Below are 144,179 nucleotides of genomic sequence, written 5' to 3'. Positions count from 1 at the left end.
AATATACAACTTCCTATGCTCAACACATTCATTGTATCAGAATATGTGTCGTTTTGTTTATCTATTGATGGTTTTAAGAATAATTGTGTTTGCTAGCAAAGGAAAAAAAACCGACTTTAATTACATCGACAAGTAATACAACGTAAGTAGACAAAAAAAATTAACAAACGCACAAGTCGTCATTATGATTTTCGGATGTTCCCTTCGATTTCTCTGAAATGCCATCATCAGACCCTGGTTTCCTTATCTTGCTACCACCCTTGGGATATCTTTTTTCGAACAAAAACAAAATTATTAAAATCGGTTCATAAACGACGAAGTAATCCGTGAACTATGTGAGTGGCTTTGAAATACACAGGCCGAAGACGGACAAGAAGCAGCGTCTTCGGTGCGACAAAGCCAGTACTGCGGTCACCAACCCGCCTGCCCAGCGTGGTGACTATGGGCAAAACACATGAGTTCACGCTATTTTTGGCGTAAACTTGAGGAGGCCTATGTCCAGCAGTGGACTGTATAGGCTGTAATAATAATAAAAAAAATCCGTGAACATACATGAAAAAAAATATACGGTCGAATTAAGAAAACTCCTCTTTTTATAAAGTCGGTTTAAAAGTATATTAAACATGAAAAAAGAATTACTGGCTGAAGTAATAATTATTTCTCTTTTTTTGTTTCTAATATGAAGTTATTTGTTCAAATGACACTTTTTCAAATTCCACAGCAAAAATAAAAACAGAAAAATATCACGGTTACCGGAAACGGATACTCGGTTAATTTTTAATTTGCTGAAGCGGCGACGCAGCGCTGTCGTCTTCCTGCCTTTCGCTTCCGGTTTAAGCACTCCTTTTTTTAAGGTTGTATTTTTTTTATCTTGTATTTCCGTTTTAGTGATAGTCGATATCACGTGACTGTGGGTATGAATGAAATAGTCATAGATTTTAATCTCCGGTTGTGATATGTGATCTGAATTTCGACAGAATTTTATAGTGTTCGGTGTATTAAATCTATTCTGTAATCTTACACAGTGATACATAACTAACTCACTTTATTAGAACTATACTACTAAAACCGATAATAACTCATTTAGAAAAATAGATTAGATTAAAAAAAATCGTTACAATTTCCATCCTAAGGTTCCATAAAAGGTTAAAGGTTCCATACCTAAAGAGGAAAAAACGGAACCTTTATAGGATTCCTTTTTTGTTCGTCTATCTGTCAATACCCTTTTTCTCAGAAATGCGTGAAGGGTATCAAGCTGAAATTCATATCAAATACTCAGGTCTACTGTCCCTTGGAGCTGTGAAAAAAATCAAACTTCTAAGTTAATCAAAAGATAAGCCGTAAGTCCATCATAGTTTTAAAGATATATCTTCTGGAATAACTACTTGTTACCTAGCCCTTAGATATATATTTCTCAAAATAAAACTATTATCACATAGATGAATTATTGATGTACCTGCTGATACACCAACCTTATTAAGACCCTACCTGATACCTAAGAACCTACCTAGGAACGTACCTAATAAGTCTATCTTGTTTTAGTCAATCAGGTCATAATAACTATAATTCAAGTTAAAATTATAATTTTAATAATACTAACAACAATAGCTTTTAAAAGGGTGAACGTTAAAAGAGGTAGGCGATCAAAATGTTGCCAAAACGAAAGTACTTTAAAGTAAGCACATAAACGGCTTCAGATATTAAAAATGATAAAGCAAAAAAAAAAAACAACTCTTTGAATGTTTAATTTACCTTCATAAAAGAGTGACGCTCTCCAGCGATTATTTTTCCGTCGGCGGCATTTTTTTCTCGTCAATGAAAAATCCCCTTCGCTCGGATATCATTAATTATGAATCAGGAGATTTCAGCAGTCATTGCTTTGACGGTTACGAATGATGCTAGACAATCATGATACATTTTATTATAAAGACTAAGTTTAATACGTATTTAATTTATGTTAGTTTTACATTCACACTTAAAATGTATTTAATATCATTTACAAAATTGGTTATTGCAATGTAATTTTTAATGTGTTCCGTTTGATGACGAATATAATTATCAAAGTATAGGCTATTTATTTATTAATTTATTCATCACATAAAAAAAAGTTTAAATATCGATTTTCATCTTCGAGGGTGTAAACGTAAACTTAAGAGTTATACTGTACACTCGGCCGTCGACAATGAGTAAAACAACAAGTGATATATACGCACATATATCACATATACACGCACTATGCAACCGTGAACCATATAACAAAGTAAAAGAAAAGATTATTACAATATTCTTAGCATTTAGAGACAAAAAAATGTACATATAAGAAATTACATTTCTATTAGGGTAATAGGTGTTAGTTAAAAAAAAAAAACTTAATGAAAAGCTTAATAAATAAATAAATGCCTTTTGTTTACATTCCACAGCACGGCATTGATAAAAAGTACAATGTTTATATATAGAGTATGATTTTATTAAACTAGGCGTGTTATGAGTATTTATTTAATATTAATTGTACACAAAACGTTTTTAGTGCTCATTTAATGTTTTTAGTAGTTATAATTTCTTTAGTATTCTTAGAGAGTTGGTTTATGAGGTAAAATATTACACAATTCATTTAGTATAGTTAAATTAAAAATATGTATATTTTATAATTTTATGACTCAAAAACACCATGAGTAACACCTATAAACAAGCTTAGCGTTATCTGTCAATCAGTTTATTGTGATTTGACTCTGTTACTAAATAATTATGTTTGTTTTTATATTTACAAATAAATAATACCTCTGGTACATCTCTTGAAACTATCCACAAAATAATAAGAAAAGATAAGTTTGAAGTTTTCAAGACCCAGTAAACCCCGCCTGAGGCAATTGATCTCTTGTAACCGTCCACAAATCAAAGAGCAAAGACAAGGGCCGGCTAATGCGTGTCTGGGGTATTGGAGAAGCTGAGATGAATGCTTCTTTGTAGTCATCACGAGTAATAGCTAGGAAAATATGAGTTGATTAAACGTTGTTAAATTTGATAAATAAACTCATGGAGTAAAATATTATAGCTTTAAACATTCTTATGTATTTGAATTATGTGTAGGTTATTTTTATTTTTAAAATTGTTCTCGCGTAAAATTATGGAAAAATAGTCTTTAAAATACTAGAGAAAGAATTGTTTTCTCATGTTTGTATCATCTTAGCAACATTCTGCTTTTACAGAATATAAATGTTGTAGAATATAACATACTAGAGCGACATATTATAATAGTATACGATTTCGAAGTCGAAAACTAAAAACAATGTCAATCTATAATCTCTAAGAGGTTGATTTAATAAAACTTTTATTGTTATAGTACAAAAGTTATTCATAAATACAAAATATTCTGAAATGGTCCATTCTAAAAAGTTAACTGATACAACCCAAACTCCTTGACGTGGATGTGTACCTTATCCGAAGTAGTAGACACCATAATTTGTGTGCGGGACGAGTCCCTCGGGCGCTCTCTGTATTTCGCTAACTCTAACCTTCATACGATTTATGTGAAGGATCTCGTTGTCCACTTTAGACAAACATTGCTAAATTATAACGTTAATTTACAAATATTCCAAACTTTATAATGCAACATATGCTGCATTCTAACGTATGAAACATTTATTTCTAAATAAATATTAAAAATATAAATTCTCAAAGTAAATTAACAATCAATTAACTAATTTCTTACGAATAAACTACTTATTATCTTTCAAGAATGTAAAATCTTTGCTCTAATAAAAACTAATCAAGCAATAAAAAATTAGTTTAATAAGCAAAAAAAGTAAGTAAGTAAATATTTTTGTAAGAGGTTTTACAGATTAAAAATTTTGCTAAAATTTTAAGTTTAAATTTTGGAATTATTTTAATGTTTTAATACTTATTTTAGTGCTAACACCAAAAATTGTATTGTCGATTCACCGGAATCGTCGACAAACCTTAATCATTATACAACTTAAAGATGTATATTTCATTAAGCTAGTGAAAAGGTACCCAAATAAAACCCAAAACTGAAAAAAATAATAATAATGAGATTTGCGTTATAGGTATGTTAAAATACTCGTTTTAAATAATTTGGTAAAATAAATTAAATGTGATTTTTTTGTTATTCAGCTACAGCGTTAATTATATTTTAACTAACCCTGTAATAAAGACTAAAATGTTTATATTATAAGTATTTAATTGAAGCTTACTTTAAGAAACGATAAAAGACCCGTGAAATGAAAGAATACGGGGCCTGAAATAATGTGAAACAACTGATGCTGTAACTCAGTGATGCTGACGCCTAGTGAGGCTATGAGTGTCGCTTTACAGCACAATTAGTGGTAGCAAGGTGTAGGTATAATAAGTAAGTCAGCCTCTATTGTACTGGCACGAATAGCAAGTTATTAGAGTTTTTCAATATTTTTAATCATAATTTGGTTCATTTAAAAGAACATGTCAATTTATAAATGTAACGACAATCGCTAAAATGTAGTGGTGAGAGAAGGCACTTAAAACTCCTAGGGTTTGCCGGTTCGATTCCCGCTCGGGATGGATATTTGTATTTGTAGAAATATTTCTTTCCTTGGTTTGGATGTCTGTCCTTGTGGGTCTCCCCACCGTCCCTCTGAGTTTATGTTAAGCTATCGGTCCCGGTTGTTATCATAAATACTTGATAGCGATTGTTACTCATAGTAGGGAATATATCCGCCAAACCGCAGCGGAGTGGCATGGTGGATTAAGCTCCAATCCTTCTCCTAAATGGAGTAAGAGGTCTATGCCCAGTAGTGGGATGATACAGAGTGGAAGCGATTAAAACTCGAGAAAGGCTCGACCGATTTTTGGTTTGGACATTTTGGTTTTAAAATATGTAAAAGGCTGAATGCGCATTTGTTGTGTTTACAACTGAATAATGCGACAGTCAATATTTTTTTCCAATATTTCTATTATAAATATTGCGTTATTTATCAAATTTTTCACATGAAATCGTCATTTATACTCGTGATAGTCGTCATTAGTCGCAGGGCGCGTGCGAGGCGGAAAACTTTGCGTATAAATCCTGCCGACACTCGCCCATACTGTCGATATGATTAATCGATGCTACTAAATGAGTCTTTATCTTGCTGATTAAATATTTGACGGTTCAAGTATTTGCGGACTGCGCACTTCTTCTTTTCGATATTTATGGACTATTTTGTAACTACACCATACGTATACATAGAAATATTTCCCGTTATTCTGATAAAATACAAAATTATTTTTTTCTACACATTTATAAAAATAAAACTTTTATTGAGGGGGTCTATTTATCAAACTAATTCTCGAATAATATTTTGTCAAATAATCAGAAAGTAATTGAATTTTAAATGTTGATGTCTTTAAAGTTATTCCAAAATATGAATTCTGTACAACTTTGTATGATTTTGGCGATACTGTCCCTATTTCTGTTTAACCTTATATGTAAACTTGAATATCACTAAATAGTATTAAATTAAGAAGTAACAGCAAACTTTAAACAGCTAAATGTGAACGATGATTATAAAATCGCATGGGTTTAATAGTTAACTGCAAATACAAAGCCAATATAGTAAATCCGCGATAAACCCGCGCCGCGTTCCGGCTGCGGGCTCTTCGCGTAATAAACGATTCACGCATCGACATTATCGCAAACAAACACCTATAAATAAATATGGCGGCAAAAATGGCGTCAGTTTATCAGCGACTGAAAGTGGTCGCTGGGGAGCGGAGTAATAAATGTTATTAGATAGCCTCTGGGCTTAGTTGGGCAGTCAGGCCGTTTTTTTCACATCTTTCTGGTCGCGGGTCTTTGTTAATGCGTCTGGCTTGGATAATAAATTGGCAGAACCGTTTTTAAATGAGTCAGAGCCGGTTACATACAGATTTCCTACGACCAGTAATTAAGCGTGACGCTTGTTTCCGGGTAGCGGTTGATTGTGATTTTATTGATTTTGTAGTTTCGGTTGAGTGAGTCTTATAATTGATCATTACGATTTAATGTATTCGTATATTTGTAATACTGGATATAGACCGGCAGAGCAGGTATAATAGCTTAATTTAAGATTTTAAAATCGACTGCCACGTTTCTCATTTTTGTATTTCAGTAAAATGACGTTAAATGTAAAATTCAGACGTATCGAAAAAAATATGCGATAAAATTGATCGTTATGTTTGTTCAATGCTACGGGCTGTCAAAAGCATTGGTAAACGATCCTCCGTTATTTACTTTCAACATACAGCACCTACAAATTGGCAGATATCTGCTTTTTAATTTTTTTTTACGTTTGGTCTTCTTTTTAGCGTATTAGTTTCAATATATTTTTAAAGACGAGATATGACAAATAATTTAATATGGCATCTATAATTGTGAACAATTTGAAGGATACGTGTAACAATCACACAATAAATATTATCAGCAAAAAATATTATATTTATAAATTAATTGTATTTATAAAATGAAAGAAAAGAGAAGAGCGTGGATAGGCAGACAATTACACTATTAAGAGTAACAACACTCCGATATGGCTTGATAGATGATGATAGATATTGATTTATATAACTAGGTCGGCAAACAAGCGTACGGCTCACCTGCTGGTAAAAAAGCAATTACCGTAACTTATAGACGCCTGTAACACCAGAAGCATCGCAAGCGCGTTGCCGACCCAATCCCCAATCCCCCCAGGAGCTCTGGTCACCTTACTCACCAATAGGAACACAATACTGCTTGAAACAGTATTATTTAGCTGTGGTCTTCTGTCTTCATATTTTGAGCAGGAAATTTCATGCTGTGCCCTAACCTTAGTTAAATATTTGTTACGTTTTTTTTTTGGTATCGCAGGGGAACCCATTTATGGGTGATATCTAGGATGCCCGGGTAGGTTAGGTTAGTCCTAGACCGTATGTCGGCTTCAGCACTTGGGGGGTGCAATACCGACCAAACTCCTGCGGGAGCCTTCAACCGCTTTAATTGGAGGGGTTCCGGATCTGCAGGCAACAGGATCCCTCCAGCGACCGGCTGGCCTCGGCGAAAAGGCCAGACTTCTCCTCCATGGGGATTGTCCGGCTCACCTCTGAACAATCCCGATGACGCCATGTCTAGCAGGACCGGGTTCCCACCCCGGCCCGACACGAGCACAGGGGCGTTACTGGAGGCGCATTAAGTAGCGCCTTCTACGTACCCCCGTTCGTCGCCTGCGGACGAAGGCCTTGTCGGTGGCCTCCTCCCTCATCCGCTCGTCGTTCTCCTTCTGGGACATTACTATCTCGCAGAAGGACACCATCGTCCATCAACCATCGATACCGTACGGTACCCCCGGATCACCCTCACCGCGATGATCCTCTGCGCCGACCGCAGTGCGACCTTGTTCCTCGCAGTGAGGCGATCCGCCCAAACCGGGGCACCGTACGTCGCCATACTCCGGCAGACTCCGGAATATAGCTGCTTGCAGAAATATTTGTTACGTATAAGAATTACAACTGGCATAATAAGTCAGTTGCTCTAATCACTGCGCTAACCCGTCATGTAAATAATATCAATGAAATAAATATTTTATTATTATAAATTAATAAGTAGTAGGTTTAACTTTAGATAGTAATAAAATAAAAATTGTTATAATGAGTATAAGGAGTATTTCTTCTATTTACGGTATTATAGATAGTAACTGTTACAGTAGTATTAGTTTTGTATTTATAGTACAGAGTATATTCTGAATGAGCGCCCGAGCGCTCAACAATGTACTACAAGCGCTCAGCAATATCTCTTTTTCGATACATGTCTTTTATCAGTAACAAAAAATTATACAGTTTAAATTATAAGCGTAATATTAAACACTATTATTTTAATAGCCTTTCAAATTTTATTTTAGTACATGCTCTAAATATTTACCTATAAGCTGCCTGACTGCTGACATTATCGACTAGTGCCGTGTTAGTGTTGGCTCGTATCCAACTATGAATACAATATTAATTTATGTATGAATTATCGTTATGAGAGAGTTGTACATGCTTATCATTTTAAGAACACGTGCGTTTTTGTGTAACTAAGAAATTTATTTGCAAAAATTTGATTTGATTTTAACGTGTAATAAAAATGTATGAGTAAATTGTCCAAATAGAGAATAAATGTGTATATATACCCTTAAACGAGGTATTAAATTATATCGTATCTTTTGGTTTAACAAAATTTGCAAGGTTAGAAGGCTGGCGTTTAACTTATTAAAAAAAAAACAAAAATTCACACTTCAGTGCTCAAGACCCTAAACTCGTTACGAGTGCCACTAATTACATCCACAATATCGCAGCTTAAAATTCTACATGGATACGCTGCTATATACGCCATCTCTTTCGCTCTCGAATATAACACAACCTACCAACTGTTGCAAAACCTCCACATACACACGTAGATTTATCTGTGTGCGTGGGTAAACACCGGTTTAAGCCTAACTGGCCTTAATGAATCGTAATGGCCCCTATAATTCGCGGCGTAACTAACTGGCCATGTGGGGTAGCTACCGCTTCTCCCGTAAGCCCTTCACCCTTGCACCCCCAATATTTGGAAGCCGGCCATATCGCGTATGACAGTAGCGATTCTCTTTTTGAAATTTTCAGCCTAACCGGGTTTGCTACTACGATTTTCGGTTACGTGTTTAGATTTTCCGAGAATAAAATTTGTTAGGGGTTATGAAATTTCAACGTATTTTTATCGTTAGTCGAACTTGTCGTGACATAACCCTTACTTTATGATAGCGCACTGCTCACTGCAGTAAAATATGGTATTTGAAAACGTAAGAGTTATGTTTCGCAAACTGCAACAGCCGGCGCCCTAAGTTTAAACTAAAGCCCGAAGGAGGTCGTTATTCCTGCTGTAATTTATTTAATTGCGCTGTGGCGGTAATTATTCATGAAATTACGGCAATTACGTCTTGGGAAACAATTATTTATTGTGCAAACTTGACTCTTAACTCACATTTTATTTCGAAATGCACAGCAGATAACGCAATGGCCAACACAGTTTCATTTTATTTAAAACTTTATTACTTTTGAACGAGATCTTACTTCTCGTCACACTTTGAAAATTCCTGTAAAAATATTTATTATGTAATATATTTAGCAAATTACTTTCCTTCTCACTTTCTCTGTATTTGTTTTTAATTTAAAGAAAATATAGAAAATTAGTAAAACAGATTATTAACTTATAAATTTCGTTAAGTCTTTTATGCATTTGTACCCACGATGTAATATATATTAAAAAATTTATGAACCATTTTTATGATAAGATTAAAAAAAGAACCAGATAGCTAATTTGGTAAAATATCATTTCCATAACGCTACCACAAGTAAATATAACAACATTTATTTTTTATAAAAAGAAAAAATAAGCTTAATGTATAAACAATTAACGGTTTCAAGAGCGCAGTTATGACCTCCAATTTGTAGCATACCGTTTGTAGGCTTACTTCAATGACGCCGGCGTTTGATGCGTAGTGATATATTTGCAGAATTGAAAAAAAAAAACATATGTTCGAGCCATTAGCAGCTATACAGCAAACCTATAAATATATTGTAAAATTAGCATAATGATCTTTTAATAAAAATATTTAAGAATAGTGTTTACTCATCACACGATACGGAATTAATGTCTGACACTTAACCAGTAAACTTATAGTTATGTATACTAATATACTAATATTATAAGCTGAAAAGTTTATTTGTTTAGTTGAACGCGCTGATATCAGAACTACTAGCTCGAATTAAAAAATTCTTTTTGTGTTGAATAGCCCACTTACCGAGGAAAACTATAGCCTTTTTTTCTTCTTAAAAATACGTATCTTATCAATGGAAAAGGGGAATATTGTAAGGATTTTTTAATTCTAATACTTTAGGTATATACCACAATACGCGAAAAAAAATTGTTATAGTATTAATATTGTTATCAATACTTCAAATAAATAATATTACGACTATGTTTGTAGTGAGTGGTTGCCTATCCTCCGTCCTGCATATTAATCACCGTCCGCCACATGTTGCCACTGGACAGTGGTCTTACAGTAGCTACTTGGTTTAAATTAAAATATTAGGGACTACACGCGCGGGTCCGACAAGCGCGCAACATTTGGTATTAATCGCTCATCCTTTATAATTATTGTAAAGATAATATACACATGTAATGATATGTTTTCATTTCAATTTAACGGCCTATTGTTTTTGGTTTATGTTGAATAAATTACAGTTTTTATTATTAAATTCTAAAAAAATGTAACGTAAAAGAATTATTTTTTACGTTTAACGAAAAATTCTCTCCATTACTTTGTGAGCTTCTCCAGCAATAACCCTAATGTAGGGCATACCTTTAAACACGATAATCTGAGTCTATCATATATCTAGTACAGATAACCGAAACAGAAAAAACCGATTTCAAGTACATCGACAAGTATACAACGTAAGTAAACGAAAAAATAGTCAAGTAAATATGCGTTATTAGAGATAACTCAAAATTTACTATTCAGATGTAAAAAAAATTAAATACGACTACATGACAGGCATCACCTTACGATAAAAAAAAAGAATCATCGAAATCGAGCCACAAAGTCAAAAGTTCTGAGGTAACACATAAAAAACACAGTCGAATAGAGAACCTTCTCTCTTTTTGAAGTTGAATAAATAAAATAGGATATACAAACCTTATATACTGTTCAACCGAGACTAAATTAGTTTAACACATTTTTTATATAATACAACAATAACAATAATAATATATTTTAAATAATACATTTTTATTAAATTTTAAACGTAATTCCCAACCAAACAATGCAAATGGTCAGTATTGTACAAACAGGGACAAATGGATAGTTAGCTAAAGCCGTGCAGAGCGTCCTACGTGATAAATTCATTTTTGGGAAAGGTTTAATTTGTTTGCCGGCATGCCGCTATTTGGAAAATGCCATTTCTCATTGAACAGATTACCGAGATTACGAATTCATTAGGGTTGTAATATCTTTTGTTCCTAGCTGGGGATTCATCTAATTGATATTTTAAGCACACGTGTAGTTTGTTCCAATTTAATTAAATGATCTATAGATATAGATATAGAAGATAATATTCGTAGCGCTTTAGAGTTAAAGTGCATATTATATTTAAAAATTGATAAAAAATTTAAATCCCTACATTTTGTACACATATATCATATAAAAATTAGATCAATGGATGTAGAATAAGTGTAATGTCAATTTGCAAACAACTTTACATATAAATATTTGTCTAACAATGAAATCAACCGTAATTCCGCTATATTATATTAGTGTAGTGGAATACTTGATTAACAATAATATCGATCGCTATTTCCATAGAAATGAGTCTTGAGTGTTAATTAAAGTGTTAAGATTCCTGGAATGGTGTCTGGGGCAGTGTCACCGCAACCGAGACGTGCGGACCCGGGCTGTGGACTGAGATGCGGAATGGACAGGAATTAATTGCGGCTCGTGCCTGAGGTGCGCCGTAATTATCGTGCCTGTGGAAATTCTGATACTAGTATAAACCTCAGTCTAACATGATGAATAGATCTAGTTTAATATCTTTTGAATACGTCATCCTTGAATGTTATTCAATTTTTTAAAATAAATGTGCAAGAAATATTTTTTTTGTATAATAAGTTATATATCAGATATGAAAAGTAATCGTATAATAAGTTTCTTGTAATAATTTCTTATTAAGTTAATTTTTAACGACTAAAATTGTAAAATGGTTAATCTAATTATTCAATGCTGTAATGTTAATTATTTTTTATATAACTGTACACACCAAACAGCTCTACTGAAATTTGCGACCGCTCAATAAGTCGTCGGCTTAGCTTGCCCATTTTCTACATCAATAAACTTAGGCTCTATTAATTACAAGTTTCAGTCGTGCGTTTGAATATCCGAGTACATGGTAGCGACTAGTGCACACGCCGAGGACAGGGGACGGGCATCGAACCGCAACCTCGGCGCACGCCACCGACAGAATTAATTGCTCAGCCCACTGGGACGCTTCGTCGGTTATCTTATTATTTAATTAGACTCAGATATACTGCCCACATTTTAACTTCTAATAATTAAAGCCTGGAATACAATGTACTATAATTTCTTTACTAGTATTCATTAGACTTAAAATAATTAAGGTACAGTAAATTTAATACGTTATTAAGGCTGATTGTGTTTAAGCGATATAGTAATTAAAGCAGTTAAAGTAGGTCTAATGATAAAAAGGAAAACATTTAATATTAATTTACATAATAATTACAGACATACTAGTAATAGACTAGTATGACTGTAATTGAATTTTCTGAATATGACGTAAAATTTAAGTCAATGTTCATAGTTCAATGTAGATAAAAGCACCTTTACTTGAATACTTAATAGAGGCAGCAGGTAATCAGCATTCTGTAGGAGTTCGTTCGATTCTCCGGGTGAGCGATAAGCCTCAGATCCGGGCGCTATGTGAATTCATCGCGCGATACTTGTGACTAATCGCCGGGATTCACCTCGCTCCGTCTCACGATAATCCCGGACAAATTATAGGGGTGCTTATAAGCTGCGTGGAGGTTTTGTGCTCATTATTTAACAGTCAGTTGAGAAAAGTCTCTTTATCTAACTATTATGTTCTATACTTTCCACGGATACAAAACCTTAAATGACTAAATTTTATTAATGAATTAATTTAACAAGTTAAAAACATAATATCACTGTTTCAGTAATACTTTACGTATATCAAAGACTACAGTTCTGAATATACATCAAAATTATCGATTTTCTGGCTATCGATATAAAAGTAGGAAAGTAGCTAAAAAATGCAAAGGATGAAATAAAAACAGGAATAATGGTGGATATAAAAGGCGAGTTTACGTCACAAAGCTGCATGCGGGCCCAGATATTGACAGTAAATTTCATTCATACGGCATTAGTGCCGCGCCATCAGATACAGGAATAGCTCTCGCAAAGAACGACGATAGCGGAATTTCAGAACGGAACTTTTTTAATACAACTTATTATTAAAACGGATGTCATAATCAAACCAAAGTAATTTGTATCAGAATACATAATCTCTATTTCAGATTCCTTTCCTGATTAAAGTTATAAATTTTTATTTTATGACATAATATAACAACGTCTTTCTAATCAATGCAAACCAATCGTTTTTATGCCACAGTTATTATTATTATTAAAAAAAAGCAAACAAAAAAATTAAAAATAATACGAAAAATGTCAGCGATGTTCATAGGTCTTTAGTCGACTATCGTAGCGGTGCCTACGTTTGTCCGCTACGCGACCGTAGCGCGCTGAACGACGTGAGACAGACATACCATAAAATGGAGTTTATTTGAAATTATATTGAACTAAATATAACATTTACATTTATTTTTTTTCAATTATATACTAAGGAAATACCTTATTCGCTATTTAATGTAATTTCAATGTCAATAACAAAAGTATTATGATTTACGATGTTCTTATCCCCTTATTATTTGTCCACACAAAATATAAGTTATCTCAACAAAATCCGAGGCATTCTTCAAAGTTAAGCCAATATTTGGCGAGCGACTTCCGCGAGTGAGCGGGTAATTTATCGCCGCCCAAACTCAAGTTTATCGAAAGACGAAGAATAACTTTATTACATAGTGACCGGAACCGGGCCGGACCCACCTAATACACTTACGCTCACATTTGCTCAATTTTCAAGGAAATACTGGAATAGATATTCGTCTTAATCGAAATAGCTTTTGTGAGTCCTGTTCCTATATTCAGAAAACTAATCGTTTTGTTCACAGTCTGTTTAATTTCGAACATATCGTGTGGGCTTTGACGAATACGTTATTGTTAATTTTTAAATTTGTTAATGTAATAAACGCACGTTTATAATTTATGACTTACCAGAGCAGAGTATATTGTACTTTACATTATTAACGCCTATTTAATTATAAAAATAACTATAAATAAAAATCTAAACTAGAACATACGTTTTTTTTTATTTTTTCCGTGATTGTACCTGTTTTCTTCTCATTTTTGTAGTCGTAGGTATTTCCTCGGAATGATGAAATATGCCATACTCCGCTCGACCTTCATTGCAAACACATTTTGGGAATTGTACGTCCGGCGTAGGAAATCGTCCACGTTTTAGTAATTTTGATACTTGAACGTTTCATTTTCCTCTGTGAAAAGAATTCCGAATATCTTTCTGATTCCACTCGTAACTTGAAAATTGATGTGAAATTCATACATATGAAAATATTTTTACATAGATGAGAGTGTCATAGATTTTTGTCTAAATATGAAACATTTTTAATTTTTACAGTCAACTATCTAAATATGTGTATAGTGCGATAACCTATGGATACCTATTTTGCTTGCTTCAGCCTATTGCAGTCCACTGCTGGACATATCTCTCCAAAAGTTCGTGCCAAACGACCCCGTTCTATAACTAAAGTGTCTATATTTATTTTGTTTTAATTACTTACCATGAACTTATGTATTTTGTAAAATTAATAATGTAGATCCTAAATTAATATATGATAACAATAGAAATCAATTTTAATGGGAATCGTTAGCGTAAAAGTAATTGTTACATTTGTGACAACATATTTGTATGAATAAAATTTAATAAAGTTTAATTTCGCGTTCTACAGAGCAATCTTCGGATATGATACTGTCAAGCCTCGCTCGCCTCACTGGACTTATTTATAGTGACGTCCTTAAAGGAATCCTGGACTATGATCGTAAACGCATTGCGTTTTCATAATAAAAATATATAAAGCGAAGTTGTAGTTTTATTAGCTTTGTAAGTCATAGTTCGTGTAGTAAAATATTTATACACGTAAATGTAATTGTCTTTTTGATGAACTTAAAGTTTTACATGTTTTACAGAAAATAATATATTTACATAGAAAGGAAAACGTTTGTTTCATTACGTATATAATTGAAAAAATTATATATATATATATATATATATATATATATATTTTTTTTTTTTTTTTTTTTTTTTTTCATTTTTAATACATGAATTGTATATGTAAAATTAACAAAAGTTCATTAAACATATAATATAAAGTTATTTTGTCATATCGCAAAAAATATTACTATTCAAATCCTGTTACGTTCTATGTCAGGACGATGTCCACCAAGTGAGTCCCTGTTTTCGATAAAGGCACATTTAATGCTACAAAGTGATCTTGAGCGGCAGCCGCCGGTCGCCCCGGGTGACGCTTTACCCGAGCTCTCTTATGAAAATTTTGTAGAAACATACTTCAGTTAACATAACATCAAACAATGTTAAAATATATGAACTTTGATGTAGTATGTATACAACATGATGTTTTTTGTAGATACTTGTACGCCCCAGATATCTATCTCTACACAAATCTTATTTAATTATGTTAAAAACCTTAATTTATTATAACTGATAAGTCTGTAACATAAAAAATTAAGTAATATAATAATAATTAATCAACAACAATTGGGACTACTGAAAATAGTTATAAAAATGACATAACCCATTAAAAGTGTGTTTTAATTAAGTGATCGCCATCAGGTACACTCACACCGTCTATTGCGAGCTATTTGTTACAATACAAGCTGATAAACCATGGATTTTTCTCATGCGACACCGTAAATACGCTCTGGCTCGTTCCCGAGCTTACCGGAAAATATGGGTTGGTCCTCTTTTTTCCCGGACCATTTCACAGTCGGAGTTTTGTTTGCAGTGAATGTAATAAAATTTCATTTAAAGATTATGATAAAGCGTCGTTGGTTACAAAAGATGGTTTTAAAATAAAGAATTTTAATACATAAAAATAAATGCATTATTAAGATAAAGGTAAAAAACATACAAATGTTTTGGTTTATTTTGGAATGCATAATCATATAAATTTTGTAACCAACTGTTACAACAACATAGAAAAAAATAATAAAGCGTTTAATAAACTACAAATTAATATATAAATAAAATTTAAACACGGCAAAGTATTCCGATAAAATTTTGCCTTATCACAAGTTCGATAAAAAAGTGAAACTTAATACGATATACGAGTACCCATTCAACGTAATTTTTTTCACGTTTCCCATGATTTAGTTGGATGTGAAGTAGAAACAATATAGCGTCAACACGTGTTAACAGTGCCATAACCGTGAAACTGCCGAACTTAGGGCACTTTGTGAAATATGACGCAATGTATAACGGCCCTTAGCACCTCACTGAGTATACTTATAACGTTTAACAATAGACTCGTGAGCAGTGACATAGTTAACAACAGAATAGTTTGATATTATTTCGTGGTTTGAAATAATTAGCTCTGTTTATTATGACTTACTTTTCGATTTATTTACGTATATTTTGATCGCAATATAAAAGAATCCCACAAACCAAAACTTATTGAATAAACAAAATATTCCGTACTTTTAAAAATAAACAAACATTTTGAATATAATAAATATTTTAAAAATACTTTCAAAGTTTTACAGGGTGGAAGGGTTTGTTACACAAAAAGGAGGTAATATCCATAACCATTGAGTAAGTAACATACGTTTAGAAAACCATTTTCTTTTTATGACGGCTTTAGTACGTGATTGTGCCGTGCAACATACGTTCTTGACATTCTTGTTGTTAGTAACGAAAATATTGTATGTGCTTCTCAATACCTATTTTATGTTTGATAATGTAACTTGTAAATTTAACCAACTTTTATGTTATTTTTATCAACATATCCATAATATTAAATTTGTGATCAAATTTATTGTTTTGGAGATTAAACCGAACAAAACTCGTATAGAAGAAGTATATAAAAACGAAAATAGACTTAGACAATGGCATATAAATCAAAACATTTAAAAGTAATATTTTTTCACTAAGATTTCCTTTACTTTAAGACGTTTTGTAATATCGATAACATTGAAGACGCCAATCTTGAAAGTAAATAAAAATAACATTCCAAAGGTTTCCGAGAATTTATATTACGTTAATTTTCAAAGGTCACAACAAACATTAAGAAATATTTAAAGAAAGCATCGAGTTTTTTTTTTATCGTAATTAGTCCCGGCCACATCTGTCCGGCTTCCTCGGAACTTTGACCGGAATCCTCGGCAGTGCTCATTGTGTAATGCGATCGTTTACCATCAGGTATTGCTAAGCAACTTAACTATTAGCTAGAGGTTTCTTCGATACCCAAGAAACAGACTGATTGGGAATAGGATTCGATGTGTTATATTCAATAACAACCGCTCTGGTGTAATGGTGTGTGTGTCATGTACGCGTCTTAACACCGGCGGTTTGCGGGTTCGATTCCCGCTCGGGATGGATATTTGTATTCATAGAAATATTTCTTTCTGGTTTGGATGTCCGTTATTATGAGTCTCCCTACTGTGTCTCGGAGAACACGTTACGCTAGCGGTCCCGGTTGTTATTATAAGCATCTGATAGCGATCGTTCTTCAAAAAAGGAAATGGAGTGAACTAAGCTCAATCCTTCTCCTATACGGGGAAAGAGGCCTATAGGTATTATTTGTCATTATAATAGTTGCAAAAACTATTAATCACATCATATCAAAAATTAGATTATTTAAGTCGACAAGCAATAAAATTGGAGTGTCTGTTTGTTATATTAAAATAACCGCTTTTTACTAAATGCATATGGATAAATACAGGGCACACATACCAAAACATTTTTTTTTTACAATTTTTGTCTGTCTGCCTGTTTGTTCCGGCTGATAGCTGAAACGACTGGACTGATTTTGATGGGACTTTCACTGGCTGATAGCTAATGTAATAAGGAGTAACTTAGGCTACTTTTATTTTAGTTTTTTTTCCATAACTCTGTGAATTGAAAAATAACTACTTTTTTAAATACCAAGTCGCGGAAACAGCTAGTTTTAAGTAATAAAATTATATACGTCCTTAATAAAATCGATTTTAGTAACTTAAGACCACAAATGTATGTGGGAATCGGATATGAATATCGAATGTTTTCTTTTCCTTACTTTGTTTCAGAATATATCATAACTTCATATACATAAGTAAAACACGTTGTTATCAGTAATGGTTAAACTACATCGCATAAATCGCGGCATTAATTTTGCTACACAAATGTTACAATTTGGCAAGTTGTAGGCAAGTAAGCACTTAGTTATGTGCCGGCGGCGCTTCGCAACTTGGCCCTCCTTACCGCTAAACAAATTTGACAGCTTCAACTTAGCCCAACTCTGTGTACATACGTGCAAATTATTATTCTTATGACAAAATATATAATATACTTTAAATTCTAGGGCATACGATTGAAAATTGAACATTTTAGAATTAATTGATTACAAAGATAAAGTTGTCTAATATATGAAAGTTAAATCGGTCTAGTTAGCATTGTAGCTACGGTGAATCAAGTTGTCGAGATTATTAAGGTGTTTAGCATAAAGGTGGGCTTTGCTTACTTTGTATCAGTTATAGTTCTAAGCGATGGGTGCAGAATGTTAAAATTATATAAGTAGCAGTCTCCGAAGCTATCCATAAGAATATTACTAGGAATTTTGCGTCTATTACTATTATGGTTTATAATAATTTATTTGTAAGACAAAAACTTCACCTTCTCTTTACGTCTGAAACCCAGAACGACGTACTATCATTATTAACTTTTAATAGCCCGATAATAAATACTTTTACCCGGTAATGGTGATGCGAAGAAGGCGCTGACTTTGGCGACCGTAGCATAGCTACGTTACCAACTTTCTTTGTAAAGGCATGGAATGTACCATCCCATAATTAAAAGCCAGGAAATAATTTCTTATTATAACAAATCAAAAATTTGCAAAAACTTATTGCTATAAACATTAGTTAAAAGATAACACTAAAATACGTTTGATTTATTATTTCGGATCAAATGTTGTTGAAGTTTTATCATATTATATTTTATATGAAAGCGTAATAATTAAGTAATTATTTAACATTAAATAAATAACCAGCGTGTACAGTTAATAACATCTGACAATTAATTAATTACTTAAATGTCAGTATAAATAAAACTATAAGTAAAGTGAATTTACGGTGTGTTACTAAAAAGCAGCTGTCATTTTCGACGGGATTGATCATGGAAACATGTAATTAATTCTGATTTAAAATCCGCGAGTCGGAAGCTTTTAAATGCGCATAAACACAACATGTCATGGCACGACCACGTTCTGCCTTTATCAGTTATACAATACCGATGGAAAAAAAATTATAAAGTTAAACGATGGTTGTTCAAATTTTTACAATCTAAGTATTTCTTATGATAAAGTTATAAGGATTTATTATCAGTGATTTGGTTTCTCTCAAAGTTGTTTACTGGACACTTTGATTGGCTTGAGATTTATTGTATTTATTGGCTACTCACAAAGATAATTCACTAACTAAATTAATTATAAGTGTAACCCCTTCGTTTAATATAATAATTTTTGAAAATATTGCAATTACCTTAAAATAAATCAGTCGTTATTTGAAAAGAACTTTATTTGTTCCGATATAAATAATAAGTTGAACAGATTTATATGACGTGTAACTAACGAAATTAATTGATAAATAGAACAAAGTTCTGAACTATACGGTTCTAGTTGAAGAAATGAAAAAAAATATAGCTATTTGTAAATATGTATTACGTCTCTTTATCAATATCAGTTTCCTCTCGAGCGATCATCGATTTTCCACTTTGACGAATTTGCTGGACAGTGCTTCAATGGAATATTTCAATTGGTTGTGAACGACACTTCAGCGATAAAAGTGGAAACTTGTGTAGTCGTGCGAGCATTTTATTAAAGTTGCAACCTTTTTATTTATTTATATTTGTATAATCAGGAAATTTCACCTACACCTTTATACCTATATCGGCACTTCGCATTATAAGTGTGTCTCTACTATAGAGGTCCAAAATGTATTTATCGGTTGAGTTCCTTTGAGCAAAAGTAGTAATTAAATCAAATTTGATGTGATTTAGATATTATTACCAACTACATTGATTTTAATCAAGTAACTGATTGAGATTCAGTCAGATTTAATTGAGAATACGTTTATGATTTGGTTTGTTTATTATATTTAGGCATACTTAATGTGTATTTAAAATGCAGCTTTCAATGTTAATGTTCGTTATTATTGAATATTATGTGTATATTTCAGTTCCCGCTTTAATGAAAAATCTCCGACACCGAACACAATACGAAACCGCATTTTCAAATAAAATTTTAATATATTTAATTACAAGTGGCTTAACAAACGAAAAATATTTGCTCATTTGCAGGCGAACACGATAAATTGTAAATTACTTGGAAATGTGCGTTTTGAAGCTCCGGCCAGTTTAAAATTTAAAATGGTGGAACAACAGTGGAAATGAAATTCACGGGCAAATAATGAGGGGCGGATTAAAAATGCAAAAATTGATTAATGGACCGTTGTCGAGCAAATATGTACTTAATAAGCATGACTCATTGTCGACTGCGACCTGTCGTAGCCTTTGTTTGATTTCGTTTGCTGTAACAATTGGACCTCGGTTTCAAATGTATTTCGTAGCCCAATTAAAACCATGTTCCTTATTTTTTTTAGTGAAGAAACGTAAAATGTAACTAAATAATAACATAATATAAATTTTAACCTAAATCTATAAAAATACAATTATAGATTAAACAATAAAAATGTAAGAACCCGATATAAATGAGCCAGTTTTTTCCGGACCCAGAAAATTTATAAAGGTTTCTCCTGAGCCACCAACCAAAGATATTAATTTTTAATTTCATATTTAAAAAAATAATTTCTATTATTTTTTTAAACAAATATTACCTTACATCCAAATTCCCAAATCAAATGTTATTCATATAGTAAAATTTACACACTATTTTAATTCATTTAATGAGATCAAAAGCCTCGCGGCACTGTGAGGTCTGAACCCCGCAACACCAAACAAGTCACACACGTAACTGATTGTTATTAACGAAAATACAACTTTAACATAAAATAATTATTAATATATAAAATTTGTAAAATACGGTACATTATATTATATAATAAGGTACATTACATAATTAATTTCACGTGACCAAAATTGTAATTTTGAAAACTTAACAAAGCTGTAGGTTTTAAGAGAAACAACTCGCGCTCAAGGGTTCCCCGTGTGAAGTTTCATTGATTTAAGATGAAATGCTATTAACCTTGACAGATACAGTGTTATAAAGTTAAACAAATTATGCAAAACATTGTGTCATCTATCATACCGTTCATTTTTAAGGTTCCGTACTTCAAACGGAAACAAAAAACCGGCCAAGTGCGAGTGCACGAAGGGTTCCGTACCATTGACTAGGTAAAATATTTAGACAAATTTTTTGACATTTTTTTAATTTAATTTTATTATTTATTATTAAAGTAAATATACAATTATGTTTTGTGAATATTTCAAGTATCTACCTATTAACGATTGATAATCAAGCAAAAATAGACAAAAACGGTGTTTTTTGTATGGGAGCCCAACTTAAATATTTATTTTATTTTGTTTTTAGTATTTGCTGTTATAGAGCGTTTTTGGCAAGAGAAACACATAATTTGTGAAAATTTGAACTGTCTAGCTATCATGGTTCTTGAGATACAGAAAAAAATTTAAATATTTTTAATAATTTTTGTACGTAACCCTCGGTGCGAGCGAGTCCGCCTCGCACTTCGCTTTTACTATATCTACAGATCACTTTAGCGTTGATATCTATGAAAAAACAAAAATAAATTAAAAGGTGACAAGTCATATTAAAAGTCAAACTGACTACACAAAGACACAATTTGATTTATCAGACAAATAAATGTTAATTTAATTTAAATGTTTAGCTGTGCAATCTTTCTCTTTGATCTTGTGTTTGTTTTTTTTTTTAATTATTCCAAATTGGGTTAAGAAGTTGTAACTTTCAACAAATATTGATGGAACTGAGACAAGTAAACATATAATAATGGTAACCACACCGTCGGACAATCAATCTATGAGTCTTCTTTAACGCAATAATCCAGATTTTTGCTATCAGACAATCTAGTCTTAATTAACGAAATGCAGAGAAATAATAAACATATTAATAAAAAAGAGGTGACCCCAAGATGTTTCCTTAAAACACTCTAAAAGTAATCACACGATTACGGTTTGTGTAAGAGTCTACTTTAATTTAATAAACTAAAGGCTTCTAATGACAATTCTTTTTCATTTGATAAAAATAAGAATAAAAGAGCAGAAAATAGAAACAATCTAAAAAGATCACATATATTTTAAATTTTGTTATATTTCTTTATCATTTTCAAATATTAGCCAATTTAAGACTTTTTGTAAGTGCTTTTGCTTTCCATGCAGTTGACACAGTAACATAGTTAAGCATACTAATTTACATAGACATCATATTTGCCGGTTGGGCTACAGCGCTATCTACGCCTCATTAGCTTGAATTTTTTAAATTAGTGAACATATTATTTTAAACAAGACAATTGATGAATAGAGGGTTATTCCACGTGCAATTAAACCAATCAATCACACAATACCAATATCGCATAAGCGTTACACCGGGCTATTAACACGGGCACGGCGGTCGCACGGGATCGCGTGCCAAACGTATATTAGATGTCATAACAACGGGTCGACCGCCAACCTTCTCTTTAGATGCATTTTATACACTGCCATTTCACTGTGAGATCGCGCGATAAAGCGCCGCCATGCAACAAAGCCTCACTAAACACCGTAAACTTGTGAATTATTAATATTTTTATCGAGCCACGAGTCCGACATGGCCTGGTCGATGAAAATTTTAATAAATCGCCTGTTAAATTTATTAACGGTGCATTCAATGCTATTACTACCGAATAACAGTATCCGTGAAAACGGGAGTTTCGCGTGTGTGCTCATATTAAACGTAACACTATAATATACTTGATGACATAATAATGTACTTGTATGGTATCATAATTATGTTCAACAAAATTAGTTTTAGTGTAGTAATTGAAGTGCAGAGATGGCCCAGTGGATAGTGCACGCAAATCGATACGAGATATCATGGTTTCAAATACATGCTAAAACCACTTAATTTACGGGGTAAATTTTTCTTTTAAATTTATTGCGAAAAATCATTGTGAATTTTTTGTTGCTAAATTTTAGTTTCTGTATTCTGTACTTTTACACCTGCCATTCAGTTAACAAACAGTAGAGCAGTGACAGTTAAAGCTCAACGCCACTCTTTTGTAGAAAAAAAACACCCACTAAGAACGTTACCAGGACAGTTTAGACTTATTGTCTACGAAAATTGAAACCAAAATTCATATTCCCAACTTTTTTTATTTTCTATATTTTTTATCGCATTTATTGTGTTATTTAACACAATTATTTTGCTGTATCAACACTATTAGTTTACAACAATATTAGTGCACAACATTATTAGTTTTTACTAAAGCTATAGATGAACATAAACTTGGCCGTTAAATTCTAAAAATAAGTCTTAACACCGTAAATAACTTGAAAGTGAATTACGGTTCACCCCTTTAAACAAACAGAGCGAAAGGGAAGTCGGATAGGTACTGCAGAACGAACAAATTCGCTAATTTTATCCCAAGCGCCACTGAATAAAGATATAAGTGGTCCGTGCAAAGATAAAGGAATAAATTGTGGACGCGATAAATCAGTAAAGGATGGTTTTAATTACACATCCGGCGGAACCAAAAGAAATAAAGCTGTGTTACACTGCGTTCGTATAAAATATTAAAGCTACGTTCACACAGTAAAAGTGCATCTGTATGAGCACATCCAAGCTTAAACGTACTCTATTAATTAACATAATAAAAAAGTTGTGTAGTTTTGAAGAAGTGATGTAAATTTAAATTCGGAATGAGACGCAGTACATTCTGAGATTTTTGAGTGTTAGACTATTATTGTAAGCTCGTTTCTGGAGGCTTTGTATAATTTTAATGTTTTTAAGTTACACATCCTTTTCATTACGAATATAACCACCCCTTCTCTTCCCGTGGATGTCGTAAGACACGACTAAGGGATAACATAGTTACACTACCACCTTGGAACTTAAAAAGCTGGGATAAAAAACGGGATAACCATCAAACCGCTGATTTTGAAATACACAGGCCGAAGTCACCAACCCGCCTGCCCAGCGTGGTGACTATGGACAAAACACATGAGTGGAGGCCTATGTCTAGCAGTGGACTGTGATAGGCTAAAATATGACGATGATGAATGATGAATGATGATAATCTGATAAAGCTGATTTTTACAACGATAAAAGTGTAGTCCAAATGAATAGCTACTCGAGTCCTCTCGATCAGAGCCAATCGTTACAACGCGGCGCAGGTTTGTAGTATTTAATTTAAAAAAATATGAGACATTTAATCAATATTTTAAACATAATTTATGTTAATAAAATGTCTTTTTTAATTTTTCATGAAAAAAAATTTCGATATCGATCGATCAATTCAGTTTGTAACATCCCACTGCTGGGCATAGGCCTCTTTCTCAATATAGGAGAAGAATTGGAGCTGAAATTAGAGCTATTCATATATTCTAAAACAATAAAAGAATATTTTTTTAATAAGTGCTTAGTGACCTTTATGACAGACTAAAATTAAAATTTAAATATTGTTAATTATTATTATGGCGGTTAAGTAATTCTGGTGCAACGTAAAATATTTTTAGATTTGGTATTATCGTGTACTTTTATAATATTTTAATTCAATAAGCAGTATGCAGTAGATGTGTACTTATAGATAATTTTGTTACTTTTATTAATTACCTACTAGCTGCCCGGACTCGTTCTGCCAAAAAGTATTTTTTTTTTAATTATTAAAACCTTCCGTGGGCTTTAAGGAACATATAAAAAATAAATTATCTGAATTGTTCGTACCATTCGCGAGTTATGTGCTTAGAAACATTCATTTTTATTTATATAAATAGATATATTGATATTAATGAAATTTTAATTTAAATTAGTAAGAATTTATTATTTTCTACTCAGTAATATTGTAAGGAATAAGCTTAGCACTCGGTTTTCTACGTCTTTAGAATTCAGAATAAAAGTAAGTACTGTATTAATTAAGCTCCGCAGATGTGAACGTAAAAAAATATTATGATAAATATTTTATACTTTTAATTATTATGAGTAATAATCGTCCGTTCACTTACAGTTATCGCAAGTAACATCAATATAGCATTTATTTTAACGGAGATACCGGAACTGCTAAAGTAATGTAGTCAAAGTGGCGAAGTCAAAAAGCTAGTGCTTATATACAATGAGTATACATTGAAGTCATTAAGCGATTTGATATCAATTATTATCATTGGAGTGGCCATGTCGTGTCATGGAAATCGCTTCCAGAAGCGAGGTCTAGACACAGATTACACAGCAAACCATCATTAATATGCATTTGAAATCGGCTGAGAAGACTATCTCGCACAATTCGTATAAATACAAATGAAATAATTACAATAAGATACAATAACAGATTTATTTTTACAATACAAAGAAATTATGAATGCACAGTGGTGTAGCTTGTTCAATTAAGCTCCGATCCTTCTCCTACATGGAGAAAGGGGTGAGCCCAGCAGTGGGATATTACAGGCTGAAGCGTATACTTATGTACGCACGTAAGAAGTTATACTTCATTGGCTTGCTAACTTCACGTTGTCAATTTTTCTTTGTTGACTAGGTAACTTCAGGGTGTCGTTTTTTTAGTGACGGTGTGCGCGCGCATCCTAAAAATTTACTATCATAATTTTTCCCTAACGCGCCAAAAGAAGCACAACTTCAAAAAGAATCATACAAATTGGTTCGAGCAGTAAAAAATATTTAGTATTATTCATTAAAAAATATACCGTCGATTGAGAACATTACACATTTTTTTACTATTTGTATCTTATTTGATATGAGTTACAAGTACAAGTGTTGTCTAGAGCAACCCTCATACAGGAGTACTAAATAAAACCCACTAATTCCACTGGTATCATTGTACGGCTCAACCCTTAATTAGTATTCTCAGTGCCCCAGCTAGATGCCCCGTGCTAAGCCGTGCGTGTCTCGGCGCGCCCCGGCCGCCTAGTGCCTGTCTGTACTCACTGATCACTTGATATGCGCCTTGATGTACAAGTATTACTGTTATTTGTAAAAACCCGAGCTTAATACACTTTACTACATTGTTTAAAACATTTAAGATTAGTTAGGTTTTTTTGGGATTTGAAAAAAGTCGTATTAAACGTATATATTTATTTATTTATAAAATGGATTATTTTATCACAAGACTAATATAATATCTAAAAGAAGTGGAAATACCGTTTCCCTTACAAACGTCTGTATCGTCTAAGAAGCCTGTAAAAATATAATATCAAAAAAGATATATTAATTAAAAATCCAACCCTAAATTCCCCAAGAGATATGCAGGCGCACAGCAAAATAGCACAAAGTGAAGTGGCTTGTTTATGCATCAGCTATTCTGTCGCTTTGATTCTTGGCTCAAGAATCACGAGTGTTATTTTAATTATAAACATCATTTATCGTAATTAGAGTTTTCAGAGGGCGCTTGTGACGGCAACCGGCGGCAAATCGGCGGTCCACTTTGAATGCGACAATTAGAATGCAGGAACGAACACAGCTCGAGTGCTGTTTACTAAACTATGTTTGTCGATAGGACTGAAAAGCCTGCGCCGGCAATTAATGTCGAATATGAAACTGAGATGTTTCTACGTATAGTCGAGATGTTAACCATCACACGAATAGAACTTACATTTAAAAGAAAGAAAAAAACTAGTATGTTTTAAGATATTATTTCGATTGTGCATCAAGTTTTGGTAATATAAGGAATGTTTTTACTAGTGAATATTATTTAAATAGTCACTAGATATGTTAGCCTCGATATTTTTAAAAAAGAAGAAGAAGAAGAAATATACTTTATTGTGCATATTACATAACATACATCTTTAAAAATAAAATTTGCAAAACAGATAGAGCAAAGACAGACAGAGCAAAGATGCAAAAAGATATTCTTTGTGAAGAAAAAAATGTTAAAATCGGCCCAGTAAATTTTGCGTTTTGCAATTGTTCAAATAAACTATGTTCTTAAGCACATTGAAACCTTAACAACGAAGTTTTTATAATCCATTTACGATTAAACAAATTATATTAAAGTAGGAGATCCGAATAAGCGACGAACTTCATCCATCTGCTTATTGGATGAAAATTATTTTACATCTATTTTTGTATTTAAAAAAAAATAATCACAAAAGAGTTAAAGGAAAAATCCTGACCAGGCTAAAATTAATTCAAAATTGAAATCGCTTCAGCCTGTAATATCCCACTACTGGGCATAGGCCTCTTTCCCCATGTAGAAGAAGGATCAGAGCTTAATCCACCACGCTGCTCCAATGCGGGTTGGCGGATATATTCCCTACTATGAGTAACGATCGCTATCAGGTGTACATGATAACAACCGGGACCGACTGCTTAACGTGCTCTCCGAGGCACGGTGGGGAGACCCACAAGGACTGCACAAACACCCAGACCACGGCAAACACCTGTATGGCCAATACTAATGTTTGTCATGTGCGGGGATCGAACCCGCAACCGCCAGCGCAACAGGTACAATCCATGGCTGTAACCGTTGCGCCAACGCGGCGTCAAAATTGAAAAATTTATTTTATTTGAAAATGTATCTACGAGTTTAAGGAATAAATTTAATACCTACCGAACGTATGAAGCCTGTAGAAAATGCAAACGTTGGGTTGTCTATAATAGGTATAAATACTGGGTTGGCAGGTATAAGCAGGTATATTAATAATTATATATTGCTACTAGATACTTTCACCACATGTTTAATAAGTATATTTTACATCAAAATGAGCATTGTTTTATTGCCAACAATATCACATAGGAAAGCCTGCTAAAAGTCTGGTCTTGCGGTTGGCGAATATAATATTGCCTGGCCAGGAATTTTCCAGACAACCTTATCGCGATTTATCTTTAACATTCTAAAGAAGACAATTATTTAATTTTTATTCAGATGGTGTAGATAATTTATCTAGTTCAGATCTTAGACTATTATGCGAACATATTTATGTCAATATACATATATAATATAGATACATATATAAATATAATATTCGTGTGGTTTACAAATGTTTTATATTTCATTATTGTTATTACTACTATTACTTAATGCGTATTTATAACATCACATATAAAATATATCATCGTAATTTTATCGGCGTGGTTAAATTATCATTTCTTACACATTAATGTTTCACTTGTATGTTTATGTTGATATGATTATATGTATAAATGTTAAGGGAAAATTAACATTTATTGCGAAATTATACAATAGTATTTGAAAATGTAAAATAATAAAATATAATTCGCAACTTAAGAACTAAATATTTACAGATAGTTGCAGTATAAATCATGTCCACGTGGAATGGTGCCAAAATGCAGGCAGCATTTTCCCGTTGAATCGTTATCCTGATTCTCTGGGAAAAAAATCACTAGCCCTCGTGTTAGCAGTGGAAGCAACAAAAAAAAAATGGTAAATGTATATGAAATACCATAACGTTCATAAAAAAATCAAGTATACACTGACTTGTAATTAAAATGTATATCTGAAATAATTACGAAATTATAAATAAAAAAATAATATATTTTAGTATAATATATTTGAAAGAAATATAAAATATTTTTAAGACGAGATCATACATACAACAATCTGATATTTTAACGTAAAAAATGAGTATGAACTTTTCACTTTAAAATCGTAAATTTAGACCAGACACTGTTGAGATAAAAGTGAATAAGATGGGTCTGGACCGACCTTATATCGCTTCACATAAACAGCACCTCGGGTTTACGAGGATGTGGTAGGTGATAATTTCTAAATAACGCTTGCTTTTCAATTCTGCAACTCTAGAACTTAATCGAATATTTTGGTATCTTTTGGTACATGAAAAGCTACTTCTAAGTTACTTAAAAATAGCCTCAACGATTCAAATCTCACCTCAATAAAATGTATTGTCTCTTATCGTATACCAGAAGTGACGTAAGTTTGTAAACACACTTGATCGCTTTTGCTAAATTTATTATAAGTATTTTTTTATTAAATAAGCCTTGACAGAAACAATATCAACTAAAAAGTATTTCTGAAATTACAAGGATTCTTAAGCACGTTTTCTCATCAATTAAGCAGCATTTTTAATTAAGGTGTGAAAAGGCCATTATCTCGGTCTATTTGCGTACAGCGTCCCATAAATCACGGCAGACAATGGTAATGCGGCGGAATTAAAAAATACTTTGAACGGAGCCCGCTCGAAATAAGGAACTTAGGATCTTTGTAAGCGGTTAATGAATTACTTTTGCTAATTTTTCATCAAGGGCCGGAATCTGTTTTGATTTTGTTTAAATTATTTATTTATATACATTATTAGAAAGATTAAACGATATAAAATTTAATATTAAAAGTACGGATTATTATATTACGGATTTGTATTTATAAACGACGAGCAATTTAATTTTATTAATAATATTTCTAATAAGCAAGATAGGAATATCATACTCCTAATTTTTTTAATATTATTAATTCATCACAGAGACACAATTACATGAATGTAAATTTAAGTTATTATAAGTTTTTCTGTTTCTTTTTAAAGACCTTTACTTCAATTTTTAGAAAAAAAAATATTTATCATTATTTGTATCTATTTGATTTACTAAACATTTATCAAACCCACAATATATATTATTACCTCAATTAATTCCTTGTCCATTTTATGAGGTTTCTTGAAAAAAAAACTTCATTAAAATCTTGAAATTAATTATTATTAAAGTTGTTATGTTATAATGTAATTTGATCACATAAAATAAAATATACACATTTTGAACAAATATAAATATTCCAATTTAGTATTTTTTTACTGGATACTTCCCAGTATTGTAATGAAATGCAGTCAAGACAATATTATGATGTATACGCGGTCTCGCGGCCCTCGGCAGCTTCTTAATTAATCATTGAAGATTAAACGTGAAATACGAGCGCCGATTGCTATCTTCAGACTTTTTACTGATAAATTTAATAGAATAGAAAAGTTCTTAATTAAACTGTAGAATATCGGGACGGTGAACTTTATTACAATGCACGAAAAACATGATATCATGAAAGGATTACTTGATTGTTTTTTTTTTTTTTAATTAATTTTTATACTAATAATATAATTGTAATTTACTATTTTTTATTTTAAATTTTAAGCTAAGTACTGGATATAATTTCGGTTGATAAGGATACCCTTACTTTGTCATAAGCTTCAATTCTCCGTGAATTTCATATTTTTGTTACATATAGTCTTTACTTTCTGGTGTAAAATACCTTTTGTTTGTGTGAAAACGGCACTCTTAAAACCAGTTCTAGTTTCAAAATATTATAACGGTTAAGTCTACTATGGGAGGTAATAGTTAAAGTATAAAATATATAAGTAACATTAAAATTAAAAGCCTGTAAGTTTTTATATTGCATAATTTTAATATATATATACTAGCTGACCCGGCCAACGTTGTTTTGCCATATAAATTATTTCTACGGAATTTTAGTGTATAAAAAAAAATAACTAACTTATTGTAAGTGTGTAAGGATGTGATATATGAGTGAAAGGGGCATGGAGCGCTGTTACCGATGAGGGAATATAAAAATAATAAAACACCAAACTTTTCAATTTTTTTCTTAAAACTATATATATCATTAATTAATTACGATAGTAACACTAACAAACAATATCAATCTCTTAATGCTATAGCGTGAACAATATTTTATGTTAGCCCATCTTTAGCTACTGCTATCTTTAGCTATCTTAGAGATAAACAAACTGAATGGTTTACCCACTCGTCGAACTTTTACATCGTTGATATCTAAGAGTTGTTTTGAAAACGTTTCAGCGGATGGATCTTGTATCATTTGAACGCAAATATTTATTTTCAACTGTATTTTTTCAACATTACGCCACAATGGCGATGATTTTAAGCAAGCGTTGATCTCATTAGCGTATGTTGAACATGGAATGACAAACAATGAACGTGAAATACAATTTTTTAAGATTTTTTTCATTTGCTATGACGGGTGACAAAATGATATTGACAGAATGTTACAATGTAAAAAGTTTCAATTAAATGTTATGCTCAACTGGCGGGGATAACTTACCAAGTTATAATTTATAATTTATCTAGCTGGATGAAAAATGATTAAATTACTAAAAGGACATGAGACATGAGAAACGTGAAAATTTGGGTTGTTTTCATTTTTCTATGCCTATCGAGCGTGATTAAAAATGATGAAATTACTAAAATTTGTATTTATAAAAACGGGTTGGTGATAGAAGGTTGAAAATTTAAGGTTGTATTTATTTTTTAATGCCACATTATAAAAATATAAAAAAAATATGTGGTGTCATGGGACACCAGGTCGGAACGAAATTCCTTCGGATAGTATAGAAGCAACACAATTAAAAAAAAATCTTGAATTTTATATATATTTTCTAGTTCTTGATTTTTTTTTTAAATTTTGTTGACTGGTGTTTAATTAAGAACATAAAAGTATTTAGGAAATTTAGTATTTTAGAAAATAATAAATACCGTAAAATAACATAAATCAAACAAAATAATAATAATAATAATTCAAACTTTAATAGTTGTGAAATAAGAAAACGTGTGTCTTTATTTATTTTTGTCGACAGTATAAAATTACATAAATAATTTTAAAAAAAGTTTACTAGTAATATTTTAGTGTTACAAACATCATATTATACAGTCGTGTGACTGTTATTACGTCACTTCCGTTATATATTTTTTTACGGTTTTAGTATCACCTTTTTTTTAGTTCGGTCGCCCTGCCAAATGTCAAGCCGGCAGTAAGGAACTTTGTTCCAAAAATAAAAAAAATTGTCCAAAAAAAAGTTAGGTGTAGACAACCCTCATCCTTAGGGTTATGAAAAATAGATGTTGGCCGATTCTCAGACCTACCCTATAATATGCACACAAAATTTGAGTTCAAGAAAAATTTTGACAGCTCGAGTTAAACCCGCGACACTACTTCAGACCGTTTATCAACTAACTCAGAATTTCTTCCGATATGTGGACTTCCTCACACTGCTGTTATTTACATTAGAGTACAAGTTATTAATTTATTAAAAAAAATTGTATTCGATCGAAAACACAACACTTCTACACTTTGGATGGTTAAATATTTTAGAATTTCTGTTGAGACATGGACGCTACCTTAAGAATTTGTTTAAGCATACCATGAGTTGAATTTTAAACAGATTTCGCGCTAGAAAACTTTGTGGTGCTGCCTTTAAACGCCATCTCAGTAAAAATGCAGTTGAATTTAAATAGATTTTGCCGGAGTTTTTTGTAGCCAAAACATACTGGCAGGACTTAAGATTTTGGGGCATTTTTGTGTGTCTAATCGTTGTATCCTATAGTAATAGTAATAAAAAAATGTGTCAACTAACATAAAAAATCAATGCATTCCCGACGCAAGTGTAAATGTGTTTATTCAGTGTCATCATACGTTCGTTTTAAAAGTATCTAATTCAGTCATAATACGGCACGAGATCTTTCGTATGTAGGATAAAAATATTTTTTAATACAATACTTAATCTATATAAATAAAAATGAATGCTGCTAAGTGCATAGCTCGAAAATGGCTCGACCAATTTTTTTTTCGTATGTTCCTTAAGACCTAAGGTTTTAATTCTTCAAAAAAAAAAACAAACAATATTTTGCTATTAACTTTTGACATAACGAAATCTATCCGGCTAGTAATTTAATAAAATACGATAAAGTGAGTGATTTATGCGTTACTTAATATTAAAAATAATTGTATTCTTTATAGCATATCGGTATAGAAAAGGTACTTAAAAGAATATTACATAAAGGCAATTTTAAAATCTTATCGCCTAGTTACGATTTGATCTAGACAGCCTATAATTACTTTAATTCTAATACCACACTAAAGTACTAAAACTACAAAACTACTGAAGCCATACTAATATTATAAAGCTGAAAAGATTGTTAGTTTGGTTAAGCGCACTGATCTCAGGAAGTACTGGTTCGAGCTGAATTAATTATTTAACGTGTGTGAACTCACGGGCCACAGCAAGAAACTAATAAACAAATATTACTCAAAAAAATAACAAAAACCTATTCATATAAATTCCTCTTTTGTTATCTAGTACTTAGAAGAAAGTGTAAAAGTTAAATGAAATAATAATTATGGAAATGAGTCGTAGGACGCGCTACAATCTGAATAATCCTACATTTGCTCCGAGAGTCTCTACCGTTTATGCTCAGCTTAGCATTTTATTTAAATAAAGAATATCGTATTTTTATACCACTCCAGTGCTATTATGGGTGCCATCGTTTCAGTTCATAAAAATATAACCTAGAGTTTCGCATCAGTTATCTATAATACCTACGTTAAATAAACGGTTATTCAGTATTTTTGTTAAAATCTCTCGGAAATAATGTTTGCACTCTAATCATATATTTAGAAAGTATATACAATATATCACTACTTGACTCAATTATGTAATAAAAAATCTACTAAGAATTATAAACATCTAAGATAACGTAAGCAAAATATTTGTTTTACTAAGTGACGGTTACATTTATTGATTTTTTTTCTCTGTCTAATAAAGCGCTTAAAAGAAAAAGATACAGCTATATGGTAATTTTACGTTAAGTAATTAAAAAAAATTAACGATTTGCAATAAAACATAATTTTCTTTATAATTTTAAGGTGAAAGTTTTGTAGCGGTTGTTATACAGTCAACCGTGACGTCCTCGAGAGATTCATTCGATGCGACGTGTCGCATGGAACTGAGACATCACCGAATGGGCGTGGCGCGGCAATGGGCGTGTCCTCCGCCTATTAAACAAGACCCGCCCACAACAGACCACGCCTCTTGGCGCAAAACGTGGCAGGTGGGCGGGGAAACCTGAAGTATCACTATGGACTCTTCATCAAGTAATTTGTTAACATTGATGTCGATTTAAAATTTATTTTCAGACTGACTTTGATAGATTGAACGTTTTGTACAAACAATTTAATATAAGATTTTAATGCTGTCACTACGTGTTGCTACGCTCATATTATTATATTTTATTTTAAATTTAAACTGAAATACTCGTCTAGTCATCTCATAAAACTATATTAAAATATAACATTTTAACAGAATTTTTTATAAATTCAAAATTTTACGTGTTTAATATTTATTATGCTTCAAAAATTATATCCATCTATAAAATAGCTAATATAACACTAAATTCATAATTATAATAAATACAATTATTTATGCACGTTCTATTTATTAATTATAGCTAGCATTGTTTGTGTGTGTACTTTTACTTGGCCTTTTGTATTTCAGTGCCCTTTCATTCTGATTGACATTTAAAACTCAATTAACTTTAGTGTAAGAGACCTTTTATACCTTCCTAACTACAAAATAAACGTCAAAAATGACTTTGTTTAAGTAGGCTTTTTAAATACTTTTGAATCGTCATAAAGACGCCTATAACCATTGGTATCTCCTAAAGAACTTTACAAATCCCTCAAAATTCTTGGTAATTTTTTAATTTCACTTATCTGAGTGACCAGTATAATGCTTGGGAGTGGAATTAAAATGTTAGGAAGGTGAAGGATTATATAAAAATCGTTTCGTGGTCTTTGTTCTTCGGAAAGATTTTTTCAAACCCGGCGGAAAACCTTTTCTACCAGGAGTTCTCACTCGCGATTTTTTTGATTTTTCACTTTTACAGCGGTTTGTTACACAATTAAGCGGGAGGCATTCCCCTCGCGCGTGGAGTCTTTTGTCACATATCTCTCAACATACACACTGACCTTCAATAGTTCACGACGACGCGTTGTCCTTTTCTTCTCTCGTAATAAGGTACAGGAGAGAAGAAGATATGGGATGTATATGCGTTTCTAATAATAGATAATAAAAACAAAAAACTATACGTTAGCGCCAACATTCTCCACCGCGTTGAGAAAATTAATTTTCTCAAAATTGAAAAAGAGTGAAATTAAATTTAAGGATAATTTGCGATATGCGTTATTCTATTGACTTATAATTAATTATAAAGCGGGATTTGCAATTATTGCGAAGGTAACGGACTTAATTTTACTGAAGGGACCTTTAACAAGACGTGTAACAGTTTTTACAAACGCGATTCTAATATTGTTATTTGAACCAGGATAAACTTTCACTATTACTGCCATCGGCCATCGCAATTGTGGAATATCATCTTTATGAATAATCATTACTGTCCATTCGAACGTTTTCTTTTTATCACATCATTTTTAATGCATTTGTGAATTACGTTAATATTCTAAATGCCATTTATTCCAGTATGACTGTACCATTTGGTCGAGTAATAGTTTTATACTTTATAAACTAAGTCCCTTTTCCATTCTATGATAGCTGGTAAAAATGTAAGCGGAGTTGACATAATAAAATGTGCGTCAGTAAGCGGTTCAGGATGCGTATCTTCTGTTAAAGTACACAACGGGTAAGAATTTAACATTGTTTTTATTTGCGAAAGAACTGTTAGAAGTTCTTCGTACGTTAATAATAAAAGAAAATTTACTCAATAATTCCACCAAAATTCCACCAAAGCAAGAAAAGCGTGGTGGATGTCTTAAGCGAAAAAGTAAATAAAACGCGGGTAGATTATTCGGAGGTAATAGGTATAACAAGAGAAAGAGTTTGTGGCAGCGCTTATATCGATGCAATTATTCGACTTATATGCGTTTTAATTAAGTATGCGAAATATAAGCGTTTGAGATTAAATTATAATGAGGCCAGTACCTACTTGTATGGATAGGTCCCTACATTATTTATAAATTCAAAGTGAATATATACTTAATAAATAGCAAATAAAACCCCAAATTAATAAATGAATTACTCTTATATGTAATTGAAACAATGTTTTTTCAATTCAATTCTTTTCAGGTTCACGTCTTTCTTCCTCGGCTCCATTTTTCCAGTCTTCCGACGCGTCCTTTTTCTTTTTCTTTTTTTCAATAAGAAAATAGTGGTCAGGCAATGGTATATTTTATGCCGCTTAACATAAAAAAAATAATATTAAGCAAATAAAATTACTATTTTTAATAAATGAGGTTATATTATATTCTTTATTTTTTTATGTAAATTTTAACTTTTTACGAAATAATAAATACCAATCCAGCAATATAATGTTTTAAACTACTTCAACATTGAATATAAGTACGTTATAACAAACTATTATGCATCTACGAGTACTGTCACAACATTATTTAGCGATCCATTTGAAATATTATAATTAATTGTATAATGTAATTTTAAATATTGCAGTTTTAAATTCCCTATCTACCTTTTGTAGATAGCTTTCCAAAACAAAATATCAAAATATCTTCAACGTAGAGAACTTACAGTTACCTTGTTACAATTTTATTATACATAAGTATAGAGATAGACGCTTGTTTTAAAGGTAGAATAACAAGCATTTATACAAAAAAGGCACTGCATATTTTTCTTTAAAGTGGTATTTAACAGCTCTGATCTCACGGATGTCTAAGAAAAAGTTGAGTTATTCTAAAGAGTTATCAAAGCGTAGCGGGGCGAGGCGTTCGCGGAATGTCTTTGCGAAAATTGTTGACATTGCTCCTTCGCCATTGCTAAGCAGCGACGGCATTTAACTGCTTAAGCTAAAATTTAATTAAGGGCACCTTGTTCATACGCTTGTGTTACAATATTTTGGGAATGTCAAGAGGTCGCTTTATACCTTGAAAATCGCGTTGAGAATATTTAACGTTATGAAAATAGATGTTATAATTTTCTATATACAAAATTTGTACATACATTATATACATAACGTTTTATGTGTAAAAGAAAATTTTACAGAGCGATGTTAAAATAAAGTAGGTATCCCTATTACCTACTTATGATTAATCTTTCTCTGTCAACTTAAGGAAGCAAAAAAAGAATAATAATATTTTAAGTAAGTATATATCTCTACATAAATTATTTTACTTAACATAAATGAAAATAAGAGAAATATTATTTTAATCACTTGTTAGCACTGGCTTGTTATTAATACATACTCGTACATGTCACATGTGTAAAGTAAAACTTTTTTTTATGAAGATTAAATATATTTAGCAGCTAAAGACAACTCAGATCAACTCAACTTGTCGACAAAACTGCTAATCGAGAACTGGCCCACAACTTCGGTGTATCCATTTTTATATTGCACGTCCTCCACTGTGCCATGTCTTCCGTTACACAGGCTAGTGTAATGTAATTAAAGTGGACATATTAGAAAATAGCTAAAAGTGTATATAATGCATTATCATCTCCATTATTGCTACTATCATTTTTGTTAAACGATAATCCAAGAACTATTGATGATTTATACAGTAAAGTACAATCAGACATAAATATATATAAGTATTTATGTAATATAAATAATATGCGTATCACCCGATGAACACACAAACATCCCCGTAACATCTAACGACAAATAAACACAACGTAATCCGAATAAGAGTTTTGTTTATTTTTATACAGCTGTAAAAATACATAATTTATATAAAAGCGACTGACAATATACCTATAAAAATTACTGTCAATCTCAATAGTTTAAATATTAAATAAAGAGATTATTTTAATCTTTATTAAATCCATAAATCTCTCAATAACTGTTTACTTTATATCATTGTACAAAGAGTCTTAACCGATGGTATATAAATATTCACAAGAATGGATGACTGTGCCTAAGATATTCCTTTAATGTCTCCCTTTGATGTGAGGCATCTCGCTGGTAGATCCAGCGAGATGCCATGATCGTAGTAATTTCATTTCAGTAACGTCATAATAAAGTATCCTAATTATAATCTCACACTATTAGAATTAAATATATTTTAACATAGGTCGTCTCTTTCAGAGGTAGCTAAATTAATGCCTGTGTTTTAGGTAACAGCCGGTAGGTATAGATAAATACGCGGTATATTTTTTTGTAATAATTGTACTTCAATAGGTACTTGACTGGATTGCAGCCGTTTTAAATTACTGCACTTATGTTTTATTTTATTTTTTTATTTGAAGTAAGTGAAAAAAAAATCTACTTTCTTTTTTTTGTCTTTATTTATATATTTGACAATTTTATCACTATTTGTATTTAATTCAATTGATTGTATAATTTACTAACAATTTTCATATGATATGAAATCACTTAAAAAAATGTTTTTAAGAACTTTTATATTTAACACTAGCCGACCCGGTGAAGTTTTTTTTAGCGCCGCTAAACTAACTAATGTGAAAGTTGAATAACTAAAAATTAGTAAAAACACAAGAAAATATACGCAATAGCATTCTCTGTGAAAAATCACACATACATTTTCATTTAGTTCACTAATCAGACTATAAAAAACAGTAAATGGCAGTACTTTTACATAATCTCAATGAAAATAAATGAATTGATCAATTGTGCTTCATTTGTTTGTAGTCAAATATTTAATGTCATTTATACTGAATGTTGTTTGACGTTTACGAACAGTTATTAAAAAAAAATTGATGCTGAAATGATTGACTGAATGATGAGATGAAAATGATTAAAAAGTTAAAATTGATGCTTTCACACTTCCCTTGCAATTAAATAAATCAATAAATATTTACAACATACACACATGGTCATCTGTTCCTAAAGTAAGCAACTTAATGCTTGTGTAATACGTAACAGCCGACTCGTATATCATTATCATCATCATCATTTCAGTCAGGGGTACCACTGCAACTTCTGTCGAAAGTTGTATTGTGGTATACGGGTATGCGACCCCGGCTTCCCGAGCTGCTACTGTCTCTGGCCCCCTCCCGTCGAGACAGTAGTATCCCCATTGAAAGTCTGCTTCGGCGAGGGTGGCAACCCAATGAAGATATTGCGAAGGGGTTTGGTACACTCGGCGATTCAGCAAGGCAAGGTGGATGGCCTAGGGCGACGGCAGAGGGCGTACAGTTACCGTCGGCCAGACACATCATCCGACCTCTTCCACAGTCGTATCGGTTCACCGTTCCACTGAATTAGGGAGGGGGAGGACGAGTGTGTGCGCCTGCGTATGCGCAAACGCTTGCGCACCTTAATATATCCTGCGCAGTTGACTGCTTCCGATTCATGGACTCCGTGTACGCTAAGTCCTATGGCGATGGGTTGAGGTAGAGAGGTCCGGCGGGATGCGAGCCGGGCTTTGTCTGATACCTACACATAGGCGGCCCCAGGGGCGTGAATACACGTCCTGGTCGCCTTCGCATTGCAAGTATGGGACGACAATGCGAACTCCGCAGCACCTGGGGTGACAGAGCAGCCCTATTTAGGGAGGCACTGCTCTCCTCGCTCAGCCGAGGAGGGGGCTAGAAAAGGTGCCCTAAAAAAGGCTCGTCCCAACCCGGAAAGTGGTAGTAACCGCGGCTGCCACTGCATCAATCTAATTCGTGGTCGACGTAACAGAAAGAGTAAAACAATCATGAAACCGCCTACCATGATATTTGGCGCGTGGAATGTAAGAACGCTCATTGACCGAGATGGCAACGCCTGCCCGAACGCAAAACCGCTATAGTAGCTCGTGAACTTCTTCGTTATAATGTCGATGTGGCTGCACTCAGCGAAACACATCTCGCTGATGAAGGAGAGCTGGTGGAGGTTGGAGGTGGTTACACTTTCTTCTGGAAGGGTACCCCTTCATCTGAACCTCGTAGGTCTGGGGTAGGATTTGCCATCAAAACTCAATTAACAAAGCGACTTCATGAATGTCCTGTGCACATCACGGACCGCGTTACCACGCTGCGCCTTCACCTGGACTCGGACAACTACCTTAATGTCATCAGTGTTTATGCACCAACGCTGGACAAGTCTGATGACATCAAGGACAAATTCTATGAGGAATTATCTCAATGCCTTAACAACATCAACAGCGAAGAGCAGATATTGCTGCTAGGCGATTTCAATGCCAGAGTTGGCCGAGACTATGAGGCTTGGCCTGGAGTTCTGGGCAGACATGGAGTCGGCAACATGAACAGCAATGGTCAGTTGCTGCTCAGTCTATGTGCTCAATACGACCTTGCGATATCGAACACTATGTTTCGGCTTGCCGCTAAGCACAAGACAACCTGGATGCACCCGCGGTCTAAACACTGGCATTTGATAGACTACGCCATCATACGGCAACGAGATATCAGTCAAGTACAAGTCACCCGTGTTATGAGAGGTGCGCACTGTTGGACTGACCATCGACTCATTGTCACCAAGCTAAGACTCCGCCTCCGCCGGCCTCGTAGATCCATTGAGAAAAAGCCTGTGTGTTTGAACGTGGATAGGCTAAAGTGCTGCGAGGCTAGAAAACAATATGCCGAAGCCTTATCGGGAAATCTGTTGCCTGCTAATGAGACGGATGATGTCAGTGCTGCTTGGGGAGCTATGTCTAGTCATATTATGGAAACCGCGTTAGCTACATTGGGCACCAAAGACCGGCGTAGCGAAGATTGGTTCGATGACAACAATGAGGCTCTCCGGGCAGCACTTGACAAACATCGGGAACTCTTGCGACAGCACAGTAGAAGAGGCGGAAACATTGCGGCGGTCAAAGCGAGTGACCAAGAATTGCGCAAGCTGTCTCGTCAGATAAAAGATGAGTGGTGGCGTGACAAAGCTTGTCAAATGCAGTGGCTTGCTGACACTAATCAGCTTCGGGAGTTTTACTGCGAATTCCGAAAGCTGCTTGGTATTTCCTGCCGAGCAAAAGTACCTCTGAGGTCTTTAGACAGTTCACACCTCCTCACTAGCAAGGAGGAAGTATTAAAACGCTGGGCTGAACACTTTAACACTCTGTTCAACGTGGATCGATCAGCGGATCTGCGAAACATCAGCTTAATGCCTCAACTTCCATTATCTATCGAGCTAGATGAGCCACTGACGTTCGACGAGGTTGTCACCGCCATCAGACAGCAGAAAAATAAGCGGGCAGCTGGCATTGACCATATACCAAGCGAGCTGTTGAAGTACGGCGGTAAGGATTTGCACACGTCTCTTTGGAAACTGTTTGTCCGAATGTGGGCGGAGGAGCGAGTCCCAGACGATTTCAAATTGTCTCGTATTAGTGCCCTTTACAAGAACCGGGGCGATCGTTCTGACTGTAGTTCATATCGCGGTATTTCACTATTATCTGCTCCTGGGAAGGTCTTTGCCAGAGTTCTATTGAACCGCCTAAGGGACTTATCAGAAAGGATCCTGCCTGAAACCCAGTTTGGCTTCCGACCTAACCGAGGCACATGTGAAGCTATTTTCTCGGTGCGTCAACTTCAGGAGAAAAGCAGAGAACAGGGACGTCAGCTGTATCTCTGCTTTGTTGACTTGGAGAATGCATTCGACAGTGTGCCTCGCGAAGCCCTCTGGATAGTACTGGGAAAGCTAGGATGCACAGAGAAGTTTGTGAGACTTCTGCGACTCCTGCATGACAATATGCAGTGCTGCGTCTCCGTAGACGGCGAACAGTCCGACTTTTTCCCCGTTACTTGTGGGGTAAAGCAAGGGTGTGTCCTAGCACCCACACTGTTCGCCCTATACTTTGCAGTAGTAGTCAAGGAGATCCTACAAGCTGTTTCTGAAGGAGTTCGCATTCGCTTTCGCACTGATGGCAGTATTTTCAACTTAGCTAGACTTAAGGCACGCACCAAAGTCTCTTATGCATTGATCACAGAGATCATGTACGCTGATGACCTGTGCTTTTTGGCAGAATCCCCAGACGGCCTGCAACAGCTGATGTCCGCTTTCCACCAAGCATGTTGCAAATTCGGCCTAAAGATCAATGTAAAAAAGACGGAAGTAATGTCTCTAGACATCCATGGTTGGGAGACACTGACCATTAAGCTTGGTGAGGACGTGCTGAAACAGGTCGATAAATTTCGTTATCTGGGGAACACTATAACAGCTAATTGTGACCTTGATGCCGAGATCAACAGCAGGATAAGTGCTGCAGCTGCAACATTTGGAAAGCTGTGTTCCAAGGTCTTCTGCTCGCATGACCTTAAGCTGGCTACTAAAATCTCGGTTTATATGTCGATCGTGCTGCCAAGCCTTCTCTACTCTTCTGAGACCTGGTGTGTGTATCGTCGTCATATACGCACTCTCGATCGATTCCACCTAAAATGCCTGCGCACCATCATGAAGATCAGATGGTCCGATCGGGTACGTAATACCGAAGTTCTAAGACGGGCCAATGTTGGTGGCATTGAGGCATATTTGATGCGTCGCCAACTTCGGTGGTGCGGTCATGTATCACGGATGTCGGAGGAGAGAGTGGCGAAGCGCATCTTTTACTCTGAGCTGGAGGAAGGCCAGCGAAAGCATGGTGGACAACTCCTCAGATACAAAGATGTTCTGAAACGTCACATGAAAAGATGCAATATAGAGCCCTCTCGATGGGAGAGTTTGGCAGCACAGCGACCGGAATGGCGCGAGATCGTGAGGGAGCGTACTGGTGAATTTGAGGAGCAGCGACTAGCTGACCTCGACGCCAAGCGCGATGAGCTCAGGGACCGTCCACTCGCCGCCATTCACTTTAACTATGAGAGCGGTAAGCTCACTTGCCCACTTTGTGCAAGGGAGTTTACTGCAAAAATCGGCTATATAAGCCATCTCCGTGCGCACCAGCGCCTAGCCCTGTAAGGGGTCGAAGTGGTCGCCATGGCCGAAATTCGGTCGGATAATATCATCATTACAGCCTATACAGTCCACTGCTGGACATAGGCCTCCACAAGTTTACGCCAAAAATAACGTGAACTCATGTGTTTTGTCCATAGTCACCACGCTGGGCAGGCGGGTTAGTGACCGCAGGGTTAGCTTTGTCGCACCGAAGACGCTGCTGCCCGTCTTTGGCCTGTGAATTCCAAAGCCAGCATTTGGATCGTTATCCCGCCACCGGTCGGCTTTTTAAGTTCCAAGGTTGTAGCTGAGGAACTGTGTTATCCCTTAGTCACCTCTTACGACGCCCACGGGAAGAGAGGGGGTGGCTATATTCTTTAGTACCGTAGCCACACAGTACCGACTGGTATAGTTATATATATATTTTTGATAAACATAAATATAAATAGTACATATATAGATAAATATAAATATTACACCCAGACTTGGGAATCGAACCCACAACCAACGGAGAAGAAAGCAGAGTCACTACAAACTGCGCCAACGGGCTAGTCAATTTATTCATATTTTCTTACCTTTTAAACTACTACAAATATTTCAAAACCAAAATAAGACAAGTTGGTCGAGCCGTTCTCAAGTTTTAGTCACATTAAGCCTGTAACATCCCTTTGCTGAGCATAGGCCTCTTTCGCTTCCACACTGCTCCTTTGCGGGTTGGCGGATATGTTGCCTACTATGAGTAATATCTCTATTGGGTATTTATGATAACAACCGGAACTGGCGGTTTAACGTGCTCTCCGAGGTACGGTGGGGAGACTCACAATAACTGACATCCAAACCGGAAAAAAATATATATAATATATATAAATATATTTGTTCAAATACAAACATCTATTCTGAGTGGGAATCGAACCCGTATGCCGTCAGTGTTTTAGGCGACTACTCACACCACTACACCAAAGCGGTTATTATTGGTCTCGAGTTTTAAGATGATTAACAAACGTCATTATATATGTCGAAGAGAGCGTTATTGTAACTATCGTCAGACATCATGTGGGCGAAGTGTGGGATAGTCGAGCTAAGAAACTACATCGTAAATGCCATAATTTTCCTTTTAAAGATTTTCACAAATCGTGCGACGCATCGACGTCATGCCATATTGACTGGACTGCGCGACACTGCTCTTATCTTACTTACATATCACAGGAACACCATACTACTTGAAAGCAGTATTATTTCTTTCGTCAGTTTCAGTCAGTTTCTGCTTACCCAGTCGGGCTGCTCCAAATTTCCTGTTATGTCCTTCCGTAATTCAATTAATATTTGTGTTGTAATTAAAATAATTTTACATTGTATTTTCATGTTACTATTTGCACTTTTCTGCCATACAACAACAGGTAATAGGTAGCCTTTCGTTGTTCTTCCTTGTTCTTCTTGATGTCTACATAACAATCATACACAAAACACTCGACATATTTTTATCCGCTTTTTGAATACTATAGCTAGCTAATTTTTTTTTATACAACGAGGCCGGCAAACATGCGTATAGCTCACCTGATGATAAGCTATTACCGCCACTTATAGACGCCTGCAACATCAGAAGCATCGCAAACGAGTTTCCGAAAATACCCACAATCCCCCCAGGAGCTCTGGTCACCTAACTCACCACAAGAAGACAAAACTACTTGAAAGGCGTGTTATTTAGCTGTGATCTTCTATAAGGTCGAAGTAGACAATTTACCAAATGGGCGGCTCCAGATTTTGAGCAGAACATTTCCTGTTGTGCCCTACCACAGTTTTAATAAAAATGATCCCACCTCCTCCACCTCCTTTTTTTTGAAGTCGGTTAAAAAGTTACGTGGTGTCATGGCACACCAGGTAGGAACGAAGTTCCTTCGGATAGTATAGAAGCAACACAATTTGAAAAAAAAGTGTTGTATTTTATATATATATATATATATATATATATATATATATATATATATATATATATATATATATATATATATATATATATTCTAGTTTTTGATTTTTTTTTTAATTTTGTTGATTGGTTTTTAATTAAGTACATAAAAGTTTTTCTTTTTGTCGACAGTATAAAATTACATAAATAATTAAAAAAAAAATTTACAAGTAATATTTTAGTTTTACAAACGTCATATTATACAGTCGTGTGACTGATATTACGTCACTTCGGTTATATATTTTTCTTAAGGTTTTAGTGTCATATTTTTTTCAGTTCGCTCGCTCAGCCAAATGTCAAGCCGGCCGTAAGGAACTTCGTTCCAATTATTATATCTCTACTACAACTACTATCTTTTTTGAAATTGGCTATATAAACGTAACCTATTTAAATGTTATCTATAGGAAATCATTAGGAGCCGGCACAATATTGTCAATTAAGCGTGGCTAGCGACATCTGTTATCAATGATTACTTGCCTAATTGTGCGTTAATCAGTCGTTAATTACTGGTCATGGTGCATGCGTGACGTCATTATGCAGACTAACGTCATGTCTGTTATATATTAGCTATTGATATACATTTCCTGTGTTATTTGATCCAATTTGTCACAGTAATGTTACTATGAATAGGCACGTTCTGATGTAAGCGCAATGCATCTTATATACATTAACGTTTTTGTTTACAGTTGTAATTGAATCAAATATAATAATATAAGTACTTGTACTATCGTCGCTGTGTGGTTACGGCAGTAAAGAATATAGCCACCCTCTCTATTCCGGTGGGTATCGTAAGAGGCGACTAAGGGATAACAAAGTCCCATTACCACCTTGGGACGTATGAAGCCGATCGATGACGGCATAACCATCCAACTGCTGGGTTTGAAATCCATAGGCCAAAAACTGGCAGCAGCGTCTTCGGTGCGACAAAGCCAGCCCTGCGGTTACCAACCCGCCTGCCCAGCGTGGTGAGTATGGGCAAACACACGAGTTCGTGCCATAATTTCTGGCGCGAAATTGGGGAGGCCTATGTCCAGCAGTGGACTGCGTTAGGCTGGAGTGATGTGTTCTATCGACATTATATAAATATATATATATATATATATATATATATATATATATATATTAATTCTGCAAACATAATTATCAACTTAATAAGCTTGAGCGACTACAAAGGCTTTCTATCTGGTTTATATTTTGCCTTCGCAATTCGACCATGTTTCCTGATTTCGCTTAAAGCTCAAGTCAAGGCTGTCTATGTGCTATCGCCAGATTCTGCATATTCTTTCTTTACTGTTGAATTCAGCCTATAACATCCCACTGTTGGGCATAGGTCACTGCAGGTTGGCGGATTTCTCTACTGTATTATAAGTAATTTAATCCAAAGGCTCCGACTTACTAAATAGATAAATTTTAATATCTAAGAGATGCTTCAGTATGAAGGAGATCGCGAAGTCATGTACTAACTGTAAAGGATTACCATATTAACCTCTAGACGACATGAACGAGTTTTTGTGGTAATATGTTTTGCTATCAGAATTTATTGGGTACTAGCTGTGCCCGCGACTTAATCCGCCTGGAATTTAAAAAGATGTTATTGTTCGGTTTGCAGAGTTATAAAATAAATAAATTTCTGAAATAAAAGAAGACTAAGTTACTCCTTATTACATTACATCAGCTATCTGCCAGTGAAAGTCCCGTCGAAACCGGTCCAGCCGTTCAGAGATTAACCGGAACAAACAGACAGACAGACAAAAATAGTAAAAAATGTAATTTTGGTATATGTATGTACCGAGTATGTACATATGTACATATGCACTTAGTAAAAAGCGGTTATTTAAATATTACAAACAGACACACCAATTTTATTTATTTGTATGGATATAGATATATATTATTGTTTTTTTTAACCGACTTCAAAAAAAGGAGGAGGTTACTCAGTTCGACTGTATATATGTTTTTTTTATGTATGTTCGGGGATAACTCCTTAGTTTATGGACCGATTTCGATAATTCTTTTTTTGTTGGAAAGGAGATATCTCTAGTTTGGTAACATGAAAAGGAAATCAGGATCTGATGATGGGATCTCAGAGAAATCGAGGGAAACTCTCGAAAATCCGCATAACTTTTTACTTGGTGTACCGATTTTGATTATTTTTAATTTAATCGAAAGTCGATGTTTATCATGTGGTCATATTTTAATTTCATCGAGATCTGATTACAACTTTTGAAATCTTTGATAATGCGTGTCGATATAATCGGTTTGTCTTCGTTTGCCTGCAAACACAATTATATTATTACTATTCTTTTATATTTATTTATTCATTTATAATAAAGTTATGTATTATGTATATCTGTATTTTGTATAAGTGTTAGTATGTATATATTTTGCATGTAAATTCCTTTACTTGGGTTGTCTGGAAGAAATGGCTAAATAGCCATCCGCTCATTGTACTTTACACTCTGTAACTATCTTAATATACGTTTAATGTGTAAAATGTAGCTGTCGTGTACAATAAAGTAAATAAATAAATAATTTCTACTTCGACTCTACTGCTACGTTCCTACTCAGTTCCGACTACGTTCCAATACTATATAAAATATATGAAAAAAATGCGATAAATTATTAACTAATGATTTATGCACTAGAAAACGAGTGCATGTTACATATACATAATATATATAGTAAGTTTACCATGATTTATTGTTGTTCTAGAGTGGCAAAAATACATAGGTACGGTCAACATAATAGATTCCGCAACACCAGACGCATCGTCATCACAGGAAACAACACTTAAGAGCATCATTACTTGGCTGTGATCTTCTATTATGAGGTTAAGGTACGTTCACAGTTAGGTTGCTCTTGCTTTTGAGTAGCCTATTTCCTGCTGTGCTCAATTAAAAATTAAATTTGCATAATCTTTTCTACAGATATAATAATCACTTTGCTGATATCTATCAAATAATTACAGAGCTCAAGAGTGTGTTTGTTTATTTAAACGCGCTAATCTTTGACAAAACTGGTTTGAATTGAATTTTTTTTTGTGTTGAATAGTCTATTAACCGAGGAGGCACAGCAAGTCTTTCAAATAAAGAAAAAAGTCCATAACCGTTCTAATAACGGCGACCAGTACCTACAACAAATAATATTGGCACATTAATTCATTAGAGCGCCGTCACATGCGACGCTCGCTCACAACGAGGGCCGTCAATCGCGAGTGATTAGCGAGTGTGATTGCGCATTGATCGCTCGTTACCGGCTGTTTGCGGAGTCACATGGTCACTCATGAATATGCCACGTCCCTACGATGATATAACCGCGATGAAAAACCCGGAATAGGTTTGCTTTGAAATTATAATTCAAATTACGATTTCTAAATTTGCGGCTGGGATAATTGTCTGATTGCATTTTGAACAGTAAAAACTTAGAAATGTATGCGTTTTGGGCTTTGCATAAAATTATAATTACTTTGTAATGAACATCTCAGTTTAATAATAAACCTAGATCGCTTAAAACAAAATGGTTATTTATAATTTATTTTTATCTGATTGGGAAATATGTTATTAACCAATTGTGTATGTTTTTACATTTAACACATATAAAAATATTTTCTTTTAAATTATTTCGTATTTGAAATAATATAACAAGAGGGATTTTTTTTCACATACTCAAAAAAAAAATAATTCTCTCACTCAGATCTTAATTAAAAAGTAAAAACAAATCAAAGTTGAATTGAACTTTAAATATGTTTACAGCCAGTATTCTATCACGGTTAGTTTATCCCTTAATCCTTTAAACCTGCCAAAATATGAACTAGTGGCGCTATAAAAAATAGCCATAAAGCCGTAAACGAAGCGGAACGTGCAAATAAAAGCAGTAGCTCGTCGTAAAACTGTCGAATTGAATGGCGGACGCAGTTGACCGGCTGCGCTGCAATCAGTCGCGCACTCCGACCTACCGGCAACTTTATTAACTTTCTTAAATTTTACCATCAATCATTGAAATTTTGAAAAGATGAAAATAACGCATTATGTTATTTGTTTAAAAAAACAGTTTGTTATGGCATAGAAGATTAAATTTAAGATAGACAAGTTTACGGGAGCGCGAAAGGGCTTTTTAAAAAAATATTACATTAATTAAACTAAAACTATTTAATTAAAAATTAATTAAAATTACAGTGGATACGTCCGAACAGAATTACATGCTCTGGATCAATCGTCGATTTAATTCTAATTAAACTTTCTCAAGACATATGATCCCAAAGCATGAGACAACGTGAGAAATCATTTGTTATTCCTATTCCGCTGATTAAGCATTTACTTGTATTGTTCTCATGCTTTGGTCCAACATAACTCTTCCCCCCTTAAGTTCGAAACCGTCGGAAGAATTTGACTTCTGAAGGTTTCGACCCTTGCTTAAAATTTTATTCTTAACACTTTTTATAACTAAAATTAAACAAATAGTAATTAATATAAGATATAAAATTAGAGTTCCTACACTGACACTGTTAACTTTTATTATTGATTTAATTTCACTTTCACTTTCACTTTCACTTGAACTTTTCATTTTTAAGGCCGCAGATAGATACTTTATGTCATCCAAATTAATTCCCTTAATATCAATCGGATCGACAGGAATAGGGATTTCCTTCTTTGGCTGAGGTAAATTAATAATAGGTGTCACCTTGTATTCAAATTTTTCCAATGTGTGTTGAAGATAATATAAATGAAGATCATTAAGTAGAATCTCGCAGCCAGGATCTATTTGAACGAGATAAGTTCCCATCATAGATGTTTTTGTTATATCGTTTCCACATTTGTAAGACATTACTTCCTTATTTCGTGAATATATTATCCAACGGGCAGAAGAAAGACGTTGTGCTTTAACTTCTTCGATATGAACTACTCGTCTATGACATTGAGTTAAGTCATTGTGAAATTGCATCAATTGTTCCATACACGTTATCGTTGAGTAAGGGATAAAATTATGTTCAGTGCATATGTACTGATTATCGCCGAACACATGTTGACACGGAGACGCGACCGGCAAGTACTTCGAACCTTTCACCATAAGGAAGGGATATTCGGGAATAATAATGAAAGTTTTGTTTTTAATTTGATCAAAAATAGGCAATGAATAAATTTTATAATAGTTATACGTATTATTATCTGTAAGGGGAACTTCTATTATAAATGTTATCTGGTTTCCTTTTACATACGCCTTAACAGACAATGTTCGCTCTATTTTAATTATATTACTTTCTGTTACAGGATACAATAAACTATGATATTTTTCTATAGAAGAAAATATGTAAAACAATTCAGTAGAATTAATTATTGATTGATGTAGCACAGAAATTTTACTAAAGGCTAAGGCTGTCTCAATTTCACTGAGTGTTATATATATTGAACGGAAATTATTAATAAACGTACTATATATACTCAAAACATAAGTGGAATATATTGAGTTTTCTTCTTTTGTCACCATGTCTTTCAACATACTTTCTACGCGTTTTAAACGTTCATTAATAATTAAAGAATTGTTATATAAAATTTCTGTACTATTAATAGAATAATCCAACATTTTGGAAACCAGGGTAATTTTATTATCGATTAAATTTTTTTTGTTATATAATTTGTTAATAAGATTATCATAGTAAAGCGCGTCTTCGTGATCTAAGTTACCAGTTATCGATTTTATAATAGAACCTACGGGATTAAGCAAACCTCTTCGAAATATTTTTGTTGGTGCTATCTGTTTTGCCTTTTCTATAGTTATATCTTTTAAATATTCTACTTGCATTTTCATATTAATAAATTCATACATATAAGGTTTATCTGTATTAATTACTCTATTAAAATCACTATACTTATTCATATTAAACTCTAAATCAACAAATATAGAACTTAAATCTAATACTTTTATAATTAACCACTTATTTTCTTGTTTATAGGCCTGACCTTGTTTGACAGGTAACAGGCCTGGGTTACCTTCAATCTTTTGAAGTTGAAGGGATTGGGTCTCCTTCATCATCGTCAGGGCGATTAAACACCACCTGTGGAGGTCGTTTTATATTTTTTAATGGAACCTTAGTTCTCCGCTTTCTAATATTTACGGGCACTTCATTACGATTCATTTTACGTCTGGTACATTCTTTTATATTAATAGTGCCTTTCTTAAATAAGGAAATTATTATATTTGCGAAATCTTTCCTATGTTTCTGGTGTTCAAAATATATAAAATATTTAATTTTGGGCCGGATATACTCTTTAAGGAATTGTTTTATTAATTGTAAATTATTTAAGGGTAAGAAAACTTCAAGGATTTTCCGTTTTGACCTTGTTAAATCTTTAACCTGACTTTCGTTTTTAAGCCACGAAAATACTAATATCCGATTAGGCTTAGTATTGATAGCTTCATGTAAAATTGGAATACTAGGAGAATCGCGTTCTATATTTGAATGGACTGTCTCAATACTAGTGCTAGAATCAGAATGATCTGGAGGTTCGATTACAGATAAATCTCTAGGACTTGCTGGTATTGTCGCCTCAGAGTCAGTTACAGTTAAAGTTCTAGAATCATCTGTATTACGTCTTGGGGATAATTCTAAAATTTGGTCTGTCACGTCACGTAAGTGTTCTTGGAATTGAGATTCTCTATCATCAACATTTACTGACAAAGAAATATTATCATCTGACCCTATTGCATTTAATTTTACACGTATGGAAAAATTTTCTTCCTGATCATCATTATCAAGGTCACTAGAATTTCCTTCGTCAGTCTGCTCGTCTGTTTGTTCTATATAGTCTGTTACGTCATAATTGTTGTAGTTATAATCATGAATATATGTTTTATTAATCGGGAAACTCGGTTTATTATTAGTTATCGTTCTCATCGACACGTCATTTAGTCCTTGTCCGTCTGGTCTAAAATTAGGCTTATAACCAAATTGTGTTGGGGGTTTATAATTATTATAATTAAATGGAGGTCGATACCCTAATTGTTGTACAGGACGGTGTCCGTACTGAGGATTAATTCTCGGTGGTGGTATTTGTGGTCCCTTCGGAATTCCATATTTAAATTGAGAAAAATTTGGTCTAAAACCTGTAGGCATAGGCATAGGTGCTTTTTGATTTCCTTGAGGTATTCCAAATTTATATTTAGGTTGTTGGTTGTATGAATTAAATGTCATAGGTAGATTAAACTTATTCGCAAAATTTAATTTTGAATTCGGTAAATTTGAAATTTTATTACGCTGATTATACTGTTCGTGAAAGTTTACTTCTTCTAAAACAATGCTCAACGCAGATTCTAATGATGTCGCTGATTTTAATCTAACTATTCTAACCATATTTTCGGGTAAATTATAAAGAAAAACGTTAAGGGATGTATTATTGTAAATAACTATTTTACTTTGCCTAATATCCTCGTTTAATATTTGATTAACCTTAGATAATAAAACAGAACGCACTGATTGGATTCTATTACAAAAATCAAGGTAACTTTCTCCCGATTTTATTTTTAAATTTTCTAATTCTATTGCGATACATTCTTCGCTTCGCGGATCTCCAAAATGTTGTATTAATAAATCTTTAAATTCACTCCATGAAACAATATCCTCACGTTCACTGATAAGCGCGGCAGCGTCATCGACTAAGCGACTCGTTATGCTATGCATAATATAGACATTTTGTACATCACTGCCTTGAAATTTATTAATTACATATTCACATTTTCTTATAAATAAGTTTAATTGACGTTTATCGCCACCAAAAAGAGGAATTAATTTTAATATTTCGTTTGGAATCAGAGTTATTTGTTCCATTTTATTTTTGTAAAATAAAAGTTTTAAAATTATAATTATTAATTTTACACACAAATTATGTTAATAATATTTCAATGATTTTGAATTGAAATATTAAATTAATAATATATTAAACAAATTTTTTTTTTAATTCTTTTTATCAAAAGTACAATTTTTAATATTTAAATTAATAACTAACAAAAATACATAAGAAAACCAGAAAACGTTATAATAGGAGAAGTCTTATCCCAAAATAACAAGAGACAGAAGGAAGGTGAAAAGTTCTACTCACCAACCGGTCACCAGCATCGCCAGCTCCTGGACTCCTCGATCACTGTCTTATTTATTTGGTTCGGGATTGTTTCTTACAGACCTTCGAAAGCCCAATTATTCGCTGATTTTGAAGACGAATTCTTAAGAACGAAGGCTGTAATTATTTTGAAACAATCCTACCGGCTGCGCCAGACAAGTTTACGGGAGCGCGAAAGGGCTTTTTAAAAAAATATTACATTAATTAAACTAAAACTATTTAATTAAAAATTAATTAAAATTACAGTGGACACGTCCGAACAGAATTACATGCTCTGGATCAATCGTCGATTTAATTCTAATTAAACTTTCTCAAGACATAATTATGATCCCAAAGCATGAGACAACGTGAGAAATCATTTGTTATTCCTATTCCGCTGATTAAGCATTTACTTGTATTGTTCTCATGCTTTGGTCCAACATAACTAGATCTTTAAAACATAATAATATAACTCAATCAATATTATGATGGTATGATCAGAAAACGAATTAGTCCAGTTTTGATTATTCGTGTAGGAGTTTTTTAGGAGTACTATGTAGGAGTTATTTAGGAGTTGGACATTTTTTCAAGTACTTAGTAATTTATGTATAGCTATCATAAGCCTTGTGAAAAAGGAATTGTATAATTTTATTCTAGTATAAAAAAGGATACCTTGGGCTTAGAACAAACGCTGTAACTTATAATATCAGGTGCAGGTAGGGTTCATGTGGGCATTAATAACGATAAATTTGAGTCATTAATTCGTGGGGATTAGCCGCGGAAGCGAGTGTGCGCCGCCGATAACCAAATATTAACTCAATTAGCGACGAGACGCGCCGGCCCGGCATTCAAATGTCTGCTAATCCGTCCTAAAGCCGGCTGGCATTAGGAATGGTCAGTCCTCGGGGATTTAGATAGTGCCTTGTTTTTCTACAGAGTCTAAAAAACTTTCTGTATTTTTATTTCAAGATACATATGTTTCGCAATTTATCTTTAATATTCTGTTCAACTTAAATTTTTAATAGTACCGTTATTATTATACCGTAGCCATTTATAACGTATCACAACCTAATTATGTAATAATCTGTATTATATATAATAATGTATAACGACATTAAATTGAACAGACAAGTAATTAGCGTTAATTCAATTAATTGTGGCAATCGTACCGACAAATGCATTGATAGCAATGACAGATCACTAGGGCAACACGAGGTCTTATTCTAGACATAATAAAAGATTACGTCACTCCATCGCTAATAGCACGTTAAGAAATATATTATTTTTGTCTACAACATATTATCAGAGTATTCAAACTATAAATATTGGTAATATACTACTTAACTAAACTTAAATCTTAAGTATAACTTAAATTTTTATTTTTGAAGTTATACTGCTTTTGGCGCTTTAGGGAAAAATGATGAGTAAATTTCTGCGATGCGCTCGCACACCTTCACAAAAAAACGACACCCTGAATTTAGCTAGTCAACGAAGAAGAAGTTAGCAATTTGAAGTTAGTTAGCCAATTAAGTATAACTACTTACGTGCGTACATAAGTACACACACACTATTTCTGTGGACGTAATCTCCAATTATACATAAATTATACAGAAAATTCGTTTTTCTATATTTTCTTTACATCACATATAATTCACAAAGAAATAATTTTTTTTTTGTAGATTTCATCTTTAACTGATATTACTTAAGTTATAAATCACAATATATATTTAAAAAAAACTAATTATAAAAACTACATATTATAAGTAAATATATATTATCATAACAAGCTTAACTAAATTAATAATAAAAAACACTATTCCTAAAATGGGCTAAATTGGCAATAATACTTTTTACTAGCGAAAAAGTCCTACAACGCAAACACTTCGCTAATAAACTCCAGAATAAGGCTATCTTGAACAGCTGACAAGACAAGAAGTGTTGTACTTGGTACAGTCGAAATCATTTATCATCAGCATAATTACAAAGATCGTACCTTGTAACTATTGTAGCATATATGTATAATTATATAATTATGTGACTATGTGTCTCTAAATATTATATAATAACGTTAACACATACTAAATTTCTTATGTCGCCCATAGTTATGTGAAATTAATATTAAATTAATATTAATAAGAATAAAATATACAAAATAATTAAAAAAAAAAAAAAAATAACACGACATCGACAATTAGGATAGCTAAGTTTTTACTTCTTTCTTAAATATGTAACTTGAAGTATTCTGTATTTCTTAATATACCTAAATCGTATATTTCTCCATGAAACTTTGTATTGGATATTTCGAAAGAAAGGTCAATCAAACCAAAGATTTAGCTACAATATAAATAATTAAGAATAGATTCAATCGAGCAGCCTTTCTTTATAAAACAAACGAACCCGACCGAAAGCAAACTTAATCCAATCCGCGAGTGAAACGAAGTAAGACGTCGTCGGCTCAAACAAATTATTTGACATAATGTCGTTAATTAGAAACCCTCCTTTGTAACCGAGGGTAGGGTAATTAGGTTCGGATGCTCTGAATGGGTCCTTTTTCTGCTCGTTACGGCTAAAACAAAGGGGCAAAGAAATAAACAGACCGTATTCAGGCAAGAATTTGCATTGGAGTTGACAATGAAAGAAAACTTTTATACATTTCGACATAACCATCCAATTTGCCTTCTAAGTTAGTAAAATGTCAATAGCATCGATATGTTTCTTAAATGATTAATAAGTCAAAAACCTGTACTTGTTTTTATAATATTATCGAGATTCATCACGTGATAATCGAATTACAGTCAATTATACAAACAGTAAAAAAACTTAAAATTTTACGATGAATAAATTGTTGGATTTGTGGTTTTTAGAAATATTCTTTTACCCATGATTTCAAGAGTAGGTAAATTCAAGTTAAAAAGTGTAAGGGAAATCTGTCTTCGAGTCGCTTACAAGACTACCCCTCATGGGTTTAATTGCACCGCTATTGTTCCGTTTGATTTGATTCTGTCTCTGTAGGCACAATCATAATAACGCGCTTTAGTGGTCGAGCGATTGTGCCGCGTCATAACTACGAAACTGAGTTTTAGAACGAAATTGTAATTATTATATTTAAAAATTTTTAATTTATTTAATCTTTCTATATATTACAGGTGAAATTAATTTATAAAAGTTTTTATATCATTACGTGCCGATTTCATACATAACGCAACGTTTTGTAATTTTTTCGTTAATTGCCTACTACAAATGTTGATTTGACTAAAACATAATCTAAAACAATTCAAAAAAAATATATACATACAGCAACTTAAGAAGACTAATTTAACGCAGAATTAAGTAGAAAACATTAAATTATGGATATAATTGTGCAAATAGATTCATTATTCATTATATTATTATTGATTCATTTAAAACACATTTTAATATTAAAATAGTATCAATACAAAATAACAAATCTTAATATATATAAATCTCGTGTCACAATGTTTGTCCGCGATGAACTCTTAAACTACTTAACCGATTTTAATCAAATTTGCACACCGTGTGCAGTTTGATCCAACTTGAAAGATAGGGTATATTTTGTTTTGATATATGTAATTATTATATTTAAGAAAAAAAAATAAGGCGATACGAAGTTTGCCAGGTCAGCTAGTAATTAATAAAATGTTAAAGAGTATTCGTATGACAAATGTCACCGCATCGATGTCGCCGACCCAACGCGTCATACACACTATACCAGACAATTTCAACAAACAACAACTTGTTCCTAATTGTGTTTGCGATTCCTTTACAAATCTCTTTCGCCTCGACTACAATTATTGTGAAAACTCGTTTTGAAACGACGTTAAATACGACCGAATTTTAGATAATTAACTAAGATTACGGTCTCTCAGCATATAATTCGCTTTTGTTTCAAGAAAATTGTTAGAGGCCAAGTTAAAGTAATATTGAATCAAATATATAAAAAAAGAGTGGACCATGCAAAATAAGAAATCGTTTTATTATATATTTTTTTTTGTTCTAATAAATATTACATAGAACATTATTACTTTATCTTCTCTTTTGATTTATGCCATTTTCTTCTCCCAGCATTTCAATTTGCTCTCGTATTTGCTATTAATACGTTCAAATATTTCAGTAATTTGAACTAATATAATACTATAATTTCAGTACATTGAAGAGCTCTGTCAATTAGCATTGAGAGTTATGCATACGTGATATATTGATATATCAACATTACGATATTACAAGTTTTATCAGACAAAACGAAAACATAATGCATTTCAATTATTTTAGAGTTATTAAATGTTGTGAAAACAATAGTTCAACCACCGTGAAAAAATCCAATATCGGGTAACTTAAAACCCATGCAAATTCGGAAAAATCTATTATAATCTGCATTGCACACTGCTGGACGCTCTTTTCATTCGATGCCTTTTGTTGGCGGATTCAATTAAGTTTACATCGGCGCCGAGGTCAGTTAATAAAAACCGAAGCCTACAAAAATTGGCGCGTAAATCAAATTCAATAAAGCCCTGCACAATAGTGTGGGACAGGCATCGGAAAATGACGCCGTCAAACAATGACTGCTCGATGTGCTCGGGATGCGTCCCAATCAAATTTATATCACAGACTTATGCGTGTGTTCTCCTGCATTTATTGATTTTTCTAAAAATTAATAAAATTCACTTTTCACTTATCTATGAGATAAATAATTGTTACTATAGTTAAATGAATGACTAGACTAAAATAAATGACTAGAGACTTACACAGTAAAATGTGCATGTTAAGCCAATTGATAACAAATAATATTTACTATTCCATCAAAATATTTATATCTTTTATTACATTAAAATCACTTTAAAATATTACCAAATGATAACGCTTTCGGGATAAGAACAACTTAGTTTCAATTATCTTCTGAATCCTTGTACATTGTAATGCATCGATAATATCGAAAGACAGTCACCCTTTCACATTAAGAATTCTCGTCCACCTTTCCACGTCTCCGAATTAATCGCCCGAGAGCCGCTGTCTATTAAAGTTTCTTCGAAAGTTGTTAAGAGGCTCAACTCGCTCAAAACTCCGCAGATAATGTTAAACATTCATTTAAGTGGGGGTTCTAACTTCCGAATCGCTGTATAAATCTTCTAATTCTTCGAGCGTTTAATATTCATATCACCTTCGAGAGAGTTGCGAGAGCGCACATCGACTTCGAATCTCTTTAACTCATTTCACCATGGATCATTTATGTTAAATATTAGCTATTTACATTATGAACTTTTTATTAGTTTAAATTTATCAAATCAAAATAATTGTGTTTGCTCGCAAACGAAATCACATCAAACAATTTCAATTACATAGACTAGTAATTTAACGTGGGTAGACAAAAAAAATAGACGATGTAAATACTTATCATTAATGATAACTCAAAAAGTACTCGTCAGATCTCAATCAAATTTGAACGGGAGCATGTAACAGGTATCAGCTTTTGAATAAAATAAAAACTATTAATTAGGTGGACCGAACCTTTACTAAAACGAAACGAAAAACCAGTCAAGCAAATACACATTATTAAAGATAACTTAAAAAGTACTAATCAGATCTCGATAAAATATAAATATGACCTGATGACAAGCTACCTTTCAATTAAAAACAGAATTATCGAAATTGGGTGTTTCAATAATAAAGTACTGTGGTAACACACATAAAAAAAAATACTGTCGATTTCAGTCAGATCGAATTGACAACATCCTCCTTTTTTGAAGTCGGTTAATAATAGCGTTCAATACACTGAAAGTTTGAATCGTTAAGCAAAAGATAAGATTTTAAAAGCTTTAAATTACAAAGTCGAACAACTGATGGGTCACTTCAATTGTGGTAAAATCCTCAGTTTGTTGCTAATCGTAAGCGACTCTTCGATTGTGAGAACGTTTACGACAAGTTTGAAAAACGTTGATAAGATCTAATAGTATTTTATATTTTACATTGAATTCTAATTTTGTTACCATGCAAATAATTTATGAGTATTACTAGCTGACCTGGCGAACTTCGTATCACCTTATTTTTTTCTGAAATATAATAATAACATAATATATCAAAATAAAATATAGCCTATCTTTTAAGTTGGATCAAACTGCACACGGTGTGTAAATTTGACTAAAATCGGTTAAGTAGTTTAGGAGTCCATTGAGGACAAACATTGTGACACGAGATTTATATATATTAAGATTTATGAGGAACTAAGACGCACTGTATTATGTATAGGTATATAGTGCAAAATATACATATATATTCATTACTTTGGTTATTTAATAATATATAGTACACAGGGTTAGTTATATAAATGTTCCAAAAGTTTTTATTATTATAAGCACAGTAAAAATAATTATGGACATTAGGCGTGCTAAATATTTCTATATTTATATAAGAATAAAAATGAAACTAAGCCAATGATGATACAAAAATTATTTTAAAATAAGTAAAGCGACCTGAAGAACTTGCAAGCAATTGCGGGAAGTCGCCAAAACACGTAGCTCGTTCATTCCTGTCGTTATAGCAATGCCAATATTTGTAGACACTTTCTTTCCAATGAAAACGTGGAAAACAAACGATTTTATAAGCGTCCGACACATTCGAATGGTTCTCGCTAAATTGGTCATGTGATAACTGTCTGAACAAGTCGTTCTGACGTCGCCACATCAGCGGTTCTGATACTATCCTTAAGCTCATTCGTGGGCAATTTCACAGTTTTATTATTCTTACTTTTTTCTACTTTAACAGACATAAATTAAAAAAGTACGTGTTATAAAAATGCCGAATAGTTTTCTATCGTTACACAAACTCTGCTATATTTAGTTAAGCCTTTAAAAAGTATCACAGACAAGATGAATGTTTCATGTATTTATTCAATTTCAAGAGAGAAAAGACGCGAATCCCAGAACCGCCCAAGTCGTGTAGCCGTCCGCAATATTTTAAAATAAACGACACTTTTTATATGCTTAGCATATTTTTCAAAAGTCGGCAGAGCTGCGTTCCAAGCGAATTAATACGCGTCCTTAAACACCCCTTACATGAATAATTAGATGTTTCCCGGATTTATTCTCCACCTTATCTGTAAAACACGCGTTTTAAATTTGCAAACTCATTCTTTTCGCCGTATTGAGGATAATACATCTTAGCTCCGTTGCGATTCTGATTAATGCCCTCGACTAGATCGACGCAACTTTGTCAGAGATAACGACAAAAAATAATGGGACGTGACTCGACTAATTCGGTTTTTACAAGGAGAAAATTTAAAAAATTTATGCGAGTTTTATTCGAATAAGTGATTAAAAATGTTCAAACTTTTTATATTTTAAATTAAGATAGTGCAGATAGAAATATTTTTAAAAAGCAAAATATATATTCTTCTTTCAAAATACGTAAACGTCAAAAATTTATGATATAAACTAAAACGTCTGTTACTAAGAGCTTCTTGTTTGTAATTTTCTAAAATATGCGTATTTTAACATTAATAATAGCAATTGTTGGTAAGAATTTTTAATAATAACTGTACCAAAATGAATCTTTATATATATTATATGTAATAGAAATATAGTATGATAAACATATTCCTATTTTTCTAGCACTATTACTTAGAGATGTGGCTTCCGAAGAAGAAGTTATCAAAAGGGGTACCTTTCCTTTCATGGTAAGATTTATAATGTCTACAGCATTTAATTGTTTACATTAACTTATCGTTAATTCCTGTTTGTTATATTAGGCTTTTGTTTACTATCCGGATCAAACTGTAGAAGACGGCTTAAGAGGACAATTTACACGAAGTGCCGTCTTGATACAAAATGATTGGCTGATCACTGCTTCTCTCGAAACTGACAACATTCTGAGCTTATTTCCAAAAAAAACTCTTGTAGCTAGAGTCGGAGCTATTAGCATTGATGCCAATTTTAATTTAAACGAAGACGAAAATGAGCAAGAACGGGAGGTAACAAAATATATCCAAACTGTCTAATTTTCAAATATAAACATTTATTTTTGCAGAAATATTTCGATATAAATGGCACATTGCTTTCACAGATAATTCGTGTTGTTCGTCCTTATGTTTTCAATAGAACGGAATGGTGGTACAACGACATATCGCTATTGAAGACACTCTTACCTTTTAACATCACTGCGACAGTGAAGCCATATGCAATAAGGTCAAGTAAAATGATTGGTGAAAACTGTTTCATGCTTGTTTATGCTGTAAGTAATTTGTATTTTTTAAATGTTACATTTTAATTCTATATATATATATGTGCTAGCTGACCCAGCAAACGTTGTTTTGCCATATATTTTATTAACCTTCTCAATCCCTTATAGCTTAGGGGAATAAAAATAGATGTTGGCCGATTCTCAGACCTACCCGATATGCACACAAAATTTTATATTTTATCAACCCTCTTACATCCCCCCCCCCCTATAACTTAGGGATATGAAAAATAGATGTTATTTGATTCTTAGACATACCCGATATGCACACAAAATTTCATGAGAATCGGTCAAGCCGTTTCGGAGGAGTTTAACTACAAACACCGCGACACGAGAATTTTATATATTATATATATATATAAAGATATTTTTCTTTTTTTGTTTAAGAGACATATCCAAAAAATAATAGAAGAAAGAATTTTAATGACAATATTTGTTAGATTGATACCATCTTCGCAAGATAAATGTGGTAGCAACTTCAGTAATGACACAATGGTTTGCGCGACTATTGATGAAAAAAGTAACATTTCCGCGAGTTCAGACTTTTGTGAGGTGAGAAATTTATATTCAACAATTTAAAAGAACATATAGAAGAAAACTGATTAATGTATTTGTTACTACAGGGTAATAGCGGTGGTCCTCTGATATGTGATAACGATTTAGTTGGTACGCAAACATACATCAATGGTTGTAATCAACCATACCTCTATCAGCTTTTGAGTTCCTGGGACGATATGATATCATGTGCAATAGAGGAAAAATGTGAAGAGGAACAGTGTGCTACAATATGTTTTTCTATAAATAAAGACCCAGTAACGAAAATATCACCATCACCGTTGTCTGTTACGGAAGAAATAAAAATTAAGCTTGTCGATGGGTATATTAATGAAACAAGTATTAGTACAATAACATCGCCCACTCTGACAACTGTGGCGGAAACCAGTGAAATTATAACACAAGGAACAACTTCAACTACTGTGAGAGTTACACAAGGTACAACTACTACAACCGTTACTAGCTTAAGTAAGGTTGAAGATACTACAACTGAAACAAACGAACATACAGAAAGGGAGATGGCAGATTTACAAGAAGAACGTGAAAGAAAGGCCAATGTCGAAACTAAACAACAAGTGCTACGGAGTGATGCAACCATAAATACATTTTGTTCATTCAAATATTTCATGTATGGTTACCTCATTGTACTAGGTATGGTTTAGTTTAATTTATGTTCTTAATTCATTAAACTTCATTAGATTGTTTACAAGCTTTTTATTTACTTTTATATACATAAACATAAGAACCACATTGTTCAAATGATGTGTAACTAATACAACGTTTTTATAAAGTAGTTTTATATAAATTGTAAACGTACTCAGTTATTTAAATTTTCAGTACAATATGTATAAGATTCCTTCAATACGGTCTGGAAACTTGATAATACTATTAAAGCAAACTGCGGTGGCGTTAAGCCTGCAACCTTACTTAATTCTACTTATTTGCAAAAGTTTAACACTTGGTCTGACGTCTTATAGTAACTTACTTAGTACTGAATTATTTTCCTCATTTTCGATGCAATTTTAATTATCAACGTATATCGATGGCATATTATAATAGTCAAATTTAAATATTAAACAGAGAATTAAATCAATCAGAGATATTTAGGAAAAAGGAGTTGTATGGATTTGTATGATAACAATATGGCGAAAAAATTATAAAAATAATTGTTTGATCACAAACAAAAAAAAACCGACTGCCTGACGACTGAATTAGTAACACAACTTAGGTAGATGACAATATCTATACAAATAAATAAAATTGGAGTGTCTGTTTGTAATATTAAAATAACCGCTTTATACTAAATACAAATAGATGTATACACGGTACATATACCAAAATAACATTTTTTTCAATTTGTGTCTGTCTGTCTGTCTGTTTGTTCCAGCTAATCTCTAAAACGGCTGGACCGATTTTGACGGGAATTTCACTGGCTAAGGCTACTTTTATTTTAGGAATTTATTTTTTTGTAACGCTGCGAACTGAACAATATTTTTTTTAATTCCACGCGGACGAAGTCGCGGTTACAGCTAGTAGTCGAATAAACATGCATTACCTATTTATATATATATTTGCAGATCTACTACGCGATTTAATGACTTTTTGCGCGACCATCGTGACGTTGATGTTTTTCTCATTAAACCTTACTCTATTAGACGATTGGTGACCACAGAATACTTCTCTTCCGATAGTTAATAATGTCTAAGCAGCTTAATGATCCAGCTAAGTTCTCAAACCATCCTAAGTTTAATTTTTGTTTTACTCAAGCTCTTAATTAGTACAGCACTCTTTTGTTGTTAATTGTAAAAACTTATAAATGGCTTTTAGTTTTTTAATTGTATTTTTAATTTGTTATGTATAGCTGTAAGTTTTTCTGAATAAATAAAATAAAATAAAAATAAATAAATAAATACATCTATACAAATAAATAAAATTGGAGTGTCTGTTTGTAATATTGAAATATTCAAAATAATATTTTTTATAATTTTTGTCTGTCTGTTTGTTCCGGCTAATCTCTGAAACGGCTGGACCGATTTTAACGGAACTTTGATTGGCAGGTAGCTGATGTAATAAGGAGTAACATAGGCTACTTTTATATCAGTTTTTTTTTTGTGTTATAACTACGAACTGACCAATAAATATTTTGTTAAATTCCACGTGGACGATGTCGCAGGCTCAGCTAGTTAGAGAATTAGAGAGATATCTCAGAAAACACTTGTCAGATCTCAATCACATTTAAACGGGACCACGTGACAAGTATCAGCTATCGATTCAAGAAAAACTCATCGTATTCGGTCCACCTAATAAAAAGTTATGTGGTAGTTATCTACAATACAACGACGAACGTAATCTATAATACAGCGACGGTTGACGAAAAACTAGTCAGCAAATAACGCGTTATTAAAGATAACTCCAATCATTGCTTGTCACATCTCGATTAAAGTTAAATAAGACCACTTGACAATCATCATCTTTTGATTAAAAACAGAATTATTGAAATCGGTCTTCCCACTAAAAGATCTGAAGTAACACACATTAAAAGTACAGTCGAATTGATAACCTTCTTTTGTTTGGAAATCGGTTAAAAAAATGGCTATTTGACTCTCTAACTGCTTCAGCATCAAGCAAATCTAATTATAATAATAATCTATTACAGTAAAAGGGATGCGATTTATTAGTTGCCATCTCTAATTCTAGGTCTAATTTAAACTACAGAACCATATTATAAATATGGCATGCATGGATTTACTTCAAATTTGGCACGAATATTATTAAGAAATCGGGTCAACATATAGGCTACATATTATCACACTATCACCTACGGGGAACGAACAGTGAACCTTTATTTCTTCAACGCATTCTGTAACAACGTGTAATATAACGACGCATATTTGATTGTTGTTTTTATTATGTTAATAACCATGTCATAAGCTAGCTTCACACTATAAATAAAGACATTCTGTAGTATATTTAGTATCAGCATTGCACCCGTGAGAAGCCGGGGCGGGTCGCTAGTAATAGATAAATGCCATAGTTTTACTCGTGTTAACAATAATAATAATGCAAACGCATTTCATTTATTATAGAAAAGTAATAAACTTATTTAAATAAAGTCATTAAAATAAACTATGCATAAACAAATACTTCCTTTAATAATCTAAGCGTTAAATAGATGAAAATAAATATTTGAGTAAAGTATGATAACAATATCTAAGTGAATTTTCTTTCCCAAGCTTCGAAGTGCAGCAGGAATCAGAATGTATCTTAATAGGATTCGACATGTTTAAATTCCGAAAGGAGATCGCATTGGGAAACTGTTATGCATATTTTAAAGTTAAATTTACTTACAACGGACTTGCCGCGTCGAATGAGAATTCACCGTGAGTAGCTTCTTTGTGAACTTAAAATGTTTTATGATATTCGACGTACGTGATAAGAGGTTGTTTGAATATCATTAATAATCCGTCAAATCTTAATATATATAAATCTCGTGTCACAATGTTTGTCCTCAATGGACTCCTAAACTACTTAACCGATTTTAGTCAAATTTGCACACCGTGTGCAGTTTGATCCAACTTAAAAGATAGGCTATATTTTATTTTGATATATTATGTTAATATTATATTTCAGAAAAAAATAAGGTGATACGAAGTTCGCCAGGTCAGCTAGTTATTTTATAATATTTAAATCAACTTTCCAACTGTATCATATTGCAGTAATAAACATAATGTATAAAGATAAAAAAATTACATTCAACATAATAAACTTCTATATGGGACAGCCTTAAATCAAAAATTAAACTAACAATTCACGTATAAACTCGGTAAGTACTTAGAATGTGTTTTATTAATTAACTAGCTGTGCCCGCGACGTCTGCGTAGAATTTATAAAAAAGTTATTGTTCATTTCGCAGACCTATAAAATAAATAAATTTCTACAATAAAAGTAGCCTAAGTTACTCCTTACTACATCAGCTATCTGCCAGTGAAAGTCCCGTCAAAATCGGACCAGCCATTTCAGAGATTAGCTGGAACAAACAGACCGAGAGACAGACTGACAAAAATTGTAAAAAAATGTTATAAAATGTTAATGGTATATGTACCGTGTATACATCCACATACATTTAGTAAAAAGTTGTTATTATAATATTACAAACAGACACTCCAATTTTATTTATTTGTATACCTAGATTAAATGAAAGACTGAAAATAAAAATGCAATAAGTATAGTTTTTCTATAGAAGGGCTTGCTTTGGATGTTCAAGTCTTAGAATTTGATATTTTGTATTTTTTATATAGGTAAATTACAATAAATTATAATTCGAGAACTAAAACGCCTTCAAAGAGTAAAATAGCAATATATAACATGAATAGCTTTGCCGTATAAGTTTGATTTTGTACTTGTTTACAAAACAGAAAAGACTATTTTGCGAAATTTTAGCAATTAACACCGAGGGCAGTGAATAAACAAACAAAAGGAATTAATTCAACAACCTCATAAAAAGAAATAAGCAGTTCATAAAACTTTTAATAATTAAAACTCGAATAAAATAAAACACCCAGGGTAGACAACGCCAGTTATAGTAGACATTCGAGTTCTCCCCTTTTACAAAAAAAAAATAGGATAAAGAATTATCTGACTTACACTTGTTGGGGCTCATCTTTAGGTGGTTACGTTTTGGGAGTCGTTTTCATTTGTAAATCCCAAGCCGGAGGGGGGTTGTTAGAACTAACGACACTTGTTAACTTATTCTGACTGCCGATTGAAGACTGTAAATGGGAAAATATCCCATAAAAATAATAGCCTACGATATTATTTACGGGTGTTAAAGTACTAACGGTATAAGGTCATTATAATTTTCATGAATAATATATGGTATACCTTCTTATTAGCGGTGAAAAAACATTAGAACACGAGGGAGATAAGCATTAAAATCTCTTTCTTGTAATATAGTCACGCTTTATAATGTATAGTAATAGTATAATAGCAATAAATTAAATTAAAAATTTTGCTTTAAGGTATTTAAAATGTTTATTAATTGAGGCTTATTAGCATATTTTGTAGTGTACCTATAAGCTAAGTCGAGTAAAGAAGAAAACAGAAGTTGTATACTCGGCTAAGAAAAGAAAACTCGAATACTTCGGCCATATTACGAGAAACTCTAAATACCAGGTGCTACAACTTATTATCCAGCACAAGATACAAGGCAAGCGCAGTTTGGGTTATAGAAGAACATTTTAGCTAAAAATATACTCCAATAGTTTGGGAAAAGCATCCATTCTTTATCGCGGTATCAAGGGTACAAGTTGCCAAAATGATCGCCGAACTTCGTGAGAAGATGGCACATTAAGAATAAGAAGTAGTGTATAGGTTTAGGCTTAAGTATCTTTAATACTACATAAATTATTATATATAGACATCCAAACATGCAGATAAGTAGCTATCACGTGTTTTTGCCTCATAATATCGAGTATATGTTATTATATTCGATGTATACCTATATCAACTAAACTCCTTAATCCTTAAATCAGGTGTAGGAGGACGTCTTCTTATAAGGAAAAACTATGTTACTAATAAGATTTATCTCTTTTATACAAAGATTTGGAATACAGTTATTAACATTGAAAACAATCTTACGACTGGTTGATAGTTTGACGAGCCAATATAGCACACCTCAGTGATCATCCAAATCATGAAGATTTCAGTATGAAGTATTTAAAAAAACCTCTTATAGAGGTTCTAACATGACGTCTTAAGTAGCTAATTTTTATCAGCTCAGAATTCAGAGTTTTTAATGAACTCATAAACGGGAAGTAATTTTTTTTGACGTCTAAATGAAGTCATCTTGTTCATTTCTCTCATCATCTCTCAGTTAAAAGAGCTCTTTGAGAGCTCTTTTTGATGAGATCTGAAGTCTACGTTAGATGGCGTATTCAACTTCTTGAGGAGTTTCTTAAGGAAGTCCAAATCATATATCTGAGCTCATGCGTTCTAACCTTGAACGTCATTTTGCTATCGGGACAATGTCCGGCGAGATTTAGCTGGAAAACTTATTAAATATGCTTTGGAAATTATATATTGATATTTAATGGAATAATTGATGTTCATTGTTATTTAATTATGATTGTAAAATATTAAAGTAATATTTTTACTATTGTACGATATTTAACATCTTACTAAGTACTATATCCCATCAAAATTTTTCATTTTCGTTCCGGTATTACTGGTGCTTCTGGCGTGTGGATTTTTATTCTTAAAATAATGAAGGTAAACTACTTAGAACCCTTCAGAAGTCATCAAAACTGCAATTCATAAAGGGAACGTAGACGAATGCATGAGTTTCATCAGTTTATAATCTAGCCAAGAGTCTGATGGCAGAGTCATGCTGGTGAGCTCTTATTGAAAATTACCTACTGCTTCTGGCAATTTTGCTACTAAACTATGTTACCAAGTGCTTGAAGTGGTCATATTTTTTACTTCGTAGTCGGTTTAAGCCTTGCGTAGTTATTTTTTTTTTCCTGTTTTAGATATTATTTATTTTATTTAAACTTTGTTTTGTGTAATTTTGTATTTAAAACTGCTGTGCTTGTATCATTCTTATAATACTTCTTGTGTATATTATCTTTTTATTCTTGCTGTTTATATCATATTTGTCAACAAAAAATCGATATTCATTATATATTACTTATAATAACACTAACAATAAAAAATAATAAAAAGCAGTGAATATTATACTTTAATATACTATTCTGTGAAAGAATAACGGAATCGTCAAATCTGTCGACACCGCCTCGGTAGGCAATTTTCAATCTCTTTTCTATTTATGACAGTAATAAAGCGACCGGGAAAAGTCAACAATCAATTTTGTATTTCAATTTATTCCCAACCATCCTAGTTCGTGCGGTGATAAGAAAAAGAAAAACGCGTTCATTGAAAACGGAAATTATTGCAAGAAGCCATCAGTGGTGTGCGCTCGGCTTACGCTTTTTTTTCTATTTTTTTTTTTGTCGAACGGTTTCACAGTTTTGATTTGTGGGCCGTCGCGTCGGCCGGTGCCATTTTTCACGCGCCTCATTGTGTCGTTCATGGTCGAGGAAGTTTGCTGCAAAGGCCTACTCACACGTCACACCTTTATTTGATTTGCTTACTTTGAATACACCATTAATTAATACTTTTTTTTAAAGATAATTATATATTAATGGAGCCATATTATAAGTACGTTCTATCCGACGCCCAGTTTAGATAATTTGTTTTTTTTTTTTATGGCACTAGGTCGGCAAACAAGCGTACGGCTCACCTGATGGTAAGCGATTACCGTAGCTTATACTAAAAGCATCCAAAAGCATCGCAAACACGTTGCCGACCCAACTCCCAATCCCCCCAGGAGCTCTGGTTACCTTACTCACCAACAGGAACACAATACTGCTTGAAAACAGTATTATTTTGCTGTAATCTGTAAGGTCGAGGTACTATCCCAGTCGGGCTGCTCCATATTTTGAGCAGGAAATTCCTGCTGTGCCCTACCTCAGTTAAAAGTTTATAAGAGTATAATCTTAACTAACATCAAATATATAGTTATATTATAATGTCATTAATTTGCAAATAAATATTAATCAACATAAAAATCAAGATTAAGCCATGTATTTTATAGAATATCACATCCAGAAATGATCTTGCTTACTGATGAATTTAGAGATGTCATCGATAACGTTTGTATCTATTTTCAAACATCAATGGAGGCAGGCGGGGAGCCGGGAAATTAGGGTGATTTTTCTTCTCTTTGCACGTCCAGCGACGAAATGTAACGTTAGCGAATACATTAATAATACGAATGAAATTTTACTTGCATAATTTTTAATTTTCATAATTAAGCGTATTTAATTTTTATGCTTTAATTAGGTAACTTGTTGACACTTAGGTATATAGTGTCGATGGCTTTTGTTAGAAATAAATAATCATTTAGAATTGTGTGTGATTTTAAAGAATATTTTTAAAATATACATAGTATACAACAAAGTCGCTTCCCGCTGTCTGTATGCTTAGATCTTTATATAAAACTAAGCAACGGATTTTGATGCGGTTTTCTTTCTTAAATAAAGTGACTCCAAAGGAAGGTTTATATGTATAATAAATGCATAATATAGTAGAGGAAAACTGATAGTTTTAGAGGTTTCCAATGTGATGTCGTAAATAAACACATTTTGCGCTTACATTGCAAATATTTATTTTATATTTTTTAACCGACTTCAAAAAAGGAGAGGGTTACTCAATATTACATATATATATATATATATATATATATATATATATATATATATATATATATATATATATATATATATATTATGTATGTTCGGGGATAACTTCGTTGTTTATGAACCGATTTTAACAATTCTTTTTTTGTTGGAAAGGAGATACCCCTAGTGTGGTACCATGATAAGGAAACCAGGATCTGGTGATGGGATCTCAGATAAATCGAGGGAAACTCGAAAATCCGCATAACTTTTTACTGGGTGTACCGATTTTGATGATTTTTAATTTAATCGAAAGCCGATGTTTATCATATGGTCACATTTAAATTTCATCGAGATCTGGTCACAACTTTTGGAGTAATCTTTGATATTGCTTTACTTGACTAATTTTTCGTCTACCTACGTTGTATTACTTGTCGATATAATTGAAGTCGGTTTTTTTTTTCGTTTACCTGCAAACACAGTTATTATATATTTACTATTAGCATTGCAATCGTGCGAAGCCAAGGCGGGCGCTAGTCTCTGGAATATAGTTTATCTTTGAAATAACGATGAATTATTTTTGTTTGTCAATTGAGCTTGCTTATAATTATTTTTCGCGATAGTAATAAAAATAAATAAATATACTAATTCTTAACATTAATTTGACTAATTATATATAAATAATAATTATAATAATCAATTAACAACAAAAGGGTAGTTGGTTGATAAATATAAGAAAAAAAAACATTTCATTTTGAACAAGGCTTTAATTAGCTACTTCTTTGGTCATATCATTGGTTTGGAAGTCTGACATGTTTCAATAGTTTACATGATAGCAAATTTTATAGGAATGCATGAAACTTCGCCTACGTAAATGCGGAAATATAAATTATCAGTACACAATATGAGGAAGATTTAATAATATCACTAAACAAACTAACTTTGAACTATTCTGAATAATCATGAAATTCAAAAATTGTATTCAACATGTTTTTTCACATTTCTCTATATTTTTAATATTTAATATACATCAATGTATTAATTATTTAATGTAGGATACAATAAGTCTACTTACGATTATATCTTATATACATAAATAATACAAACATTATAACAATGTCCATGATAAACTTAACAGGTAATATACAATATACTTAGGTACAAAACGAAATAACAATGTGGCGAGCGCTACATGGTAAAATAATTTTTTTTAATGGCCAAGCCAAAATTGTATGTATAACAAAAATTTATGAAAAAAAAAACAGCACAAAAAATGACCACACGTCTTGCGACACTGCTCGCTTAATTTTGATACATAGAAAATTTAAACGTATAATTTTCATATTTACATTAATTTTAATTAATCCTATAAAGTTAAGATCTTAATGTAATTAATTACTCTTTGAACCCGTCTCAGAAAGCAGTCTTGCCCGCGTCTTTACGCGTAGTCTACATTTTATTGAGTTCGAACCTTTTATTTAGTTTTCGTTAAAGATATACTAAATCGAGATTGCTTTATGAGATCATCTTATGAGAATAAAAATCCATTATATTTTAAAAGTCTATCTAACATCATCCACATAGGAAGTATAATTGTCTAATCCGATTTTGGCATTAACTTCGTAACAACTATTCAAAGCTAAACGCTATACCGTTAGTTTGAATTTTAATTGTCACCTTTAGTTTAAAACAGCGTTTTAATGAATACGCTTACCATATTAAAACACATACCTACATTAGATTTAGCAATAGCTCGTAACACTGAGTCTATTGAGTATTGATACTTGACAATACTTTCGAGCGCTTTATAGTAAAATGGCAACTAAGACAAAACCTCAATGGCTTCACTTAAATTTGTCGTACGCATTGTTAATCTGTCACGTTATTAAGTAACACTGATTTTATATGAGCGTCAAATTCACAAAAAGGGCTCAGTTTTGATACTTGACGTAGGGATGAGCCGTGTCTCACACGCGGTAGTCTCAGCTGGATGCGGAGAGGCCGAGAGGCTTAAGGTGCGGAGGCGCGAAGGGCGCGGGAGACGAGCCCGACATATTGTTGTTGAGGTCGCCAGAGCGGCTTGAGCCGTTCATAAGACCTCCCATTGCGTTGTTCGCCTATTAACAAAAATAGAATTTTAACTATGTCATATAAAATAATTCCAAAAAAGTTTAAAAAACAAGTATTCTTAAAGGATTTTGAGGACAGGAAGAGATCGATTTAAAAAAAAAAAACTAGTAGATAATTACAACAACTGTGAAGCTGCATCAGCAGCATACTCAACTCTTCATTTACTTTGTCGACCAGTTGTATATTCGTAGATTGTCATTGAGCAATAACAACAGTCATATTGAAGCTACTATATTTATATATAATCCGATAAACTCACCGGCGGCGGTGGTAGGTGAGTTGTCTGTCTCTTCAGATGCGCAAGCGGCGGTGGGTTGTACGCCATGTTTGCAAACACCAAACGCTCCTCATAATCGTACTCGCATAAGATCTTGTTCTCACACAAATAAAATCGATCGCCCACGCAGAATCTGTTAAGCAAAAAATATTTACCTTAATAAAATTCATTGAATGTTCGTAAACTTACTTGTTGTAATTTACCTTCTACTTAGGTATGTATATTTGTACACGTAATAACAGGTCTTATTACTTTCTTGTTAAATAATTAATTTACAAACAAAGCAACCTACGTGCCAAATATCTGTCCTTGTATCTATTTGTATTTACTCCTCGAGTCTCGAAAATTATTAAACGTTTTTCATTCCTATAATTGAGACTAAGATTATGACGCTTTTTGATAAAGGCAGATCAAATTTATGTGAGTAAATCCTATAAAAATCAATATCTCTTGAATTTCAGTTACGGCTTTATTAGATAAAACGTTTAATATAACTACATTTATCTCTCAATAGTAACCTAAATAGCCCGACGTTATCGCGAACTTATCATTGTTGAACTGACACCGGAAAAAAGACGAAATGTCTTAGAAAATAAAATTTACTAGCATGAGTGGAAAGGTCAACGTGAACAAGGAGTCCGATAACGTCAAGCGAGCGCGCATCCCTCAATGTGGCAAAACAAAAGGTATCGCCTTCGACTCGCCACTGGCCGCCCGGAACCGCCGGTGATAACACCGAACCTTATCTTTTCACTCTCCCCCCACGTATTTTCACCCCCCGTACACCCCAACACCCCGCCAACTCTTTTGTTTCACTTGTCACAAAAATTAAGCGCAATAGCTCGGCTACAAATGTCTCTTTTTTAAGGGGCCAATTTCCACCGCAACTCAGTCGATTTCGCCGCTCTTAATTAACTTTATTTCCTGTTCTCTCCGTTCTGACTTTTGTTTTTGGGGGTTGTCTTTTTTTATTTTTCTATTTTTTGTCTGCAGTCGCGTAATGGAAAAGATGTAGAACGAAATTTTAATGACTGGGTGCAAGTTAAGCTTTGTGCGACGCCATTGTGACGCGTCGAATGCGACACGAAGTTTGACGTTTTGCGTAGTAGAACGTGTCTATTTACTGTTTTCTCTTCGCAGTGAAATAGTATGAATAACAATGTTACGTAACTGTAATACAATGATTTTAGATGTTTCTTACCCACGACGTTCATGTTTTCTTCCCATGTCTTTACATCTTCACTCTTTTTTTTAGTAGGTACGCCCGACGTTATTTAAGATGTATAAGATTTAAGGGTATATTACTATATAAAACTTTAAATATTTTGATTCATGCTAAGTGACAAACATTATTTTTATGTATTTTGTGCTTTTGTGCACACTTACACCGTGTTACAGAAACTATTGTTCATTCGCGTGATTGACGGTTGTGTGGAACGTAGAGAGGTCTAGTTGTATATTTTTTTCATTGTAAGAGGGAAAATTATAGCATATTTATTCATTAGTACTATCTTTAATAATGGTTACTTTTATTAATATTATGCGAAAAATGTAACACACCTTGAGAATAAAGGAAAATTGAATTTTAAAATGTATTGAAATAACACAATATTGAAAGTAAAAAAACTAAACAAAACAAACTTTTACCTTTAAATCTCTTACAATCAACATTACACAATTTATTATATATTTGTATAATAAATTGTGTAAATATAAATAAATAACATTGGAGTAGGTATACGCTTCAGCCTGTAATATCCCACTACTGGGCATAGGCCTCTTTCCCCGTGTAGGAGAAGGATCAGAGCTTAATCCACCACGCTGCTCCAATGCGGGTTGGCAGATATATTCCCTACTATGAGTAACGATCGCTATCAGGTGTACATGATAACAACCGGGACCGACGGCTTAACGTGCTCTCCGAGGCACGGTGGGGAGACCCACAGTTGGAGTAGGTATATGTTTGTAAAATTAAAATAACCGCTTTTTACTGCATATGAATGTAAAATGACACGGTATATATACCAAAATTACATTTTTTTTACATTTTTTGTCTGCCTGTCTGTCTGTCTACTAATCTCTGTAACAGCCGGACCAATTTTGACGGGACTTTCACTAGCATCTGCTAGTGTAATAAGGAGTAACTTAGGCTGCCTTTATTTTAGATTTTTTTTAACTCTGCGAACTGAACAATCGCTTTTGTAAAATTTCACTGATACATGATATAAATCTTTTCTCGTATTTACTTTATTTAAAATTTTAAAAATGAAAATCATTTATTTCTAGATATTTAATTTACTTGTTATATACACAGGTTAACGCTACCTCTAACTGTGAACTTATTATTAAAAAAAACACGTTGTAAAAAACAACTTGATCCTATTAATTACATATAAAAGAAAGGCTCCACGAAGCGAATAATTTATAAAGCAATAATTTAAACACTTTTTATTCACTCACTCACTCATTCACTCACTTCAGCCTAATACATTCCACTGCTGGACATAGGCCTCCACAAATTTGCGCCAAAAATTACGCGAACTCATGTTTTTTGCCCATAGTCACCACGCTGGGCAGGCGGGTTGGTCCCGCAAAAATCCGTATAGCTTTTACTGGGTGTACTGATTTTAATGATTTTTAATTTAATCGAAAGCCGATGTTTATCATGTGGTCACATTTAAATTTCATCGAGATCTGATTACAACTTTTGGAGTAATCTTTGATAATGCTATGAGCTTTACCTCTATTTAACACGTTTTTAACTTGTTGACTAAACTGTAATAGTTATCAAGCATTAACCTAACCTAACGCTACAGCATTGTACTCCGACACGTCTAGAGTGACGAAGACTTTAAAAATTTACACTACACTAAGCATTAATGTTTTATTAACATTATTTTATTATTATAATTAATTATTTTTTTATTGGGCGCTTTAAGCTTATATATTTCTTGACTTACTAGGACGACGAAAGTCCGTGAGGGAGAAAATAAGGAGCATTAGGTTAGCGCTATATTGGTAAAAGAATATTAGGGATGGATGTCGAAGGACGAAGAGCGATCGGCAGACCAAAAAAAGCGATGGATTGTGTGAGTGAGGATATGAGCAAGCAAGGAGTAAGCGCTGAAATGACGAATAATAGAGAGGAATTGAAGAGGAAAACATGTTGTGCTGTCCCTACGTAAGTGGGATAAGGGCAGGAAGATGATGATGACTTACTAGGACGATGCAAAAATTAAATGACACAGTAATTACATTACAAGTTGGATAAATATTTTTTATGTATCTTTGATAGAGATTCACAAGGACCCCACCGTGCCTAGAAGAACACGTTAAGACATCTGTACTGTGTATGTGTGTGTGTGCGTGTATCTGTACTGGCAGTAATCAAAGACACCAGACATTACTCATGGTAGGAGCGCCAATCTGCAGTGGAGCAACGCGGTGGATAGAGGTCCGATCCATTTTCTACGTGGAGAGACCAATACAGTACTTTTATTAGAATGCAAAAACATCATGATTTTATTTACTCGCAAATTAAAAAAATAGAAGTTAAAAATGATGTCAAAATACGTGAAATCATACACAAACAGCTCGACACAACAACACGGCGAGGCAGATGCCGCCGTACTTCATAAACTTGTCTGTCCACTACACTGTTACATATCATGTTTGCGGTATAAAATTATTAATTGCGTTTAAAAAACGCGACAGATATGATTCCTACTAGAACGTATCAAAAATAAATTCAAAACGAAAGTTTTTTTTTAATTACAAATATTAAATTTTATTCGTATTGGCGCAGTCACAGCAACTGCCTCCGAGATAGTATTTCGTCATTCTAGTAATCATTGAGCGTGAAATATTAACGTGATAAAACCCTTAAAACATGTAATAAACGCCAAAATATACTCTTCAATATATTTTTAATAATACTTAATCAAAAAATATAGCTTTTGCATAAGCGCTAAAGTAACGTTCATAGCACGGATAGTAGAGATCGCTGTAGTGGTTTGAGTCTTTAAGTTTCGCACGAGCTGCGTTTCCGTGGCGTCCGCCGCGGGCACCCCGGCAGATTGCTACTAAATTATTTAGCCGTTTAGCGATATTTGCCCTGATATCTGCCGTCCGGCGCTCCAATCGGACAGCCCGCAAATTGGATTCAGATTTCTACCCGGTGGAAATTGATTTGTACGTGATATTTAATAACCTGAGCCCGTTGTTAGATAAACATGCATTGTACATAGACATATATTTTTACGTACGTCACATTTCTTGCGTATATTTTATTAACTTTAGAAATATAGGGTATTTTTTCTGTGTGACACAGAACCTATGGAATCATTAATTAGGTTATTATCCTAATATAGAGTTAGCTAATAAATATATGAATATATAGTTGTATCAAAATAATAGGTCGGGGAAAACGTCTTTTCGTATTTTCTAGGACAAATTTGCAATAAAATCTTTTTGTTTGTATTGTTTGTAACTAGCTGGCTTTGATGACATGTAAAGGTGACATTTTAAAAATAAAATTAAAAAGTAACAAACAGTTTCCCACCACTTTTCATTTGTTTTTCTCTACGCCAAAATGGGTGAATCTTAAAATTAAGTTAATTTTAAAGTTTTACTTTAAAAAAGTGAAAAATCGGACTTAAGCCGCGAATAAAATTTGTGACCTTTATGGACCTAATGCAGTATAAGTAAGAGTAGCACAAAATTGTTTGATCGTTTTTAATCAGGAAATCATTTTGCTCTGGTTGCCCAGCTACTGATAAATGTAACCACATTTTTGAAAAACTGGGAGCTAGATCGACATTTAATTAGATACAATATATAAAGCTGAAGATCTGAGAATTGAACCTAAAACAGTTGACATATGTCAATCATTTGAAAATGCTGAATATACAAAAAAGCTCGATATATGGGTTCCACATGAACTCACTGAAAGAAACCTTATCGACCGTGTACTCATTTGCTTTTCTCTCTCAAGACTTAAGATATTGATAACTGATGACAAAAAGTGGATCAAGATCGTGGTCAACGTCTAGACGAGTGTCTTAATATTTCAATTAATAATGTTGAAGTTTAATTTCGAAGGTAATCTCTTAGAATATTCTATATTTCAATCCCTTCGCCTTGGTCATACGAGTTTAAGTAGCAGTCAAATGAATATACAATACGCGACGACACGCGAGGAACGACACGACAAAGGTCCACAAGTGACGTATAAACTATTCGGAGTGGCTCCAATCTCGCGACCTTTCTATTATTTAAACGGACGACTGCGACGAAAATTGCTCTTTTCGCGTTTACTATCTTGTTCGATATTTTAAGTCCACTTGTATGTTACAAAATAAATTTAATAACTCGAAATACAATCCTTTTGGTCAGATGATGAATAATGCATTTTCTTAAATTTGTTTCACGCTTATGTAAGTTGAAAAATTTATTTATTTAAATACGATTCGTGTGGACATAACAGATATTAAACAACAAATCCTTAACAATGATAACTTTCTATTCATCTCTTAAAGAAAGTGTCATTTAGGACACACACAAACGGACCGACTTTTTTATATATTTTTTTACAAATCTATAACACAATACACACAATTGCTTATATAAACTATTTCATGACGTTCCCGTTTAGTTAAACGTTGCATACACGAATCTTAAACAATAAAAATAAAGAATTATTTTCATAATCCTTTTGAGCAAACTTTATCGAGTGATTCATTAATAAGTTCCAATATCGCTAGATGCATCATCGCTCAACTCAATAACTGAGGGAGCACGGGGAAATCAAGCACAGTTACCTCTGTTTACTCGCTGCCAGCAATAACGCACATGTACATATGTATCTACTATTAGTCAAATAATACTGAAAGCTTAAGCCTATTTTGTGAAGTTTATCTATTTTAAAGTACTTTTAATAAGTACAATTAAAAACAAAATCAAATCTCTTTTAACAATAAACTAACGTCAACTTTACCTTGTAAAAATGGCAATGGTATATTACTGTACTAGTAAACACTTAAGTAAAGTAACATAGTTTATTATGAAAGCCCCATCCTATCCTATGCATGAGATGTGTTTATAAATGACACTAAATTTATGCAACGCACAAAAACAATCTCAACTGTTTTAAAAGCAAATTTCCTTTGCATGTTGCTTCTTATGTAGCGGAAAATTTAATCGTGCTCTTTGTTTGTCGTTCGTGAGTTGAATAAACCATACAAAAGCTACCGCTAGATAGTACACCTGTCTCCCTCACTCATCAACTTATTGTAAATATTTTATCTCACTCGCAGAATAAGTCCCAAACTGGACTTGTATTCAATACAGAGGCGTCCCTGCTCAATTTTCACGGACGCAATCGCTTTTGACAGGTGAGAAAATTAAGTGAACTCGCGTCGTAAATCCTCTTTGAAGCGATAAATGTGTGAAGGAATTTTAAAGATTCACGTTTGAGGTCGAATAAGGTCTAATAAACGTATTTCTTTTTTAAGTTGACATTGACATTGAATTATCAACGTATGTCTGTTACAACTAAATTTTATTTTTATTATTTGTTTATTATTATCTACATTAATTTGTAAGCTGTGAAAATATGATGTTATTTATGGTAATTATGAACTTACCTATGATTGCACTGTTGGCATGCAAAGCACTCAAGATGATAAACGTTGCTGCGCGCACGCATAACCATCTCAAACGCGGGAATAACCTTGTTGCAAGCTGCGCAGTACCCGGTATTTCCAAAAAGCCTGTTATAACAATAACAAATTATTAGTTATTACCAATATACAACAATGACGGCTTTTTCAAAACAGAATTCTTATGTCTTACATATATTTATAAAGGTTTTCAAGTTTTTCATTCCGAGTTAACCCTTTACATTACAACAAAATTTTGTATTAGTCTGAAAAGCGTCTTTGTCAGTTAGGATGCGCCTTATGTCTGACTTTATACTCCTATTTTTAATTTTTTTTTTTAATATATACGTTTTTTAACATGGAAGAAATGGTAATAATGGACGCCAGATAAATAATTTTCATTGTCTAGTTGCTTAAAAACTATTATAATTGTGTTTGCTGACAAACGAAAAAAAACCGACTCCAATTACATTGACAAGTAACACAACGTAGGTAAACGAAAAAATCGTCAAGTAAATACGTATTATCAAAGATTACCAAGAGTTGTAATCAGATATCAATGAAAACGTATTATCAAAGATTACCAAGAGTTGTAATCAGATATCAATGAAATTATGATTATTAAATTAAAAATCATCGAAATTGGTACACCTAGCGGTTAAAAGTTATGCGGATTTTCGAGGGTTTCCCTCGATTTCTCTGGGATCCCATCATCAGATCGTAGTTTCTTTATCATGGTACCAAACTAGGGATATCTCCTTCCCAACAAAAAAAGAATTATCAAAATCGGTTCATTCAGCAACCTCCTCCCTTTTTGAAGTCAGTTAAAAATACGTATCTAAATTTCTTATTCCATACCATAAGGTATAAATAAATAAATATTAAAGATATTATAATAATAGGATCTGATATAATCAATATTCACCTCAAATAGTCACGTTTGCATAATATGAGATTCGCTCGTGTGTAAAGCGTGTGCCCGACTTCTCCGAGTCGACAGTCACAGCAACCGCATTTGAGACAGTCCTCATGCCACAGCTGATCCAACGCCTTCAGCAAGTACCTTTCCGTTATCACCTTGCTGCATCCCGCGCAGATCTGATATGAATTTAATTTTATGATGTAGAACTTTTATATATACTTATTCAGACTTATATACAAAAGAAATATACACTGTTAAGGATACAAAGAAAGGATATATAATATATACAATAGGTACTTTTTATTTATTTATTAAAGAGCTTTGCCGCTACTGCGTCTATTTCGCTCTGTTATTAAAAATTTATATTAATACAGTTATTATTTTCTATTAATAAGTATAATAATATTCACCTGTGGCTGAGGTGGCTGCGTAGAGGTAGCCGTGGCAGTCTGTGCACCGGCAGGTATCGGTGACGCTCGAGCCTCCTTGGTCACGTCCATGGCTAACATTTGCGTGCCGATGCCGGGACTACCGCCGCTTGATTGTTGCGGCGTCCGCCTCTCGCACTGTTCACAACAAATTTACAATTGGTATCATGAATTTGTGACACTCACCTGTCTATAATACTTTAATTAATTACTCGAGTTCAACTGATTTAATTTCGATATTTATGGCAAAACGTGTTAATTAATACAATTGCGTTGTGTCTAGAATCACCAGCTCACTGAGACTAGTAAAAATTATTAGTTGTGTAGATGCAAAAGCTATTAGTACTAGTTTAATTTGACCACATGGCAAAAGATGACACCATAAGTTAATGAGCAATTATAAAAAAGTTAAAATATCACAAAAATATCTATCTAAAACGTTTTTTAGTTAAGTACCTCACTTTTTTTTAGTCGTATTGAACATCTAAATACAAGATCAACTTATTAAAATCATATAGGTACCAAATCGTCTTTTCAGTCATATCACAGCTTTGGCAAAGGCGTAAAATTTTAAAACTACCCTGATTGAAGAACAGAAGGCATCGAGTTACGTTACTGTGTAATTAATGATTAATTAATCACTCCACAATAATACTCACGGCTTTCAATAAGAATATTTTAAGTGAAGAGTTGTCTATTTTTTAGAGATAAAGAATTTATAAGATTGAAATGTATAGAAATCTGCAAATTACGTTAAAAAGTGATCAATACAGTAATAAAATGCTCACTTTTAAATTATAACTCCATTAAAATGTATTTTAACCGCCTTCCAAAAAAGAGGTTCTCAATTCGATTGCATTTTTTTATGTATCTTACTTCAGATTTTTTTACCGGGTCTACCGATTTCAATTTTTTTTTAATCGAAAGGTGGTGCGTGTCATGAAAGTTACATTTAAATTTAATTGAGATCTAACAAGTGCTTTTAGAGTAATAATGAAATGAATATGAAAATAATGATTGCTTGACTATGTTTTCGTCGACCTTCGTTTTATTATACCGCATAACTTTTAACTAGACCGAATGTGATGATTCTTATTTTATTTGAAATCTTATCTTGTATCGTATTCCTATTTAAATTTTATCGAGATCTAATGACTATTTTTTGAGTAATCTTTAATAACGCGTATTTAGTTAACTATTTTTTCGTCTACTTACGTTGTATTACTTGTCGATGTAATTCAAGTCGTTTTTTTTTTAGTGTGCGAGCAAACACAATTATAAAACGATTAACAATATATAATTACTTAACGATTGTTACGTTGTCTTATTACTGCGGCAGGCTTTTTGTAGTTTACAATGGGGTCAATGCAAAAATTCTAAAGAAAAAATTATAAAAAAAAACAATGCTTGCGATTAATATCCATGACTGAAACTATCGAAAATTGAAACGTTGCTTGTTATAAAAAAGCTTACCCAGTTTCATTGTAGATGCTTCATTCTGTAGAGATATCTACTTATTCAGTTAACGTAGTATAAACTTTACTATCTATCATCTACTTAGTGAATATGTAAGTATATAATTACCTATCTATTATGTCATATATTTGTATGTATTTATGAGTGTATGTATGTATGTGTGTATGTATATATATGTATGATATGTATGTGTGTATGTATTTATACTTATAAGTTTGTAATACATTACAGTTATTCAACTATTTTCTCTACATTGTTATTTCTTGCACTGTGTCCCCCGCTATATGACACTCTCTCTCATGACCATTGGTTGACTGGAAGAGATCTCTTCTAGGGATAAGTCCACCTTTGCAACAACTATATATGTAATTTTCTGTATATTCTGTTGTTAAGTGCAATAAAATATATATATATATATAAACTGTTTGTTTTGGTTTCAAAAAGAAGATACAGGTATACAAGGCCACATGCTTGGCTTAAATTTGCATTAAAAGATTCAGATTCTGACTCTACGAAGTCTGTAACGTTCTCATAAATAAAAGTGTTTCAGAATAACAAAAACGATATACTGTTACCGCAGAAAAAAAATCTGTTATATGTTGTGTCACTGAAATGCAAACATACATATATTATACTAGTATTCCTTTGCAGTTTCATTTACATTAACTTTAGATTTTTTTCAGATTTGCTTACCTAACAGGATCCTATACACGTAGCTTCTATGATTCCATAATAAACTCGTTACCTAAACACACAAATTATTTTCATATCGCAACTACAAATCTTCTTTTAAGGAAGTTTTAATAAATAAATAAACTGTGTTTTTATTATAGTAGCACGAGTAAAATATATATGTTACGGAGAAACAACTTCAAAATAAAATAAATTAATTTTATTTGTTCTAATAAAAAAACATTTTCACGTTTTATAATAATAGAATTTTACTATAGGTAATAATTCACGAAAAAATTAGCACGACTAGTCAACCGATAAATGAGAACATGAAACACGACTCGCCGTTTCCGAACTATAGCAAATTATGAGCCTTAAAATATCGAATAAATACTAAAAAACAGTAATTTAAACCTCTCGGATCAAAAAACTGCCCCATGGTAAGCAATAAAGTCAAGCACGGAGTAGCGTCGTCACGCTTAATTAACACTTTAAATACGAACATTTTTCAATTAAATTTGGCGACTACAGGCGTGCACAGGTGCTGCTATTCATTTTATTATTTTAACGCACCCTCCGATCATCCCACTGCGGTGCGACGAAACATTGTTATGTAAAATCTCTATAAATATAATCATAATTGAACAAACTGCATTTGATGAATGTAATGCTACAAATTGAAAAAGTAAAAAGTATAGACGCCAAAGACATTGTAATTGACGATACTGTGTTCACGTCTCTTCAGGAGTTTGTATACTTTTTAGTTCGGTTTTAAACTAGTCAAGAACAAACTGGCTGAAACAATACGGTGTATTGTGAGCCCGTGACGAATGACGGGAACCGGTCACTTTTGTATGTTTTGGACCGATCAGGCGATAAATAATGGTTTTGATATTGAGCGGAAGCATGCACACGGTTTCCTAAATTGTAAATACGAAAACTAATTCAACGATTTCACTAAAATCATTGTAAAACATTTTTTAACATAAAACTACAATAGTACAGAGTGCCTTCAATTAAAGTCGAATATAAATAAATGTTTACGTAATGACTCTAAGAATGTTTCAACGACACGTGTAAATAATGCTCATGATGTTGAAATTGAATATTATAAATCAGTAACATCGTTAATTTAATTGCAAGTCACAAATTATAATATTTAATATACCACGTGTAACGTAAAATATTTCCATGTTTTTATATTTTTCTTTTGACATTCGTGAACGTATCCATTGTTCGATGAATAAGACCGTCGATTATGTTCGAGTGAAAAGAATTTAATTTCGTACGAACGTTAACTTAATTTTGGCCGATTGCGGACAGTCGTGTCAATTTGTGTCGCTTCCTGTCGCCGAACGTCGCGCGACATAGGCTCGATGTAAATCGCAATATGAAAAGTAATGCGGTTATTGCAGCCTTTCATAAAAAGGGAAGAGTTCGATTTATTCCATATAGTTCTACCTATATAAACATAATCTCAAGCAAAACATATTTTAATTTTTGTATAAACAGTATTCGATCAATTTTTTGTAAACGATATTTCCATAATACCAATTTGTTAAGTTTAGGGAAACCTGTTATTAGCTATATTATTTGTTGTATGTATACTATATGACAACAATTGTATGTGTAGAACACGACTGAGAACACTCAACGAAACATTTATTTTTCACTTCAAATCTATAGTTCATTCATTCGCAATACACACTTTTAACTACATTGAATAATTTATCACACTAATCACTTATACGCCACTTATCGAGCAGCAACGTTAGCCGCAAAATAATTAAACAATAACTGCTTCTTCACTTAGAAATTATCATATTTTTAGGACAACAATCCCGCCAATACAAGACATAGAAGACCACTGACCAATAAGAAAATTAGTATTAACTATTCGGAAGATGGTGTCTCCATCTTTATGCTCTTCCGGTACTTCAATAATGAATAATCACATCAATGACACTACAATCTAATGAAATTATAATCAATACAATCTATTAAAATTATTACAGGCATACATTTGAATGATAACAGTATTTATTGTACTACCCTACAAAACAAATAATAAAGATGGCGACTGACTAATCGTAAATTAATATTAACCATTTGGAAGATGGTGTCAACATCGTCGTACTGTTTCAGTATTAAATGAATAAACAATAAGAGTAATATCAATACAAAATCCAGTATAAACTGTTGGTTTTCTAAATAAATAATGACATTTAAATAATAATTGCTGTAAAATTTGAACGTGTAAAAATTATAAATTTAATATCGAACGATAGTCACATTTCACACCACATTTTTGAAGTGGACGAGCCGTGAAGCGAGCCTTCGTGAATAATTACCAGCCGAGAGGTGACAGCGACATGCCATGCCACTTCGAAAACAATCCGTGGCAAATGCAGTCAACCGAGATTAGGCGCAAAAAAGCTTACGCCTTCCATTAACATTGACTTTCAAATGTCAATACGCACGAATTACGGATTTAACGAATGGCTACTCGATAAAGAAATAAAACTATGAAGATTCTTTGACCCTATTGATTCAGTTTGGTCAGAAACGTATCGCGCTATTTAGAGTGATGGGTTGTTGTTCATAGTGATGCAAGTAAATTGAAGGCTGCTCTGTGCTCTGCGTTGTGTGCGAGAGTCGCGAGGGACAGCGCGTTCCGCACCGACGTTAATGATTAACACAGACGCGGTCCGAGACCAATTACGCGCTGCCGCCGCACTCCAAATTAGAAACTATTTTCAACCATTAGTGGCCAACTTCATAATCAATTACACGTTAAAATTTCACAGCGCTGTTTCGGAAGCTCTATGTTTGGATAATCGGAGTTTGTGGTCCCACGGCGAGCTATTACGTGGCTGTACGGGCCATAAAGGTTTTTGTTTCGCTGTCGGAAAATTTTAATGCATGTTTCGAATGCATTTAACTGCAATGCTACGAGTAAAAGTTGCAGTCGAACAAATTAATTTATATATGGGAAATAATAGCCGTGCAATCACGGCTTTAAAGCTATATAGAAAATAATTACATTTTATGTTGAAAATATAATCGATTTACATAGTTTTTTTTTAATTTACGTTTATAAAAGGTAAAGAACTCGTACTACGTATTGTAACTTGTACACTTAAAGAAACGAGTGTGGCTAATAAGACAAATCTTTGAGTCCATTTTAAGGCAGACTAATAGGATTGAGTGCACTCTGCTAATCATAATTCATCAGCGAGATTAAAGAATAAGCTTGGTGAGGGAGATGGCGCCCCCGTGTGGGAGACACAATATGACTGCCACACCTGCGGAAACGGCTAAAGTAACGAACGAGACGGGCTAAATAATTCAACCAACTTACAGTAACTCAAGCTATGCTTTACATTACTATTTTCGCAATGTTAATTTATGAAAGTCCTAAAACAAAAGGAGAGTTATCGTCTGCAATATGAATAAAATAAAATAAATATAATATAATTATGTATCATTACCGCTCATTATTTAAATGCAATATTTTACAAGCATTTTTAATGTTTAATAAAAAAAGTTTTAATTTGAAGATATTTAAAGGAGGTACGTACTTTTAACTTATTTAATAAAACTACTATACTCTTAACATAGAAAACGCTAAAAATTAACTAATAATGAAGTAGAGTACCCTGCACCACAGAGCGAAAACAGTGACACTTATTTAGCAGATTGCTTTCCTTTAAGTTGTTCTTTAATCTAGCGATGGTAGGCTTTGCACCCTCGTCTCGACGCTCGTATATACCCTCATTTGTGAGTACCTAAAAACCATTGTTGCGACTATGTTAAGAATGCTGCTTGTTAAGTCCTTTCTTTGATTGTTCTATTGCTTGGAAATTAAACCATATTTTTGAAAATCAGTATCAATAGAAGTAAGAAAATTTTAACTACAAACACGTTTAATAGTGATATAAATATTAAATACTTTAAATAATTTTATTAATTTTACCGCAATATTTTCATGTTCCAGTAAGGGAATTCGCGTTAAAAGTTAAAAGCTAAACTTCGTTAATACTCCGCCGTATTGGATTACTGGCGATAGCCGACTGCCGCAATAATATAACGAAATTCAAACATTAATAGGCTCAAACACAATCACGGATGGCCGCATAATCGAGTTAGCTGCTATTCGGCTAAACCCCTATCACGTAATCTGCCCCATTGTCTGTCGCTCGTTGCGCTGATCATGAGGGCCGATTATTGTGGCAATTTCGTGTTTATTGTTTTCAGGTGTCTCCGTCAACTGGCTCAAGGAGCTACACAATACCCGAATCCTATCTCTGAGTATGACTGTCCAATAAAATGTTAGTGTAAACACTTATGTTTGACGACATACGATATAACAATATTACCGAATCCTTTAAATTTAAGCATCTAAAATGCCGATTACTCGAATTAATACTAGTGACAGCGAGACGAAATTATTTTAACGTACAATATTTTATTAGACCTGGTTATACGAAAGCGTTCTGGCAGATAATAAACTTGATTCCCGTGAAAGCCAAAGTATGATGCTCAGGTGGAATATACGTTTTGAAAGTTAAAAGTTTCGCACTAGTTCGATGCAATGGAAGAACAAATAAGTAGATGGTAGCGGTGTCAGAACTGCCAAAAACAAAACTATAAAGTTTGCTTTATAACGGGTAGATATCGGTTTATCTATTTGAAATGTCGAACTCAATTTGGATCGAGATACTCCACTTTTATAACTGACACGACTTCTACATTCTCTCGATCCTGTTTTAAAATAACATTTCAATACCGATTCCCAGTAACATATTAGCCATTAGTATTTATGAGAGAATATATTATTAAAATAATCCTAATTAACTTAAGTGTTTGAACCATTAAATTTAATAAGGTGATATCATATCAATTACTAACCTGTGTATTCATTAAATATTCAAAGTGAGTCGATATAGACTGTTGCGTCCGGTTCTACTCCCGGTGGTACAAGGTTTCGAAAGATCCTCTCATGTCATCATCTTATCGAGTTTTAATAAAATCGAAAGTATTTTACGATTACTAAATGTTATGGAGCGAGTTAGCGTATCAAGTGTAACGTAGGATGTAATAATATTAGCTCGAGCCGATACTGCTGACGTTTTATTATATTATAAAACAAACGTCCCAAATTAATTATGGGACATACTACAGTCACCATCGTCATTGATCGTAAAGAAACTTTGATAGCAGTTGTAAAATGTTCCAAATCGTTGTCATGATAATTTATGATGCATGTTTATGGATAATTTTATGACGATAAAATTCTATATTCTCCGAATACTAAAAGATTGCGTTGAAGTTACGAAGCGAATCGGCGGCGACAGTTCCGATTAGCACGTTTCGAGATGAACACAAAGCTAAATTAGTAAACGAGTCGCGCGGCGAGGGGTAGAGTGAATTAAAGCAACTCGAAGCCTATTACGTGAAGTGAGTTATAAAATAAAGTCGCGGCGAGTAAGTTCATACATTACAAGCCGATAACCAGACGAGACTTCTGAGACACAAACCAGTCCCTTTTAATGAAATTGAAAACTTTTTCTCTTACTCATACCGCGTCCTCGACACCGCTCAATTTAAATCAATTGCTTTTTATAATTAACTTACTCCATTATTGAAGTGCACTCCCTCGTTACCTCAATTAAAATTCAATCGAGATGTAGATCTATTAGAAAACGAGTTTTTCTGGCAGAAGTAATCAAGTAAATTGTTCTCAAGATAAGTGCTTCTCGCGTATCCATCTTGAAAGAAACTGGATACGCGCCGCTCGGTAACAATTATTCATTTTACTTTATTAATCTCACATTTTCAATTACATTTCCGGCGCCATTAAATATCTTATCTGTAAGATCGATCGCATGTTTCAATAACTATAAATATTCAATAATGGAATAAAAAATAAGTAAATAAGTAATTTGATTAGCCTCGGTTCCATTAAAAATATTACAATATTAGAAGAGCTACGGGCGTATGTCAATACTGACATTATGCAGTCGCCCCCACTAATACAATGAAGATCCCCTAGCTATCTAGGGAGTGCCACTTTTACCTAATTCTTATTAAACATTTATTAGCTAAGACGAAAGCTATCGCAAGATACTCGAGGTGATGTTTTATTTATTATCCCTTATATTATTACAATTTTCACGTTGAACTGACAATACAAATGCGATGTAAGAAGTTCAGGTACGAGAGATTTCCTCAAACAAGTTATGTTTAGAAGCAGTTCTATATTCGATTATAGACGTAAAAATATCTAGTTTTGATGTATTTTACCGTCTTGTAGCATTAAATTAAACTAGAAAATGGTTTTGTTCAATTGCAGTGGGAAACAAAATCAAAGTATAGGATACGATCTCACGATCCACGCTAGTCTTAAATTAGAAATAGTTTAATCAGTGAAAATTGAAGTATTAATTAGATTAAATTGACCATTGGCAGGACTTTCAGAAAATTACTTTTATTTGTTAGAAGTCCTTCATACATCCATTTGCGGTACTTACGAGTGGAGTTTTATTTAATTAGAAGTTACCCGCCTTTTCTATATTAATAATGAAAGTAGTAATAACATTAGCTTTATTACAATACAGTTTACCTACTCCTTTTGAAATATGATTTTTATTTTTTTTTCACTCTTTTAAAATTTAATCTGGTCTGATCCTAAACTTATTTTAGTCAAGATTTTAAATAATTGCTAACAAGAGTATTAATATTACTAGACTTCCGCATCAAGACGAAGTTATTGCAGTTATTTATATTTAGTTCAAGCACAATCTTGTTTACAGTATTTAATGAAAATAGAGTGAAAGCTGCATGAAAATGTTGCATTATCTGTTATTATCATTTCAACGATTTTTTTATAATTATTACCCAACAGCACCAATTGGTTTTTATGTGTATAATGCTTGACAATAATATCAATATGACGTCATCATTAGATTATGATATACATGGAGTTCGCCGTTACAAAAATAATTTTTCGATTAATTTTGGTTATTTCTTTATAGCGAGTGAAATTAATTTAGGGGTTTTAAAGTTCAAGTAAATTAAGTACAAAAACAGCCACATACATAATTATTTTAGTAACGCACATCTATTTAGAATAATTTAATTGGCATTAATTAATATTTATGACTTGCTACGCACACAAATTTTAAACGTAAAAGAAAATGTTATGTTATTTGTTGTCATCCAACATTTTTTAGGTTTATTTTAAATTAATTGTATTATTATGTCACAATAAATAGTCATCATAGTCATATAGATAATTTATTAAAAAAATCTATATGATAACCATGAACAGGATATAACAATTTTATGATTGTATATTACATATATGTTTGTAATTAAGTTAATATTATTAGCTATAATTTAAAATATTTTTAAATGTACTTACAAGAGTGCCCTTTTGTAAAAAAAATGAGACGACACAATAACACTTTCTCAAGAACTTTGATAATTAAAACTAATTATAAATATTAACTTATCAAACACAATAAATACGTGTTTACAAAGTAATATTCTAGTAAAAACTGAATGTAACGCGAATGGAAGTGTTCATACCACCGCGCTCTATCGCGACTTCCTGTTTGATAACACCCTTGACGACTCTGTCCCATTGCACTTGTTCCCGACAAACTAACGATGATGGCTAGGAACTATGTAATGATAATTGCTTGGTTAATTTGTTTACAATTGCTTTTCGAATTTTTTGAAAAGATAAAACATTCGTCAGTAACAAAATCTAAATTTACTAAAAATGTAGAAGGAGACGTGTGTATGATAAGCAAACTCTGTTATCTATTTTATTTTTCAAATAAAAAAGTAGTTTTATAAACAATTAAAAAAACTCATCGAATTGTCCTAGTAGGTAGTAAGTGGAAAATACAAGTGTGGTTTAGTGACGCAGAATTAAGATTGTAAGTTAATTCATTGCAGACGTAAAGTTCTATTACGTAGTATTTACGTAAAGTTTCTTACGCATTTTACCCAATAAACCTTTAACCTTACAAAGGTCTCGCGTACTTCAGACATATCTAAGTCACTTGTTGCTTTGAACATTTATAGTTTTCAAATAAAATGTGAACTGTCGAGGGGTCATAGTTTATTTTCGAGATTGCTCGTGCTCGTGGCAGAAAAAAAAAGAGTAATATTATTTTTCAATTCCCATACAAAGGTGGTCGGTGCGCGGCGGCAAATTGGTTGTATTGTCAATTTGGGCAGTGCGTGCCGGGGCGCAGATGAAATGTTTATTTTCAATTTCAGCCATTTTCCCGCCGCATCGGCCGCAGGATTAGAATGCGAAACAACGACACTAACCTCAGATAGTTTTAAAGAAACAACCAGTTTAACGACCGAACTTAAAAATACATCAACAGAATATTATTCATCAATAGATACAAAACAAAACAAAAAAAAATAATAATTGTGCACCTTTTTTAACACTAAGTAAAATGTTGGTCTATAATCTATATTAACCACAACTCTAAAATTATCAAGTACGCCACGTTGTCAACAATGACGAATCGTGGTTTTCACAAAATGTCGTTTTAATTAATTCGACGAATGCAACGACATAAAATTTTACAAGTAATATTTAAAACTTGTATCTAATAATATAAATCACGATACATTTTCAATAGCACAAAAATAACAGCGATAACGTTTCATTTAAAAAGCCGTTAAGCGTAGCAAAAGCAGCCGTCTAAATCGCAGATCACGCAAGCTTAATCTGCCTTCTTAAGCATCAAGCGGTTCAAATCGTCGTAGAGACGATAATTTGCGCTTGATCATTGCTGATCGTGCTGCACGTTTTCAATTCATTTCCATGATCTCTGGCCACTTGAACTACACTAATTTAACTCAATACTCCAAAACTAATTTATCGATTTTAACAATGTTTTCAGTACATAAAACATTTTGAACTCATGTAAACTGAGCCTACTGACTTCGTCTTTTATAAAATTGAACACTTGATTCGCGTGACTCACCCGAAACCATGGCGCCTGCAACGTCACCAAAGTATCAGAAATTTTATTAATTTTGTTTGCTCGCAAATGAAAAAAAAAAACGACTCCAGTTACACCGACAAGTAAAAGAACGTAGGTAGACGAAAAAAAAAAGTAAAGTAAATGCGCGTTATCAAAGATTACTCAAAAGTAGTTATAGCGCGATCAAATTTAAATGGGCACACAAAACAAGCATAACATTTCAATTAAAATAGGCTCATCTAAATCTGTACATGCAGTAAATTATGAAGTATAGTCGACGAAAAATAGTCAAGTTAAAACGCATCATTAGATATAGCTCTAAAAGTACTCTTCACACCTCAATTAAATGGGACCACATGACAAGCATCACTTTTCGATTACAAAAAGCATCATCGACATTGGTCCACCCGGTAAAAAGTGAGGTAACAAGGTACATTGCAAATAAAAAATACAATCGAATTGAAAACCCCCCTTCTTTGGAAATCGGTCAATAATATACTTATTTTATTTATTTATTTACACTTTTTGCACATGAACACAAAAAGTAACAAAAATTTAATTAGGTAAACAAAAATAATAAAGTTCCATTACTTGTAATAGTTGCTGTAACCATTACTGAGTAAGTAAAGTTTAAAACTTATTATAATTTTTGAACGGAAACCATATATCTCATTTGCTTAAAAAAATATTATATTTACAAATTTATATTTTAAATTAGTTGCTTCATTATTTTTTATTACGTCTAATCGTAAATGTAAAAAATATATAAATTCATGCTTTGACTACACATATTCATTGTGTTATTATCTTAATTGCTTTTCAAAGCATCCGTGGGGGCACGGAACTTAAATATTAGCATATTTTATTACGCGTGTTTGCTTCGAGCTTCCTTTGAGACGATACTTCAAACGCCGCCGACAGATAAAGGGTTGGATGCTTACAACCAATGCATTGTCTCCGGCCCATGCATAAGTATCTTTAGTGATAGTATTTTTTTTTAATCTTTTACGTGTTTTAAATTTTAATCTACATTCATTTTAATAATAATTTTTACTTCTTAAAAAATATGCTATATAAATAATTTGAATTAAATGAGATGCATTTTGAACGATTGAATGAGTTTATAATTGAAAGTTTTTTGTGTATATAATTTTAGTTCGTAATTTTTTTTATTTTTAATTCAATTGGAAACAAAGAAACAAATGAAGAATATTTTATCTTAACTTCAAAGTGTCACAATTTTCAAAAATATGTACATACAATGAATTCTATTATCTACGAACTGAGCTATAGCCTATAAAATTATATACGCACTGATAGCCAGAGGCTCCCCTATATATCTAACAGAAAAAGATTGGAGCTTAATCCACCCCGCTACTTCAATAGGTTCGGACTGGCATATAATTTACGTATCAAGAGTGGTTACTCTTGTCGATTGTTTATTATTTATTGTGACATAAGAAACGAAAAAGATAGTTTAATGTGCTCTCTAAGACACGGTGGGAGGTAATAAGGACAAAACCGACAATGAATATCCAGACCACATGGAAAGATGTTTCTTGTTTTTTGGTGAAGAAACTTTTATTAATAACAATAGAATTGACTTACTCAAACGAATATTTGTTCTAGTTCTAGGTATTTTTGTTCATATATCAAAACCATTTTATATGTAGGTACAAATAAATTAGTGAGTTAGGAAAATTTTAACAATACCACGAAATAGTTTATTTGTACCGATTTATAACAATATTATTAACATTTAAACTGACTATTATATAAAATACATGAATATGTAGCCCACAATTGCACTGAGTATCCATAAATCAATAATCATTAGGTAAGAGTAATAACGCCAATAATATTGGATCTATACTCGGGTGCTATAATGAATACGATATAGAGATAACGGTCGCGCGAATACCGTCGCGTAACCGGAATACCATTAGGACGACCAGCTTATTAACTCTCTCCTTTAATTAAATTATTAGAAATCTCGTACCGAGCTAATTAACGAAGAATTCCAACATTTCGGTCCACCTATCGGGTATTAATTAAAATTGACAAAGCCGCGGGCATGCGAGCGCTTACCAAATATCGCCTCTATTAATGAAATGATCACTCGAAACTAATTAAATTATGGAGGTAATGGTGCATGCATGTGATACCGGTCGAGAGAGTCCGGACTAGTGCGTGTAACACCTGCGATACTTTAGATTTTAATGTTTTAATTAAATTTTTATTCGTATGTCATGGCTGGATGGCATAGTGCGAGTGTTGTCGCAAAACGTAGCAAATGTTTTAGGTCAGAGAAAAAGTATTTATTGAACTATTTCATTTATTTTTAATCTTTATTATTTCATACGTTCCTGGCAATCATATTTATAGTTTTATTTTATTAAAAAAAAATTGAGGTTGCCTACTGTATTCAACCATTTCACATTTATAATATTATCCCTCAAAACATTACAAAAAACCAGCTAATATTCAATTTCCCACGACGTGGACATGAAAGTGTCGTAACGGTGTAAAAGGCACGGCAGTCTAGGCGCAGCGACATTAAAATGAGTAATTATAATAAAGCTGATATGTCCTCATAATTAACTAAGCCTGATGAAGAGTGCTGTGACGAGAGCAAGTTACAAAAAAGCAGCTTAAGCGCTTTGTTGGTGGGGTAACATTATATATATTTTTTAATTTTTGGTATACTTTCTTCATATGCGTATATTTAAAATATTTACGACTCTTTTATATTATTTGAATATAATTTTACAAATATTCTATTATTTTACTTGTTCTTTGAATAAAATACTGTAGGTATAAAATAAAATATTCTATTGGCCTAGAATGAAAAATGGTTTATTTTATAAAATACTGCTATTTAACTAGTAGTAGCTATTGATTTTTAATATATCTGTAAAAAGGCTAAAAATAGAATCGGTGCACAAATTCGAGTTTCTAGCGCTGCAGCGCTGTTCAGATCCCACTCGCAGCAGCACTAGCGCTAATTAGACGGAGTGACAACCCACTCCTGCCATAAAGCGCTGCAGATTTATCGCCACAGATTATTTATATTATGTTTATTAGGCCCTGCCCTGCGCGCCCTCACAGCTTTCCTACTAATTGAATTGCCCGGATTTTTATATGTGGTAACACCTGAAGAGTTTGTTAGATGTACGTTTTATCTATTAGATGGTATACATAGATCAAGTAAAAAAAGGTAGATAACGCACCTAGAACAGAAAAGTGAAGCCACTTTTTTAAATATGTGTGAGTGAGTGAAGTGTTGACACCTTTTAAAAAAAGTTCCTAAAATTTTTATTAAACAATTAATTTAATATAGGTAAAATGGGTATGTGAAAATAAAAACCTGTTTATAGTTTTAAATAAATTTACTAAAAATAAAACAAAAAATCGGTAGAATAATAAAAAAATATATTCATAAGATAATCGTATGAATGGACACTTCCTATCCCCTTTGTTTATCTCTTTTCAGTTTGCAGTCGGTTTTTTTTTAACTATTTTTCTTAAACATAGAATCCTTTATGTTGGATAAGTTTTTTAAATTTTTGTCGCTTAGAACTCAGAGTCATCGTCATTGTTTGCATTTTACTAATATGATGTAGTCTTATGTTCAAATATTTTTCAATCACTAATCGTATTAAATTGACTTTATGCGCATGGCCAGCATAATCGTGGTCATTTTCTCAGTCTTACAGCCGCTACCCATTCACCTCTTATTAAAATATTCGTTGGAAACCTAAAACCATGAAATTTGATAGTAAAATATGGGTACCTAGTTTACTCAAAAATTGTAAAAAGTTAAAACATAAAACAAACGAGTTAATAATTCATAAATATATTTTGATTTTTTTATTTTCAATTTATGTAACGTAAAATAACACGAGAAAAAAAAACAATAACTATGTCTACTTTTTACTTAATTATTTTTCTGATTGCGTACAATTTACTTACCCACATTTTGGGGTATTGAAAAAAAGAACTACTGGAAACACTTCCGTGGTACGTCATTTGGTGACATTGAAATTATAAGTTCCGAATAACCTCAATATTATTTTGGAATAACAATAAATTTAAAGTTTTATATGTACTTACGTGTGAAACGATATTCCTTCAGATTTTTTGTTTACTTTGGTATTGTTTATGCACCATTTAATCACACAAGACGGCATTTTATAAGCAAAGTTACTGTATGAAGCCTCGTGACATACTAACGAAAATGAGCGTAGTTTGATGCATATGTGTGCGTGAGCGCGTGTATTTACTTGAAGGAGCCGAGTTTTGTGGCTTCACTAACAACAAAGGTCGCGCATTATCTACTTTTTTTTACTATATCTATGATGGTATAGTAATTACTTTGTTGGACTCATTTTCGCTTAAATATCTAATTATCTCCTATAACACATTAAATTTACGTAAGTATTATTAGTATTGCATGGGTTATATTATTTGTGCTGTTACAATTTAGTACACAACCAAATGATTTACTTATGAACTGTTTTAGAAAAAGTTTACATAAAGAACGTTTTTTTTTTCAATGTGGGTAGCGTTACATACACCTGTTAATTTTTAATATGGTTGTCGTATTATTTAAAAATCAATTTTCAAAAAAAACTACTAAGTATTTCAAACTTACTTTAGGAATTAAAATTTATATTTTACTACTCAACTTCGGAGGTGTTAGAGATGTGACAAAAGCTATTTAATGTATTACCTAAATTCAAAAAAGTGTCACAATGTTGTAGGTAGGTGATCTTTTTCTATTTTTATCGCCCTATTTCCACAGCTGTAACAAGCTGCCTTCATTATTAAGAAGTCAATTACGCATGAACCGAACGACACATATACATTGTAATTACATAGCGTATCATTAATCATTGACCACGAACACCGGTTATTTTGGCAATTGCTACGTCTTTGATAAACTACGTCTCCTCCCGCGCACAACAGATAAAAATCGACAACCGACATATTGTAACATTTTATAAAACGACTCTGTAATCAATATTAGAGACTTGTATTTTTACATCGTTATTATGATAATTTATTTTTTAAATATTTAACTAGATTTAGTAGTAAGTGTATAACAAAAATAAAGAAAATAACAAAAATATATCGCAAAGGACATGAGTAACAAAAGTTCACATCTGATATAATACAGTGAGAGCAAATAAACGAAAATGAGTCATAACGTCACTACGGAAATCGCAACACTACCAAAGAATATTTAGAATTTATTTCACAGTAGCGATGTTTAAATCGCAGCCATGCTCTTATCCACGGACACCGCGATCCGATGTTGTATCTTTCGTTGATTTGTTGCCTTGGCTGTACAGTGTGTTCTGAAGCTAATTAATTTTAATTGGATCGCAATGCATCTATTGTGTGCCCGACTTTTGACCCCCGAGCTCTGGACGCATCGTAATTTCAACTCGTTATGTTACTCGTATTTCAAATTAGTCTTACTAGAAATAAGCTCATATTAAACACTGAGATTTCCTCGTATATCAAACGTTCCGGGAATTCTTACATGCTCATAAGGGATGAACTTTAATTAGTAATGAATTCCCTTTATTGAATTTCCTAAACCTATTTCTCATATTACGTCATACTTCAATACAATGCAATAGATGATATCAGTGATTGTGCTACTTTGAATACGGTTGTTCCTAATCCGTGCATTATGCCGCATTCAGCGCTGCCACATGCAATACGTCCACACTTGCAACAAATGCTATAATTTTCCGCTCGTGTGACTTCGCCTACAGTTGCTCCATCAAAAAAATCGTGGAAAAATATCCGACGTCAGATTAATAGGATTTAAAAATACGTGTATCAGATAAAAAATTTATTCGCGTATGCCACCTACATATTCTTATACATATTGTTATGTAACATTAATTAAACATACCTTTAATGAGTTTTGTAAATGTATTCGAACTGAAATCAACGAAACCATGTATTCATATTGCTTATGCTTGTCTTATTTATTATGGCGGTATTCATTCCCAGCCGGCTATTATGTCTAAGTTGACTGTGCTGGCTGGAAGCTATGATGTAAAAAATCGGGCAAACATTCTGTGTACTTGTTTAATCTCATGAGCAGGAGACTAATTGTCCGCGGCAGTGACGATGACAGTCGGGCAAGGGGGCGGCGCGCACGTGACCCGTCACTCGCAGGGAAATTAAAACATTCCGTTATTATTTTCAATTCGCTACCCGCGTACGATTGCGACGGCCTATTCTGATCCTTTAATTACAACATTAATTTTATTTAATTTCAGGCTTTTTATTAATTTAGGTCATGTTTACACATATATTATGTTATACAGCTATATCATATACAATTGTAATTTAAAAAAAATACTTGTTGCATAAGACATGTCATCTACCTACAAATAAATAAGATTGGAGTGTCTGTTTTTGATATTAAAATAACTGCTTTTTACTAAATATAGGTACAGTTTTTTTGTTCGGTTATATTGCGAAATTTACTAAACTGATCGAAATAATACTTATACCATAAGATGCAGCGTGTTTTGTAGATATTTTAGTATATAATATGCCGGTGATTACTTATCATGTAAAAAATATGGACGGACAGGGGTCGCTAGTATTATATAAACAAATATTAATACAAACATTAATAATAATTTTAGTTTATATTTTATTTTAGGTCACCAAAAAGTTCGTTTTATGTTTATAGTACAACAGTAGACATAAGATAAAATTAAAAAAAAAGAAATTATTAAAAGCCCATGAAATAAAAAATAATGCGTATAGTGGATTTAGCATTTAACATTTATATTTATTAAATTTCGTTTCTATTAGATAACGATATCTGGAAGGGACTGGTATCAAAGTAATATTGGCGACCGTCGTTGGCGTAGAAATTTTAATAATTAAAAATCACCCCACCCACATAGGGAACACTGCACATTACGCTTTACCACTTTTAATTAAAAATTGTTATGACTAACTATTTTTGTGATTCTTTTTTCAAATGTTGTTATGTGATATAAAAGAAATGAATTCGTTTAGTTCAAAATTTAACACGAGCCTTACAATGACGTGCTTTAATATGTATTTTATATCTTGCATAAACCCATATCTAAAAACTCATGGTACTATAATCAAACAGGATTGATACAAGAAAGTTTCCCATATTCGAGTTTAAGTTTAATTTTAGTATTAAAGCTGTTGATGCACTAAATCACATTTCAGATCAATAATAATTATTAATAACTATGATACAATCAGATATTAAATGTCTCGCGTTGATATTGAAACCACAATATTTCATTAACATGTCTGCCAAGTTTATTCGATGCACTCCACATATTACGACGGCGATTTAATAATGGAATAGAAGTCTGCATTGAACAAACAAACTATTTTTAATTTCCGCTTCATTTAAACGTGCGTAGGGCGATATAGAAAAAATAGCAAACATTCATAGCGAATCCAATAGGCTAATCGAGAGTTATTAAGCCCCTCAGTTCGTCCCACCTGATCGCCTCCCGGCTATAATAGAAATACCGGGGTCTTATTATTAAAATTGCTGCTAAATTGCTCCCCTCTCTCCCCTTGAATTTCGTAGGTCGAAGGTGAGTTATTGACTTTATATACTAGTGCTAACACCGTTATTCAATGATTGCCAGTACAAAGAAATTGTTTACTGACAACTGTTTGCGCCTTGACCATCTATTTTGACATTTATTCAAAGAAACTTTAAAATCTGCTAAGGGGCTTAAAAGGCTTGTATTTTCTTTTGTTTAGATTAGATTAATTAAGATTATATTCAAATTAATAATACACGATCGTCAATACAATTTTGACACTTTATGTAATCCTCTTAGTTAGTCACTGCAAATTATTTTTATAGATGTAAGTCAGTCAATCAGTCAGTCAGTCAATTCAGCCTATTGCAGTCAACTGCTGGGCATAGGCCTCCCCAAGTTACTATAGATGTAAATTATTATTAAAGAAAGATTTCTCCTTTAACATACATGTATATGTCATTGTCATTCATATTTGGCAGCCCTATTAAAAAGACGTGCTGGTGGGCACGCTTATTTTTTTTATTGGAAAGTCTAGGTACGCTTTAGGTTTCAGAATGAAACTCATTTACACACATTACATTACTAATACAAAACACAGCATATTTTTAAATAACAAATATTCTGAAAATATTATTTTACTTGTAACATTATGTTATTAAGTTTTAAACAATATATAGCGATAATTCAAAAGCGTAACCTTATACAAATGCTCATTAGATTACGAGTCTGAGGTAACTCAATCAGTGGCAGTCAGTGGTATTATAATAACAGCGTTATTGTTGGCTCGGTTCTGGGACATTAATTAGGTAAGTACGTCGAACACGTCAGTCGGTGCGCTAATTAATTGAGCGTATTATTGGTGCAGCGCCTGGTCGGTGTGGTTTCGACAATAACTATTTGAGTGTGTGTCTGATCATATTTGTTATTACATAAAAACAATTATAATCATCTAATCTAAAAATTTGTTAGAGAACATATTAAGCTGTATCATTTTAAACAAACATTCAATACGAATTGTTAAATTGAGAAAAAAGTACAAAAGTTTTATATAGCCTTCCGTAAATTGACTATCTCACACAGAAAAAATTTTCCAATTAAAAGCAGTAGTTCCTGAAATTAGCGCGTTTAAACAAACAAATATAGAACTCTTTAGCTTTATAATATTAGTATAAGAATATAGACACGATTAATCTATAGGCAACGACTTCACGGTAAAATAAAATCTTAAAATCGTTTGAAATCTTCATTTTCTGAGTTCCGTCTAGACAAATACAATGTATAGACATTGTGACTGAGTGGATATGTTTTGACAGAAACCTGGAGTCGTATGTTCTACGTCAAATCCACTCTCTAAATGTTTGTTAATATTTTCTAGTGTTAGTAGTAATCATTTGCTTTGAACCAAAATATCCCAAAGGTCACGTATATTGACATCGACGGTTGGAGGCTCAAACCTGGAGTAATACCACTAAATTTCATGCGCTTAAATTTATCTCTTATAAGGCGTTGAAGAAATATATTACGGGAAATAGGTGCACATATCTTTTGGAATAATATTCAAGTCATGAACGAAAACACATACAGATTTTCATAACCCAGGTACTTAAATTCGTGGTGATTAAAAATAACTTACAATGTAAAATAAAACAGTAAATCTATACAAATGAATAAAATTGGAGAGTCTGTTTTTAATATTAAAATAACAGATTTTTACTAAATGCACATGGACTTATACACGGTACATATATCAAAATAACGTTTGTTACAACTTTTGTCTGTCTGTCTGTCTGTCTGTCTGTGTGTCTCTATTTAAGAAATTTATTTATTTTACTCTGTCCGTTTACTCTGTGAACTGAAAAATAACTTTTTTGTTTAATATTCACGAAGTCGCGGGCACAGCTAGTATTTATTAAAACAAACAAGGTAGATAAATAAATAGTCTATCATTTACTTTATACATATACCTACATAAAACCCCAAAATCTCAACTAAGTAAAAACAAAAATAGAACAGGATAATCATTGGAAAAACACAAACGAGCCACTCATTCATAAATTTACGCTACAATATACCTACCCACAATAAATCATGAGTGACATAGTATTTACGTTCTAGTATTCATTTGTAATGAATAGTTCATTAAGAACAGATAACAGTAACAGTTTAAATATAATTACGTCGTTAATTAAAGATAAAAAGAACTAAAGTTTTTGTTTTGATAAAACTTTAAACCATTTTATACTTATTAGAGGTTAATTAACAGAGCTATTTTCATTAATAGGACTTAAGATTTTTTTGTGACCTCGCCTACATAACTACATTATTTACCTTCTAAGAAAATAAGTTCGTTAATTAATAATTAGAACTAAAGTACAAAACAATAATAAAATAAATACCACTGTATTAAATTATCGAGAACACGTGAATCAATAACACAGGTTTATACTCGTTCCAATAAGTTTTCAAGTGCTGAATTTTTTCTTTTAAATAAGTCTCATTATTTTAAGTAAAGGAAAACATGTGAAAAAAAATATACACATTTCGGAGATAATAGACATTACAGACATATCCGTTAAACCGTATTTGAGCAAAGTAGCTGTAATAATACATATTTATTATAGTAGAACATTACACAACATTATTGATATTAGTCTGTAGTGACAATTATTATTCTTATTCAAACAAACCTTTATTCTATCACTATTGGCTACTAATAACCAAACAATTCAGTATACCTACAGTGTACGCATTGTTGTAAAATAAATTATTAATGATGATATTCTTTTAATATTATTTACTACACGTTCATATTATATTTCATCATCAAATTTAATTTAAATATTTTTTTTTCTTTATTAAGAACTAACACGTTAGTCCATTTAAACATGAAAGGCTTCAGAAACCTAAGCAATACAAATTCTTAAGGTTATGACAAAAACTACATACCTTTTTGCAATACATTTTAAATTATAATTAATGCATAAAAAACTCTAGTAGTATGTATTTATGTATTATACACGTTAAAAACAGCATTTAGTGTGTCAGCGTTGCAGATCAAATTTAATTTGTCCTCAATTGAAAAAGTTTTTGGCTAAGATCTAGATTAGGTAAAACCGAATTAGAAAAACCGAATTATGGGGTTTTTGGGTGTGGAGGGTGGAGGGTGTATAGGAATCTATACAAGGTAACACTGTCACACCTCAAAACCCCATGGTTATGGAGATATCCATGGTTAAAGTTTTGAGGTTAGAAGAAGAATTTAAAGCTATTATAATACCTTTGAGCTCGTACTGTTTGCATTGTGTGACAAATCGACACTTTTAAACAAAATAACGCGTCAGACATAATATTCTAATAAAATTAGTAATATTGCGTGCTAGAATATAGGTTTAGAAATTCGAAAAATACCCAAAACCGAATCGGAGCACCCCACTGTCCACGTGGTCTTGGTCTGTCCTACCCCTAGAGTGTTTTTTTTTTGTGCCGCGGTGGCGCGGAGGGAGGGCAGCCTCCCGGAGCCAAGCGTTCCTCTAACTTTCGAAATTCTTCTTCTAACCTCAAAACTTTAACCATGGATATCTCCATAACCATGGGGTTCTGAGGTGTGACAGTGGTACCAGGGGTAGCGTTCCCCACCCTCTCCCCCCCTTACCCCCACGGTCCCGAAATTCGGTTTTACCTAATCTAAAGCTTTACCAAGTTTTTTATCGAGTATATAATACGAGTAGTATAGGACATTAATGTAAAAGTACTTATGATAATTATGTCGACAGAATAGGCTCTAGCGTCACTTTGAAAGTATGATTTTATTAATTTATTTTAATAAAAAACTATCATATCACATATATCTTAGTACATAATATTACGTTATCTGTATACAAACTGCAGTCATATGCACACAAAAAAAGATGTATCACATGCCTTAGAACATTTAATTAATCATAACGAACTGATGCGTCTTGATACTATTAGTGTTAGGGATTGGTTTGTGACTGATTAATTGAGTGCATAACATGACGCATCTAATCACGCTGTAAAGCTCATGTCTATGCAAGCTGTCTATTGCGTATCATTTAATACCTACAAACAAATAAATAGTATAATAACTACTACCCACATTGTTAATCTACTATGTGGGTAACTTAAGTTGTATTTTAGTAAAACAAAATAAATATCCAATTAGAGGTTTGTTTTCCTGTTAATGCCGATATTCAAGCTTATGTCTTGCTATTTTGCGGCACGAAGTTCAACGGGTCAGATAGTATACAATAAAAGAAATACAGCACTAAGCAACACAAAGGTCATATCAGGACATCCAATTCATAAACTAAAAAGCGTATGCCGCCACAATCAAACATATGGCCCTCATATCAATCGACCAGGTCGTCACAATCCGTATAATTATAATTAAAACCCAAACACTCACAATATTGGATCAGTGACGATCGTTTGATTAAATCGATGCGTGCCGACTGCCACCGGTATGTTAAGCGTTCGAACGCGGCAATTAGTTACAAAATTAATTTGATTTCCCATAATTAAAATTTAATTTTCTTCTGTCTGCTGTAAGTATGTCAGACGTTTTGCTGATACATATAATTTACTGAAGAGTCTCTTAATACTTTTTATATTTTGTATAAAATAGTTATATCTTTATTCAAGACATATTTATGACTTGAGATATTTCTCAATCAATCACTCTTAATTTTATAAACAATGCTAATTTTATTACTGTGTCAATTAATACATTTTTTTATCACTTTTTAAATATTTATTATAAAAAAATATTCTCCTAATTCGTTAAAGTTGAACATTATTTGTTCAACACGTTTTAATAATATTGCATTACTCGCTTACCAACAGAACTACAGGATAAAAGTATCCAGTGTCTAAACTTGTAACGTGAATACAAGTCATGCAAAGGTTCATTCAAATCTATTCCATACACTCGGCGTGAAGCACGGCTTAAAATACAAACAAACAAACAAACATGCAGAGAGAAAATATATAAAAAATCAGTTTTTTCAAAATATTTCAAAGTATTTTCAAAATATTTAATGTACAAAACAAGATCTATCATAGTTTTATTACAAGTATTGATAGAATGTTAATTGGTGTAATAACTATCAGCAATTAACAATGTTATTAAAAAGCTTTCACGTTCATACCGCTGAGTTATTAACACTTACGGTATTCTGTTTATTACATACTATATTTCCGAATAGTTTATTTAATATAATTTTAATAAGAGAAACGTAGATATGCAATATTAATTTAGCAGTTATTGGAAATCGGAAATTAAATTTCCGGCAAATATTTATTAATACTCTATTGTACTAAAATTGAATGTAACTTTTGATTAAACATAAAAAATTAACTATTGGTATTCGTTCACAAGAACTTCACAATACAAATGATATTCCTAGAAGATGTAAAGTTAATTACATGTTTATTTTAAACACTAATAGTAGCTTATTCGACAACCCGCAGTGGAACAGTGAGGTGAAATAAGCTCCTTCTCTTACATAGAGGAAGAACCCTATGCTCTGCAGTAGAAGGTTAAAGGCTGAATCTATCAATTGATCAAGAGTAGCTAATCCAGTAGATCTTGTCATATCATACTAACTCAAATGCGTGAAGTTAAAATGATAATCGTTACTTTTTCTACAATTTTACATTTTTATAAGAAAACTAGCTGTGCCCGCGACTTCCGCGTGGAATTTAACAAAAAAATTATTGTTCAGTTCGTAGAGTTATAAAATAAATAAATTTATAAAATAAAAGTAGCCTAAGTTACTCCTTCTACACAAGATAATCTGCCAGTGAAAATCCCGTCAAAATCGGTCCAGCTGTTTCAGAGATTAGCCGGAACAAACAGACAGACAAACAGAGAGACAAAAATTGTAAAAAATGTTATTTTGGTATATTTACCGTATATACATCCATATGCAACTAGTAAAAAGCGGTAATTTTAATATTACAAACAGACACTCCAATTATATTTATTTGTATGTAGGTATACAGAATAGAATAGAGAGTATTGCGCGATTAATTTTTATTTACATACATTAAGAATCTTATTATTATTACTTTCAATTTGCTCGCATTATGTTATAATACAAGTTATTATTTTTGTAATTTAAATCCGTCAATTATTAGAAGAAATAAGAATATCGAATAGTTGTAGAATCAAAGTCAATCGGAACAACGTATCGAGTGTAACTCTTATCCCTCTTTGACTATACTTACTTGTTAAAATATACATAATCTAAATTTATATATAACTAGCGACCCGCCCCGGCTTCGCACGGGTGCAATGCTGATACTAAATATACTACAGAATGTCTTTATTTATAGTGTGAAGCTAGCTTAAAGCATGGTTCTTAACATAATAAGAACAACATTCAAACATGCGTCGTTAGATTACACAGATTACAGAATGCGTTGAAGAAATAAAGGTTCACTGCTCGTTCCCCGTAGGCGATAGCGTGATAATATGTAGCCTATATGTTGACCCGACTTCTTAATAATATTCGTGCCTAATTTGATGTAAATCCATGCAGTACTTTTTGAGTTTATCCCGGACATACATACTGACAAACAGTAGAATCCAAAATCGAAACTGACTTATTACACGTAAGTTTACTATTTTAAGTAAGCATCAAACCCACGGCCACGGCGATTAAAGCCAGGTTATGGAACTGCTAGACCAAGTAATCGTGGATAGCTGGATATAATTTCTGTGAGCACATATAAATATAATTAATATTAAAAAAAAACGAGTTTGCTTTAGACCACACGACTGAAGTAAATCTCACGAAAAGTAACTCTCTCTTTCTATCTTCATCTTCTTATATCTCCCTCTCAACTTCCGTTCGCCTCGCACGATCACACCTTTCGTAACGCTCTCGTCACTCATTCATCAGCTTACTCCCCGACTCAAGCATTCGCAAAGAATTTTTACTTCAATAAAATGTTTGTTTAAAAATATCAATAAATTGTTCAACAAACCCAGTGTTCAAAATCATACATTTTCAAATTAATTGACTTAAAACGTACTTGTGAATAATAGGATACAGTAGCGAGCTTGGCAAGGTAGCCCAAGTTCTGAAGTTGAGCATCTAGTTTCAAAGACGGGTTTCTGATAAGTGGATTAATTACGTGGATGATCTTCCTTCTAAATTAGTCTAACAACCATATTCTATTACATGTTGCTTTACTTTGAGAATGCCTTATATGTAGCTATGAAGCGAGACTTTATTAGTATCTAATGCTAAACGTCTTTCGCTGTGTCATACTTGTGTATTAGAATCAGTAAAATGGTGGGCATTTATGGCGTCTGATTGTCAAGAAAAGATACTTTTTATACTACAGAGCATAATTTTCATAGTTTATAAATTAAAAAAAAAAACGAATTAAGGCTAAACAGAGTACAATCTTTTAATTTTATATACTAGCTGTGCCCACAGCATCGTTATTGTTTATTAATTTATTTACTGATTTAATTTATTATAACTACCACTATTGACTAGGAACACCAACAATCGAATTTCCGGAGTATACTTTAACTAAGCACCTAATCAATCTAATTAGTGTTTTCTTTTGTATAAATTAGGGTTTGAAATACACTCATTTTCGTTAAAATCTACTAAAAATAAAAAGCACTTGATATTTACAATTTTGTTATATGTGCCTATAAATTTAATTTAAAAATTAAGCGTAGCTCATTTACTCTTAACAAAGGTAAAACAACGATTGATATGTGTATACTCTGTTTTTTAAATGAGTAACGTCCCTTAACTAATTAGTTACAAATAGCAGCTGATTAAACAAATCAGACACAGCTGTATTCCGTAATTTCTAAGTAAATATTGAGTTGTAAAGGAACACATTCGTGGCCAATTGGTCGGAAAATATAGGGAACGTTGACAAAGGCAAAGTAAAATAGATATTCACGCAAACAAGACGTATTTAACATCTATACGTACAGTTCTACATAAAAATGTAAAAAATATATAGAAATTTTGTCCAAAATATTGTTATCGACTTTAAATAAATTATATTTAAATATTCAATACTGAAATAAAGCGCGATTTAATTATTCTGTCTAAATATTATATATTATATTTTGATATAGATATTCTGTTTAGAAAAAATGTATATTAGAATATGGATTTTTAAATACAATTACGTGTGAGAATGCATGCAGTTTTTGTGTGAGTTGGTGATACTATAGAAAAAATACAAAAAAATGTTATCATTTATAAAATAACTTTTAACTAAACTTCTATTTACGAATGTCCTATAAAACAAAGCACATAATTATATATTTCCCGCTTTTGCCGCTTTGCAGATTAGTTCTAATCGAATAACAAAACCATTACACAATGAGTATAATTCACACACTAATTTACCTCGCAAATGAATATCTAATTTTTAATCTATATCCAATTAATATAATGCAAGTTTAATTAGGTAGTATGAAACATTCCAGGCCGTATTCTATTACCAAATCACAATAGCAACACGATCTAAATTGGCTACTAAATATTCAAAACCAATACTCCGTACGAAACATACACGGGTAATTCCACAATGGCGGGCTAATTCAATTTGAATCACACACAATATTCTATTAATCGTGACGGACAGGTGTAATCAAGCAGTGTGCTTGTTGCCCGCATTGTTCTGACCGGCATGTGACGATGACGCCCCTGAAACTGACTCCCGTGTTACTTGTATCGTGTTCGACCGCCATTGGTGTCATGTATTTACTTTTTAATAAATCCCCTGTCCAAATATTAATGGGAACGCAACAATAGAAAGAATAGAAACCTACATTCGATAAACGATATTAACGTGTTATTGTAAAAAAAAAAGCCACAAAAATTACCTCGTGTATTATCTAATGACTACATAGTATAAAACAATGTCGTAGCCCTCTGTCTGTATCCCTAGATCTTTAAAACTACGGAACGGATTTTGTTACAATTTTCTATGGTAAATAACGTGATCCCAGAGAAAGATTTATATATGTAATGCATAATATAGTAGAGGAACACTGATAGTTTAAGATGATACTGATGTTACTAATGTCGTAAATAAACACATTTTTTTGCGCTTAATTGCAAATGTTTACTTTATATTTAGTATCTGCATTGCACCCGTGCGAATCGGGGGCGGGTCGCTAGTAACTGGTCATTAATTCTTAATAAAACGTCAATTCTTTGAATATCAATTTATAAACAACTGAAATTTTATTGTCTTGACAGAAATTTTATTTCATATTAAATCATATTAGTTATTAACCAATTAAATATAAATGTCAAATTTCACTAACAAATACTTAATTGAATGTAATAAAAACACAATAACCCATGAAGTCCACATCACTGATACAGAGTGTCATCTCTACATATATGTAAGAACTTTACCTGCATTACGTACATTTGTTCTATTTTAATCACACAAATACTACAATCGCAAAATTCTTGCCTAAAAAAAATTCAAATCGTATAAATTTGAGAAACTTAATATTTTTATTAACATTAATGTTTACTTATACAATAATATCGCAACGTAATTACACAACATGGACCAATGTAAGCGGCTACCTCAGCAACAGCTGTCACAAACACCACTAATGAATAAATAATCCAAACAAACAGATAACAAGAGATGCCAATTAAACAATACACTAATTAATTCCAAACATTGGTGTAGTGGACTTAATTAGAGTAGGCATCATTATTAAACGGACACTGCACACGGTGGTATACCAGCGAAACAATGGATGGATGATATTAATAACTGTTACACCGTTATTCAATTACACTAAAGTTTATGTGTAGAAATATAACTATGTACTTTTGAATAGATTGCCAGTATTACGTCTCTAAGTGCAAAAACTATAATAATCACAATTTATCATGTAGTAATACAAAGACAACAACACCGGAACAAGTACACGTAATACCTATTCAGATACGTAAACTTATTTACGACAATCTAATAAAAGAAGCAGCCACACTGTATCAAAGCGGCTTTTTTAATATCGGAGGCGAGAGCCAGCCGCACTGTCCCACGAAACATTTTCCATTAATAAAACGCGAGAAAGGAATATTACATATGAAAAAGACATATATCCGTATCACCGGACCCGCCGCTATCTCCTCGGAAGGTAATAACTTCTTTACAAGTCCAAAGTCCGAGGGATTGAAAAGCAATTTCAGCACACCCCCGCCCTAGAGCGGGGCCGGACTCACCATATTTCTTTTTCGCCGCTACTGTAATTCGCCTTTGATTTAATCTCGAGAAACAAATCTTAGAATGTGAAACTAGCGATAGGCATCAGTGAAACTAGTTTCGCTGATTGGATTCCATCCCGCTACGAGCCCGACTGTTCTTACAATTTGAATTGGTCACTGCACAAACTCCGCTATTTGTTTGATTTCGTTAAAAGATTGCATTTCTTATTTTCTCCGTCGAGATTTTGTCTGAACGTCAGTATTACGAAATCCAACCCTTGCGAAAGGCTCTTCATTTGTTGAACATGATTTTATTTGGTAGCATAAAACAAATTATTATATTTCCTTCCTTACACAACTTTTAGACCGATGAATTCCAACAAATGACAAACAAAAAATAAACAAAGTATTGACATTTATATTAACAACAAATAGTGCAAACGTATTGAAATATTGAAATCGAAACTGTGTATATTAACTGAAATATTGGCTTCAGGCAAATGTATTGTTGTATTAACAATGATCCGTGTCTGATAATTAAATTATCAAGAATGTACGCAGTGAAAAATCAATTTAAATAAATCACTGCACCTATGTATGTACGTACATATCGAGTGTCGACGGCTCAATTTGTAACGTATCAGTAAACTGGATAGAAACGTAACTTTAGCCAGTTTATCCGTGGTTGGCGAAGCGTCTCGTAATATCACGTTACCACGATACTATGCAAACCGCAAAATATACTTTACACAACGATTGTGTATTACCACTTTATTGATATTAACATAAGAAATTAATAAGTAAATTTAAATAAATTCACTGATATACTGCAAAATGTCAAAAGAGCAGAAGTGTGTAGAACATTGGAAATAAAATAAAAAAATCTTCGTAAACCCTACTCGATTTGAGTTGAGACGCTAGCATCCGACCGTCCGGCCGCAGATTGCTATCGTCTAAACTGTTCCGAGCGCCTTATTTATATAATCTAACTATTTGTGAGGGACGAGTACCCCTTATTATACTATTTCCTCTGTTTTAGGTTTTATAAAAAAAATTTAAAAATATTGGTTATAAACTTGGATCTAACATCTAGCAATAAGAACAGTTGCAACCTTACTTAAAATATATTTATTAGACCACTTGCACGAACTTCTAAATAAGCTAATAATACTTTTGTTATGAGAATTTCAATTCGCCAGTGTAAAATAATTCGGGTAGGAATAGGTCGCAGGCTGAAACAGAGCTCACGCGTTTCACAGCCATTTTCTGGGTGAACGAAACTATATTGGACTGAATTCTAATAGATATCACCTTCCACAATGTTCACAAAGAATTTGTTTTAAAATGGCCTTAAACAAAACTTGATATGAATTGTTATAGAGCAAAAACCATACGATTTATTTGTGGATATTAAACACAGTTCATTTGAATTTACTTTTACTTATAAATATTTATTAATGCTGAGACAAAATATGAATATTTATCTGTAAATAGAAATTTAATTGCTTGGTTACATTTTTTTTTTTGTATACAAATCTCTAACACGACGACAGAGTTAAATAAATGCTACTATTGTAGAGGGTCCTGGGACCGCGATCGGGCCATTTACTACTGTTTTCAATTTGTCGGTCGCGACCATACATCAGTTGCGGCACGCAGTGGAAACACCACCCCAACTTTAATACACTTACGTTTGACATTTTTCCGCCCATTATGCATTCTTCTAAGCCAATTGTTTTTGTAATACTAGGATTTTTTTATACTCAGAACCAATTTATATTTGTGATGAAGCTGTATCAATCAATATGAACTTTTTCATAAAGTAAAAAAAAATAATATAAAAATAATGCAAATCTGAATCCGATTTGTTAGAATTTTTATGAACAAATACATAAGTAGAGGTAGACAGGTAGGTATTTAAATATTTGCCAATTACTATTTTAAACTTTGATATCCACATTTGTTTCATAAACGAAACGTGAAAAAGTCGTTGAAATTAAGGTTCAATACGCAATAGTTCTCAAACATTTGTCGTTGAAATGCCAAGTTGACATCGTTTGTCAACTTCGATGATAAATGCTCGCTTGTAATTGAATCGCGGGAGTTTGCTCTGTTTTCATGCGCGAAACGTGAACGGATTAGTTTTCGACATTTTATATATAAGTCCATGTCTTCGTCTCGTAATAATTCTAAGTGTAATTTCCAGTAAACCAGTTATATCAAGAAATATAAAGACACAAATTTTTTAAGAAATATATTTAAAAATACGAGAACAAGAGTAACAAAATGTAATAATTTCGTTCAAATTCATATTATAGACACAAAACAAATACAAAGACGAATACAAGAGCCAAATTCGAACGACTTAATTTAGTAGAGCTATTTCAGAGCACTCGGTAAAGTTTCAAACTGGATGGGTAATCATTGGAGTCAACAGCGTACCGGGTCGGCTTTCAATTTAGCGGAATTAATAACAGCGCAAATCTGACTCCGCGCTGACCACACAGTCGTAACTATAGGCTGATTGTGGATAAACGCAGGTGTCATATTCTAACTTTGTGGCCACCGTGAATGTGACAGACGATATTGAAACAATGCAACGTGTGGGTAAATTACAAATGTTTACAAAATTTTAAGGTAGTTCAAAGTGAACAGAAGTTTTCAAATCAATTCAATTTACTGGACCGTAAAGATAAACATAACTAACCCTTATATGGATGTTATTATAGATGTGACCCTTTTGCAATAACTTTTCCTTTTAATATATTATGATTATTGAATCAATATTCGATCTAATTAGGACATGTAACCGTTCTGTTTTGGTTTACTTTACTGGCAGTAAATTATTTTTTAATTTGTATGTAGAAACGCTTGGATACCTTATCCGTGAAGTATTTATACAGATAAAAATCCTTAGGAAGCCGAAGTGCGATATTAAATGCTTATTACACACACGTGGCTGTTGTAAGCACTAGGTATCGAGCAGTACTAATTTCGAGGACTGTTGGTGCGCGCCGGCCCACTGCGCGTTCAAATTGCCGTAGCGGTGGACGCTATTCCCGCTCGTTCATTACAGGCGATGTTTGCTACTCTACGAATGAAGTACGCAGAGGAAATGAACGCTTTCTATGAAGGGGTATTAACCTCGTTGTGAATTTCATTGTTGACCGGTCAGTTCGCTCAGCTCAGGGAACTACGAGTACTCGTCAAGTAAGATGCTATTACAAATAAGACTGAATACTCGTAATTTGCTTAATTAGTCGCTAATGACTAATAATAATTATTGATTAAAATTGAAATTGACAAAACAAAAACTCGTTTAAAAACACAAACTTCATGTAAATATTTATTTATGACTAAAATACGATTTCTTGTATTTTTATTCTATTAATATAAGCGTGAACTACATTCTATATGAAATAAAATATTACTTCAAAAACTTTTAATGAATTTGTAAGAACAATATACCTATATTGGTAATGAGTCTTATAAGACAAAGTAGTAAAACGTAGACACAGTTTGTTCCCTACTTAATGTTAAGTTGTCAAAATTTGCATAAAATCCGCCGAACGGCGCCATCGAAGTAAACTTTTGACTGTACTTGAAAAGCGCTTAAATCGAAATGGCCAATAAATTCACGACCTCAATTTTTGTATTAAAACATTTTACGTCAAAAACGGAACACGTTATTACACACATTTTTTTCTTTAATACGTTGCAATTTTTTTGTAACACTTTAATAAATCTACATTTACAATTAAGTACCTATATTTTAAACTTTGATTAAATTTAAATTACATTCCAGCACGCAAAACAGTTTTTAAGATTCTCAGTTCTTCCGTAAAATTTCTTAATCGTTCTTACTATATTACGTTCATTTTGTAAAGTAATATACCTACTCATTGGCATAATATCGAAAAAAAGTTTTACTTTATGGCCTTAACTTTTTTCATATCAGCATCGAATACATGTAAAAAACCCGGCTGAACGATGAGTCGACATTCAATAAACACTTCAAAGTTAACGATGCTGACGTGCGATACGAAAATAATAATCAAGAATAAAAGCGGTTCATCATTAATACATGTATCAAAATCTTCATTTTAAAACACTTTTTTATTAATATAACATCAGTATGCCATAAAAATTAAGTTTTATACCTTCGCCTATCAAGGTGGAAACTTGCCAAACTATTTCTGTTTCGTTTATGCTATTTTTAATATTCCTACCTCTTTTGACAATACTGTTCAAACTACATATTGAAATAATTAATTAGGACATGTATAAAATCGCTAATTAGGATCGTGTAATATATAATTATTGTCAATGTACGAATTCAAATCACGTGTGATATTTTATTGAAGCTATTCACAATTTGATTTAAATATTTAGGTATTTAATAAATTCATATTGAACGAGTATAAACAGGTTATAAAATAGAATTTAACTATTTGTTATTTCGAGACCATCAGCCGTCAAAATAATATATCCTATCACGTGTGTATTTCAAGTAAGCTGTTATAGAGCTATTCCTTAACTTTATGAAACAGCGATAACCTCTTAGCTTTAGATTTACTGACATAATATGTATTGGCTCACACATTTATCCAAAACTCACGTATCAAGCGCATAAGCGGTTTAATAACGTTTACTTATGGAAAGTATTTGCTACAATTCAATGTTCTTCTCTACCATGGTACCTATTTAACAGTTGCATCATATTAATTATGCTAAAGATTCACTGTTTTGTTGTTAAATATTGATATTTCAATGTATGCAGGTTCATTGTTCTACTCATTAAGGTAAAGCGAAACATTTTTTTAATGAATGTAATCATAATATCAATAAGAAATTAATAATTACAATATATAACTTTATTTATATCCCCAACACATAATTATAATCGTCACCATCAAATAATCAAACAGCAGAGTATTAAAACACTAGCTTTATTGATATAGAACTTCTGGAAAAAACAAAAACTAAGTATTAGTAAAATTAATGGAACAAAAATGTTTATATTTTAAGTGTAATTATTTATAATTATCAATTGTTATGTTATACAGGACTCATTAAAACTAACAACGATTACGTCACTGTGATAATATTATTTACTCATTAAGATACAAATTTATAACTGATAAGTGTATTATTAATGAAGCTCTACATTTTGTCATTATGAAGGTTATCTCGACGAGCCTCAAATTAAAAGTGGATAAGGTCTATCTACCACTGAAACTTAACAAGAAAACCATATTGTTATTTTTATTATTATAATATAATACTTGAATTAGAAATAAATTGATAAAGAAAAGTAAGTAAACAAAGTATTATTATTAGTATAAGTTTCAAAACTATGAGAGTTAAATAAAGGCTAGCGATATCTTTTAAAGCTAAAAACAGATAATGTAAGATTTAACAGATTATAGTAAATGTATGTACAAAAGAGCATAATTATTATAAATGCAAAGAATAGTAGAGATATACAAAAATATTTGTTATTTCCTTTCTCTTCTACACTTTTTGCTAAAATCACACAGACAGATAATACTCGAATTATTTATACAATTAAAATTTTTCGTGTTCTAAAGATACACGATATCGGATACACATCCTACTTCTACACGGAGAAAGAAACCAATGCCCAACAGTGGGATGTTACAGGCTGAATGCGAAAGATACACGAGTGAAATAGAAGGATAGATCTAGTATGTAGTACCAAGAGTAATCATATATCTATTTATGTTGTAAGTTCCGCTTTAATGGACAGGCAGTCTAAAGCCTCTACCAATACGATACGATAGCTGACGTCAACGATTCATTCTTAATTGTCGATAACCCGCTGCGGGTCACGACTTCCTACAATATCAACAATAGAATTAACAAGACTGTAGAGGAAATGACATCGTTGTTTCAAAAACAACAACAACTTTAAAAGCAAAATAAATTAAAAAATAAGCAATTTAAATAAAAAATAATCAAAACTGCATAAACCTGTAGATATATACGTGTAGCAAAAACTTTGTTATAACAATACTAATAATACATTCTTTATTGTATACAAAAATACAAACAAACAGAGTAGTAACTAAAAACGGATGTACAAAGGCAATCTTATCGCTGAAGAGCGATTTCTTCCAGATAACTTTTGAGCACAAGACACATATAGTAGTGACGGATAGGAAGTGTACAATATTCTTAAGGATGAATAATAATAGTGCTTGATAGATTCAATAATATATTCATAGAAAAATTTCCATACATAAATAATCATAAATACACACAAATATCCATACATATATAATCAAGATAGTATAATATCCGTGTATAAATGTAAAATATATATGTTTAAATTCCCTTTATACCCCTTTTTACGAAAATTACGTGGACGGAGGAGTATGAAATTTCGCGTACTTATAGCTTATACATATAGAGAAGGATTACATGATGCTAATATATATTTTTTAATAATAGATTAAATCAATAAAAAAACAATACTCACTACCATATATTTGACAGTTAGTCTTTGACGACAGAACCTTGATAATGTTCAAACTTATAATTTAAATTAATTATGTTCGAATTTCAATCACTGGGCGACCACTAGTAAAAATGAACCGACGAAATGTATTTACGCTCATAACTTAAGAGCTATCGTACCAAATTGAATAAACTTTTTTTGTCGTTTTCGATATTATTAGGAAAAGGATTTAAAAGTTGATATACTAACGAAAAAAATTACTGGGCCGGCTAGTGAAAAATGAAAATAAAAATTAAATAACCAAGCAAATATATTTTGAGTTAAAAACCATATTAATGGCCAAACAACTAGTCGTTTCACGTATTCTACTTTCATATTCAACGTCAAGTAACGTAAGCTGGCTACTGGCTTACTGCACAATTGAGGCTTCTTTGACTAAACTTTTTTTCAAACAAGGTAATTAGATTAAATTATTGCTAACACAACAACAACACTATTAAATATGCCACTATACTTTGTTTTCCGTTTTACTTTTAATTTCAAAAAATATACAGCGCTAACTAAATATGTTGATAATCTTCTGCTCGTTTTAAAAATTTCAATATCAAAAAAAAAAAAAAATATTGTAATGATCTATTGATCACAAATTTGTTTTCTGTCTTTTCTTTTTATTTAAACCTGTAATCTACACAAATAAATAAAATTGGAGTGTCTGTTTGTAATATTAAAAAAACCGCTTTCTACTAAATGCATATACCAAAATAACATTTTTACAATTTTCGTCTATCTGTCTGTCTATATGTCTGTCTGTCTGTTTGTTCCGTCTAAACTCTGAATCGGCTGGACTGATTTTGACGGGACTCTCACTGGCAGATAGCTGATGTGATAAAAAGTAACTTAGGCTACTTTTATTTTAGTTTTTTTATTATTTTATAACATAGTAAACTGAAAAATAACTTTTTTGTTAAATCCCACGCGGACGAAGTCGCGAGCACAGCTAGTACTAAGTAATACTATGAAATAATCCTAACGTCATAATTAGATAACTTTTTAGACTTTTGGGCGTAGTTAATCTTGTAAATACAAAAACCAAGAACTCAACGTTACCACCAGGGTTTTGCGTTAATGGCTGGTAAAAATCTAACCGTTTAAGCCCTAAAAAAACTGTCAAAAGTACATCATGTTTGTGATATACTCGTAATATGATGTACATAACTCTGAAGCAGTCTGCTGAAAATTGTTATGGATACAGAGTGTTAGAGTATGCAATAATAATAATGTCTTAAATTTAACATAAAAAGTAAAATTTATATCATAATTTATTCAGTTAAGAAATTCCATACAAAAATCCTCGCATTAAACTGTTAGCAACAGAATTGAAGTGTCAACATATAGTAATACATTGACTCCATTATTTACACATTTTCCATTTCCTATTACAAAAATTCGCAAACTAAATATTTTTTAATTTTTATTGGACTACATGATAATATAGTAAAACGAAAATATGATTATTGGTTTAATAATAATTACTATAAATACAATAAAATGCTCTATTTGTAAATATGTTTTGGTATATTTTCTGACGTGAATTAATCTAATTGAGCTAATGAAGAGGAATTTCTTAATTAGTAGTGTTTGTACGAGTCATGGGCACACGTTCAGTACCGAAACGGGTTAATTACGACCGATAACTCTTTAATTAACCTGCCTAATAACAGAGTATTTGCATTCTAGCCACCGACATAGTACGACCAATTAGGGAGAGCAAGAAATTGAACAAAATTATCGATTTTTGTTAATAAATTATACACCACTAGATACCTATTGTTAAAAATGGTTAATAAAATAGTTAGCATTTATAATTTATTGTCATCATTACACATAATGTAATTACGTTTAAATTTATATGTTAGTAGGCACGAGAAAAGAGTATTAAATATAATAACAGAAAAATATTTACTAATATACCTACTGTACGTTAACTTGTATGCACAATAAAGAATATTTCTTCTTCTTCTAAATTGAGTATTAGTCTATAAATGTATACAAGGTTTGACCTTGTACACACATATATATAGAATTTTATTTACATTTTTCAGATAAATGAATCGTAATTCACTTCTCACTGTGTTTATTATGTAGATTCGTCACAAAAACAAACGTCAATGCACGTCATTAGTCACGCCACCAAAGGTTATCTGCTTGAATGAGTGAACCGGGGTGGAGGGGCAAGACTTTCTAATTACTATTCTCTATTTATATTTAAGTGCAGTTGATTCTAGTGCACACTATGTTACAGCATACTGTTGCACTTATACGGACATGACAGCTGTTTGTATTGGTAATAACATATAGAAAAATATTAAGTTACTTGAATAAACATCACTTGTAAGATTTTAGTATTAATGTTCTATTGTAACCACAGTAATATATAAAGGCAGAGCAAAAACATAGAAATACTAAATTCTATTATTTGTCAAAGTTAAAAGTAATTTTAAGTGTCACGATTAATTCTATACATTTTACGAATAATTTCGATAAATTTTAGCTTTAGTTAAAAAATGGCATCGATGTAGACAAATGAAATTCAAGTAGAAAAATCTCTTGGAAGGTATTTTGAGTACTAAAAGTAATAATTATTTATTTAATAATGATATGACGCTCAATGCAATAAAAATGATATGCTATTCATGTGTTAATCGATATGTCTAGTTATTATGTTTGTAATTTTGTATTTTTATCGTATACTTTTCAAAGTTTTTCTTTATTATTTATTTTACACTTCAAATTATATTAAAGAAAAAACAATATTTTAATTACTGTAAGCTTTGTTTGTATGTCACATGAAACTTTTACTCTACAGATACAGTTCTAAGATTCATTTCGGCCGTATAGTATTATTATTATAGGTATGATAGAACTTAATTAGATAGACGTAAGTGATAAAATCAAAGTTATCAACTAAATAATAGTTTTAAACGGATGTATATATGACGATCTAACAATATTTTTTTAGAAGAAGAAGATAGAAAATCACAGCTAAATAACACTATTTTCAAGCAGTGTTGTGTTCCTATTGGTGAGTAAGGTGACCAGAGCTCCTGGGGGGGAATTGAGGATGGGGCTGGCATGGCGCTTGCGAGGTTTTTGAGTGTTGCAGGCGTCTATAGGCTACAGTAATCGCTTACCATCATGTGAACCGTACGCTTGCAGTCTTATTGTGTAAAAAAAAAATTAAAAAAAAAAACAATTTTGAAAATTATGCATTTGATGCTTGTTTCGGATACTGATACTGGAATACAAACAATATTTAATCAAATCTTAGTCACGGCGCCCGTGCACTTACGCTCATAGATATATAATATATATAGACGCATATAATATTACAGATTTTATTTTTTTTGGAATAATAAATAAGAATTCATACCTACTAAAATGAACACAATTAGTGTAACTTATATGGCTTATTGTTATTTTGATGAATCGAAATAGACTTTTCCCAATACACAATAATAGAAGATATTAGTATTTTGAAAAAAAAATGTATACGAAAATTGGATAATATATACCAATTAAATAAATGTACAAGAGGAAACGATGTTGCCATCATCTGAAAAACAAGTCTTCTTCTTCAAACTGATGACCTTCACTCGGGATTACAGATCATAATATTTACTATAAAATAATTCGTAAATGTCTGTGTTAACTTCAATAAATAAACTTATATGGTCTTATAATGAGAATAATGACTATAGATACACATATATAGGTAAGTGGTAGGCTGATGTGTCAAAGCCAAAGCTAAGAGATATACAGAATTGACTTATAAACTTCGATTTCGCAATACAATCCCAACGACATCTGCTTCAAAACATACGCTTCGACTTAAAAAGTACAGGCTATAAAAACATAATATTCTACGTGACATTAGCGAAATCATCTGTGCTCATTTGGCACTACTGAAAGCCATTTTAAGAAGAAGAAGAAGAAAAATATAATACTATGACTTCTGAAAACAGAGTTACTATGTGAAATGTAACTTACAGGAAACGAATGAGACCGCAACTGTCTCGTTGTATGTCAATTGAAAATTCATACGAATCGATACCAATAGGTCGCGGATTCAAAACCAGCCTGATAAAATGTAGCCTGTAAAATGTAAAGGATGTCCAATCTGTAAGTCACCTGATTGTATTCGAAGTAGTTCTGAGCAGGGCCGGACCGTGACTTTAGAGCGCCCTAGGCCTTAATTTTACCACGATTGAGATTAATGTGTAATGGCAGCCGAACATTTTAACAGTCACTTCGAAGTACCAACACCTGAACGTAGACTTGAATTAAATAAATTGAATGGGTTTGATTAATCGTAAGATTCGCAGAGCTGCAAACCATACGATCTGCTTAATTTAATAAAATTGTGGATTCTATCGCATTATCGTCTATTTTTGATTTTGACTTAACTTAGCTGGGCCCTTGAATCCACAGGGCCCTGGGCTGAAGCCCAAAAAGCTATATGGCAGATCCGGCCCTGGTTGTGAGACATGTGCATTTGTAATATTGGAATAAAAAAGTTGATGTATTAATGAAAGTTTAGTTCGTACACAGAAGTAACATGAATATTATTAATACGTCTATTATTTTTATTTATTTGTAACAGAGTTAATGATTACAATAATTATGACGTTATTATTTCTAGACCTTAATGAATGTTATAAGGAAATTAAAATAATAGAAACACATTTCAGAAATTAATTTTCTTTCGTAGAAAGAGATCTAGCTAGTTCGCTAGAAATTTCATTACGCTATTTTTATATAATTAATTAATTTAAAATCTGTTCTTTCTTCGAGCTTGTACAAGATCTTTATTATTATCAGGAAATGTATTTTAGTCATTTTTTATTTTAATAACGTAACAATATATGTATTTACAATCAATGATAGTTTTCAAAAATAAATGTTGAATAAAATTTATGCATTCAATCATACGATTAAATTATATTTACTTCCGGATTTATCAAATTTTTTCTTTAAAATTACTTTAATAAATTATAAATATTTAAATGGAATTTTAAATAATATTTTAACTACTCTGTTTAAACACTATTTTTCTGATGCTTTAATTTATAGTTGAGGAATATTTTTCTTATCTTGGATATTTGTTTAATTTTAATAAAGTATTAAAATTATTCAAAATAGTTAAAGGAGTAATAAAAAACCAGCTGGATCAAAATAAATGATAATGTTACCTTTTCTTACTTTACTAACCGACTTCCAAAAAAGGAGGTGGTTCTCAATTCGATTGTATTTTTTTTTATGTATGTTACTTCAGAACTTTTGACTGGGTTGACCGATTTCGACATTTTTTTTTAATCGAAAGGTAGTGCGTGTCATTTGGTCCCATTTAAATTTATTTGAGATCTAACAATTACTTTTCAAGTTGTATCTAATAATGCGTTTTTACTTGACTATTTTTCGTCGACCTATGTTGTATTATAACGCATAAGTCTTTACTGGGTGTACTGATTTTGATGATTTTTAATCGAAAGCTGATGTTTATCATGTGGTCATCCACATTTAAATTTTATCAAGATCTGATTACAACTTTTTGATTAATCTTTGATAACGCGTATTTACTTGAATATTTTTTCGTCTACCTACGTTGTATTACTTGTCGATGTAATTGAAGTCAGTTTTTTTATTTGCGAGCAAATACAATTATTATCTCTGTGTATCAAGATGAGTTAATTTTTTAGTTAATTTAACTAAATAATTAAAAAGCCAAAAAGTCTTTTAATACATCACAAGTGATAATAATGTGATTAATTAAAAAAAAACATGGTTTTGATTTAATACGACAGCTTTGAAAACAATCTAAATTTGTTATCTATCCTCAAATACTTAACGTCGATTTTATTATTCATTTAAGAATTTGTTCAACATAATTGTATATATCATAACATTTTAACGCTATTCTTAAATATATAATGATTTCGAAATTGATATCTTAATTTTAATTACCGCGAGAGTTATTTATAGGTATTTGTAATTATCTTCTTCCCAGTCCTTCTTTATTTAGATTTTAACATGGTGTAAACCCTTATAAGTAAAATAAACACGAGTATATTTTAATAGGTGCAAAAAGCATTGCCCATCGGTAAGACCCCGAAAACCATATACAAGACAACATCTGCCATTTTCACATACTTGTTACTTTTGATTCAATTGCACATATCATATTTTAAAAATAAACTTAAATTAAACTATAATGACTTTAATAACAATTTAACGAGACGAGTTAATATTAATGGCATATTCACCATTGATTAATATTAATGCCATATAAAATTATGAAACAAAATGGAATAATCCTAGTTGTAATTAATATTAGACGCGCGGTCATCGCTATGGACCAATCAGCGTTGATTAATTTGTACTAACAGCCTCGTTAATTAAAGCAGCTTTATTAATTAGCTCAAATGAATTAATGTATATGACACATATAATATATTTTAAATATTTGATTAAGTTCACACATTTTTTTATAACACTAATTGATGAGATGATTGATGATATGTCATTTTTTACACTCGAACGTAAGTCACAATAAAATATAGTTAGTAAGAATAATAAAATAATGGTTATATAATAATTACAATGAAGAGAAAGCTTAAAAATTAATTTATTAAAAATTGTGTTTATAATTTTTCTTCGAATAAAAATAAAAATTACTTTATTAGGAACAGGACTGGGTAAACAAAGAACCATACAAACAAGTACGTAAGCTAATTCATTATAAACAGTCATTATCTAGATAAGCAATAAAATGTTGTCCCTTAATTGCGCTCGGTAATTATAAGAAGAGAAGCCGTGTTTATAATTAAAACGAATGAAGCATTGCTACACTCTTTGGTCTAGTGATGTAGCTCTAATGAGCCACTTGCTAATTAGAGAAGGAACAAGCGGATACGCCATTCTAATTGGCTTTTGGGACAACCATGTCGCGCTCTTAAGTTATAAATTGAAAAGACTTTTGAAGTAGGTTTTATATTTAACTTGTTTAACGACTATCGCAACAATTTTCAATTTAATACTTTATTGTCTTCAATTTATTTGATAGGCTTTCAATTTTTTTGTTATTAAGTTACCTGCATGTCTAGTTTGTTGACCGTTACAACTTTTGAAATTGGGAATTTTGAAAGATATTTTGTAAAAACTTATTTTAAAAAGTTATTATTATTAACGTAACCTTAATTTTATCTTATATTTATAAAAATTTGTGTTCATTTCAGTTATATTTTGGCCATTTATTAGTTTGTACAATACAAATTTGGGTACTATTTTAAATCATTTCTAAAATATGTTTTAATTACAAAAAAAACAGGAAATATTATTGTAAATTTGTAATATAAGTTATAAAAAAGTATACAATAAAAATACCGCATCTACATTTTCTAACTTCGCGTGATTACGGCTATTCTCAATATTATTCATTAGCTAAGATATACGATACTGTTCCAATTAAGGATATTACATTTTCTTTTATATTCGTTTCGCTTTAACTTAATTACGGATAATAATTTATTTTCATTATTTTTTATACATAATTGGTATTATTAAACAAATGTATCCTTTATTCTCTTTCGTATTTTCAAGTTAATTCGAGATATAAACAGAACAAGAAGGAGGAAAATTATTAAGCCAATTATTCTTTACATACAATCGCTATTCAATTCTCGCTACTTTTAATAGTTTTTCAAAGGCTATACAAGCTACTATGGAGATCATTAAGCGGACTCTTCAAAGCTGTCGCCACATTACACTAATTGACGCAATTAGAGGGATTGCCGAACGGAAATAAAAGTCGGCTCACCTTCATGAAACGCCGGCCCCGCCAATTAGCCTAGCCGGTAATTAGCCTCTTCAGTGCACTGCCGCAGCTAAGTCTCTTTTCACTTAGTTAAAAATCACAGCACAATCAAACCGTGTTCATATTTTAAGCGTATGAATATCGTTCGTACCGCACCGAAAAGTTTTTCCGCGATCGTATTATCAACACTACTGTTCATACAAAGACGTACGTTCGCCACCGCGGTCGGGAAGCGAATGAACAGGAGTTGCTCGCTACTAGGCGGGGAGTGATGCTCTTCCTTTTCCCGTACGAAAGCTTTACCATTGCGGAGCTTTTCGCACAAAGCAGGCATCGTCACATACGCTTTTCTTACGCTGAAGCAACGCTTAACGCCGTAAGTGGGCAGATTTTGCGGTACAGTATTTAGGCCTAAATAAAAGCGAAACTAAATCAAATTATTTGATGAAAGCGTTCTTAAATTATTGTTTTATGAATCAAAAATTTTTGTGAAGTAACTATATATATATATATATATATATATATATATATATATATTATTGTATTATTAGATTGTAGGATCCACTTTGTTTTTAATTTTTGTTTTGTCTTTTTGATGACCCTGTTTTGTTTTAAAATCACCAATCAATTATTTAACCGATCATCATGAAACTTTGTAGACATATTCTTGCAGGTATTAAAAATAACATAGGATACTTTTTATTAAAAAAATCGATGCGTGCAAAGCCGCGAGTAAAAGCTAGTATGTATATAAAGCATAATTATATCATCTCTTTGATATTGTTGTAAGCTTAACAGCGAAAAAAAAATATTGATAGTTCTTTATTAATATTTCGTAAAATTCTAGTTAGATTAAAATAAATTTTTAATCGTTTAATAATTGAAACGAGTGTCATATACGTTGAATACAGAAGCCTTAAACTATACTTCTTAAAATACGAATATATTCGAATCGATTCATATTATAAAATGTCAGAACATTTAATTAAATTTTATCAAGACTTTCGAATTACATATTTTCCTTTTTTTTTTAATTTTCACATGATCGTATGGTGTATGTGACCCTTTCAGATAAAATTAAATTTCAAATTCATATCGTAAAAACGCGTCAAACAAGGGCAGTACGAACCCTTTGTTAGTTATGTCTTGTTATCCATCTTTTCTTACTCACATTCGTGTATTGAATCAATTAGGCCACAGTGAAAGGGTTCTATAAAACATGATTTATTACTAGCGACCACAATACTCTTAATTAATATCTCAAGTGACTTGATATAACATTGTGATAAAATTATAATTCATATAGAGCATACTGGCTGGTCCATTGCCATTTACCAGTATATACTTAAAATTCTAAAGAATCTACATTTGTATGTACTAAACAGGGTGTGGTAGAAATCCTTACATTCAACTATTAGGATTTTAATCTATACTTATATTATAAAGCTAAAGAGATTGTTTGTTTGTTTGTTTCAACGAGCTAATCTCAGGAACTACTAGTCCGATTAGAAATATTCTTTCAGTATTAGATAGCTCATTTATCGAGGAAGGCTAAAGGCTATATATTATCACGCTAAGACCAATAGGAGCGGAGCACCAATGAAGAATGTTTTAAAAACGGGTTTTTTTTTCCTTTTGAGAGCTTCCGTTACTTGCGCTGCGTAAACAGTTAAAGTTTCGCAAATTATTAAAGTTAGGTTAGTTAAACCGCAGGCAGAAGCTAGTAAAATATAAGAAGTCAGTAAATTTATTCCCAACTATATGTAACGATCGCTATCAGCTGTTTATGATAACAATCGGGACCAACAGCTTCACGTGATTCCCGTATCACGGAGGCCGACAAGGACAGACGCAATGTTCGTAATCAAATATTTGCACAAATACAAATATCCATCCCGAGTGGGAATCGAACCCGCGACCACTTGTGTGTAAGTGTAGGCGAAGCATTATTACAGAGCAGTTGGTGACAAGTAACCAATTATTACAGAACACTTGGTAAATTTAAATTATGGTTTAACTAATTAAAAAAAAATACGAAATCGTGTTGAAAGAAATAATACAATAAGTATAATTAATAATAATATTACATGAAATAAAATCGTAAGAAATGACACAGTGGTATTTGATTTTCTATTAGGTACAGTAGAATAGATCAATTTAAACACTCATGACATGAATACGTAAAATTCCTAAATAAATCGAAAGGAACGCCTTGCGTTTCTGTATCAATTTGCAATCCATTCAACGCGTCCCTGACGACATTAAGGCTGCGAACATGCATACTTTTTAAATATCGACAAAAAAATTAAATTATCAAACACAAATATTATTGTTCAAGTAGAAATTTTTCAATACATGGAGATATTAACGCAATTTGTTCTCTTAAGCCACGCAATCATTAAGATGAGATGTAAATAGAGTATTTTAAATGCATCATAAGTGTTTATCCCGTCAGTTGTCGATAAATCAAAGTACATCACTTAAGTTCAAGCGACTTAATCTACGGCTTAGATTGATACATTTATATTCTACAATCGAATAATTTATTGCTTTTTAGGCACTTGAAATATTTTTGCTCAGAAATCATATCAACAATATAAATTTTTATTCCTTTTCTATTATACTAGCTGTGTCTAAATATTTTACCTCACTAAATTTCAATTCTGTGGAAATGTTAGTCTAAACAATATCTTATAAACAATAATTTTTATATTTAAAACATAAGCAACACTAAGTTCGTCTATAAAATACAATTAAAAAAGATTAAATAATATCAATTAGAGATTTTCAAACAATTTAAAAAACGTTTCTTAATTATCTATTATTTTATTTTATAATTTTACAACGACATAAAAATTTCCTACTGTTAGCTCGCTAAACGGCGTTCTAAAAAGATTTTATTACTCTTTTTAAAGAAGGCTTTCTGAATTTACTTTCATTGAATTCGACTTAAGCCAATTAATCACTCTTATCGGGTTGTTTCCTCGAGTTTTTCAACGAAGGGTCGGCTGACCATTGAGCCAATATCGTAGGGTAACTGGTACTATTGTGAGCCGTTTTGGTCTATTGTTGGTAGCCATTGTGCTGTAAACTGATGATGCCGCCGACCGCGCAGTATAAATCTGACGATTAGTCTTCCAAGAGATTTAAGAAATCAGACTAAATTCATCAACAAGATCTGTTTTCATTCAAATAGATTAAAAATAAGAATTAATTATGAATTGTTTATAAAATAATAGCTATATATACTTAAAATTATTTCCATTAATTAGTATTTTTAATTTAAAAGATCTTGATAGAGCTTTATGTCACGGAAAATCTAATTTCGAATACAACGTAATTGTCTTAAACGGATCCAAAGTAATCTTCCCCTCCTTGTTTGGCCTCTCCTACTAAGTCCTAGCAAAGAAAACGAGGAAAGAGAAATTTCCATAAATTAATCCGGCATCTTTCGTCAGTTTACAAAATGTGCTAATGGCGGCTTAAAGCTCACACGCGAACAGATTCGGTATCAAGTGACGCCACGTGTACATTCAAGAACTTTAAGGGTGACACCTACTGCAAGTAATTTAGATCGAGAAAATGATTTTAAAACAATTTCAAGAAAACACAAAAGGTTTTATTTTGTTAAGTACGCACGTCCATGTGATCAAATCGTTTAATTTACCTCAGATTACAAACTCATCACCTGATTACACTGGCCGAGAATAACCGCTGCGCCGCAAGTATTCTCTGGAATAATGCATAAATAAAAGATAATTTATTATATAGGTACGTACATACCGGCTATCTATATTTTTTGGAAGTTGAATAATTTGTCGTTTATCTTAAAATCAGAGGAGCAACGCGGGGCCGTAATAAGCAAATGAAGGCATGTAAAACGGCCTATGCTGCCAAGTTCGCGTTACTTATTTAAATTTTGTTTACTCGAGTTGTTTTAATAACATGCCTTCCAACGAGGAATTAAGTTGATTTTAATTCGCTGCTTTAATTAACTTAAAGACGGCAATTTCAAAATAATGTCTAAAATAATTTTGTTTGCCAGAGCAGGTGGGATCGAATTGCTATCTGAACAATCTTCGAGGCACCTTTAAACATACTTTTATGCAGAAAAAGTTATAAGTATTATTATCATTTAAACAGTCTCGCTTGCCAGTTAATTAAACAAAAAAAAATGTGTAAAAAAATAAGGCTAAAAGAAATTAGAACAAGAACGTTAAAAGATAATGAGATTCGTTTAAGAATAGAGTAAATCTAATTTCGGGGTTTTATTGCGATAACGGATAGATGCAAAAACTACACAACTATTGGCAAACTACTGCACCCTGCGCGCTCAACAACCGTGAAATAAAATCTCACAATAAAATATTCTTTAAACGTAGCGACGGTCATGGTGAATTTTGTGATAATCGATATAAATTACAAATTGGATACAATTATTAAATTTGTTTCGAAGTTAATTTGTTTTTTTTTTCGTATTTTTTAAGATAAAGGTACAGCAAAACAAGGTTTCGTCACATTATCAATTACGGAAAATATATATTTTTTAATATTACACTAGTTAATAACATGTTATTACGTTAATTTTTTTTTTAATAATTAAACAAAAAATGTGCATTTTCCTTGTAAGTAATAAGTATTGTGATTACGCAGTTTCGTATTATTAAAGTAAGTGAAAACTTCTTATTTAATTTGTTTTATTTTAATTTCTAAATCGGCTTTGACAATTTCACGCTACAATAATTTTTATCGGCCTTGTCGTTTTTTTCATCGATTTTATTACGCAATACAGCCAAGAGTAACGCTTAATTACATTTTATAAATCCATTATTATTACTAACAAACGTACTGATTGAAACATTGAGTTATTTTTTGCAATTTTCGTTCTGCTATTAGCCATTACTGTTAATAATAAGAGACTTAAAATCAAAGAGACTAACAACATTTTCACAATTTCACTTTCGAATAAGTTAAATCTTTTCACTATGATAAAAAACTATAGTGCCTAAATTTGAAACAAAATTTCAATATCAGCTACAAAATATTAGCTCAAATATTAGCTACAAAAATTTATTGTCTTCGGACACTTTCACGTAGGTACACATAAAAACAAATACATACTTATTTACGTAAATATATGACAACATTTAAAAGTATTGGACCGCTTTTTTGTTATTTTTTAAACCCAAACGAGGACAACAAAGCGTGACGAATCGTTATATTATCAACCGGGATTAAATTAATGAGATCATACTTACCCAGTCGTTCAACCGCCATGGGAAAAGCAAACACGGGGGAAGAAGCATTGTACTTGTACACTATTAGTTAGTAAACAGACAACGAAAAAATAATCGATGTATCCGTAACGATTTAGTGTTGACAATTTAATGCTATATAAATCAAACATTTATTGCAGTTGGAGTTATTTGACAATATGTTAGGCTTATTCTTGTGTGTCGCGTCCTCCGTGTTTAGAACATTATTGCACCTTTGCTTTCATCATAACAAGCAATTATTTTCCGTCGCAATGATAAAAAATCATATTATTTCATTTGAAATGATTTACTCAGTGCTGCAGTAAGACATTTACAGGTTTACACGGGTGATTTTTCTTTTTGAGAACTGATAAAGTGTAGCTTAATCCGTCAAGACTCTCCACAGAGCATTAGAAATTTTTTTAAATATCTATCGAGACCTACCTCGTAAAGTTTTCTATATTGCCCAGCTATAAATTTATTTTAAGCACTACCTCTACAAAATTTAACTGTGTTTTCCAGATCCAAACACGATTTTGGATATGGAAAAACACAACACCAATAATGAGTTTCGATCTATCCACTGGCCCACTTCGTAAGAAATAAACCTATAGATAATTTATAGTAAATATCACCAAAAGCTATAGATTTGCTATTTCATCAAATGAAATAACAAAATAAGTTCACATCCCAGCCGTGGCCCAATCGTCCATTCAGCACGCGGCGTGGCCATAAAATTAAATAAATCCGTTATTTTTCAGAGTGAGAAATGTGCGGTCGGACTGGTCCGGTCAATCGGGCGGCAGTGCGGCGCGATAACGGCGCACATTTGTAAAGATTTTGCGAGCCCTACCGCCCAAGACTATTCGACTGTGTTGTGGCCATACGGCTCCACGGAGTTACGAAGGAAAATTCATATTTGATTTAGACCTATTACAAAAATGATTTACTTACTTAGCATCCTCTGAATCAATAAATTACATTAAGTAAGTAAGTATATATTATATAATGTGTAATTAATATTAATGAAGATAATAAAAAGACAAGAGAACAAGAAAATGCTACATAAATCCTTTTTATTAAGTAAGCTAACCTGTCCTACTAATAATAAAAAATCGAAAGTATTTGGAATGGATTAATGTACGTTTGTTACTCTGTTACGTAAAAACTACTGATTGTAGTGAAACTGGTACGTAGAAAACTGGAGGTCCAAAAATAACATATTAGCTACTTTTTATCCCAACATTTCCACATAAATGGATATTATGTGTCTGAAGCCGCAAGTGTAGCTAGCAGGCTATAAAAGTCTCACGCGTACTTTTGAGAACATTAGCTATAAAAGTTATCGCAGATAAAATTATTTTTATTAATTATTATCATCTGGAGTTGTAACACGTTCGTAATTGAAATGATAAATTAACATTACATTTGTAGATATATTTTTTATCATTTACACCTCTAGATTTCACACATCCTAACCAAAGACGAAGTACAGAGGATAATCTGCTAATAAATGAAAATTGATTTTAAGATTTTCTCGCTCCGACTCGGCGTTGACAAATAATATGGCTTACAGCCTTTGTATTAACAGGACTCGTTGCTTTTATAGTGTTTGTGTTACATGCGTATAGCTTATAGCTTATTAAATCACATTTCTTATTCATCTATATCAATGTATTATTATGAAATTTTATATTCGTTCCTATATATTATCACTTTATCAAAAAGTATGATAAATACTTTATAATTGATGGACGATCGTCTAGAATTAAAAAAAACTAAACGCCGTTGACAAAATAAGACTAAATCTTAAAAAGTTGGAATAATTAAACGTACCTATTTATTTATCTTATATTGTTACTTGTAAGTTTACTTTGTAATGTATTGTATATGTTATTCATACCTTATTGGCTATTTTAAAATAGTCAGATTATGTAGTACAATGGGCGATCTTATAGCTATTTCTTCCAGGCAACCCAAGTATTTATTCTTAATTGTACTATATGTACATTCTTTGATATGCATATATTAATAAGAAACAACTAAAAGTTTACACAGCTTCACATACACTCAAAAAGATAAACTAATTTCACAAGGCCCCCATCATGGTGTCAATTAGGCGAGCGACCACGTGACGTCCCTCATCTGCATCAGAACCGCTGTGATGCAAATTTAAATACAGTTTAAACTCTTCTTTTTCGCTACGCCGCCGGATTTTTTACAGTGGCAGATGTTACGAGCTGAATATACACGTATAAACATATAAGCATTTTCTCTATTGTTTATGAAAAATAAGTAAATAACTACATATATAATTATATACATACTTAGACAGCGCGAACAACGTAACACAAAATCACTACATAGTAAAAACAAAGTCGCTTCCCGCTTTCTGTATGTTTAGATCTTTAAAAATACGCAACGGTTTTGATGCGGTTTTCTTTAGTAAATAGCGTGACTCTAGAGGAAGGTTTATATGTATAATACATGCATAATATAATAGAGGAACACTGATAGTTTTAGAGGTTTCTAATGCCATGTCGTAATTAAACACAGTTTTTGCGCTTACATTGCAAATATTTATTTTATATTTTATATTTAGTATCAGCATTGAACCCGTGCGAAGCCGGGACGGGTCGCTACTGATTGATACAATAAGTTCGTTTACACCAGTTAAATGTTAGAAATACTTATATAAATGCTATGTTAACTATAGCATTATCATACTAATGCTTATTTGCAAAGTTCCGATCCGAATACGTGGAAATGAAATGTTAAATTATTGAAAGAAAATTTAATTTATTTGACATATTAAATATAAATATATTTAATTATTTCATTAAATTTTAAATTTTGATAGCTTGACATAAAATATTTGAAACACGTGAGTAGAATATCAAAATGTGGTGCAGATAAATTAAATACGTATTAGCTCTTTTGTCATGCGAATCCTATGCAATAATGTGTTCATTCATTCAATTAAAAATGGAACGTAAAAACATATTTGAATGAAAAGAATGACGTAGAAATTATGCAGCGTGAACGCATTGCATCCAAAAGTAATTTAGAAAATAATAGAACGGTGACTATAAAAAAAATTAAATTCGTGGGAATTTTACGATGTAATGAGTGGCGTAAAAAATTTCTACCACTGTACAATATTGTAAGAGAAGAGGGACGTGATTAAGTTTGGGGGCTTAATATCCGCCGGGAAGGCACAAGACATAAAATGCAGTTTGCTGGTCCAATCAGGGCTATCAATAACATATTAGGTAAAGAAATAATATTTCTCATAGATGTGTATATTATTATTGTTGTTATTATTATAATAGATATATTCACAAACGAATAAACGCAAAAGTGAAATTAAATACGTTATTCAAATGCCATTCATTTTCTAATAAAAATACGTTTCTTACTATATAGTTTTTAAAGATACAAATTTTAAAATAATACAAATAAAATATAAACAAAGAGATACAACCTAATACCGGTATAAGACTCCAATGATGACAACCCTGCTAATTTGCCGCATCAACTGGCCAGTAGCGAATAGACAACAACCGAAACGTAGGGATACTGCTATCGAAACTACAAAATGTGTTGTTATTTTGTGACACGGGAATTTCGACCTTGCGTTCACGAGACAGAAAACTAATATTAGGCAGTTGAAATTTATTTGCAATGTAGTTAGCAGGGGAACGTGTGTATGACGTTATAAAATAAAATTGAAGCCGCAAGGGCGCTCGCTGGATCTAATTAAATGATAAGTACGATCTTAGATTAATGTCCTATGCTGAAAAGATCAGAGACTAGGATGCTTAATATTTTGAATTCTCCTCTTGGACATTCATTAAACATGAATGAGAACGAATTTAAGTTATTTGCTTATTAAGTTAGTAGAGCATTCATCGTTGCTTAATTAGCTTTTAAATAATATTTTATGATGCTCTAAGTTTACAGCTACCTAGCAACATTGTATTTCGTGTGTCGTTTTTGACCTATAATGTTTGTCAAGTGACTTGGAATTTTTAAAAAATAGATCATCACTTCATCACCACTTTAGCCTATGGCAGTCCACTGCTGGACATAGGCCTCCCCAAGTTCAAGTTCAAGTTTTCCGCAATCCTCGTCCAATATCCATACAATCTTAATCAGAAAACAAATTTAAAACCTATAATTTCTAGATTACATTTTAAAAACTTTGCAAAATCCAAAACTGCACGCCTCTACGTTCTCCTTTAAAACTATTTGTCTTCTTAGTTAATAGTTTCGTGACATAATAAAAAAACAGCTTATTTCGTCAAGTGGTTCTTGCATTATTTTGTTATTGTCCGTACATCAAAATTGTTGACGTCCAACATAGTATTTATTACATCGATTCTTTTTACTATAATAGTATTAAAAAGACTTCAAATGATAGTTAATTTATAGTTTGTTGTGTATTCTGGTTAAAAGTGTACATTTTATAGCATATTAGTGCATTGTTATATAAATATAAAGATTTAAAAGTAAGCGATTCCTGTATTTTTTATTTTGTGAGAGTAGGACACGGAAAGCGAATGATTATCTTAGAAATAAATAATGACTATCTTAGAAACGATGGTCGGTGATGCTTCACCGGAAGAATCAGAAGGTTCTCGAACGGAGGCCATGGCTCGGCAAACCTAGTGTTGGAAGCCCTCCTGCCAGATAAACCAACGACATGAACAGGGTAACTAGTAGTGACTGGATTGCTGAATCGGGAAATCGGGTCTTGTGGCATATCCTGCGGGAAGCTTACGTCCAGTTGTGGACTGCAGTAGGCAGATGATCAATTAATTATGAAATAGAATCCTTGGAGGCGTGCAATAATTTGAAAACGTGTTTTTATGTGTATTATTTTTTGTATCTATAATTTATACACAAAAGTTGCAAACAAAATACACCTTTAACTATATTATACATTACCAAAATAGGTCCAAACCTGCTACAAGTAAACAATACACATTTTCACGTCACGATTATGCATGATTTATTGGCTAAAGTCGTTCTCACATTCAACCACTAGTTAAAATAATCTTTATTTATTCTGTGGCTGGAAAGCCGAACTTAATGGAGCGCAATGCCGATTTGGTATTAACACCAGTATAATGATTAGGGGTTGTGATCGCCACATCATGACAATAATAGTTATTTTTACTAACGGTTTAAGCCAAGCCAGAATTTTGCGTTACAGGGCCTTTCGACAAGAGGACTATACTTTTTTTTTTACAAATTTTATTAAAAATGTAAATTAGAGTTAAATTAGAGTTTTAAGTAAGTTTCTTATTTAAATATATGTCACATACTAACGTTTTATCTACCTATTTTTCGCTCATCTTTTATTTTATCAAAGATTATTTAAAGTATATTATTGTAAGTTCCGTGTAATGTTATGTCATGATATCAAACACTCAGATTTCTATAACTGTAATTCTATTAAAATTGTATAAAATTAAAAAAAAAAAAACATTTACATAAAATGTGACAAAAAACGCCTCTGCACAGTTGCATATCTTCTTTTGTAATTGCAAAAGCCGTTTTGTGTGACTTATATGATAAATACTGACGCGTGCTAATTGATCGCTTTCCAAAATTCACAAGCACATATTAGGAGCCCTACAAAATATGCACGCAGAATGAACAAAATTTAGACATGGCAGCTAATGTTTAGACTAGTTTTTGTTTTACAACATACTTCATTCAAAGAATAGTTATAAATAGAATCTCAAAGATTATTATAAAAAGTCATAAAAGATAACAGACTAGATAACGTTGAGAAATTAAATCATAACTGAAGATTCTATCGTAGAAATAGTTATACTCAGTTTTTTATAATATATTAATTAAAAAATATTTTTATAAAAGAGTTTATCACATAGAAATCTACATATTTAAAGAGTTCTTCTGAGATCCTTTTTATTAGAGTGCAACTGAAATAAAGATGTACAATAATTGTGTTTGCTCGCAAACGAAAAAAAAAACCGACTTCAATTACATCGACGAGTAATACAACGTAGATCGACAAAAAAATAGTCAAGTAACTACGCGTTATCAAAGATTACTCAAAACGTAGTTATCAGATTTCGATAAAATTTATATGTGACCACATGATAAACATCAGCTTTCGATTAAACCAAAAATTATCAAAATCGATATACCCAGTAAAAAGTTATTGCGGATTTTCGAGAGTTTCCTTCGATTTCTCTGGGATCCCATCATCAGATCCTGGTTTCCTTATCATGATACTAAACTAGGGATATCTTCTTTTCAACAAAAAAAAAAATTATCAAAATCTGTACATCTAGTAGAAAGTTATGCGGTATAATACAACGTAGGTCGACGAAAAAAGCGTCAAGTAAAAACGCATTATTAGATATAACTCAAAAAGTAGTGGTTAGATCTCAAATAAATTTAAATGGGACCAATTGGCACACACCACCTTTCGATTAAAACAAAATTTGTCGAAATCGGTCCACCCGGTCAAAAGTTCTGACGTAACATACATAAAAAAAAAAAATTGTGTTTGCTCGCAAACGAAAAAAAAACCGACTTCAATTACATCTTATATATATATATATATATATATATATATATATATATATATATATATATATATATATATATCATCGTATAATACAACGTAGATCGACGAAAAAATAGTCAAGTAACAACGCATTATCAAAGATTACTCAAAAAGTAGTTATCAGATCTCGATGAAATTTAAATGTGACCACATGATAAACATCGGCTTTCGATTAAATTAAAAATTATTAAAATCGGTACACCCAGTAAAAAGTTATTGCGGATTTTCAAGAGTTTCCCTCGATTTCTCTGGGATCCCATCATCAGATCCTGGTTTCCTTATTATAGTGCTAAACTTGAGATATCTCCTTTCCAACAAAAAAAGAATTATCAAAATCGGTACATCGAGTAGAAAGTTATGCGGTATAATACAACGCAGGTCGACGAAAAAAGCGTCAAGTAAAAACGCATTATTAGATATAGCTCGGAAAGTAGTTGTTAGATCTCAAATAAATTTAAATGGGACCAATTGGCACACACCACCTTTCGATTAAAAGAAAATTTGTCGAAATCGCTCCACCCAGTCAAAAGTTCTGATGTAACATACATTAAAAAAAAAAAAAAATACAGTCGAATTGAGAACCTCCTCCTTTTTTGGAAGTCGGTTAAAAACAAAAATTTGTGCGTGTGTCTGTTAATCTTTGAAACGGTTGGACCGGTTTTCACGGGACTTTGACTGGCAGATAGCTGATGTAATAAGAAATAAGTTAGGCTACTTTTATTGTAGAGAAAATTTATTTTAAAACTCTGCAAACTAAACAATAACTTTTTGTTACATTCCGCGCGGACGAAGTTGCGGGCACAGCTAGTCTTACATTAAAAGCTGTAAGCACTGCGCGCACAAAAGCGCTGCAAAGCGTCCCTCTCAGCGTCACTGTGACGTGTCAGTTGTTTCACGTATTTTCTCCCCACATATTTATTCCATACTATGGGTCTTATATGGTTTTTTAAGGAGTAAACTAAAAAATACACTTTTGTCGGGTAATCACTAAAAATATATTTATAGTTCTAGTTTTAAACTTAGTGTTCTCAATAATATTTTCTAAATATAATAATTGTGCAGAATTCGATCTGTTCTTTTTTTTATAACTGTGAATGTTTACAGTCTGATCTGATATATAATGATCTCTATCAATTGATTACAATATTTTACATGTACTACTAGAAATAAAGATAAAAACAGCCTGCGAAAATAAATGACTAGACTAAAATAAAAAGAACCACTTTGCCATTTCTATTATTTTTCATAATCCACTGCCATTCACCACAAAACATACGGTATGAAATTAAGGCACGCGCCGCGCACGCGCCTCTTCATTTCTCTGGATTTATCTATAGGCGCAGCTACGCGTGCGTGTGACATCAAACTAAGGGATCTATGCAATTTATAGGTCAGATCTCATTGAGCACCCATGAAATTACGCGATGATCTTTTCGATATCATCAAGAATATATTAACTTAACCGAAAAGCATTACTTTATACCCGCAAACCGTCATATAAGATATCAATATAGGGATGATTTCAGCGGACCTCACACCCCACATGTCGAGAATCTCGTGCGCCAGATTCTGATATTTACATTTTCTCTCTATTTCGCCTTTGATGTGGTTCTCGTCATGCGGAATGGTGATGTCTACTAAAAACACCATCGACTACGCCTTGTCCATCACCACGATATCAAGCTTGTTCACCAGTATTGTCCTGCCCGTGGCGTTATTCAGGTTTCATTAGAGCTTGATTTGAGTTGCATATTTTTGGATTTATGGAGTTGAGTTCCCGTTGCATTTGAGTACAGGGACCGAAGAATACTGATAATACGGCATCATCTATTCCAGGAGACCGTACATAAGAGCAAGCTCTTGGAGGAGAATCTTGGACGTTTGGTTATGTCTGTGCAAGTACTCAGCGTTAGCAAGCACAGAACAACCCGAAAGCACATGCCTGAGTGACTCACTAGGATGATGATAGGCTCTACAAAAACCGGGCGTACTATCTTTCAGTTTGTGTTTTAGGTTCAGTAATGTTCGTTAGTCTTAACTACCTGATATTGTATTGCCAGAGCCTTCAGTTTCCCCAAAGAAGTCCCCGAATCGTAGCCACTGCACGGAAGCCTTACTATATACGTGAGGCGCGTAAAGCGCCTTGTAAAACCATCCATGCAGCTCCTTCTACATCTGTACGGTCTCCTGGTCAGAGGTGCTCAGTACTAGTGAATTCTGCTTTTCCTTTTTGGTCAAGGGTTAAGGGGTCAGACATTTGTCAGATGTACAGTCTCGTGACAAATGACTTTGGGTAAAGGACGCGATAGTCCGTCATAATCTTGCGAACTCTTCTGTTCAGGGCGTCAAGTTCGGTCTGAGTCCATCTGAGAACGCCAAAGGTGTAGAAAAGTAGGTAAAACCCAGCCGTCAAAAAAATGTAGCTAATGTAATGTTGTTCGCCGACCAAAAAAGACTTCGCAAACTGCCTGTTTTATGTCCACCTCTTTTACTCCTATGCATTATGACATACCCAGATACTGGTAAGATTCAGCGTCTGAAAAGCCCTTAAAGGATGTTAACTCGAAACTAAGCAGCCCCTATAGCGTCACCTTGCCCCTGTCTACATGACCGACCGCACACTTATCCACTCCAAGCTACATTTCTGATGGAATCGCTGAACGCTGTGGTGATTTTCAGCAGTTCCTGCAGGCGTGCAGGATTAGGTGCCAGCAATTTGAAGTTATCGATTTAGAGAAGATGGGAGACTTAAGGCACTCTGCTTACCCCGTATTCCGTAACTGTAATTTCCGTAATCAACTGTAATTCCGAATCGGTTATACAACACTTTAATATATATACTTTCCTAGCATAGACAGATATAAATCAAAGCAAAGGTTACACTACAAAGTCAAAATACTTTGCCAAAAAAGATAACATAAGCACAAGGTACTATGAAATTATACATACCTAAATATATTGTAGTGTATGCCGTGTGGTGTAGGCCGAGTAGAATAGCATCACCCTCTTTCTTCCCGTGGGGGTCGTAAAAGGCGACCGAGGGATAAACCTGGCTCAAAATCATCAGGGTCCTGGAGAAGGAAAACTTCATTTGAAACCCGGAATAGGGTCTCCTTCAAGCATTCGTGGCATACCTCTAAAATGCGAAAGACTCCTGCAGCCGAACTGGCTCCACACATATCGACTCGTCGTTCCTGTGGGCCTAGCCAGTGAGGTCGAGAGGGTGGCGCAGAGCTTAGGCAACTCTGCATTCTCCTGAAGAGTGTCCTAGGCAACACAGTATCTTTCTGACACTGTCTAAATCGTCTATAATAGACGAATTAAGGCCAATGATGATGAGATATATTGTATATCTAAATCAGTGAATAAAATCTCAAGCGTCCATTTTACAATATTACATACATAAAACTATGAATGAAAATTACTTATAATATGATTTGTGCTAGAAAATAGAGAATAATCATGATATACCTTTTTAAAATCCTTGTATTGTGCCCTTCAATTTGATACCCATATTGTAGTATTCGAGAAAAAAAATTTTTTTTTCATTAACTACAATGGCTTCGCGCAGCCGCCATGTTTGATTTTTTTTAATGTCACCTATCTAAGAACACTTGGGCAGCTAAGACGAACCTAACGATACCTCAATTATGTAAATCCGTTCAGTGGTTCTGGAAATATGAGGTAGTAAAGAATATTACATACAAACATACATACATACATACAAGATACGCGCGAAAAACATAACCCTTCCTTGGCAGTCGGGTAAAAAAGGACGAGTGTCATCCCCCAGATCTCGAATAACCCGTACCGTAAATACCTGCATATCTATAGCGCTCATTTATGCTCCAACATTTTAATAATCGCATATTTTTATACTTAGGTGTTACAGCCAATTACACAAATATTGACATTATCTAATAATACTTGTAAACAATAAATAATTTTAATTTAAGGAAACAATTTTAATACATAATAAAATCTAAAAATATTTTGTATACCTTCCATTTTCAAACAAAAATTATAGCTTTATAATATAAATAAATATTGAAATAAAAACATGCGTGTAGGAAGAAACAATTTAATAATTTGATAAGATAAAGACAATAATATAAAGATGGGTTTTATTAGAAAAAAAAAAACTATTACCTACCTAAAAAGCTTTTGTCAGCCTGTCAAAACAGGTTTGGGTTAACTTTAATGATTATCATAAAAGTAATGTTTAACTGCTACATCAGTCGTCCCGCGGCCCAGAATCGTACCCCGCCGTGTCTTTAGAATTTTAATTAAATTGTTCATTGGCTCAATTAAATCGATTACCAAAGCGAACCTTACGCGTCACGGACAGATTATGCTCGACTTTTTATTACCTACTATAACTGTTTGCTTTAGGTTTTGTGTTAATTATCTGTATTAATGTGATTAATTATGTATGGATGAAATATCATATGTGCACATATGTACATAGCTAAAGTGCAGCATAAAAATAAATACCCAATATTTAAAATTAAAATATTCTAGATTAGGTATTACTTTTTTAATATTATTATAAAAGTCATTACTATTTTTTCATAATTATAGACTTACCTACCGCGACTACGTCCGCGTGGCATTTAACAAAAAAGTTATTGATCAATTCGCAAAGAGTTATAAAATAAATGAATTTCTAAAATAAAAGTTAAATTACTCCTTATTACATCAGCTATCTGCCAGTGAGAGTCCCGCCAAAATCGGTTCTAAGGATTATTTAATTAATGAGATTGATTTACGGCTAAAAACATTGTTTTATATAAATCTAATATAGACATTAGTCTTGCTTGAGTTTTATTTTCTCTGTAATCTTAGTCTCGATCATCAGGATTTTAAAAAACAAACTATTTATATGTAAATAACTGGATTTATGTAAGTATGCAAATAATTATACGAGTAGTTTTAGCCAAATAGACCGACAGGAAAATAATATTAGGTAGAAAATTACACCGGCATGTCCTTTTAAGAAGCGGAAACACTATGGTCTAAGCATATTATATGGTCCTTGTCATGCAGGCGGTTGCCATAAAATTGCCTGATTGCTTCCCGCTAATTATTGCGGGGATCGAATTACAGTCTACACGCTCGCAACGGCAACCGCAGTTTGCTGTTCTATAATGACTTGAAATTGAAGCTTTTTATTAAATATGAACTTAATTGGAGCCAGACTAATTTATACTTCGATACGATGTCGCCTACACACGTCTGTCCTTATATAGTAGTTGGAAGATACAATGACTTGGAGGATATAAATTAAGGGCAATTAGCGAAGGCTATAAATCGACGTTACATCACTAGCTCTGCTGGTCGTCTCCCGGGGGTGTCATCACTATATAATTTATTACTTTTCTTTAGACTAAGAAAAGCTAATGGCCAATTTACGCTTTATTTGCAATTGCTTTTAATCATAACTCTTAAATTCGTTACATTTTTATACAAAATAATTTTATTAAATTAAGTATTACTTATGTAATAAGTATTATGGCGTATCATTATGACTATTATGTAACTTAAATTAAAAAAATATTTTTAAATTATCTTTGAATAAAACCGAAAATGGCAGAACACTTGCGTTGGAAAGACTAAAATATTATTTAAAAATTAAAAAACGATAAATTAGCGCCAACGAATTCATATATGCCGTAGCGTGCAAACTCTTTTGGGAGCACATGCTCGTATAGTTCGCAAAGTTGTGCCAAAGAAAGTTTTAAGTACAGAAACGAGCGATCAATCACCAACAATGGGACCGAGGTGCACCCTCGAGAAAAAAGTTGAACGGGTGTTGCTGATTTATTGACGTAGTTGGAATTATCGCCATTTGCAATTCTTGGCGGGTTTAACAAACAACTTGCCGATAACGTTCACGTCGATTACAAGTTCAAGTACAAAAAGTACAATCGTTTTTTATGTCTGTTTTTCTTGTTATTTATATTACTGCATTTTAGTTGAAAAAAAAAATTAAATTTTTATTGTTTTAATAAGCTTCTTAAAAGTTCTTTAAAAATGTCTACTTACTTATTCTTAAAACGAGACTTTAATTTGTTCAACTTGAAAATATTGTTTCATAATGGATATGCGGGTAATTAACTTTGAGTTCATTTGAAATCCCAAGAGTCAAAACATGCATCAATAGTTTTATGCACTGAATTCGATATTTTTATTTTATTAGGATAGCAAACCTAATAACAAGCTACCATATATAGAATTTTTTAAACCCTTTAACCCTATATATTATTATTTAAACCCTTTTTTAATAAAGTAAACTTTGTAAAATATTGACAGTCTGTTACACGCAGATAAACTCAGTAATTTTCTGTTATTTTTATTTTTACGTAATTAAATATCCTATGGATTTATAATACTACCACTCAAATAAAACAAGTTTTTTCTTTATAATATATTATAAAAGAAAATTAAATACTATCCGAATCGAAATCAATGTGATAGAAAATCAGAACGCCTTCATATAATCAAAGATTAGTTTCACACTATCAAGCAAGTTAAGGTCACATAATCACCAGTCTTACGACCCTTAACCCTCAAACAGCAAGCAGTGGCAGTGAAGCCTTACATTAGGAGCAACGTTATAGTACCCTCGTATGGCCACACGGCGATTATCTTAAAGTTAACCCTGTCGTTACGAACCTTATTTGCGGTTGCTCTGAGCTGTAAACGGTTAAATTTAGGCTAATAACACACAACACTCAATAAATAAATGTGATAATTTAATATCTAGTTTTATATTATTAGGCACAGTCTGGTGATATATTCTATAATTTTTATTAGAAACTAGCTGTGCCAGCGACTTCGTCCTCATGGAATTTTACGATAATGTTGTTCAGTCCGCAGACTTATAAAATAAATAAATTTCAAAAATAAAAGTTGCCGAGCCAGCCGAAACAAACAGACAGACAGACAGACAAAAATAGTAAGAAATGTTATTTTGGTATATGTACCGTGTATATGTATACATTTAGTAAAAACCGATTATTTTAATATTATAAACAGACACTCCAATTTTATTTATTTGTATGGATATAATGCAGTTTGGGGAGTAAGCAGTAAAAACAATAAATAAAAGATAAATACTGTACCTTTTCCTGAATATGGATAGCGCAATTGTTTAAGAAATAGTCAACTTCACGAATATTGTTAAACCATCAAAAAAATGTATACTCGAAATTTCAAGTCACCCTATCCCAAAATCCACATTAAAATATCTGTCTCTGTGTAGTCGAGCCATGTTATATTTTCTTGGCCCACTCATTCCTCAAACTGTATCTTCGCTAAAATGAAAGAATATTTCAATATATTCAATTAAATCGGAGAAAATATAAAAATTATTTTATCACTTAAATATATAACTTAGAACTATAACTATTTAGGAAGATATACATTCCATTCAATAATTGTAGCGAATTAAAGAGAATTATGAAAAATATTAGGTTCGTGTACACTACGCTTTATATTGGTCCAGTAGTGACCGGGGCGTCGCTAAGGTAGTTACACTGTCTTTCAAATGCGATGCGACGCCGATGGCCGTTTTGTGCCGCGCCATGCTATTTGTCCGATATTGAACCTCTACGTTCTGCACGAGATATCTACGATTATGTTTTCAAAGTGTAGTCTTTGTTTTCTTTACAAATAGATATTCAGTAAGTAGAACATTGTAATGAGTAGACGTTTGAGTTACAAATAGAAACATATATCAATATTTTGTTTATAAGTATTGAAGTAAAACTTTTTTACGTACGCTTGGCTCTGGGAGTAAGCTGGTAAACGCGTGACGAGAGCGTTACGAAAAAGTATGATCGGATGAGGTGAATGCAGAATGAGAAAGAGAGGTGCGAGCACACGTTTTCTTTTCCTCTTTCTCTCATAACCAGTTAGGTTTCATATACCTATCTAAGACATAGTTCAGGCCTATTGTGCAGAAGTTTTACTTCAGTCGTGTGGTCTAAAGCACAGTCGTTTTTTAGTATCTCTTTTAATAAATAATTCATTCATTAATATGTTCAACTTGCTTATATGCTTCAGGGATTGTGGCATCGAATCTTTCGCTTATACTCGTATGTACATTTATTACTAAAAATATAATATTAAGATATAAAAAATATGCAGCTATATATATCAGCCAGCTGTTACTTAAGGGCCTGTTTCACCAGTTGTGGGTAGTGCTATTTGACGGATTGATTGATTGATGGGATATATATATATTGGTGGGATAACCATCCAACTGCTAGCTTTAAAATACAGGCCGAAGACGCGCAGCAGCGTCTTCGGTGCGACAAAGCAGCCCAGCGGTCACCAAACCGCCTCCCCAGCATGGTGACTATGGGCAAAACACACGAATCCACGCCATTTTTGGCGCAAATTCGTGGAAGCTTATGACCAGCAGTGCACTGATATAGGCTGTAGTGAGTGACTTTTAAGATTAATATATACAAATAGAAATATATGATTAATATATCTTATTCAATTCGATGGTAAAAATGAATAACGAATAAAACACTTTTCACTGGATAAAACTTACATCCGTCAAAAAACTTATCCACAACTGATGAATCAGACCCTAAAACAAGCAATAAGTTGCGTACCTTAGAAATTGACAAAGAGGTGTATTATATGTTAAACACATTTATGTATTTATTATTTTAACATTAATATTCAGGAACATAT

General features: G+C 32.4%; 2 protein-coding genes and 1 long non-coding RNA gene across 4 annotated transcripts; 2 read left to right on the top strand and 1 right to left on the bottom strand.

The window, feature by feature from the left end:
* Positions 1-60,302: 60,302 nt before the first annotated feature.
* Positions 60,303-62,316, top strand: LOC123670282 (kallikrein-13-like). The gene is made up of 6 exons (XM_045603788.1): positions 60,303-60,336; positions 60,433-60,497; positions 60,570-60,791; positions 60,884-61,051; positions 61,445-61,609; positions 61,681-62,316. The coding sequence occupies exons 1-6, from the start codon at positions 60,303-60,305 to the stop codon at positions 62,272-62,274; spliced, it is 1,248 nt and encodes a 415-aa protein (XP_045459744.1). The 3' UTR covers positions 62,275-62,316.
* Positions 62,317-71,772: 9,456 nt separating this feature from the next.
* LOC123670281 (LIM domain only protein 3) lies at positions 71,773-90,474 on the bottom strand. Its single transcript, XM_045603787.1, has 6 exons — positions 90,430-90,474; positions 80,245-80,400; positions 79,838-80,010; positions 78,898-79,023; positions 72,236-72,386; positions 71,773-71,963 (listed from the first exon to the last, which is right to left on the bottom strand). The coding sequence occupies exons 1-6, from the start codon at positions 90,472-90,474 to the stop codon at positions 71,829-71,831; spliced, it is 786 nt and encodes a 261-aa protein (XP_045459743.1). The 3' UTR covers positions 71,773-71,828.
* A 5,313-nt stretch (positions 90,475-95,787) lies between these two features.
* On the top strand, positions 95,788-130,380 carry LOC123670089. 2 transcript variants are annotated; one of them, XR_006745869.1, is made up of 3 exons: positions 95,788-95,863; positions 129,625-129,849; positions 130,326-130,380. It is a non-coding gene; the product is annotated as an uncharacterized LOC123670089 (long non-coding RNA). The 2 variants fall into 2 exon arrangements; XR_006745868.1 differs by lacking the exon at positions 130,326-130,380 and having other exon boundaries at positions 129,625-129,927.
* Positions 130,381-144,179: the final 13,799 nt, after the last annotated feature.

Source organism: Melitaea cinxia, chromosome 4 (assembly GCF_905220565.1).
Source record: "Melitaea cinxia chromosome 4, ilMelCinx1.1, whole genome shotgun sequence".
NCBI classification, from domain to species: Eukaryota; Metazoa; Arthropoda; class Insecta; order Lepidoptera; family Nymphalidae; genus Melitaea; species Melitaea cinxia.
The sequence above is the reverse complement of the archived record's forward strand: the minus strand, read 5'-3'. Positions and strand labels throughout refer to the sequence as shown.

What these genes read in the sequence shown, in the direction of transcription:
- LOC123670282 (XM_045603788.1), top strand. Translation starts at nt 60,303, where the DNA reads ATGCGTATTTTAACATTAATAATAGCAATTGTTG. An exon ending in AAAATGAGCAAGAACGGGAG is followed by an intron (nt 60,792 to 60,883) that starts GTAACAAAATAT and finishes TTGCTTTCACAG; the next exon opens with ATAATTCGTGTTGTTCGTCC. An exon ending in GTTTCATGCTTGTTTATGCT is followed by an intron (nt 61,052 to 61,444) that starts GTAAGTAATTTG and finishes TTTTTGTTTAAG; the next exon opens with AGACATATCCAAAAAATAAT.
- LOC123670281 (XM_045603787.1), bottom strand. Translation starts at nt 90,474, where the DNA reads ATGTCTGAAGTACGCGAGACCTTTGTAAGGTTAAAGGTTTATTGG. An exon ending in TGCCAACAGTGCAATCATAG is followed by an intron (nt 72,387 to 78,897) that starts GTAAGTTCATAA and finishes TTTGCTTAACAG; the next exon opens with ATTCTGCGTGGGCGATCGAT. An exon ending in CTCACCTACCACCGCCGCCG is followed by an intron (nt 71,964 to 72,235) that starts GTGAGTTTATCG and finishes TTTTGTTAATAG; the next exon opens with GCGAACAACGCAATGGGAGG.